The following is a 143,757-nucleotide window of genomic DNA, read 5'->3' on the forward strand; positions in this document are numbered from 1 at the left end:
TCCTTTGTAATGAAGATACGTCAAAGTTTATGAATACAGGCTTATCTTGTTTTATTGTACTTTGCTTTACTGTGCTTTGCAGATATTGCATTTTTTTTTTTTTTTTTTTTTTTTTTACAAATTGCAGGTTTGTGGCAACCCAGCATTAAATAAGTCTGTCAGTGCTGTTTTCCCAACAGCATATGCTTACTTCATGTCTTTGTGTCACATTTTGGTCATTCTTGCAATATTTTAAACTTTTTCATTATTATTATTATCTGCTATGGTGATCTGTGATCAGTGATATTTGATGTTACTATGATAGTTGTCATAGGATGCCAAAAACCGCACCCATGTAAAATGGTGAATATAATCAATAAATGTTGTGTGTGTGTTCTAACGAGCTGCTCCATTTACTGGCTGTGTCCCCATCTCTCTTCCTCTCCTTGGATCTCCCTATTTTCTAAGACACAACGATATTTAAATTAGGTCAATTCATAACCCTACAATGTTGTCTGTGTGTTCAAGTGAAAGAAAGAGTTGCATGCCTCTCACTTAAAAGCTAGAAATGATTAAGCTTAGTGAAGAAGGCATGCCGAAAGCCAAGAGAGGCTGAAAGGCCTCTTGTGCCAAATAGTTGTGAATGTAAAGGGAAAGTTCTTGGAGGAAATTGCAAGTGCTACTCCAGTGAACACATGAATGATAAGAAAGTGAAACAGCTTTATAGGTGATATGGAGAAAGTTTGAGTGGTCTGGATAGAAGATTGAGCCAGCCACTACATGCTTTTAAACCAAAGTCTAATCCAGAGCAAGGCCCTAACTCCTCAATTCTAGAAAGGCTGACAGAGATGCAGAAGCTGCAGAAGAAAAGTCTGAAGCTAGCAGATGTTGGTTCATGAGGTTTCAGGGATGAAGCCATTCTCCATAACACAAAAGTGCTGAGATCGCGCCACCGCACTCCAGCCTGGGTGACAGAGCGAGACTCCGTCTCAAAAAAAAAAAAGTGCAAGGTGGAGCAGCAAGTGCTGATGTGGAAGCTGCAAGTTATCCAGAAGATCTAGCTAAGATAACTGATGCAGGTGGCTATACTAAACAGCACATTTTCCACGTAGGTGAAAGAGCTTTGTGGAAGAAGATTCCACTGAAGACCTTCATAGCTAAAGAAGAGAAATGAATGCCTTCAAAGCTTTAGAGGACAGGATGAATTTCTCACAAGAGGATAATGCAGCTGGTGACTTACATTTGAAGCCAGTGCTCCCTTAACATTCTGCAAATTCTAGGGCCATTAAGAATTATACTAAATCTACTCTGCCTGTGATCTATAAATGGAACAACAAAGCCTGGATGACACCACATCTGCTTAAAACATAGTTTTCTGGATATTTTAAGCCCACGGTTGGGACCTACTGCTGCTTATTAAAAAGATTCCTTTCCTTTTTTTTTTTTTTTTGAGATGGAGTCTCGCTCTGTTGCCCAGGCTGGAGTGCAGTGGTCGGATCTCAGCTCACTGCAAGCTCCGCCTCCCGGGTTTACGCCATTCTCCTGCCTCAGCCTCCCAAGTAGCTGGGACGACAGTAAAAAAAAAAGTTCCTTTCAACATATTACTGCTCATTGTCAATGCACTTGGTCACTCAAGAGCTCTAATAGAGATGAACATGGAGATTAATGTTGTTTTCATGCCTACTAACAAAAAGACCATTCTGCAGCCCATGGATCAAGAAGTAATTTTGACTTTCAAGCCTTATAAGTTAAGAAATACATTTTGTAAGGGTTGTAGCTGCCATAGTGATTCCTCTGATGGATGTAGGCAAAGAAAATTGAAAACCTTCTGGAAAGGAGTCACTATTCTTGATGGCATTAAGAATATTTGTGATTCATAGGAGGGGGTCAAAATATCAATATTAGCAGAAGTTTAGAAGAAGTTTTTCCAATCCTCATGGATGACTTTGAGAAGTTCAAGACTGCTGTGGAGGAAGTAACTGCAGATGTGGAAATAGCAAGAGTACCAGAATTGGAAGTAGAACCTGAAGATGAGAAGATGGGACTGAACTGCTACAATCTCATGACAAAATTTGAACTGCTGAGGAATTGCTTCTTTTTTTTTAGATGGTGTCTTGCTCTATTGCCCAGGCTGGAGTGCAGTGGCATGATTCAGTTCACTGAAACCTCAGCCTCCTGGATTCAAGCAATTCTCCCACCTCAGCCTCCCTAGTAGCTGGGATTACAGGCATGCTATCATGCCTGGTGAATTTTTGTATTTTTAGTAGAGACGGGGTTTCACCATATTGGCCAGGCTAGTCTCAAACTCCTGACTTTGTGATCTGCCTGCCTCAGCCTCCCAAAGTTCTGGGACTACAGGCGTGAGCCACCACCACCGGCTGAATTGCTTCTTATGGATGATTGAGGAAAGTGATTTATTGAGATGGAATCTACTCCTGGTGAAGATGCTGTGAACAAGATTGAAATGGTAACAAAGGATTTAGAATGTTACATAAACTTTGTTGACAAAGTAGCAGCAGGGTTTGAGAGGATTGACTCCAATTCTGAAGGAATTTCTACTGTGGGTAAAATGCTATCAAATAGCATCACATGCTACAGAGAAACCTTCTGTAAAAGGAAGAGTCAATCGATGTGAATGTCATTTTTGTCCTAATATAAGAAATTGCCACAAACACCCCAACATGCAGCAAACAACTCCCTGATCAGTCAGCAGCCATTAACATCAAGGCAAGACCCTCCACCCACAAAAAGATGATTATTCAGATGATCATTAGCACTTTTTAGCAATAAAGTATTTTTAAAGTATGTGCGTTGTGTTTCTAGACATTATGCTCCTGCACACTCAACAGACTACAGTAAGCATAAGATACGTACAATAAATACATTAAGATATTAAGAGTGTAACCATATTTTTTTTTTTTTTTTTGAAACAAGAGTCTCACTTTGTCACCCAGGCGGGAGTGCAGTGGCTCAAACAGGGCTCACTGCAACTGCAAACTCCTGGGCTCAAGGGATCCTCCTGCCTAAGTCTCCTGAGTAGCTGGGACTACAGGTGTGTGCCACTACCTCCGCCTAATTTTTTTATTTTTTGTAGAGGCAGGGTCTCACTTTGTTGCCCAAGCTTATCCCCAATTTCTGGTCTCAAGCAAACATCCCGCCTCAGCCTCCCAAAGTGCTGGGATTAGAGGCATGAGCCACCACATCCAGCCAACGTAACTTTTATACACATGGAAAACTAACAAATTTGTGTAATGTGCTTTATTGTGTTATTTGCTTTATTGGATGGTCTGGAACTGAACTTGCAATATCTCCAAGGTATGCCTGTAATTGAATGTTTACACTGGTAAGAAATGTATTTGGATATATAATAACCTGTAAACTAAGAAGCTTGTACTACTGAATAATCTCCAACTATTAATACCTACCTACTCTGATCTTATTTTATTTCTAAAAGAGACAAATTACATTCAAAGCCATCCATTGTCCCCAATGACATAACGCAGTGGAAATAGCTAAGTAGAAGACTGCTAAAGCAACTGGTTTCCTGAAGACACAGGAGACTGGAAGGTGGGAGTGCAATTTGTAGTAGTTCCAATAACAAAATCAAAAGTCAGCCAGGTGTGGTGGCTCACACTTGTAATCCCAGCACTTTGGGAGGCCTAGGGAGGCGGGTCACCTGAGGTCAGGAGTTTGACACCGGCTTGGCTAACATGGCAAAACCCTCTCTCTACTAAAAATACAAAAATTAGCTGGGTGTGGTGATGGGCGCCTGTAATCCCAGCTACTTGGGAGGCTGAGGCAGGAGAATCGCCTGAACCCTAGAGGCAGAGGTTGCAGTGAGCCAAGATCATGCCACTGTACTCCAGTCTGGGCGACAAGAGCAAACCTCCGTCGAGAGAGAGAGAGAGAGAGAGAGAGAGAGAGAGAGAGAGAGAGAGAGAGGGAGGGAGGGAGGAGGGAGGGAGGGAGGGAGGGAGGGAGGGAGGGAGGGAGGGAGGGAGGGAGGGAGAGAGAGAGAGAGAGAGAGAGAAAGAAAAGAAAGAAAATCAAAAGTCAGAAAACAATCAGAAATTACTTCCCCCTTCTGTCTGACTTCTCCCTGCCTGAGACGTGGCGCTGAGCCTTCCCGTGTCTGAGGCTCCCAGTGCGCCTTGCGCTGCGCTTTGGCGGGAAAGGTGACCTTAACCGGGGGTCAAAAAGTCACTGTCGCGCCCCAGCGGGTGACCGTTGAAAGAAAGCGCATGCGCATCGGGCAGAGCGCGTGCAGCCTCTTGCAGCTCTTCTGGTCTCCGGTGCCCGCCCCTCAGACGTAATGTAATATATATTAGTGTGTATATATGTGTGTGTGCGCGTATATTTTACTTTTTAATCTCTTTTTCTGTCAGCTTCCCCCTACTTTTAAGTTTCTTAAGGTCTTAGTGGTAAAACATTTGCGGGAAAAATGTATACCCACTTACTTGTCAACAGAGGTTCTTGAGATCGGGTGAGTAGGGACGGCGAATTCAGGATTTGTCAGAATAAATTTAAACGTTTAACGTAAATAGGTTCTTCCATGAAGTTTGCCTCTTTTTCAGTAAACTCTTCAAGCTGAATTATCTGATTAAGAAAAGTGAAATTGGGGCCGGACACGGTGGTTCACGCCTGTAATCCCTCCAAGTTGGGCGGCTGAGGCCGGAGGATCATTTGAGACCAGCCTGACCAACATGGCGAAACCCCGTCTCTACTAAAAATAGAAAAAAAAAAAATAGCGGCCGGGCACAGTGCTTCATGCCTATGACCCCAGCACTTTGGGGGCCGAGGCGGGTGGTTCACGAGGTCAAGAGTTCAAGACCAGCATGGCCAACATGGTGAAATCCCGTGTCTACTAAAAATACAAAAATTAGCTGGATGTGGTGGCACGCCTGGGGTCCCAGCTGAGGCAGGAGAATCACTTGAACCCGGAGGCGGACGTTGCGGTGAGCCGAGATCGCCCCATTACACTCCAGCCTGGAGACAGAGCGAGACTGCATCTCGAAAAAATGAAAAATAAAAAGAAATAAAACTAAAAAAATTTAGAGGGTTTGCCAGGCAGTTTTTTATTACTGAACACCTGCGTGTACAATGTTGTCTGTGTTTGAATGTGTATAGGGAATAAAAATAGGAAGATTGTGCCTTTTTTTTTTTTTTTTTTTGAGACGGAGTCTCGCTCTGTCGCCCAGGCTGGAGTGCAGTGGCGCGATCTCAGCTCAATGCAAGCTCCGCCTCCCGGGTTTACGCCATTCTCCTGCCTCAGCCTCCCGAGTAGCTGGGACTACAGGCGCCCGCCACCTCGCCCGGCTAGTGTTTTGTATTTTTTAGTAGAGACGGGGTTTCACCGTTTTAGCCAGGATGGTCTCGATCTTCTGACCTCGTGATCCGCCCGTCTCGGCCTCCCAAAGTGCTGGGATTACAGGCTTGAGCCACCGCGCCCGGCCTCCAACAGTTTCTTAATAACCCTTTTGTTTGAGACTTGCTAGTCAAATGGCTTCAAATCAGGACCCTACTCAAAATAGTTCTACTGCAGTATCGACCTCTATGTTTTTGAAGATTTTATTTTAATTAAATAAATTCAAATTTATTCACATAAAATTCTGTTGAATTTTATATGTGGTAAACTGAAATGTTAGAGAAAAAAATGAGCTCTAAGTTAAAGCTTGTATTTGTGTCACAAGGTTGAATTAAAGAAAATACTTTATCAGAAGAAGATGGCCACTGCCCAGTTGCAGAGGACTCCCATGGTATGATTTCTTGTATTTTGATATATCTTAATGTAGCCGCTTTTATTGTTTCTTGAAGTCTCAGCTACTCTGTTGTCACATTTGGAAGTTAGGGCTCAACTATTTGAGGGTTTTATAATACCAGGAAACTGCATGTTTTAAGAAATGAAGATATTTGCTAAAGTATTTTGAATTAATTGAAAGTTCTATTGGATGTTTGCTGCATTGAATTAAATTGCTCATTCACATTTAATTTACATTAGATATTAATGAATACTGCTTTGTTGCTTTGATGAAATTATTGTTCATAGCGGTCCACCTCCAGAACATGAATGTTCAATATATAAGCAGAATAAAAATAAATAAATAAGAAAATGAGGCCAGCTGGGCGCGGTGGCTCACGCCTGTAATCCCAGCTATGAAGGTGACTGAGGCAGGAGAATCACTTGAACTCAGAAAGGGGAAGTTGCAGTGAGCCGAGGTAGTACCACTGCACTCCAGCCTGGGTAACAGTGAGACTCTGTCTCGGCAAAAAGAAGATTAATAGGCCGGGCGCGGTGGCTCAAGCCTGTAATCCCTGCACTTTGGGAGGCCGAGACGGGTGGATCACAAGGTCAGGAGATCGAGACCATCCTGGCTAACGCGGTGAAACCCCATCTGTACTAAAAAAATACAAAAAACTAGCTGGGCGAGGTGGCGGGCGCCTGTAGTCCCGGCTACTCAGGAGGCTGAGGCAGGAGAATGGCGTAAACCCCGGAGGCGGAGTTTGCAGTGAGCTGAGATCTGGCCACTGCACTCCAGCCTGGGCGACAGAGCAAGACTCTGTCTCAAAAAAAAGAAAAAAGAAAATTAATGTTTGTAACCCAGAGACAAATATGCGTTTGTTATCTTTATATAGGATTTTGCATTACACTTAATCTCTGTTAAACCTACTCAGTGACTAAAGAGAAAAATCAATGTTATCTATCCACGTATTATGCATTTACAGGCAATTAATCTGCAAGGGGATTCTTAGGATTTTCAGGTACTTTTTGAGCTGAGGCTGAGGTGAGAGGATCGCTTGAGCCCAAGAGTTTGAGATCAGCCTGGGTAACATAGTGAGACCTCATCTCTATGGGAAAAAAAACGTTAGCCAGGCATGGTGGTGCATGCCTGTAGTCTCAGCTACTTTAGAGGTTGTGCGAGGATATATGAAATGTCATATATGAAATGTCTACAATATGCAAATTTATAGGGACAGAAAGGCTAGTGGGTGGGACATGGGATGGGATAAGGGACAGGGAGTGATTGCTAATTGGTATGGGTTTCCTTTTTGGGATGAAGAAAATGCTATGAAATTGATGGTGGTGATTGTTGCACACACACCTCTGTGAATAAACTAAAAACCATTAAACTGAAAAACACTTTATATGGGTGTCCCAAAAAGGTGTTTTTAAAATACCAGCCACGGGAACCCAGGAGGCGGAGCTTGCAGTGAGCCGAGATCGCGCCACTGCACTCCAGCCTGGGCGACAAAGCGAGACTCCGTCTCAAAAAAAAAAAAAAATAAAATAAAATAAAATACCAGCCACTACTAATATTTGTTTTATTTATCCTCAAAATACTAGTATTTGATATGTTTGAATATAATCTGAAGAATTATATAATTATTCTATACTTTTTTTTTGAGATGGAGTCTCACTTTGTCACTCAGGCTGGAGTGCAGTGGCGCAATCTTGGCTCACTGCAACCTCTGCCTCCTGGGCTCAAGCAATTCCCTGCCTCAGCCTCCCAGGTAGCTGGGATTACAGGAGTAGCTGGGTTTACAGGCGTCTGCCACCATGCCCAGCTATTTTTTGTATTTTTAGTAGAGATAGGGTTTCACCATTTGGCCAGGCTGGTCTTGAACTCCTGACCTAGTGATCCACCCGCCTCAGCCTCCCAAAGTGCTGGGATTACAGGTGTGAGCCACTGCACCTGGCCTATACTTTTTTAATGAAATAGTTTGTGCCCATCAACTTGCATCCAATTGAGGTTGTAGGCAGCTGTGATCGTGCCACTGCACTCCAGCTGGGTCAATAGATTGAGACCCTATCTCAATTTTTTAAAAAATAAAAAAAATTAAAAAGATTTTTAGGTACTTTTTGCATGTGTCCTTTAGGCTATTACCCTAGAAACACCCTCACATTTTACATCCCGCTGTGACTTTTGGGGGATTACTAACCAATATAGGGAGGAATTCTTGGGGCAAGTACTATGCTTATACAAAATTAGATCTATGTTAAGAGAAACTACTTTATTTTTAATAAATTTAAATAAAGTGTTCTATTTTCCCTTGAATTTTAGAGTGCACTGGTATTTCCCAATAAGATATCAACTGAACACCAGTCTTTGGTGTTAGTGAAGAGGCTCCTAGCAGTTTCAGTATCCTGTATCACATATTTGAGAGGAATATTCCCAGAATGCGCTTATGGAACAAGATATCTAGATGGTAATATAATATTTATTTTAAAGCTTTATTTTAAAATGGTATTTTTATTTTTGCTTGCTCTAAAACTATAATTTTTGACTTAGAAATTTTATTTTAATAGAAGCTTTATTAATACAATTCATATACCTGACAGTTCACTTGTTTAAAAGTGTACATTTCAACGATTTTTAATAAATTCCCAGAGTTATACAACGATCACCACAGTCAATTTTAGAACATTTCTTCATCCCAAAAAGAAACTCCATACTCATTAAGCCACTATACACTTCCCCTCAACATTCCCAGTCCTAGGCAATCACACACTTTCTGTCTGTACAGATTTACTTATTCTGGATATTTCATATAAATGAAATAATATAAAATGTGGTCCTGTCCAGGTGCAGTGACTCATGCCTGTAATCCCAGCACTTTGGGAGGCTGAGGCGAGCGGATCACAAAGTCAAGAGATAGAGACCATCCTGGCCAACATGGTGAAACCCGTGTCTACTAAAAATACAAAAATTAGCCAGGCATGGTGGTGCATGCCTATAGTCCCAGTTACTTGGGAGGCTGAGCAGGAGAACTGCTTGAACCCGGGAGGTGGAGGTTGCAGTGAGCCAAGATTGAGCCACTGCACTCCAGCCTGGTGACACAGCAAGACTGCGTCTCAAAAAAAAAAAAATTGGTCCTTTGTGACTGGCTTTCAACTAGCATGTTTTCAGGGTTCCTCCATATTGTCACATGGATAAGTGCTTCATCCCTTTTTGTTGCTGAATAATGTTCTATTGTATGGCTGTACCACATTTTACTTATCCCTTTACCAGTTGATGAACATTTGGGTTCTCTTTTTGGCTATTATGAATAATGCCACATTGATGTACATGTTTTTGTTTGGATACCTAAATGGTTTTAAAATATATATATTCAATACCTTTAGAAGCACTTAATCATAAAATTTTTCCTCAGTTTCTCAAGTATAATTTTAACTGAAATTATGCTTATAATGATGAAAGAAATTGATAGAAAACATTCTGTTATTTATAACTTTATATAGTAGTAGTGTATGTTCTTGTGCTATTTTAAGGAAGTAAAAATACAGCCAGGGCCAGGCATGGAAGCTCATGTCTGTAATCCCAGCACTTTGGGAGGCTGAGGCAGGAGGATCACTTAAGGCCAGGAGTTCAAGATGAGCCTGGTCAACATAAGGAGACTCCATCTCTGTTTTTTTAATTAAAATAATAATAATACAGTCAGTTTATACTACAATAACTTATTTCTCAGTACATTATACATGCATAATATTATACACCAGTTATGTGCTGGGCAATATGGTAAGCACTATGTTATGTACGATATCTTGCTAATTCATGTAACAGTCCTGCAAATACCTGTTTTTCAAATAAGGAACTTGAGGATATGAGATACTCTCAGTGTTTCCACTGTGTTACATGTTGCTTCTTTGCAGGCCTCTTTGTTTTTGATAGCCAGTTAACTTTTTGGCCTTTGCAGGTATTTAACTGGGATAAGATTCTAAGATTCTTGTATAACAATGGCATGGAAGCAACTTATCTAATTTTATGGATTCCATAATTTTTTTATGAAATGTTTTTGTACCCATCAACTTGCATCCTAATTATTATGCTGGCATTTTATAATAAATATTAAAAGACTACTTTCATATAACCTTTCTTCCTTTAATTACATTGATAATATTAATCATCTGGGTATTAATTATTGCTATTAATAATTTACCTGTGCTGGGCACGGTGGCTTACGCTTGTAGTCCCAGCACTTTTGGAGGTCGAGGCAGGCGGGTCACCTGAGGTCAGGAGTTCGAGACTAGCCTGGCCAACATGAGAAAATCCTGTCTCTACCAAAAAATACAAAAATTAGCCGGTCATGGTGGCACACCTGAAGTCCCAGCTACTGGGGAGGCTGAGGTGGGAGAAAGGCTTGCCTTGGGAGGCAGAAGTTCCAGTGAGCCAAGATCATCCCACTGCACTCCATCCTGGGTGATGGAGTGAGACCCTGTCTCAAAATAATAATAATTGTAATTATAATTTACCTGTAATACACAGCTGAATAAAATAAACTTCATTTAAAATTTCTAGTTGTTTACTTTTCTTAAGTAACTCTATATTTCATCTTTTTGTGTTTAGATCTTTGTGTCAAAATACTGAGAGAAGATAAAAATTGCCCAGGATCTACACAGTTAGTAAAATGGCAAGTAAAAGAATACCTAAAGAGAGAAAATTATTTTTTCTTATATTACTTTTTTTTGTACCTTGGATACCTTCTGGTGTTTAACCAAATTTTAGTGAATCACCCTTTAATGCTAGATAGCATTTTTGTAGGTCATTAAGTTTTCCACTGACGTTTTCCTCTCCTTGAAGTCTGGGTATTTAGAAAAATAAATTTTAAAAATAAATGTTCCTTTATTTTATGCCGCATGCAAGCAGGCTTTATTTATTTTATTATTGTTCCCCACAAATAGCTATCAGACATTTTGTATTTTCCCTTCCATCCCTGTCCATCATTTTACATTTCTACAACATTGTTTTTTATGTTTTGTCTTGTTTAAAGCTAGTTAATAAGAAGGGAGCTTTAATAAAACATTTTTGTATTATTTAGTAATGAGATAATATGGAAATTTATGAAAATAACTCTTTTCTGGAAATGCATTCAGTCTAAAAATGAATCCTTGATTTTTTTTTTTTTAGGATGCTAGGATGTTATGATGCTTTACAGAAAAAATATGTAAGTCTTGCAATCTCTCTATCCTTTTTTTCTATAGTTTGTGATCTACAAATCTAACTGGAATCATCATGTAGTAAAACATTCATTTGAACTAACTTGAGTGTAAGTCAGTCTGAGTTACTGAAAAGCCTAAACATTTGAATATTTTAAAGACTAATCATCAAGTCATTTAAAGCTAATGGAATTAATACTAAACAAACTTTTCCAAGCTAGTTTTTTAAACACTTATTTGTATTAATAACACATGTTAACTTATAAAAAATTAATGAATTAAAGAGTCTTTTCAAATAGTTTATTCATTAGTTTCACATGCCCTCTACAAACTTGTTTATAGTAATAATTTAATAAATTATTTCCTTATTAGGGTTCAAAAATAAATTTCCACATAATCTAGGTTGAATTGTCACAAATTCTGAATTAGCAAAATTAAGAAGGTTTTAAGATGGATTGTAAGCCTTTTTGCATACTTAGTATAATTTAGTATCAACATGTATAATGAAGTCCAGCACTAGGCTAATTGTGAAGAAGATAAATTTTTATTCATGGTTCCTAACCTTCCCCATTAAGGTGTAGTAAGTATTGAGCGCCTGTTATGTGCTAGGCATTTCTTCTAGGTAGGAACTGGTTAAGCTAACAGTGATCAACAAAACAAAGAGAGTCCCTTGTATAGTAGGAAAACAAGTAGTTAATAAAACAAATCACATACTTTTCAATAATGTTAAATGCCATTAAAATTTTTAGCAAAAGTATGTGGTAAATGGAAAGGTAAGGTAACTTTAGATGGGATGGTCATAGGAGCTTTTCTGAGGAAGTGACATTTAAGAGACCTGAATGAGAAGAAACCAGCTAGGCACTGATTTTAGGAGAGAATATTCCCAGCAGAGCAGCAAATGCAAAGAATTGGAAGGAAGTTTAGAGAGTTCCAGGAAAAAAAGAAGGCCAATATGACTGAGGGCAATTGTGCAGTGGGGGTGAATAACATGAGATGAGCCTGGGCAGATAAGCAGGGCCAGAGCACTCAGTGGATTTTATTTTAGGTGCAAAGAAAAGCCATTCGAAGGTTATATGTAGAAATGTAATATTTGATTTACATTTAAAAATTGTTTTAGACCAGGCATGGTGGCTCACACCTGTACTCCCAGCACCTTGGGAAGCCAAGGCAGGTGGATCACCTGAGGTCAGGAGTTTAAGACCAGCCTGGCCAACATGTTGAAATCTTGTCTCTACTAAAAGTACAAAAATGAGCTAGGCGTGGTGGCATGCCTGTAATCCCAGCTATTCAGGAGGCTGAGGCAGGGGAATCACTTGAACCTGGGAGGTGGAGGTTGCAGTAAGCTGAGATCATGCCACTGTACTCCAGCCTGAGGAACAGAGTAATACTCTGTCTTAAAAAAAAAAAAAATGTTTTAAATCACTTTGCCCACAACTTAGAGAATCTGCTGTAGAAGAGAATAAGATTGGGAGTAAGGAGAATAGCACCTAGGCCATTACTGTAGTACTGGTGAGAAATAATGGTTGCTTAGACCAGGATAGCAGAGAGAGGAGATTCAGAATAGATTTGGCAGTAGAACTGATTGGATTTGTTGATGGACTGGCTGTGTAATATAAGGAAAAGATCAGAATCAAGGATGACTCTTAGATTTTTGGCAGATCATTTGATTAAATTATTTTCTATGATTTTCTTTTCCTATGGTCTCCAAAACTTCCTCCCTGGGGCCCTGAACTCTCAGCTGTTTCTTTTTTCAAAATCAGTTCTCATTGTTTTCAGTATAACACATATATTGTGTTATTTCACAATATATATTTTTTTCCTTGTAACTGGCAGTAATGTCCTTTTTGCTTACATCAATGAAATAAAGTGCTGACATGAATTTCAATCATCAGTGATTTTACTAGCAACAGATATTTCAGGGGATAGGGAAGCATATCTAAGGTACTACATTATAGGCATTGATCTTATGCAGTCAAGATCTGCAATGATTATTTGTTATTAGGAATACATGTTGAAATAGGACAAAGAATTCTTATGATTCATAATGAAAAAATATTTTGTAGACTACAAGTAAGATTTTTTGTTCTTTGTTGTATTTCAGCTAAGGATGGTTGTTCTAGCTGTAAGTATTTTTAAATTGTGTGTTCTTTTTAAAATGCTGCCAACTTTGGCCTTGCTTAATTAAATAACACTAAAACTATCAATTGATTATGTCACATTATTGGAATAACTGATCTAGTCAATGGAATGAAAAAGTAATATTTTGGGTGGTCATTTTTATTTGTTTGTTTTGCTGAGTTCACATGAAGTTTAGTCTAAATGTCTTAATTTTGCTCTTGAATACTTAGCCTTAGATAACTCAATTGTAAATTGTTTTTAAATAGGTATACACAAACCCAGAAGATCCTCAGGTAAGTGTGCTTGAGTTACTAATGAAACATAATGCCTCTAATATCTAAAAATAACATAAAACATAATATAAGAATATCTTATGCTTTTAATTATGCTTTAATCAATATACTTTCATATATATTTTCACATTTGAACTTCATAAAATTCTTCTGAGGTAAGGCAGGGCTTGGATTGTTACCTTTAAACAGATTAACATGACAGAGATTATGTGACTGATCTTAGGCCACAAAGCTTACAAACTGTTAGAAATGACTTAAATCTCCTGACGTCTAATTCTTTACAGTATTTTTTATACTATATTTTAGAATTATGAAAGGGCTTGAGTTTTAGGAAAGTAAGAAAGTCATCTTTAAACTTAGAATATTCATCCCAATTCAGTCATGGCTAACTATTTATCTTACAATTAAAGGAAAGAAGGCAGAACATGAAAGGGAAAACCGGAAGATAAGAAACAAGGGGGAAAGATCTACTGAGTGCTTACTCTATATTAGGCTCTGTTCTTTGGGGCTTTATGTGCATTATCTCATTTATTCATCCCAGCTTTCATGAGGTAACCACTATTAGCATCTCCACTCTACAAATTAGGAAATCTAGGTACAAGGGGTTTCTTGCCTAAGGTCATAGTGGCAGAAGAGGCAGAACCAGGTTTTGAACCTAGGAAGGCCAGTTCACGATTTGGGTGTTTACCCATTAGGCTATAGTTGTTATAATGTTTCATTCAGTCAAGGAGAGGTAGATTTAAACTGGTGTTAAAAATAGATGTTTAAAAACATCACTATGTAAGCAATGAAATATAAAGAAAACAATAAAAGTTTTCACGCTTCAGGAGGGCTGAGAATGTGTCTTTTCTTTGATACTCACACCTGCCATTAATGCTTAATATGTGTCCATGCTGACAAAGCAGATCATTTGGGTAAAGGCTGTGAATTAATAGATTGTTCAGAAAACTAATTGATTGTTCAGAAAATGTTCATTTATTTTCATATGTTTTATAATTAGTGCATTTTTTCTATCAGTAAATTAGCAACCTTGTAGATACAATAACAACATTTATTGAATGTTTACTATATGTCAGGTACTTTATAAAGTACCCTGTATAAATTATCCCATTTGTGAATATTTATTCACAACTACCAATGAAATATGTACTATCTTTAATCCCTTTTTTAGCTGGGGAAACTAAAACTGAAACTAAGGCTTAAGTGGCATGCCTGTGGTTACAGTATAGCAAAGATTTAAGCCCTGTGTTAGCCACTCTGCTGAGGTATGTTGCCTCCCTTATCTGCCTGCTAAGGAGTTCCTTCCATGTGGTATAAATAACATACATTAAAATGAGTTGGGAAATAAATGTCTCTCCAAGACTGAAGCCCCATACCCAAACCATGAACACTGAACATGAGGAATCAAAAGCTTCAATGGACCTATAGGGATTAATATGGCAGAAAAAAAGTATTGACTAAATGTTGAGTCATACAAAACAGAATATAGCTATTTAGCAGCTGGTACTGAATATCAGAAACATAACTGCAATATTTTCTGTTTAAGACAATTTCAGAATGTTACCAATTCAAATTCAAATATACCAATAATGGACCACTCATGGACTTCATAAGGTATTGTTCTATAGTTTTCTTTTTGTATTACAGATTACCACTTATTCATATTAATGCTATATCGCTAAACTTCAGGATTCATTCTGAAACTGCAGGGTCATCCCCAATTAACCATCAAGATGTGGCTATGCAAAATGGAGTGATGACTTGGAATAGCTTCAAGCCAGGATTCTGTGGTTAATTATAAGCAATTTTAATTGTGGAAAGAGAACTTAGGTGATTAGAAATATAGAAATACAATTTTAAAACATCATTTGCTTTCTTTAAACACTTTATATAAAATGCATTTAAGTAAAATTAAGTTATTGATTTCTAGCAATGATATTAATATTAAAATTTTATAATAGTGACATTAAAACACATGGTAACTTTCAAGTTAACAGCTTAATGCTATAATAGAAATCAGAATCTCAAATAGTTAAAATGTAAAGTTATGATACTAGAAGCCACAGGTTTCATAAAAGAAGTTAATATGTGATTCTCTTCTAGTAAAAACCAAAGCAATGAATCTAGCATGTCATCTACCGACACCAAGAAAGCAAGCATTCTCCTCATTCGCAAGATTTATATCCTAATGCAAAATCTGGGGCCTTTACCTAATGATGTTTGTTTGACCATGAAACTTTTTTACTACGATGAAGGTACTATTTGCAATACATCCTGTTTCAGTTGGTACCTATGTTTTATTATTATTGAAACAATTGGTTTCCATTCCTAATATTTTTAGCACCTAAATTTTTTGAAATTATAAAATTTACATTTAATATCACTATTCAAAAAGAAAGATTTGCAAAATTAAGCTTTAAAATAGATGCTTCTCTAGTGATAGGAACAAATCCATGTGAAGTATAACCTCACTCAATTAAATCAATTTAACAATGAGTTAACAGTTTTCACTTATCAGATTGGTAAAATGTGTTAACCCATTATTGATAAGGATTTGGGGAAACAGGAACTTTTTTCTTTTTTGGAGAGTGAGTCTTGCTCTGTCTCCCAGGCTGGAGTGCAGTGGCACAATCTCAGCTCACTGCAGCCTCCACCTCCTGGGTTCAAGCGATTCTCCTGCCTCAACCTCCTGAGTAGCTGGGACTACAGGCATTCGCCATCATGTCTGGCTAATTTTTGTATTTTTAGTAGAGATGGGGTTTCACCGTGTTGGCCAGGCTAGTCTTGAACTCCTGATCTCAAGTGATTCACCCACTTTGGCCTCCCAAAGAACTGGGATAACGGGCATAAACCACCGCACCCGGCCAAGCAGGCACTTTTATACACTTGAAGGACTGTATACAGGTTCTACATTTTTAGAGGACAATTTGGCAGTATCAGAATTTTAAATCTTTAATCCAGAAATTCTATAGTGAGAAAATTATATTGAAAATATAATTGTGCAAATATGCAAAGTTATATAAGGATTTTGGTTATAGCATTGGCTAAAATAGGAACAAACTGGAAACAACTTGAGTGTCCTTCATTGGGGACTGAGTAAATAAATTATAGTCCATCTGCATAATAGAATACTATACAAGTTGTTAAAAAGAAGGTGCTGATAAATTATATTATCCAAGATATATTATTAAGTTAAAACCAGCTAGATATGGAACAGTATGATCTCATTTGTGTTTTTTAAGGAATTTTATATGTATTTCCTAAAACCTATGTAAATATGAAATATCTTTTATTATATGCATGTCTTCTAGAAGAACATAAAGCAACAAAAATAACAACTAGCATTTATTGAGTATTTACTATGTGCCAGTTCTGTTCTCAACATTTTACAACACTTTATTTTATTCCCACAATGACCCTGTGAAGTAGGTACTATTATTTTCACTATTTGACAGATGAGAAAATCAAATCAGGGATGAAAAAAATTTACTCAAGGTCACGGACAGTCAAGTGAAGAAAACAAAGCTTACCTTTAGGGAATAAAATGGGGACTTGGACATAGTAGGAGAGTGATTCTTATGTTTTGCATTATGCCCTTATATACTATTTGAAATACCCGCAATCTGCATGTGTTTTTATAATAATAATAATATTTTCTTTAATTTCATGAACAGCACAGTTTACACTTACTTTTTTGCAGTTACACCCCCAGATTACCAGCCTCCTGGTTTTAAGGATGGTGATTGTGAAGGAGTTATATTTGAAGGGGAGCCTATGTACTTAAATGTGGGAGAAGTCTCAACACCTTTTCACATCTTCAAAGTAAAAGTGACCACTGAGAGAGAACGAATGGAAAATATTGATTCAACTATACTATCACCAAAACAAATAAAAACACCATTTCAAAAAATCCTGAGGGACAGAGATGTAGAAGATGAACAGGAGCATTATACAAGTGTAAGTGTATTTCAAGAGTTATAAAGAACAATAATAACAAATGTTCTACTCAATTCTGAAGATTTGTTATAGCTCCCATTAACATTTGTGTAAATTCTGTATTATAATCATGAACTCAAGGTTGGAAGGGTCCTTAAAGTCTAGGCCTATGGTTTTAAAACTTTTTATTTAGTCCAAACATTATACTAGAACTTAAAAGCACAACTATTCTGGTTGAAGCAGGGTATGTTCCTGAAGGCTCTGCCACTCCATATGTCACTTACCTTCATAGTGGACTCTGAGGAAACCCCTCGGACTCTAGGGCATAATTTGAAAAGCATTGCACTAGTCCAACCCCTGGCTAATGATGGAATCTTTTCTACGACATCCCTATTAAGTGTTCAGGTAGCCTGTGCTTGAATTTCTCTAGGTCCTGGAAAGTAACTGTTCTGAAGCAGCCTGGAAGTTCCTGGAAGTCAGGAAGTATCTTATTCAACTTTTTAATCATCCTGTGCCTAGCACTTGGATTTGTAATTAGTGCATCCTAAGTATTAGTCGAGTGAATGGATGAATAGAAGTATAAAAGAGTTTTTTTGTTGCCTTACTTCCAGCAAATGTGAAAGTCATTATTGCTTTAATCTTTCAGGGATTAACATTATATCCTTTAATCTCACTTCTCTTGTTTTCCCTGTCTCAATTTATTCTAAATTATGACTACAATACTTATGTACAGAGATTCACTATTCTGATTAGGCTCTCTGACCACATCTTTACACATGGAAAATTCAATCAATTTTCAACCAATTCAGTCAAAGAAAAAAAACTTTTTTCTAAGACCTAAATCCCAGTCTTGCTTTATAACAAATATGGCTGAGGTGTTTGTAGCATTCTTGAAAATATTTAAATCTCTTTCACATGTATCACAAAGGGAACAATAATTGTAATGTAGACATTAAACCTGTTGCTATTTTTACCATAACATGACTGAGCTTATCCTTCAATAACTCTCTGAAGAGTTTTTATTGCATGTGTATATACATATATATTTATTTATTTTATTTTATTTTATTTTATTTTATTTATTTTATTTTTTTTTTTTTGAGATGGAGTCTCGCTCTGCCACCCAGGCTGGAGTGCAGTGGCTGGATCTCAGCTCACTGCAAGCTCCGCCTCCCGGGTTCACGCCATTCTCCTGCCTCAGCCTCCCGAGTAGCTGGGACTACAGGCGCCCGCCACCTCGCCCGGCTAGTTTTTTGTATTTTTTAGTAGAGACGGCGTTTCACCGTGTTAGCCAGGATGGTCTCGATCTCCTGACCTCGTGATCCGTCCGTCTCGGCCTCCCAAAGTGCTGGGATTACAGGCTTGAGCCACCGCGCCCGGCCTATTTTATTTTATTTTATTTTATTTTATTTTATTTTATTTTATTTTATTTTATTTTTTTTGAGACAGAGTTTCGCTCTTGTTGCCCAGGCTGGAGTGCAATGGCACGATCTCAGCTCACAGCAATCTCCACCACCCTGGTTCAAGCGATTCTCCTGCCTCAGCCTCCTGAGTAGCTGGGATTACAGACATGCACCACCATGCCCGGCTAATTTTGTATTTTTAGTAGAGACAGGGTTTCTCCATGTTGGTTAGGCTGGTCTCAAATTCCCAACCTCACGTGATCCGCCCACCTCTGCCTCCCAAAATGCTGGGATTACAGGCATGAGCCACCACTCCTGACCGAAAGTTGTGTATTTTTATCATTTGTCCTTAAAGCAACCCTGCAAAATAAAGAAAAATAGTATTTTATACTTTATTTGGATTAATAAATTGCCTTTTGATAGTAATTCTAGGAACACTTTTATTTCTAGTAAGTATAAGGTGGTTGTAGGTTTTTGGGGTTTTTTGGTTTGTTTGTTTTGTTTTGTTTTGTTTTTTGAGACAGAGTCTTGCTCTGTTGCCCAGACTGGAGTGCAGTGGCAGATCTTGGCTCACTGCAACCACTAGCCTCCTGGGTTCAAGGTATTCTCTTGCCTTAGCCTCCTGAGTAGCTGGAATTACAAGCATGTGCCACCATGCCGGGCTAATTTTTGTATTTTTAGTAGAGACGGGATTTCACTGTTAGCCAGCCTGGTCTCCAACTCCTGATCTCAAGTGATCTGCCCACCTCAGCCTTCCAAAGTGCTGGGATTACAGGTGTGAGCCATTGCGCCCAGCCTGGGTTTTTTTGTTTGTTTGTTTTTGAGACAGGGTCTCGTTCTGTCTCCCACGCTGGAGTGCAGTGGGATGATCACAGCTACTGCAGTCTCAAACTTCTGGGCTCAAGCGATCCTCTCACCTCAGCCTCCTGTGTAGCTGGGACCACAGAAACATGCCACCACACCTGGCTAATTTTTAAAATTTTTTCATAGAGATGAGGTCTCATCATATTGCCCAGGCTAATCTGGAACTACTAGTCTCAAGCAATCCTCCATCCATGGCCTTCCAAAGTGCTAGGAATACAAGCATGAGCCACCATGCCCAGCCAGTAGTTTTATATTGTATTTAGCCTTCACATGAAACAAATTTGTTCATAAATGCTTTCTGCTCACTTGTTTTAATTCCTTCTTGAAATGTGTCCATTTTTTTCTTCACATAATTATATAGGATGATTTGGACATGGAAACTAAAATGGAAGAACAGGAAAAAAACCCTGCATCTTCTGAACTTGGAGGTAAGAAGTTAATGAAAATGTACATTAACTCACTTCCAACTCAATTTTATACCCGTTTAATTTTTTTCTTTTTTCTTTCTTTCTTTCTTTCTTTTTTTTTTTTTTTAACAGAACCAAGTTTAGTTTGTGAAGAAGATGAAATTATGAGGTCTAAAGAAAGTCCAGATCTTTCCATTTCTCATTCTCAGGTATAAACTTGATAGTTCCATCTCACTTTTGTTTTGTTCAAAGGACAGTTGCTTATATGCTATTTTTTTATTTTTCAGATTTTCTTATTCCAGGTCTTTTAGATTAAATTCAATATTTAGAATGCTTATTATCAACTAACAACTAAATCTGGCAATTATATGTTGATGAATTTTGGGTATATTACTGGTGAATTTGTTTAGTAATAAAACTAAATACTATTGGTAGAATCTGAGAATTTCAGAGCTAGATAGAATCTTATGCAGTTATTTATTCCGCCCTGCTTCATATTTATAAATGGAATATGTAATACATTTGTGTTGCCTTGGAGCATACATGTTTTATTTTCCTTTTCAAATACAGTAAAATCCTGAAATAAGAGATGTAGGTTATATGAACTTAGAAATAACATGATTGATGATTGATTGTCTACCTTCCTCTGCCCAGCCCATTTCTCAAATGAGTAGACTAAATTTCTGGTCTTCTGGAAGGGTGATGCCTGGTGATTATTTGGTACTTTCTCTGTTCAGTGGTTGGCCAATTATGTAAAGTGTCAGTTTCACTATCTTTACTTTTGTGCTTTTTGTACAGTATGAACCAACTCAAAATTATTGGTTTTAACTTAACAAAACCCTAAATTTTATGTGGTTAAATTTTTGGACTCCATTTATTGTGTTATGAAAAGGTTTTATTATACTAAGTTATATTTTTTGTAATTCTTTTCTTTTTTAGGTTGAGCAGTTAGTCAACAAAACATCTGAACTTGATATGTCTGAAAGCAAAACAAGAAGTGGAAAAGTCTTTCAGAATAAAATGGTAAATATCTCTTTAGGTTTGTTTTCCATTCTAACCTTGTAACTCCCCCATATGTGAGTTTATTTTAATATTCATTTATTAGACCAATATTTACTAAGTACCTATTATGTGTCAGGTATTTTACTAGGTGCTTAGGATATAACCTGAATAACACATACTTCTTGGTCTTAGCTAAAGTTTAGTAACTGGAAATAAACAAGCAATGATATAGAGCCGTTATAGAAGTCTGAACAGGCTACATAGGCACAAAGAAAGGAATGGTTAATTTTACTGAAGGTATATTAAAGAGAGGGACCCAGGAAAGGTTTTGGGAAGAAATGATACTATCATCCAGACTTCCAGAGAAATTTCCTAGAATGCCAGAATGTTCCCATGCTTGATCTTTTTTTTTCCTTTTTAAATTTCATTTAATTTAAGTTCCAAGATACATGTGCAGGACGTGCAGGTTTGTTACATAGGTAAACGTGTGCCATAGTGGTTTGCTGCACCTATGAATCTATTACCTAGGTATTAAGCCCCACATGCATTAGCTATTCATTCTAATGCTCTCCCTCCCTCCAACCCCCTGACAGGCCCCAGTGTGTATTTTCCCCTCTTTGTGTCTATGTGTCCTCATGGTTTAGCTACCATTTATTATTATTATTATTATTATTTTTTTTTTTTTTTTTTTTTTGAGACGGAGTCTTGCTCTGTCTCCCGGGCTGGAGTGCAGTGGCCGGATCTCAGCTCACTGCAAGCTCCGCCTCCCGGGTTCACGCCATTCTCCTGCCTCAGCCTCGAGAGTAGCTGGGACTACAGGCGCCCGCCACCTCGCCCGGCTAGTTTTTTTTTTTTTTTTTTTTTTTTTTTTGTATTTTTAGTAGAGACAGGGTTTCACCGTGTTAGCCAAGATGGTCTCGATCTCCTGACCTTGTGATCCCCCGTCTCGGCCTCCCAAAGTGCTGGGATTACAGGCTTGAGCCACCGCGCCCAGCCACCATTTATTATTATTATTATTTTTTTTTGAGACGGAGTCTCGCTCTGACGCCCCAGGCTGGAGTGCAGTGGCTAGATCTCAGCTCACTGCAAGCTCCGCCTCCCGGGTTTACGTCATTCTCCTGCCTCAGCCTCCCAAGTAGCTGGGACTACAAGCGCCCACCACCTCGCCCGGCTAGATTTTTGTATTTTTTAGTAGAGACGAGGTTTCACCGTGTTAGCCAGGATGGTCTTGATCTCCTGACCTCGTGTTCCGCCCATCTCGGCCTCCCAAAGTGCTGGGATTACAGGCTTGAGCCACCGTGCCCGGCGTTAGCTACCATTTATAAGCGAGAACATGTGGTGTTTGGTTTTCTGTTCTTGTGTTAGTTTGCTGAGGATAATGACTTCCAGCTCCATCCATGTCCCTGCAAAGGACATGATTTCATTTCTTGTTATGGCTGCGTATTTTCTTTATCCAGTCTATCACTGATGGGCATGTGGGTTGAGTCTGTTTTTGCTATTGTGAATAGTGGTGCAATGAACATACAGGTGCATGTGTCTTTGTAATAGAATGATTTATATTCCTCTGGGTATATACCTAGTAAAGGGATTACTGGGTCAAATGGTATTTCTGTTTCCAGGTCTTTGAAGAATCACCACACTGTCTTCCACAATGGTTGAACTAATTTACATTCCAACCAACAGCATAAAAGTGTTCCTATTTCTCTGTAGCCTTGCCAGCATCTGTTGTTTCTTAACTTTTTAATAATCACCATTCTGACTGGCATAAGATGGTATCTCATTGTGGTTTTGATTTGTATTTCTCTAATGATCAGTGATGTTGAGTGTTTTTCATATGTTTGTTGGCCACATAAATGTCTTCTTTTGAGAAGTGTCTGTTCATCCCCTTTACCCACTTTTTAATGGGGCTGTTTGTTTTTTTCCCTTAAATTTGTTTAAGTTCCTTGTAGATTCTGGATATTAGGCCTTTGTCAGATGGATAGATTGTGGAAATTTTCTCCCATTCTGTAGGTTCTCTGTTCACTCTGAAAAATATGGAATGCTTCATGAATTTGCATGTCATCCTTGTGCAAGGGACAGGCTAATCTTCTCTATATCGTTCAAATTTTAGTATATGTGTTGCTGAAGTGAGCACCACGCTCAATCTTATAAATTGAGTTTCTTGTTAATAAGACATTGCAAAACAATATTTTGTATATACCTTGCATAAAATGAATCTCATATTCTTAAGGGAAAAAATCACTGCTTTATTTTAGCTTTTGGTATGAATTATACTAAATCAAAATTCATATTTGATTTTAGACCTTTAAATTACTCTCAAAGGTTCATTGGGGTGAAGAAAAAGCATTCTGTAAAACACATAAAATATCCAAAGTTTAGGAAATAAAGAGCTCACTGTGTTAGTGGTGTGCTAGAACATTTCTTCCCAACTCCTCACTCAGAGATATCATGTTGGTAGCTTAAATTGGACATGTTGGTAGTATTCACAGCACAGAAATCAGCAAATGCCTCAAGGTTTGTTTCTCTCCTAGAGCTGATTATTAAACATTTATCAGAACACTACTCATTATAGTGCCATTTTTAAGTGTCTTCCTCCACCCCTATTCTCAATGGGAAGTTAGAACTGGCAGAAGGCAGCATTCGAATGAGTATGCTCATGAAAGCGAGAGATAAAGGAATGTCAAGATTTACTACTTCTAGAAGCAAAACGTTCATCCTATCCAGGTTATATGTGGGATGAATAACCTTTACTAGGATATAGGGATAGAGACCAGCATCTTAAAAATTATTAAGCAAGATCTCATTGTAATGTAACATTAAGATTCTTTGGGGACATAAATTTATTTCTGAAATTGCACATGTTTTGGGATATGAACTCTGAGCCAGTGTACTCCTGATTTTGAGAATTATTACTGAATTGTGGTTAGAAAAGGGCAAGAAATGAAAATATTCATTATTATATATACTAAGGAATTATCATTGGAAAGGTCATTTCAAGCATCAGAAAAGAAGTCTGTCCTTTTAGAGAATAGTTACATGACTGACACCTAATCATTAGTCATTTTCCAATATTCATTTTAATAACTATATATACAGCATTATTCACAATAGCCAATAGATGGGAAAAACCTAAATATACATCAACAGATGAATGGATAAAAAAATGTGGTATATTCATACAATTGAATATCAGCCATAAAAAAAATGAAATGCCAATACATCCTACAACTTAGATGAACCTTGAAAACATGCTAATTAAAGGAAGTTACTCACAAAAGTCCACATATTATTCCATTCATTTGAACGTCAGAACAGGGAAAGCTATTGAGACAGTCTTAAGGCTGGTGGGAGGATGGCAGAATAAGAGAGTGATAGCTAAGGGATATGGAGTTTGTCTTTAGGGTGATGAAAGTGATCTAAAATTGATTGTGGTGATGGTTGTACAACTCTGAATGTACTGAAAATCATTGAATTGTACACTTATAAATGGGTGAATCATATAGTATCTAAATTATATCTCAATAAAGCTGTTTTTTTAAAAAAATTATATATCCAGTTGGGCACTGTGGCTCATTCCTGTAATCCCAGCACTTTGGCAGGCTGAGGCAGGAGGATCGCTTGAGGCCAGAAGTTTCAGGCTGCAGTGAGCCATGATAGTGCCACTGCATTCCAGCCTGGGTGACAGAGGGATACCCTGTCCCTAAAAACTAAATAAATAAATACGTAAATATCGCATATTGTTGCATAAGATTGAAAAATCAAGTGTTGGCTGTTCTTTGAGAAATAACCAATTAGTAATTATTCTATCTTTGTGGAGGCAAATGGAAATCAACCAGTGAAATCTTCCAAAGAAAATCGGAAGAGAAGTCAACATGAATCTGGGAGAACAGTAAGTCTTATGATAATGTATAGTTTGAATACAATGGCAAGTATCAGAATATCATTACTACAGATTAAATTTAAAATGATGAATTTGATCTCTCTCAATGTACCTGAGAGCTCTGATATTCAAATTTTGTTTAAATATATTTTGTTGTAAAAATCGAGGTGATTTTGAAATAAGATGCCTTATGTTGGTTTATTAGTTTTTTCCATGTAAACATCTCCTGTCTCATTCCATGAATGATTTAAAGTAATTGGAGGAATTTATAATATAAAATAAAAATCGGCTGGGCACAGTGGCTCACGCCTGTAATCCCAGCACTTTGGGAGGCTGAGGTAGGTGGATCATGAGGTCAAGAGATCAAGACCATCCCGGCCAACATGGTGAAATCCCATCTCTACTAAAAATACAAAAAAAAATTAGCTGGGCGTGGTGGCCACGCCTGTAGTCCCAGCTACTCGGGAGGTTGAGGCAGGAGAATCGCTTGAACCTGGGAGGCGGAGGTTGCAGTGAGCCAAGATCGCGCCACTGTACTCCAGCCTGGTGACAGACCAAGACTCCGTCTTAAAAAAAAAAAAAAAAATCGGGCCGGGCGCGGTGGCTCAAGCCTGTAATCCCAGCACTTTGGGAGGCCGAGACGGGCGGATCACGAGGTCAGGAGATCGAGACCATCCTGGCTAACACGGTGAAACCCCGTCTCTACTAAAAAATACAAAAATCTAGCCGGGCGAGGTGGCGGGCGCCTGTAGTTCCAGCTACTCGGGAGGCTGAGTCAGGAGAATGGCGGGAACCCGGGAGGCGGAGCTTGCAGTGAGCTGAGATCCGGCCATTGCACTCCAGCCTGGGCCACAGAGCGAGACTCCGTCTCAAAAAAAAAAAAAAAAAAAAAAAAAAATCAGTGCCAGGAAAAATATAAGTAGAATGAGAAAGTGACAATACAAGAATATTAAGGCAATTTTGTTTATATAGAACTGAAATTGGGCCACAAATTTGATCTGAGCTTTCTAGAGACCAAAACTGAAGTAGAAGGAGGATAAGTTACTAAATACATGTGTTCCCTAAAAATATAGGGTCTCCTCCTAGTACCTCTGGAGAAAAAAATCTTTTCCTGACTTAAACCCTATAGTTGTTTCATATTTAGAACCTTATTTTACGAAATCAGATAATGTATTTGCCATTTCTGAGATAATTATGCATATTTTTCCAACCAGATATTTTAGTATTATTAGTAGGTTAGAATTAGACAACTGAAAACTTAAGACTACTGTTAAAACTCAAATGTTAACATCCCAAGAGTACAAAAGCAAGACATGATTTAAATCTTACATGATTCCAAGGTAGAATGTTTTTCTATTTGTAGTTCATTTTTAAATCTTTTTCCCTTCTTATTCCTCTGAAATATTTGGCTATTTTGAGGACACAATGTTAAATCTATCTTCTCACTACTACAGCAACCCTACTGAAAATTATACATTTTGCAAGTATATACTTTCAGCAGCCATTGGAAGATGTTAATAATAAATTTTACTCTACTTTTAAGAAACCCAGATATAGTTATGCTAGGTATGCTAGGCATAATTTTTTTTAAAAAGGAGAGAAATCTCAGATACATGAAAAAATCTACAATTAAAGACATTTAAACAGGAAAGTATCTATTCTTAGTAGTTGTTTTCTTTTGACAGGTCCTCCATCACTTTGATTTTTCTAGTCAAGAGTCAGTGCCAAAAAGGAGAAAGTTTAGTGAACCAAAGGAACATATATAAAAATTATTTTTCTTCTGCAGGTTTGTGGAGTTCTTCTCAACATTTAAACTGAAGGACCCTATATTATATTTCCCTAACTCTGAAGATGTATATGTAGTTTAAAGCAGTTTGTACACTAAAATTAAGTTCTTGGCTGGCCGTCATATTGTGGTCCTCAATCTTGAGATAAATCCAGTAGAACTTTCGAATAAAAGCAAAAGTACAAATGTCATAATTGATTCTGTAATAAGTAAAATTTGAAAATTGATTTTGTTCATTATCTACTTAATATTTCCATTAAATATATACTGTTAAGGCCCTCTAAGGTCATTTTTCTAAACAGTAATGTTTACTTTGGTATTAAAATTTGGTATGCATTCACTTTCTACTTATGTTAAAATTATACCATTTAACTGGCTCTTTTGTCATTGTGCTACTAAAACAATGTTCTTCAATATTTTGATATAATGTATTAATATTTTAATATGCAATGTACAATTTAAAAATTGGTGCTTTACCTTTACTATACTTTTTTTTTTTACAGGACAAAAAGACTGATTTTTAAAGTATGGCATTTTTTGCAGCATAAATAAAATATTGTTCAGTACGTAGGCCGTTTCATCGCTTCTAATTTTTATTTAAGTAGCAGGAAATATGGCTCCATTCATTTGAAAGGCTGGTAGAAGGATGGGGGGATAGGGAATACTAATTTTTAGATGATTTTGGTAGCTATTACTTTTGCAAGAAGAGTTGAGCACACTTTCTAGAATTTTTGAGTGGTAGTATGAAAAATGCTGTGCTTTTAATGAGAAACCTGGGAGCTAGTTCCAGCCTTGCCTGCTTTCTTTGCTTTAGAAAAAGGAAGACTTAAAACTTGGTCTCTTTGCCTCTTGTAGTTTCAGCAGCCATATTCCAAAAACATACACTATCCATGGGTTTGTCAGTAATAAACGCTATAGGGAATGCTGGTAGGTATGCGATGGTAGAAATGTATTCATCCTGTTTAAGGTTAACCATATAAACGTACACAAACTGACCCAGATCATGTTTTTCTGGAACAGTCAAGTCAAGGATAAACTGACTGCCAGAAACAACCAGTGTAAAAATATTTATTTATTCTTAGCTGTATTGCTTGGATCCCAACACATCTCACTTAATTGTCCCAGTATATGCTACTACAGCAACACACCTGCTACACTGAAATTGACCAACAGAAACCTTTCGAGATTGGCAGCCCATGTTAGCTCACTCAGCGCCTGGATTGGCTGGTTTAATGGGGGTGGGGAGCGCAGCCCTCTTTCCTCTCTTCCACCAAGGTTCCTTCATTGGATTGACCAGCTGTCAGGTTGAACGCAAACCTGCCTCCTTTTGGTGGTGTTTGTCTGGATCGCAACAGAATAGCTGGGGGAGAGCCTCCCACCATGAGCTCCGATTGGCGGGACTCAACCTTGGTGATTTCTGATTGGCCCAATGAAGAAACACCAAGGTAGGTTGCCTAGTGATCCTGAGGAAGCTGATGTGTTATTCCTTTTCTGCATCGAAGGATCAGGAAGTTTGTGCTCTCTGCGTGGAAGTTTTTCACCTACTAGGACGGGGGTGGGGTGGGGGGAACAGGTGGCCCCCTAAAATACAGCACAAGCTACAGCCTGCGTCCAGCCATAACCCAGGAGTAACATCAGGTAAGCAACGAGAAAATTACATTTCCTAACGTCCCTTCCCCACCCCCCCAAAAAAACTCTAATTTTTAAAATTATTATTTTATGGGGAGGGAAAGGGTTTTATTCATTTGGGCCATTTGTTTTCTTTCAAGTAGGATTTTTAACTAGTAAATGTCCAGGTGAAACTAATTTCTCAAAGAAACCGCCCCACCCCCTCACCCCCACCCCCGCCCCGCGAAGGTTTAAAGTTTCTTGGATTGGTTTAGGAAATAGTCCCTATTCACAGTGCCAGATAGGCTTAGTGCCCTTAAGCATTTATTTCATGGTTCTCTTCCTCCTTCGCTCTTCTTCCCACCTCCCATAACAAATAATATTTGAATTATACCCTTGTACAAAAAACCTTTTGTAGCTCACTTCATTTGTATTTCTATTTTAAATATTCACATGCACTTCTGAGTATTCATTTTAATCAATATACGTTTATCGAGCAATTACAACGTTAAAGACGCTGCTAGTTGCTATGGAGAGTATAAAAACCCAAGAAGACAATATCCCTGTTCTCAAGAAGTTTACAGTTGAGAAACAGCTATACCAAGAGAAAGACTGTAATAAATACTTTAAAGGAAGTGAGTATAAATAAAGCTCTGTGAAAATACAGCTGAAGGAGTGGCCATGAGACATGTAGGTAATAGAAAAGAGGAAGTCACTTAAAGGCCTTCACAAGGCCTTTAAAGAATGGGTAGAAGGTAGAGAGGAAGAGAAAAGGGTGAGGACCCCAGCAAGTACAGAGGAGCAGAAGCAGAAAGAAAGCATGAGACGTTTTTGAGAAAAAGTTTGGCAACAGTACTTATGGGGAGTAATGGGAAATATTGCTAGAGGAGTAGAAACGAGTCCAGTCATAGCAGCTATTAAATACCATTATTTTGATCTTGAAAAAGATACTCCTTTATATAATTGTTGATTTTAAATACTTGTTGTATATTAAAAACTGATTTGTCTAGGTTTATATAAAATAAAGTATGCTAACTATAAACTTTATCACAAATGATTTAGTGCAGTTTCTTTTGACTGTAGTACATAGAATAAAAGACATGTTCTTTGATTTTTTTTAAAAAAAATTGAGAACGAATTTGTTAATCTTTCAACACACTCTTGCCAGTAATTTTTGTTTGCAGCTCCTTGTGTATTTGCAAGATATGGCTAGCCAGGACTAGAGCTGCTAAGTTTACTGACTGTGGAATTACTACACATGATTTTCTGAATGTTATTGTCTAGACTTGTGATCTCCAAAGTGAGTACATGAAATGAGTTATTAAGGTATGGGAAGGAAATCTAGAACATGTATTTCTATTTAGTTTTTTATATTCTTTTTTACTTTTTTTGTGTATGTTTTATGATGTAGTACCATTGAATGTTTATACAAATTAGATACAAATTATTATATGCATTTTGGGGCTGGATGCTCACAATTTTTTGTTGTTCCATCTTACTTGGGATCCATTTTGTGAAAGAGGAGTGACAATGGTGGACATTCACTCCTTCTTTATAGATTATGCAGAAAAAATCAGCAGGCTTGGCCGGGCCCGGTGGCTCATACCTGTAATCCTAGCACTTTGGGAGGCCCAGGCAGGTGGATCACTTGAGGTCGGGAGTTTGAGAACAGCCTGGCCAACATGGTGAAACCCTGTCTCTACTAAAAATACAAAAATTAGACAAGTGTGGTGGCACACACCAGTAATCCCACTACTCAGGAGGCTGAGGCACAAGAATCCCTTGAACCTGGGAGGCAGAGGTTGCAGTGAGCCAACATCGCACCACTGCACTCGAACCTGAGCAACAGAGCGAGACTCCCTCTCGAGAAAAAATAAGAAGAAGAAAAAGAAAAGAAGAAGTCACCAGGCTTGAAAGATGATCATTTATACTGGACTTTAGAATTACTCATTTGATCTTTTGTCAGTGCCATCTGTGAAGTCCAAGCTATTGTACTTTGGAAAAGATACTGTATTACCCACCCATTTTTTCTGGTCATTACTCCTTCCTTTCTTTCTATATTTAAATCTGTAAATATTTCCTATTTGTATACATGTTTAGTATGCATGTATGAATATGTGATTTATTTACATAAGCATACATATGTATTTTTTTCCCCCACTCCCTCCAGAAACAGGTGAGAATGACCACTTTAACTCACCGGGCCCGTCGCACTGAAGTAAGCAAGAACTCTGAAAAGAAGATGGAAAGTGAGGAAGACAGTAATTGGGAGAAAAGTCCAGACAATGAAGATTCTGGAGACTCTAAGGATATCCGCCTTACTCTTATGGAAGAAGTATTGCTTCTAGGACTAAAAGATAAAGAGGTAATGCAATTAGGTTTGCTAGGCTATCTCAAAGACTATTAAATATTGGAATGTTTTAGGAAGTAATCTAATGGAATATATTTAATACTAAATTGGTCTTAGAATTGTGCTCCAACCATCTGAAAGATGGAGGAGTTGGGACAGTGACTGTTACTTGGAGGGTAAAAATCCAGAAGTATAATTACGTGAAGTGTATTTAATTCAAAATTACTCCAAAATTTTAGAAGATAGAGGAGGATATAGTGTAAAGTTTTGTACTTGTAGTTTCCCAAGTCAGATTAAAGGCAAAATAATAACCCCTTATTAAAGTAAGAAAGAGGGCCCACACATCGAAGTCTTCTTCAGCTTTGAGGAGAAATAGTCTTTTAAATGAAAAGACAAGGAACATGTGTGATTAGCTGCCTTACAGAAATAAACAATTGGTAGGTTTCTTATAGCAGAAATAATTTTTTTTTTCCTCGTGCATCTTTATAAGTCAAATATCAACAATTGGATCGGGCACGGTGGCTCACGCCTATAATCCCAGCACTTTGGGGAGCCGAGGTGAGTGAATCACTTGGGGCCAGGAGTTCAAGACTAGCCTGGCCAACATGGTGAAACCCCGTCTCTACTCAAAAATATAAAAATTAGCCATGTGTGGCAGCTTGTGCCTATAATCCCAGCTACTCGAGAGGCTGAGGCAGGAGAATCGCTTGAACCTGGAAGGCGGAGGTTGCAATGAACCAAGATTGCACTACTGCATTCCAGCCTGGACAACAGAATGACCCTGTCTCCAAAATATATATATATATATGGATTATTTTAATTTTTAAAAATTTTTAAAAATAATTTTAGCTTTTGCCTTTTTTCCCTAAATGTCTTATTTAATGGAACATTTATTTTATAGTACAGTTAGTCTTGAGATCCTGAGTCTTGTGATATAACCAATAGTTTTCCTGGCTTTACTACTAGTATACATCATCATCCTTCATTTGTAACTTTTTACTGTGTTTTCTCATCACACTATTCCCTCATGAAGAAGTTACGAAGGTAACATTTTAAACAATCTGCTTTCTTTCCGGGAAAGCCTTAGTAAATAACCCCCCTACACACACACACACAAAGAGGTGTATTTATTACTGGCCTCAGTTTTGAAAACATATAAAATTAGAATGTTATTTTAGATTTTAAAAATACTAAATTTGGCTTTGATAATTATCCTTAGCTAGAAGTAAATTGGCTGCATACAAGTAGTAACAGCTCTTCTTTTCTACATCAATTTTTCGACTTGGGAATACCATTGTTGTTTAGATTTTGCCTTTCATTTATTTACTATTTTCCTTTTTACTTTTTTTCTTGTTAAATTAACAACTTGAACAAAATTTACAAGACCAGTTATAGTCTGTGTATTGTTAAAACTAATATTAGAGACATGCTTATTGTGTACGTGGCCAAGATGTATGTATATCAGAAATTCTTGCCCAGAAATATGTTTTCCTGTTTGCTGAGAAGTTGATGAGGCTTCAGTTTTATAAAAGGCAAATAAGCGAAAAGGCAAAACTAGCTCTCCAAGAGAATGTCAGAATAGGACTGAAGATTAGGTGGTATAAATACTCTTTTGAGACGTTTACACATTACCTAGGAAACAGTCACTGTATAAAAAGAGGATATAGAACTAAAAGCTATTTGATTTGTTTTAGCTTTGAATAGGAATGCTTAATTTCCTGCTGACCTTATGCACTGGAATTTTTGCTTTTGAGCTTGTCTTCATGTGTTTATAATGGTTAATATAAATTTTAGGAAATAGAATAAAAAATAAAGCAGCTCATTGAGAGCTATGGCCATGGACCGTACTTGATATATTGGTGAGATACTGTACAAAATGAGCAGATGGCTGGATGCAGTGGCTAATGCCTGTAATCCCAACACTGGGGAGGCCAAGGTGAGAGGATTGCTTGGGTGCAGGAGTTCAAGACCAGCCTGGGCAACATGGTGAGAACCCATCACTACAAAAAATTTAAAACAAAAAAAATTAGCTGGGCATGGTGGCACATGCCTGAAGTCCTAGCTACCCAGGAGGCTGAGTCAAGAGGATTGCTTGAGCCTGGGAGGTCGAGGCTTCAGTAAATCGAGATTATGCCACTGCACTCCAGCCTGAACAACAGAGCGAGACCTCAATAAATAAATAAATAAATATTAACCACCTTTTGAATTGCTCTAATTTTATTTTTGAGGATAGTTAACAAATATTTAGCTTTCATTTGGCTCAGGAAGAATAAAAGACAATAAATCCTGGCCGGGCGCGGTGGCTCAAGCCTGTAATCCCAGCACTTTGGGAGGCCGAGACGGGCGGATCACGAGGTCAGGAGATCGAGACCATCCTGGCTAACACGGTGAAACCCCGTCTCTACTAAAAAATACAAAAAACTAGCCGGGCGAGGTGGCGGGCGCTTGTAGTCCCAGCTACTTGGGAGGCTGAGGCAGGAGAATGGCGTAAACCCGGGAGGCGGAGCTTGCAGTGAGCTGAGATCCGGCCACTGCACTCCAGCCTGGGCGACAGAGTGAGACTCCGTCTCAAAAAAAAAAAAAAAAAGACAATAAATCCTTAGGTGTGAATGAATAGGTCAAACCTTTTATCTAAGTAATAGTAGTTACAAAAGGCCAGTTACATAACTATCTCTAAAAATATTAAATTGATCTCCAACTGTACTTATTTTTTTCTTATCTCGCAAACTATCAGTAGATTCATTTAATCAGTATTTAATGTGATTGAGGACGCCCATTATGTGCTTAACATTATGCTAAATATTAATACTAAGGTAAATATAAAATAGTATAGTATATGGTGCCTGTCTTCAAGAAACTTGCATTCTAGCTGAAGAGACAAAAAGATACATACTTTTTAAAAGTTAAGTAACCCGAAGGTCCATCAACAGCAGAATAGATAAAAATGAATCATCAAAAAAAAAAATGAATCATCCATTTGTTTAAATGAGTGAAAATGAACATTGTTATACAACATGTATATTTCTCATGTTCAATAAAGAAAACCAAACACAAAAATATACATACTGTATGATTCCATTTATATGAAATTCAAAAAACTATTATATTTGAGGTTGCATATTTAGGTGGTATAATTATTTAAAAAATCAGGCCGGGCACGGTGGCTCAAGCCTGTAATCCCAGCACTTTGGGAGGCCGAGACGGGCGGATCACCAGGTCAGGAGATCGAGACCATCCTGGCTAACACGGTGAAACCCCGTCTGTACTAAAAAATACAAAAAACTAGCTGGGCGAGGTGGCGGGCGCCTGTAGTCCCAGCTACTCGGGAGGCTGAGGCAGGAGAATGGCATAAACCCGGGAGGCGGAGCTTGCAGTGAGCTGAGATCCGGCCACTGCACTCCAGCCTGGGCGACAGAGCGAGACTCCGTCTCCAAAAAAAAAAAAAAAAAAAAATCAAGCCAGGAATTACTATAGTTTTTAGAATAGTGGTTATCTTTTTGTAAGGGATAGGGGAAGGAAAAGGGTGTTAGTAATTAGGAAGGAAAATGAAGAGGATTTCTAGATAGTAACAATTTTCTGTTTCTGGACCTAGAGGAAGTTTATTCGTTTTGTTTTTGTTTTTGTTTTTGAGACATAGAGTCTCGCTCTGCTGCCCAGGTTGGAGTGCAGCGGCACAATCTCAGCTCACTGCAACCTCTGCCTTCTGGGTTCAAGCAATTCTCCTGTCTCAATTTCCTGAATAGCTGGGATTACAGGCGCCCGCCGACATGCCTTGCTTGTTTTTGTATTTTTAGTAGAGACGGGGTTTCACCACATTGGTCAGACTGTCTTGAACTCCTGACCTCTCAGGTGACCCGTCCACCTTGGCCTCCCAAAGGGCTGGAATTATAGGTGTGGCCTCCCAAAGTGCTGGGTTTACAGGCATAAGCCACTGTTCCCAGCCTTTTTTATTTATTTATTTATTTGTTTGTTTGTTTTTGATACGGAGTCTTGCTCTGTCCCTCCTGGCTAATTTTTGTATTCTTAGTAGGGACAGGTTTTCACCATGTTAGCCAGGCTAGTCTCAAACTCCTGATCCCAAGTGATCCACCCGCCTTGGCCTCCCAAAGTGCTAGGATTACAAGCATGAGTCACTGCACCTGGGCCATAGAGCTTCACTTTGGAATAATTAAGCTTTTTACTTTTGTTTTGTTTATTCTTCTGTGTGTGCATTATATTTCACAATGCAAAAGATTTTTTTTTTTTCAGGTAAACAACAATGAAAAGCAAGTTTTTTGCATGTTAGAATGAGCCAAGGGAGTTAGAGAGAGGAGAAACCATCATGGGACAGAGTAATCCGGGGAAGAATAGAAAAAGGCAGTAAAACAAGCCCCGCCTTTAAAAATGGGAGGATTAACATGAATGGAGAAAAGGAAACACGTTCTGGATGAGGGAACCTGAGTGAGCAAGGGTATCATGAGCTTGATGAGTTTGGGAGATAACTGAGTAGGCCAGTGTGACTGAAGTAGGTGGAGAAAAATGGGATTCAAAATCAGTAAATTTGATTTGGACCAGATTATAGATTTTGTTACCAGGTGGAAACTTTTAGACTCTTTCCTTTAGGGAAAAGAGAATCAGCCTAATGAAAACAGCAAAGCCCATTTAATTTTTGTGTCCAAATTAGGACTTAATGACATTTTTATGTTCTTTGTGAGTATATGTTTTAATGTGTATATAATTGCTTATTTTTACATGGTTTGAGGTTTATGACAAGTCAAAAAAAAGAAAAAATCCTAAATGCTAAATTTTGTGTCCCAAACTCCCAAACTTTTACTGGAGAGTTCCCTAAGATCCTCTGTTTAGAATCCAATATTACCATTTTTTTTTTTTTTTTTTTTAGAAACTATGTCTCTTTCAAGCAGGCACAGTGGCTTCTGTCTATAATCCCAGCACTTTGGGAGAAGGATTGCCTGAGGCCAGGAATTCCAGACCAACCTGAGCAACATAGTGAGACCTCATCTCTACAAAAAATATAAAAATTAGCCTGGCATGGTGTCACACACCTGTAGTTTCAGCTACTTGGGAGGCTGAGGCGAGAGGATTGCTTGAGCCCAGGAGTTAAAGGCTGGAGTGAGCCTATGATTGTGCCACTGTACTCCTACCTGGATGACAGAGTGAGACCCTGTCTTAAAAGAAAAAAATAAAATTATTCTGAGGGATAGCTACCACAGACCAGTTTTAAAATATTAAGCATCTGGCCGGATGCAGTGGCACACATCTATAATCCCAGCACTTTGGGAGGTTTGAGGTAGGCAGATCACTTGAGGCCAGGAGTTTGAGACCAGCCTGGCCAACATGGCAAAACCCCATCTCTACCAAATTAAAAAAAAAAAATTAGCCGGGCATGGTGGCATGCACCTGTAATCCCAGCTGTGCTGATGGGAGAATCTCTTGAACCCAAGAGGTGGAGGCTGCAATAAGCCAAGATCACACTACTGTACTCTAGCCTGGGCGACAGAGTAAGACTGCCTCAAAAAATATTAATTAAATTAAATATTAAGCATCATTGTCTTATGAAAAACAATCAAGAAATTTAAATATAATTTGAAGAGTGTAACCTTTCAAGCACGGTTAAAATTAGATACTATCTCAGTTCAATAACACCTCAACTGAGAAAGTAAACATTGAGCATGAGCCTGACCCAAATAAAATAGGTTTATCTCCTGTTGAAATCAGGAATCTGCTTATTTGTTATTATTGCCTTTGGTAAGAGTTTTGATATAGATTATTAACTCATGAACAGTGTTTTAATTGACTTGCTAACGTGTAAAATTTTTCATTTATTAGAATCTTTTATTAAGTTACCTGTAAGGGGAGTGAGCCTATTAATGCTTTTGACTCCTAGTGATCTTTTCATTTCTCATCTATTCAATTTGTGGATAATGTTTTCCAACTTTCTTGGAAAACTTTCTCCTAGTAATACCATTTATTGAATACTTACTACTTACTGTGAAAGAAAAGCTTTTCATCATATTTCTCATGTCACTGTAGTAAAAACTGGCAAAAGTATTATCCTTTGGAAATATGGAAATACATTTTCACTTATTTGTTTAATCACCAAAAATTTTATTGAGTGCTTCATGTGTCATAGAAAGAGAGAACAAAAACAATTGTCCCTGCTTTTGAGGTCAATTTATGATTTAGTGGCATAGGGATGGTTGGAGATGTTGGGAGTAGAAGCCAGAAAGTCAGCAGACCATTTCAGAACAACGTGATATGTGTGTAACTGTGTTCTCAGTAGGAAGGAAACACAGAGGAAAAGCATGTAAATCAGATGGATGGTGGGAAGGAGCAGTAGGAGAGGGAAGGAGAAGGAAGGAGAAGAGGGAAGGAGAGGGAAGGAGAAGGAAGGAGAAGAGATGTTGGGAAAGACTTACAGGAGGTGATAACTCTTTTTTGTTTGTTTGTTTGTTTGAGACGGAGTCTCAATGCAGTGGTGTGATCTCGGCTCACTGCAACCGCGACCTCCCGGGTTCAAGTGATTCTGCTTCCTCAGCCTCCCAAGTAGCTGGTATTATGTGCACCCGCCACCACCCCAGGCTCATTTTTGTATTTTTGTAGAGACAGGGTTTCACCAGGTTGGCCAGGCTGGTCTCGAATTCCTGACCTCAGGTAATCCAACCACCTCGGACTCCCAAAGTGCTGGGATTACAGGTGTGAGCCAGCACACCCGGCTGGGAGGTAATAACTCTTAACTGTAATAAGAGTGAGCAGTCTGTAAAGAGACAGGTTCTAGGAAAAAAGAACATCAACTGGATGTTTGTAATAATTTCAGTGATTTGCAACTGGAATAACCGTAGATATTTGAAAGCATCCCATCTCCTTTTAATGAATTCCAGTGTTTTAAAACTTAATTATCAGAGCTGAACATCCAGTTACATGCTTTATTGTTTAACTTTTCTAAAATTGTGAAATACAGTGTATCCAGAAAATTGTATAAAGCACAATGTAAAGTTTAACAAGTAGTTTGAAAGCCAACAGTCATGTAATCACCAGTAGAACAATATCAGCAACCTGGAAGGCTTCTCTTATGCCTGCCCTAATCACATGCTGCCCACCTCCCTGTAGTTTTGACATGTATGTATATCCCTAAACAATATATTTTAGTTTTACCTGTTTTTAAACTCTGTTTCATTGGGTTAATATTTTAGTGTATTCTTTTATCAGTATAATGTTTGTGAGATTTATCCATGTTGTTGCATATAATTTAATTTAATACAGTTCATTGTGATTAATATTTCATTATGTGAATATACCACTATTCATTCTATGGGTTAGTGCACATTCAAGAGTTCATTATGAACAGTGCTGCTAAGATTCTCCTGGTCCTTGTCAGTTATCTTTTTTCAAACAATCCACTATTATCCACTATACGTATGGGAATTATATATATGAAATTCATGTGTATTTTTAATTATAAAGTATGTTAATGCTATGCTTTTTCAAGCTGCTGATGATCCTCCATCAGGTATAGTTCATCTTTATTACCAATAGGAGATTAGAAGTAAAACTTTTTTTAAGCTGGTAAAAAAAATTCACTACACTAATGAAAAAGTTTTTTTTTTTTTTTTTTTTTTGAGGTGGAGTCTCTCTCTGTCGCCCGGACTGGAGTGCAGTGGCCAGATCTCAGCTCACTGCAAGCTCCGCCTCCCGGGTTTACGCCATTCTCCTGCCTCAGCCTCCTGAGTAGCTGGGACTACAGGCGCCAGCCACCTCGCCCGGCTAGCTTTTTTGTATTTTTTAGTAGAGACGGGGTTTCACCGTGTTAGCCAGGATGGTCTCGATCTCCTGACCTCGTGATCCGCCCGTCTCGGCCTCCCAAAGTGCTGGGATTACAGGCTTGAGCCACCGCGCCCGGCGGTTTTTTTTTTTTTTTTTTTTTTGAGACAGAGTTTCGCACTTGTTGCCCAAGCTGTAGTGTAGTGGCACTATCTTGGCTCACTGCAACTTCTACCTCCCGCATTCAAGTGATTCTCCTGTATCAGCCTCCTGAGCAGCTGGGAATGCAGACATGCACCACCACGCCCGGCTAATTTTTTATATTTTTAGTAGAAATGGGGTTTCACCACGGTAACCAAGCTGGTGTTGAACTCCTGACCTCAGGTGATCCACCCGCCTCAGCCTTCCAAAGTGCTGGGATTACAGGTGTGAGCCACCGCACCCAGCCAAAAAAAGTTTTTAAAATTAGTCAATCAGTGTCCAACTTATCCATTATTGGCTATGAATGAAGAAAATTGCTCTCGTTAAAAAGTGATTCAATCCTAAAACATTTTATTATAATTAAAATATTAATAGCAGGCTGAGCAAAGAGCAAGACCTTGTCTTAAAAAAAAAAAAAAAAATAGGCCGGGCGCGGTGGCTCAAGCCTGTAATCCCAGCACTTTGGGAGGCCGAGACGGGCGGATCACCAGGTCAGGAGATCGAGACCATCCTGGCTAACACAGTGAAACCCCATCTGTACTAAAAAATACAAAAAAACTAGCCGGGCGAGGTGGCGGGCGCCTGTAGTCCTAGCTACTCGGGAGGCTGAGGCAGGAGAATGGCGTAAACCCGGGAGGCGGAGCTTGCAGTGAACTGAGATCCGGCCACTGCACTCCAGCCTGGGCGACAGAGAGAGACTCCATCTCAAAAAAAAAAAAAAAAAAATTAAAAGTCTAAGTTACTACCTGGTCTTACCTTTTAGTTTCCTGATTGTGCAAAATGAACAATAAGTCTCCCATTAGTTACTGCAATTGTGAATAGGGCAACTGTATCAGATGGGCTTGTCAGGTTTTTTTTCTTTAAACATAAGCTGTTAAAAAAATTTTTTTAACTTTTGTTTTTTATTATATCTAGGCATATTAACCCCAAATAACTATTTACTATTGTTATAAAAAGAAATAAACTGGAAGACCAAAGACCTGTTTTAATAGTAGGAAAACATAGCTTAAGCTATTTCATTAAGATCTTCTCCCTAATTCTCCCAACCCCCAAATGCACACAGTACTCTTCCAAAATATAAAATATCTAGTATTGATATTGAGACAAAGCTGCCCACTTGAATTTGGGATTTTGGCTGTAACCACTGTGCCTATAAACTTGCTGTCAGCCATTTCATCACTTTTGCCTCCATATTTTATGTTTGTATAATTTTCAAAACATTTTGTACTTTCCATTGTTTAATCCTGCAAGGCGGATATCATTCTGTTTATAGGAGTCAAAGTTAAATGATCATTTGAGCAATAAATTGTGGAATTTACATTCAAACTGACTCTGCAACTGGGCATGGTGTTTCACTGCCTGTATTCCCAGTGGTTTGGGAGGCCAAAGTGGGAGGATTACTTGAGGCCAGGAGTTCAAGACAAGCCAGGGCAACAAAGTGAGACCCAGTCTCTACAAAAAAATGAAAACTTAGCCCTGCGTGAACCTATAGTCCCAGCTACTCAGGAGGTTTAGGTAAGAGGATCACTTAAGCCCTGGAGTTCGAAGCTGCAGTGAGCTATGATCACACCACTGTGCTCCAGCCTGGGCCACAGAGCAAGACCCTGTCTCAAAACAGGAAAAACAAAACAAAAATAAATATCTGACTTTGCAGTTTAAAAGGACATGCTGACTGGGTGCGGTAGCTCACACCTATAATCCTAGCACTTTGGGAGGCCGAGGCAGGCAGATCACAAGATCAGGAGTTCAAGACCAGCCTGGCCAATATGGTGAAACCCCATCTCTACTAAAAATACAAAAATTAGCCAGGCGTGGTGGCGTGCGCCTGTAATCTCAGCTACTCGGGAGGCTGAGGCAGGAGAATTGCTTGAACCAGGGAGGCAGAAGTTGCAGTGAGCCAAGGCTGCACCACTGCACTCTAGCCTGGGCAACACAGCAAGATGCCGTCTCAAAAAAAAAAAAAAAAAAAAGACATGCTTACAAAGCAAGTTTCACATGTTTCTCTATATTTCTTCCTGAAATAAAGAGAATTGTTCAGGATCATTAACTGTTTAGTGTGACCCAAATAGTTTCCCCTCCTTGGGTAGATTCATATGGATTTTATCTTATTTATTTATTTATTTATTGAGACGGAGTCTCGTTCTGTTGCCCAGGCTAGAGTGCAGTGGTGGGATTTCAACCCACTGCAACCTCCACCTCCCATGTTCAGGCAATTCTCCTGCCTCAGCCTCCCGAGTAGCTGGGACTGTAAGGTGCCCACCACCACGCCTGGCTGATTTTTTATTTTTAGTAGAGACAGGGTTTCACCATGTTGGCCAGGTTAGTCTCAAACTCCTGACCTTAAGTGATCCACCTGCTTTGGCGTCCCAAAGTGCTGGGATTACAGGCGTAAGCCACTGCACCTGGCCAGATTCATATAGATTTTAATTTATGCCTCCTATTAAGATAAAAGATTATTGTTTCGCAATAATATTTGGCATATGAGTTATTTTTCAAGTCTTATCCGTATCTTTCTTGTTCAGATGTTTAATACCCCAGCAAAGCTCTCTCTTGGAAAAAGATTTTGGGATCCTGTAAAAAACATTAACTAGGCATCAATAATGTCAGAAAAAGGGAAACTACTACTGTAAGGAATTCTGAATGATTTTATTTTATTAGTTTTATTTTTACTTCAAATTTTCCATTCCATTGCTTCAAATATTAAGGAGGAAATAGGAAAATTCTATACATTATTTTTCTCTTCTCCTTTTTCAAACAAGATATTCTAGTCATAAAGGGCAACAAGTCCAAGTAAGAAGTTTGAATAACCCAACTGGCAAAAGGAAGATATGTTTAAAGAATAAGTAAATAATATTTAATTATAATTATCATATTATTGCCAAGCATGGTGACTCACACCCGTAATCCCAGCACTTTGAGAGGCCGAGGCGGATGGATCACCTGAGGTCAGGAATTCGAGACCAGCCTGGCCAACATGGTGAAACTCCATCTCTATTAATAATACAAAAATTAGCTGGGCGTGGTGGTGCATGCCTGTAATCCCAGCTACTTGGGAGGCTGAGGCAGGAGAATTGCTTGAACCCGTGTGGCAGAGTTTGCAGTGAGCTGAGATCACGCCGTTGCACTACAGCCTGGGCAACAAGAGTGAAACTCTGTCTCCAAAAAAAAAATTAAAATAAAAATAATTCACATCAGAAGGTCTGGTGTACAAATAGTCATTATTTTTCTTGTCAGTTCACTCTTCAGCTATAGATTAGAACCCATGTCACATATCTTCCTTATGGAAGGAGGGAAAGACTATTATACTAAAAAGAGATAAATATGAGTAAGTCAAATAGTGATTTGTTCTTGCATCTTAAAGCTTAAAACCAAGGGTGGGCATCATGGTTCACACCTGTAATCTCAGCACTTTGGGAGGCTGAGGCAGGAGGATTGCTTGAGCCCAGGAGTTTGAAACCAGCCTAGGCAACATAGTGAGACCCTGTCTCTAAAAATAAATGAAAAATTTTAAAAGCTTAAGACTAAATGAATAGACAGGCCTCTTCTAGATTTTTCTGTGAGAGTAGGATTGTATTAGTTTGCTAAAGATGCCATGCGAAAATACCACAGACTTGGTGGCTTAAATGACAGAAATTAATTTTCTGGGGATTAGAAGTCCAAGATCAAGATTGATGGGTTTTGTTTCTTCTGAGATTTCTCAACTTGCCCTGCAGACTTCTTGCTGTGTCCTCTATGCAAATGCCTTCCTGGTGTCTCTGTGTGTCCAAATTTCCTCCTCTCTAAAGAACACCAGTCAGATTGCTTTAGGGCCCACCATAACACCCTCATTTTTAACTTAATCACCTCTTTTAAAAGCCCTATCTCCAAAGACAGATGTATTCTGAGGTACTGGGGGCTATAACTGCAACATATGAAACTTGAGGGGACACAATTCAGCTCATAACAATGATTTAGAAAGATTTTAGATAAATAGGTTATGAAGATAATCGCAGTTATTTATGTACATCTGCCCAAAGGGCAGCTCACTCTCAGGAAGTATCATTAAATTGTCTAATGATGTAATTTTTTTTTCTTCAGTTCAAGTCAGTCAACATTTACTGAGTACCTTTTTTTTTTTTTTTTTTTTTTTTTGAGACAGAGTCTCGCTCTGTCGCCCAAGCTAGAGTGCAGCAGCATGATCTTGGCTCGCTGCCTCTGCCTCCTGGGTTCAAGCAATTCTCATACCTTAGCCTCCCGAGTAGCTGGGGTTACAGGTTCCCACCACCAAGCCCAGCTAATTTTTTTTTTTTTTTTTTTTTTTTTTTTTTTTTTTTTTTGAGACAGAGTCTCGCTCTGTCGCCCAGGCTGGAGTGCAGTGGTGTGATCTCGGCTCACTGCAAGCTCCACCTCCCGAGTTCACGCCGTTCTCCTGCCTCAGCCTCCCAAGCAGCTGAGACTACAGGCGCCCACCATCACACCTGGCTAATTTTTTGTATTTTTAGTAGAGACAGGGTTTCACCGTGTTAGCCAGGATGGTCTTGATCTCCTGACCTCGTGATCCGCCCGCCTTGGCCTCCCAAAGTGCTGGGATTACAGGCGTGAGCCACCGCACCCAGTCAATTTTTGTATTTTTAGTAGAGATGGGGTTTCGCCATGTTGCCCAGGCAGGTCGTGAACTCCTGGCCTCATGTGATTTGCATGCCTCGGCCTCCCAAAGTGCTGGGACTACAGGCATGAGCCACTGCACCCAGTCTTGAGTACTTCCTTGATGCAAGGCACTGAGAAAAGTAAGGAAAATATAAAAGTAAGATGCGCTTATCTTCCTACAGAAGCATAAGGATTTGATAGAGGAGAAGAGATATGTATACAATAACCATATAGCTAGACACAGTATGTAAGTACTAGGAGAAAGGTACCAAAAAAGTGCTATAGGAACATGGAAGAGGAAGAAAGTCCGTGCCAGTTACTCTTTAATTTCTCTGTTTGCCCTTACCTATTCACAGTTGTCCAAGAGGTTTAAGGTAGGAATCGCAAATAGAAAAAAATACTGAATCAAAGGGTTTGAGGTTACTGTATTCTCTCTCTCTCTCTCTTTTTTTTTTTTTTTTTTTTTTTGGCTTTTTTACTTATTTTTAAAAATTTGTCTAAGATATAAAAGTAATTTTATTACTTTTTAATATTTTAAAAGTGAAATACATTTACCCTAAGAAATTCAGACAGAGATCTACATGAGAACACGTTTTTTTGTTTTTGTTTTTGTTTTGTTTTTTGTTTTTTGTTTTTGAGAAAGAGTCTGTCACCAAGGCTGGAGTGCAGTGGCACTATCAGGGCTCACTGAAGCCTCACCTTCCCCAGGAGCAGGTGATTCCTCTGCCTCAGCTTCCCGAGTAGCTGGAACTACAGCTGCAGGCCACCATGCCCAGCTAATTCTTTGTAATTTTTATAGAGATGGGATTTTGCCATGTTGCCCAGGCTGGTCTCAAACTCCTAGACTCAAGTGATCTACCTGCCTTGGCCTCCCAAAGTGCTGGGATTACAGGTGTGAGCCACCTCTCCTGGCCCTCCATGAGGACACTTACTGGGATGATAGAAGTGTTCCAGATCTTGCTTGGGGTATCAGATAAGATAAATATATGCTTTTGTCAAAACTCATTGAACTTAACATCTATGCATTTCACTCTGTGTAAATTATACCTGTTTTTTTAAAGGTGTAAACAAGAAAGTAAAAACCACCTGTAATCTTGCTTCCCAAAGATAACTACTGGTAAAATTGTAATATATATCCTTATAGACTGTTTTCAGTGCATATATATGTATACACAGATGCATAATTTTTTTTTTTTCTTTGAGACAGAGTCTTGCTCTGTCACTCAGGCTGGAGTTCAATGGTGCCTGCAACTCACTGAAAGCTCCACCTCCCAGGTTCAAGCAATTCTCGTGCCTCAGTCACCAGAGTAGATGGGATTACAGGCGACTGCCACCATGCCCATCTAATTTTTATATTTTCAGTAGAGATGGGGCTTTGCCATGTTGGCCAGGCTGGTCTCGAACTCATGGCCTCAAGTGATCCACCTGCCTCGACCTCCCAGAGTGCTAGGATTACAGATGTGAGCCACCATGCCCAGCCATAGATACATAATTACCAAAATATTGATTATAATCAGACATGTTATTTTGTAGCCTTCTTTTTCCATGTATTATAATGTGGACATATTTTATGCCAATAAATATAAACATACCCCATTATTTTTAATGGTTTCATAGGATTCCATTGAATAAATGTATATTATTATTAACTTTAAGGTTAGTCTGCAACCTTCCTAAGGGCAGGACTGTGTTTTCCTGGCTTTCTAAGCCCCACTTTAACTGACTAGCCTTATTTCTCACTGCTCAGTCTACTTACCACTCCAGTCCCATTTGTCCGTTTTACATATTCCTGCCATGTTTCCTTCCCATATTTTGTTTTAAAGCCCATCATAAATCCAGACTGAACTTTACTTTCTCTGAATTCCCTTGCATTTATCATACCTCTCAGTGTGCTTAGTTACCATCTTTTATTTTCTGATCTTTTTATCAGCAGTGGATAAAAGCACAGGCTTTAGAATCAGACACATCTACATTCAAATCCCGGGTCTACCACTTATCAGCTATATGACTTGGGCTCCATTTTCACATTTTTTTCCTTCATTCTTATTTAATAGAGATAATATTGACTTAATAGTGCTATTATAGAATTAGATTAACTAATTTTTTCTTTTTTTTTTGGTTTTTGAGGTGGAGTTTTGCCCTTGTTACCCAGGCTGGAGTGCAGTAGTGTGATCTCAGCTCACTACATTTGCCTCCTAGGTTCAAGTGGTTCTCCTGCCTCAGCCTCCCTTGTAGCTGGGATTCCAGGCATCCACCACCATGCTGGCTAGTTTTTGTATTTTCAGGTAGAGACAGGATTTCACCATGTTGCCCAATCTGGTCTTAAACTCCTGACCTCAGGTGATCCACCTGCCTCGGCCTCCCAAAGTGCTGGGATTACAGGCGTGAGCCACTGTGCCCAGCCTGATTATATAAAAATTTTAACTCAGAGCGTGACACATGTAAATGCTCAATAAATAATAACCGTTATTATTATGTTTTTGTTGTTGTTTAAACCATTAGTCTTGGCTCTAATTAAATGGTCATTTTCTTATGGCCAAAGAGACTTTAGTTGAATGCTGAGCATAAATAGCCACTTACATGCTTTAAAGTAAATATCTGTAGGATGGCCTTAAACTTTCAAAGCAGTAGTTTCTTATTTTTAGACTTGAAAATGATCAGTTGAATCAGCTCTTACAAACTGAGCAACCAATGGCCTGACCTTAGTTGTTGGAACAAGAGGGCACTGAAAAATGTTTCCCGGAAGAGAGCCTAACATAGTATTCTTAGTAATCTTTGACTTTTGTTTCAGTGGCCTCACACATAGGATGAAAAAAAGTAAATACGATTGTTCACTATTTTCTTACTTAGATAATGTACCATCCTTTAAAAAATAACTATTAATTTACTTGGGGATATAATCTGGGGGATAGAAAACCCACTTGATATCTGAATCAGTTCTGTGTGGCTTCTATTTTAGATGATTTTAGATGAATTATTGAGGTGTAGAGGAAGGGTAACAGTTCATTTTGTTTTCATATACCTCTCTCTGGGTACTGGTGATAGTTCCAGAGTTGGAAATACATAAAAGAATTCTTGCAGTCTTCGATTTGCACTCTTTGCCATTGATACCTCCTTTCCATTCCCATTTTTGCTTCTTTTTCTTATTACCTCCAATCTAAACTGTTGCAGAAGCATCCTATTGAAACTCGCTACTTCTCTGGATTTTGTTCCCTCTGCTAAATAAGGAATCATTTCTGTGGAGTCTAGCTCTTAAATTAATCTGTTTAGGATTTGATAAAAATTTAGCAATAATCATTTTATTCTTTTTTTTTTTTTTTTAATAAAGACAGAGTTTCACTGTGTTAGCCAGGCTGGTCTCAAACTCCCAGGCTCAAGTGATCTGCCTGCCTCAGACTCCCGAAGTGTGGGGATTACAGGCATGAGCCACCACACTTGGCCTTTTTATTTATTTTTTTTTTTTTTTTGGTAACAGTCTCTACTCTGTTGCCCAGGCTGGAGTGCAGTGGCACAAAGATGCCTCACTGCAGCCTCCCACTCTTGGGCTCAAGGGATACTCTGACCTCAGCCTCCCAAATAGCTGAGACTGCAGGCGTATGCCACCATGCCTGGCTAATTTTTTTTTATTTTCTTGTAGAGACAGGGAGTTTCACTTTGTTGTCCAGGCTGGTCTCTAAATCGTGACCTCAAGCAGTCCTCCTCCTTTGGTCTCCCAAAGTGCTAGGATTGCAGGTGCGAGCCATTGCACCCAGCCCATTTTATTATTTCTAACCAGCTTTAAATTTTGGCTAATTAACTTTTGAGATAAGATTTGTGGCTGCATGCAATTAAGTTTTGGGGGGTCTTTCATTTTGGTAATAGGTGAGGAACTTAAATGTCTGCCAGAAGACGAAATTCTAGATTTCATTTTCAAGTTTAATATAGAATTTCTGCCTAGTAGAATAGTGAGAAAACTGTGCTGTGATTTCTGAGCTTCTGTACATTGTTATTTGGGTAGTGCTTTGGGTTGGTCAAGTAGAATACTGCACACATACTACCACTGCCCATTCTATGTATGCATCTAATTGTACTATTTATGCTTATGTGACAAATCTTTCTCAGCACTATCACCCTTTTAACATTTTCACTCATAAGAAAGATTTAAAGGAATAATACAGGTCTTAAAATTGTAAAGGTTCACACAAACTTATTTTTCCTGTTTGTTTTAGGAAAAATGCTCTTGATAAAGAGTTTAAGGAATAGAGGGAAGTATAATTAACAACATAAAAAAAAAAGAAGTCTTACTTCCCAGAAATACCGTAAATATTGTTAAACTTTTGTTTGTTTGTTTGTTTGTTTGATTGTTTGTTTGTTTTTGAGACAGAGCCTTGCTCCCTCGCCAGGCTGGATTTTGGGTCACGGCTCACTGCAACCTCTGCCTCCCAGGTTCAAGCAATTCTCCTGCCTCAGCCTCCCGAGAAGCTGGGACTACAGGAGTGTACCACCACGCCAGCTAATTTTTTGTTTTTACTAGAGATGGGGTTTCACCATGTTGGCCAGGATGGTCATCTTGATCTCTTGACCTTATGATCTGCCTGCCTCAGTGGCATGAGCCACCGCACCAAGCCAAACAACATTTTTTAGTTTAAAACATTTGTTTTTTTCAAAATTACAAATAATTCAGGCATACAAAAATGTGTAAAAAACAATATAATAAAATCTCATGTAACCAGCATCAGCTCTCTATGCATACATTCAGATAAAGTAGAACAGATCTGGTGAATTATAGTTATAGAATAGAATATACATATTATGAGTCTCCACAGAAAAAAAGTTATAATTTTAAAATTGGGAAGTAAGGTAATAAAATACGGGAAAGATATTAACTTGTATCTTTCATAATAAGGAGTAACTTAGACATTATCTAAAATTGAAACATCTAGGTTTTAAAATTGACCCCAACCTCTTAATAATCTCTTTTTTAAATCTTAAAAAGGAATTTATAGGACTTTTTTTTGGTTTTTTGTTTGTTTGTTTTGTTTTTGAGATGGAGTTTTGATCTTATTGGCCAGGCTGGAGTGTAATGGGGCGATCTTGGCTCACTGAAACCTTCGCCTCCCGGGTTCAAGTGATTCTCCTGCCTCAGCCTCCCGCGTAGCTGGGATTATAGGTATGTGCCACCACGCCCAGCTAATTTTGTATTTTTAGTAGAGACAAGGTTTCTCCATGTTGGTAAGGCTGGTCTCGAACTCCTGACCTCAGGTGATCCGCCCATATCAGCCTCCCAAAGTGCTGGGATTACAGGCATGAGCCACTGTGCCCAGCCACATTTCTCTTTAAAAAAATTTTTTTTTCCTTTTTACTTGATAACCCATAGCCAACATCATAACATATCTCTTATAATAAAGAACTGTTTGAGGCCAGGTATGGTGGCTCATGCCTGTAATCCCAGCACTTTGGGAGGCCGAGATGGGAGGATCATGTGAGTCTATGAGTTTGAGACCAGCCTGGGCAACACAGTGAGATCCCCATCTCTAAAAGAATTAAAAACTTAGGTGGGCATGGTGACATGTGCCCATAGTTCCATCCACTTAGGAGGCTGAGGTGGTAGGATTGCTTGAGCTGGAGAGGTAGAGGGTGCAGTGAGCTACTGTTATGCACTCCAGTGTGGGTGACAGAGTGAGACCCTGTCTCAAATTTAAAAAAAAAAGGAAAGAAATGTTTGAAGTTTAGTGATTGTTTCACTTCATTTTTTTTTCTTTTTTTTTTCTTTTTTTTTTTTTTTGAGATGGAGTCTCGCTGTGTCGCCCAGGCTGGAGTGCAGTGGCGCGATCTCGGCTCACTGCAAGCTCTGCCTCCCGGGTTCACGCCATTCTCCCGCCTCAGCCTCCGAGTAGCTGGGACTACACGCGCCCGCCACCACGCCTGGCTAGTTTTTTGTATTTTTAGTAGAGACGGGGTTTCACCATGTTAGCCAGGATGGTCTTGATCTCCTGACCTCGTGATCCACCCGCCTCGGCCTCCCAAAGTGCTGGGATTACAGGCTTGAGCCACTGCGCCCGGCCCACTTCATTTTTTTTTCTGTTAAGTAAAATTATATTTCATTTTACTTTTAAAATGACGCATATAGGCTGGGCGCAGTGGCTCATGCCTGTAATCCCAGCATTTTTTGGAGGCTGAGGCAGGTGGATCACCTGAGGTAGGAGTTCAAGACCAGCCTGGCCAACATGATGAAACCCCATCTCTATTAAAAATACAAAAAATTAGCTAGGCACAGTGACATATGCCTGTAATCCCAGCTACTCGGAAGGTTGAGGCAGGAGAATTGCTTGAACCCAGGAGGCAGAGGTTGCGGTAAGCCAAGATCACGCCACTGCACTCCAGCCTGGGCAATGGAGCGAGACTCTGTCTCAAAAAATAAATAAATAAATACGCCAGGCATGGTGGATCACGCTTGTAATCCCAGCTACCCAGGAGGCTGAAGCAGGAGAATTGCTTGAACCCAGGAGGCAGAGGTTGCAGTGAGCCAAGATCGCACCACTGCACTCCAGCCTGGGTGACGGAGTAAGACTCCATCTCAAAAATAAATAAATAAATAAATAATAAAATAAAATTACACATGTAGCCTGGCATGGTGGCTCACACCTGTAATCCCAGCACTTTGGGAGTCTGAGGTGGGCAGATCATCTGAGGTCAGGAGTTCAAGACCACCCTGGCCAACATGGTGAAACCCAGTCTCTACTAAAAATACAAAAATTAGCCAGGCTTGGTGGCAGGTGGCTGTAATCCCAACTACTCGGGAGTCTGAGGCAGGAGAATTGCTTGAACCCAGGAGGTAGAGGTTGCAGTGAGCCAAGATCGAGCCATTGCATTCCAGCCTGCTAGCCTGAGTGACAGAGCGAAACTCCGTCTCAAAAAAAAAAAGAAAAATAGAATGTATGAAATACAGAAGATTAAGTGTGGACTTTGGCTCCAGATTCAAACAAAGCAACTGTAAAAAAAATTTACTAAACAATTGATGGAATATGAAGGCTTACTGAATATTTGATAATATTAAGGAGTTCTTATTGGGTTGTTTTAGGTATGATATTGGTATTACAGTTCTTTTTTTAAAAAAAAAATCCTGCCGGGCACGGTGGCTCACGCCTGTAATCCCAGCACTTTGGGAGGCCGAGGCGGGCAGATCACAAGGTCAGGAGATCGAGACCACGGTGAAACCCCGTCTCTACTAAAAATACAAAAGATTAGCCGGGCGCGGTGGCGGGCGCCTGTAGTCCCAGCTACCCGGGAGGCTGAGGCAGGAGAATGGCTTGAACCCAGGAGGCGGAGCTTGCAGTGAGCCGAGATCTCGCCACTGCACTCCAGCCTGGTGGACAGAGTGAGACTCCGTCTCAAAAAAAAAAAAAAAAAAAAAAAAATCCTAATTTCTTGGGGAGAATATGCAGTATTTTTTGGATGAAATGATATAGTAGCTGGAATTTGTACAGAAATAATCTGGGTTTGGGGTGGGGTGGGTGGTAAAGATGAAAGATTATATTGATAACTGTTGAAAGTAGGTGATGGCTACATAGAGCTACATAATCTCTCTACTTTGTGTATGTTTGAAACTGTTGGCTGGGCATGGTGGCTCAGCCTATAATCTAGCACTTTGAGAGACCAAGGCGGGAGCATCACCTGAACTCAGGAGTTGGAGACAAGCTTGGGCAACATCGTGAAACCTTGTCTCTGCAAAAAATACAAAAATTAGCCAGGCATGGTGGCATGCACCGGTAGTTCCAGCTACTCAGGAAGCTGAGGCCAGAGGATTGCTTGAGCCTAGGAGGTTGGGGCTACAGTGAGCCATGTTCCCACCACTGCACCTCTATTGCAGCCTGGTTGAGTGACAAAGGGAGACATAAAAAAAGGAAAGGAGGAAGGGAGGGAGGGAGGGAGGAGTTAAATTAAAAATGTTAAAAAAAAATTGGGATTGTGTTTTCTTACCACATTATTCAGTTTTAGACAGTATCCTACTGACTCCCTGTAGTGAAAGCTGCTGAAATCAGTACTCTCACAGTTTCTTCTATTTCTACTCCTCAATACTTTTTTTCTTTTTTCCCCCTGGAGACAGAGTCTGTCTTACTCTGTCACCCAGGCTGGAGTGTAGTGGTGCAATCTTGGCTCACTGCAACCTCCACCTCCCAGATTCAAGCAATTCTCCTGCCTCAGCCTCCCGAGTAGCTGGAACTACAGGCACATGCCACCACACCTGGCTAATCTTTTGTATTTTTAGTAAAGACGGGGTTTCAACATGCTGTCCAGGCTGGTAATATTTCATTGAGGTTTATAACATATATATCATACTGTTGTTCCATAATTCACACAAACCTTTGCTATGAAGGAATGCCCCAGAATAGGGGTTGGGAGAGAAGGAGATGGGAAAATTGGTTGATGGGTAGAAGATATGTGTATTTTATGTATACAGAAAAGTTTGGTTGTACATATGCCCATATGATCACAGGGTGATGGAATTTATGGGTGATTTTTATGAATTTTTTTGTTTTCAAATGTTCTACAATGTGTATATGCTAGTAATCAAGGGGAGAAAAGCTATTTGAAAACAAAAAAAAATCTACACTTACCTAGTTTTGCTCTTCTAAGGTTTGAACATAACATAATTGCTTGTGTTTTTAAGTCAATTTTAAATCATTGGAAGCCAGGCCAGGTGGCTCACATCTGTAATCCTAGCTACTTGGGAGGCCGAGGTAGGAGGATCACTCAAGGCCAGGTCTTCAGCACCAGCCTGGGCAACATAGCCACACTCTATCACTACAAAATTTTTAAAATTAGCCAGACGTGGTGGTGCACACCTTTAGTCCTAACCACAAGGGAGGATAATTCAAGCCCAGGAGTTTGAGGCTACAGTGAGTCATGATTGTGCCACTGTACTCCAGCCTGTATGACAGAGTGAAACCCTGCTTCTCTCTTTTTTTCTTTTGAGACAGGGTCGCACTCTCTTGCCCAGGCTGGAGTGCAGTGGCATGATCACGGCTCACTGCCGCCTTGACCTCCTGGGCTTGAGGGATCCTTCCACCTCAGCCTCCTGAGTAAGTGGGACTACAGGCATGCACCACCGCGCCTGGCTAATTTATTAAATTTTTTATATAGATGGGGTCCAGTATGTTGCCTAGGCTGGTTACGAACTTTGGGCTCAAGTGATCCTCCTGCCTCAGCTGTCCTCCTGCCTCAGCTTGGCAACGTGCTGGGATTATAGGTAGGAGCCACCATACCAGGCCAAGACCTCTTCTCTTTAAAAAAAAAAAAAAAAGGCCGGGTGCGGAGGCTTACGCCTGTAATACCAGCACTTTGGGAGGCCAAGGCAGGCAGATCACCTGAGGTCAGAAGTTCGAAACTACCCTGGCCAACATGATGAAACCCTGTCTCTACTCAAAATACGAAAAAAAAAAAAAAGAAAGAAAAAAAAGAATTAGCTAGGCGTAGTGACGTACGCCTGTAATCCCAGCTACTCAGGAGGCTGAGGCAGGAGAATCGCTTGAACCCAGGAGGCGGAGATTGCAATGAGCTGAGATCACACCACTGCACCCCAGCCTGGGTAACAGAGAAAGACTCCATCTCAAAAAAAAAATTCTCCCACTCTGTGGGTTACCTGTTCACTCTAATGATAGTTTATTTTGCTGTGCAGAAATTCTTTTAACAAACATGTGAAAACTTCTATATTCAAAAGAGTACTGCCTCTTTTGAAGTTGTCCCTTAAGATGGCTAAATACTTATTGTAGTGATACTATAATTGGTCAAAATATGCTTGGAAATATTTGGACTACCATTTATAGATATATTGCTTTGAGAATCCTTATATAAGGAAAAATGTCTTTGGGGGATGGATTTTAATTTCTGAAATTTCCATAAGTCATTCAGAGTCAAACTAAATATAAGTAGATGAATACACTGATAAATATTTTATTGTTTAAAAAAACAACGTTGAGTTTTGGGGAGATAGACTTAGAACCTGGACATGTTTTCAATTTTTTTTCTTTTTTTTTTTTTTTTTGGAGATGGGAGTCTCACTTTGTCACCCAGGTTGGAGTACGGTGGTACAATCTCGGTTCACTGCAACCTCCACCTCCCAGGTTCAAGCAATTCTCCTGCCTCAGCCTCCCAAGTGGTTGGGACTGCAGGCGCACTCGACCAGTTTTTTTTGTGTTTTTAGTAGAGACGGGGTTTCACTGTGTTGCCCAGGCTTGTCCTGAACTCCTGAGCTCAGGCAGTCCTCCTACCTTGGCCTCCTAAAGTGCTAGGATTACTGGCGTGAGCCACCGAGCCTGGCCTGCTTTCAAATTTTTCCTCCCACTTCTCAACTTTCTCTTTGCTTCTGTTTTATTTTGTTTTTTGTTTTGTTTCTTTGAGATGGAGTCTTGCACTGTCACCCGGGCTGGAGTGCAATGGTGAGATCTCGGCTCACTGCGGCCTCCGCCTCCTGGTTCACACGATTCTTCTGCCTCAGCCTCCCAAGTAGCTGGAATTACAGGCACCCGCCACCACGCCCAGCTAATTTTTTGTATTTTAAGTAGAGACAGGGTTTCCTATGTTGGCCAGACTGGTCTCGAACTCCTAACCTCTTGATCCACCTGCCTCGGCCTCCCAAAGTGCTGGAATTACAGGTGTGAGCCACTGCGCCCGGCCTTTCTTCTGTTTTCTTTGGACAATGTGTAGCAATTAAAATTCCTTTTTCCGGCCTGGGTGACAAATAAGCCTGGGTGACTCCAGCCTGGGTGACAGAGGGAGACTATGTCTCAAAAAAATAAAAAATAAAAAATAAAAAAATTTTTAGGGTAAAACAATTAATGATATTTTTACTGACCAGAATGAGATTTAAAGTTTATATAGGAATTCAGAGATGACCAGCTGCTTTCCTTTATTTTGCATTTCCCTTTCACTGACAATGCATTAGCATGTTGTTTTTATTTGTTAAACTTTTGATAAAAAATAAAATAAACAGAAGCCCTGCAAAAATTAATAAACTGATCATTGTAACTGACTTTGCATCTTTCTACCTGTCTTTTAAAATGAACCTGAAAGGATATAATCTTCATTTCATTCATTGAGAAATCCTGTCCTTTTGCCTGTATTTATAATCCATTCCTCACTATCAGGCTGAAATTATCTGTTAAACCAGAACAATGTCAGGTCACAGTTCTTCATTCTCCAATAGGATTAAACAGAGTGGGCTTTTAATGCTTGATCTATTTTATAAAATGTCTTGGCCAGGCACAGTGGCTCACGTCTGTAATCCCAGCACTTTGGGAGGCTGAGGTGGATGGATCACCTGAGGTCAGGAGTTCAAGTCCAGCCTGGCCAACATGATGAAACCCCATCTCTACTAAAAATACAAAAATTTGCCGGACGTGGTGGCAGGCCCCTGTAATCCCAGCTACTCGGGAGGTTGAGGCAGGAGAATTGCTCGAACCCAGGAGGCAGAGGTTGTAGTGAGCCATGATTGCGCCACTGTACTGCAGCCTGGGTGATAGATTGAGACTCCGTCTCAAATACATACATACATACATACATACATAAAATGTCTTTATGAGCTGTGTGGAGATGCAGAAATAGGAATTGGAGTTTCGATGAATCACATTAATTTTTAAAAGAGGAATTTACATCAAATCCTGAATACCACTCTTTTAATAGAGTGATTCAAGGACAAACAGTACACTAACTTTTCTTAGAATAATTTTTTAGGAGGAAAAAAATAATAAAATTAGTTTTGCTTGTAGAATTTTTGATAACCCCTGAAGATCATTATACTTTCATTGGACTTTGGAATTGGGCAGATGTAAAAGGGTTCAAAGCGACATGATAACATTCCTTCTCTCATGGAAGGTGAAGCAATTTTAATATTAAATCTTCAGACTTGGGGAGATGGCGAGGTTCATTTTTTTTGAAAATTTTTCTTTTTTAAGTGATATTTTCTCACTGTAGATAATTTGGAAAGGTTTAAAAGCCATGTTTTAATGTAGACATTATTTTATATCGTAATAATCCTGGATACTCAATTATATATCTGGCTATTTTTCATTTAACTTTATCACAAGTATTTTCTAATGTTATTTTAAAAACTCCTTATGAGCATAGTTTTTAAGGATGCTTTAAGTTGTTTTGTTTTCTTTCCTCTTTTTTTGCCAAGCAGGCAACTTTTAAGATCTTTAAGCTTCAGAGTTGTTCTGAAAGGTGTGTCTTCAAGGAAGTTTGAATAAGGAAGGGCACTTTGAATACTTGACTCAGTGGAAATTCAGCATGAAGTGTTGACTGTCTGAATTTATTGAATTCCCATTGTGCAATCTTTAAAGTTTAAATATATGTAATATTTGACCTAGAATTTTCTTCTAGATATTCAACAGACATAAACACACAAATGAATACTTCTTTACTTTTTTTTTTTTGAGATGGAGTCTTACTCTGCCACCCAGGCTGGAGTGCAGTGGCACGAACTCACCTCACTGCAGCCTCTGCCTCCTGGATTCATGGGATTTTCCTGCCCCACCCTCCCGGATAGCTGGGATTACAGGCACGTACCACCATGCCCGGCTAATTTTTTGTATTTTTGGTACCATGTTGGCCAGGCTGGTCTCAAACTCCTGACCTCAAGTGATCCACCCACCGTGGCCTCCCAAAGTGCTGGGATTACAGGCGTGAGCCACCATACCCAGCCAACATTTTTTAATAATAGCAAAATACTGTAAGCAACCTAAATGCACATCAGTAGGGACTTGAATAGATAAAATTATAGTGCATCTAAAATGCAATACTATGCAGCCGTTACAAGGGATGAAGAAGTATATTTACTGATGTGGAATGATATCCAAAATAACAGGTTAATGAAAAAAGTTACCACTCAGTGTAATGCTATTTCTATAAATAATATTAATAAGTGTAAACATAGAATATGTATATAAAAATCTACAAAAGTACCCATTAAACTGTTAATGGTGATCCTCTAGAGGGGATAAGATTCTAGAACACTTTCACTTTCTAAAGTATACATTTCTATAATGGATTTTTCTTTCTTTTTTACAATTTTTTTTTTTTTTTTAAGATATAGAGTTTCAATCTTGTCACCCAGGCTGGAGTGCAATGGTGTGATAGCTCACTGCAACCTCCGCCTCTGGGGTTCAAGTGATTCTCCTGCCTCAGCCTCATGAGTAGCTGGGATTACAGGCGTCCATCACCACACCTGGCTAATTTTTATATTTTTAGTAGAAACGGGATTTCACCATGTTGGCCAGGCTGGTCTTGAACTGCTGACCTCAGATTATCCACCCACGTCAGCCTCCCAAAATGCTGGGATTACAGGCGTGAGTGACCCCACCCATCCTACAGTTTTTTTGTTTGTTTATTTGGTTGGTTGGTTGGTTGTTTTGAGACGGAGTTTTGCTCTTGTTGCCCAGGCTGGAGTGCAGTGGTGTGATCTCAGCTAACTGCAACCTCCACCTTCCAGATTCAAGCGATTTTCCTGCCTCGGCCTCCTGAGTAGCTGGGATTACAGGCGCATGCCACCACTTCCAGCTAGTTTTTGTATTTTTAGTAGAGACGGGGTTTCATCATGTTGGCCAGGCTGGTCTCCAACTCCTGACCTCAGGTGATCCACCTGCCTTGGCCTCCCAAAGTGCAGGGATTACAGGCTTGAGCCACCACGCCTGGCCTACAGATGTATATTAAAGTCCACTATGTGAAGATCTGATTCTGCAAATCCTCTAAGATTCTCCTTTAGTCATGAGACAATGTGCAGTTCCATCTGTGTTGGGCAGGTCCTAAAATTTTCTTTAGATAGCCTTTGGTAATGAAATTTAATTATCAAATGGTGAACTTTAGTATGTACATGCTAGGTCTTCCTGCTGAGACATACCAAAGCATTGGCCCTTTAATATAGAATCCTTATTATGAATGGCTGGAGAATTCACTAAGATAGATGCACTAAGAGGAAAATGACCTTTAAATATAAATAATTGTATTTTCCCTTACCTCCAGGCTATTCTGCACCTAAATTTGTTTCAATCTGTTCTAAGATATTACTATAGATGACAGTATTATAGTCTTTATTGGTCATCTGTACCCACAGTACAGGAGGACATTTACTTTCATGTTCTCTCTTTTCTCAGTTATTTTCTTTTTCTAAATCCAGTCTCTTTCTTGTAGTTGTACAGGTATTTGTTTTATAATTATTTTCTTAAAACTCTACATATATGTTTTTATACTTTTGTCTATTATTGCATATTCTTAATAAGTTAAAAACTCATTTGGAAAGTTTTATGTTTTGAGATGCTACAATAGGAAAGTGTGACATTCAAAAATGTAGTTTCTTTATCCTGATCTTCACCATTTCCTTATACTGCTTCTCATTTATAGTTTTGTTGACAAATCTGATGTCACTGTCACTGAAACAGAAGTTATATGGTCAGGAGGAAATGAGACAATAAAGGAAAACTTTCTTCCAGTTGCTTTAATATTGGTTAAAATGTTTACATACCTGTTAAGATTTATTACCAGAATAAATTATGCCTACATAATTATGTGTTCTGAAGTAAGTTATAGTTTAACTTTAATTAGGTAGCTAAACTATAAAAAAAAAAAAGTGTTAACTAAAAAAAAATAGCCTAACCCTTCCTTAAAGAGGAGTCACAAATATGAATTGGGGCCAGGCGCAGTGGCTCACACCTGTAATTTTAGCACTTCAGGAGGCCGAGGTGGGCATATCACTTGAGCCCAGGAGTTCAAGATCAGCCTGGGCAACATGGCAAAACCCTATCTCTACTAAAAATACAAAAATTAGCTGGGTGTGGTGGCACGCACCTGTAGTCCCAACTACTTGGGAGGCTGAGGTGAGAGGATTGCTTGAACTGGGGAGGTGGAGGTTGCAGTGAGATGAGATCATGCCACTGCACCCCAGCCTGGGTGACAGAGCGATACCCTGTCTCAAAACAAAAACAAAACCAAAAAAACAGATATGACTTGGAGTAGCCATGAGGCAGGCAGGGGAGGGAACTAATCCCAACCTTGAGTCAAAGATCAGGCCCTCAGGAAATTTAGAGACGTCTAAGGAATATTTTATGGCTCAATCTGAGCTTTTGCTAGGTTAACATTTAGTTTTAAGCATAAATTTATGCCTTCAAAAATATTTTTGAGGTATAAGGGATATTCTCTCCTTAAGGAATTTGTAGTCTGGTCAGGAGAAATAGTTGATTGCAATATGATGTAATAGATGTTATGAGAGAAGTTTGTATGGGCACACCCAGGTGCAGAACCGAATCCAGAGGGTGGAGTGGAGAAGTAAACAATGTTAGAGAAGGTTCTGTGGAAATGTGACCCCTGTACTTAATCCTTAACTACAAAGAGGAGTTGTGGAAGGAAGAATATTGGTTCTTCTTGACGCAGCAGTGTGTGCAAAGGCCAGGAGGGGAAAGAGACCAAAGAAAAGACTAGTGGGCTGGATGCGGTGGCTCATGCCTGTAATCCCAGCACTTTGGGAGGCCGAGGCGGGCGGATCACAAGGTCAGGAGATTGAGACCATCCTGGCTAACATGGTGAAACCCCGTCTCTACTAAAAATACAAAAAAAAATTAGCCGGGCGTGGTGGCGGGTGCCTGTAGTCCCAGGTACTCGGGAGGCTGAGGCAGGAGAATGGCGTGAACCCAGGAGGCGGAGCTTACATTGAGCTGAGATTGTGCCACTGCACTCCAACCTGGGTGACAGAGCAAGACTCCGTCCAAAAAAAAAAAAAAGAAAGAAAGAAAAGAAAGAAAAGGCTAGTGAATAACCACTTTTGATTTGTTTTGTTTTATTTTGTTTTTTCACAAGGTCTCACCATGTTCCCAAAGGCCGGCCAACTCTTGGCCTCAAGCGATCCTCCTGCATTAGCCTCTGGAGTAGCTGGGATTACAGGTGGGAGCCACTGTGCCCCACCAGCCACTTAGTTTGAATGCTATACAAAGCCATTTGGATTCCATCCTTAAGGCTGAGAGGATGTTTGAAAGATTTTTAAGCATGAGGGCAGGGAGTTATAGTATTACAGTTGACGTTAAAGATTGTCCTGGCTATAGCAGGAAAAATAGAATTAGAGATCCTCTAGGCCTGGCAGTATGGTGGTCAGATATTAAGTCTTGATAAGCTTAATGTTTAATGTATTATTGAGTCTTGGAAAGTAGAAATAATCTTCAAGGGGCCCCCAAACACCAAAATTAAAATCCAAGAGATGAACAATAAAGATAACATGAGGATCAAATTACCCTGGGGTAAACTACCAAATCAGTCTTGAGATTCAGGAGTTGGTTGGTCAGGAATAAACTTGATGGTTGAGGTAAAGTGGGAAAACTAGGCTTAAATGTGCTCCCAGTTGTGTAGCACTCCCATATTCCCTCTGTACTTGGCTCTTGGCAGAAACAAATGCAGATCTTTCCCTCTGGAGGAAGATGTCCTCAATTTAGGCCTCCAGAATCTCATAAATTCACAAAACGTTAAATTGTGAACCTCTTAAAGATCATCAAACATACAAACAAGGAAGAAGTGACAAATAAATTCCTCAGATATTGTCAGATATCAAAGACTTCATATATAGTCACATATTAAAATAATCAAATTAAAAATATGACATTTTTAAAGAAATAAAATAATCACAAAATGAACAGCAAAAAATCACAAATCACCAGACAAATGTAAAAAATAACTAAATAAAACTTTTGCTAATGAAAAATTATTGAAATCAAAATCTCAGGGTTACTTTGAATTAGTAAATAGGAAGCCACATATTTTTTAAAAACTCTCCAGAGGCTGGACGTGGTGGCTCATGCTTGTAATTCCAGCACTTTGGGAGGCCGAGGCAGGCGGATCACCTGAGGTCAGGAGTTCAAGACCAGCCTGGCCAACTATGGTAAAACTCCGTCTCCACAAAAATAACAAAAATTAGCCGGGTGTGGTGTTGTGTGCCTGTAATCCCATCTACTTGGGAGGCTGAGGCAGGAGAATTGCTTGGACCCGGGAGGCGGAGGTTGCGGTGAGCCGAGATTGTGCCACTGCACTCCAGCCTGGGTGACAGAGCAAGACTCCATCTCAAAAACAAACAAACAAAAACTCTCCAGAAAGCAATACAGAGAACAAGCAAATGGAAAATACAAAAGAGAGGTTAAAAGACGGGGGGTTAAAATAAGAAAGACTGAAGTCCTAGAAGGAAAGAATAAAGAAAATAGAGACCTAAGAGCTGAGAATTTTTGAAGCTAAGAAATGAAACCACAGTTATAGGAAGCACAACATATACCAAACAGAATAAATAAATTCATGCACAGTCCATGTTGTAGTCAAACTGCAAAACACCAAGAGAGAAGATCTTAAAGGACCAAAGAAAAGATACACTACCTACAAAGAAACCACAATCAGTAAGAAAGATAGATTTCTCGGCCGGGCGCGGTGGCTCAAGCCTGTAATCCCAGCACTTTGGGAGGCCGAGACGGGCGGATCACGAGGTCGGGAGATCGAGACCATCCTGGCTAACACGGTGAAACCCCGTCTCTACTAAAAAATACTAAAAAACTAGCCGGGCGAGGTGGCGGGCGCCTGTAGTCCCAGCTACTCGGGAGGCTGAGGCAGGAGAATGGCGTAAACCCGGGAGGCGGAGCTTGCAGTGAGCTGAGATCCGGCCACTGCACTCCAGCCCGGGCGACAGAGCGAGACTCCGTCTCAAAAAAAAAAAAAAAAAGAAAGATAGATTTCTCACTGCTATATTAGAAGCTGGAAGAGGAAGGCATACTATCTTCAATGTGATAAGAGAAAATGATCAACCTGGAATTTTATCTCCAGAGAAACTATCTTTCAAGGATGATGGTGAAATACAAAGACATTTCAGATAAGCAAAATAGAAACTGCCTCCAACAGACTTTCACTTAAGGAAATTCTACTTTAGGAAGAAGGAAAATGGTACCAGAAAGGAAGTCTGAGATACAAGAAGGAATGGTGAGCAAAGAAATTCATAAGAACCTGTGTAAATCTAAACAAGTGCTACCTGTATAAAATAATGATGATGATGATATATAATTTATGAGGCTAAAAAGAGACAATACTGAACAATAAGAAAGTGGTTAAAATATTAATATTTAAAATTTAGGTTTTATGTTAATTTTAAATTAATATATCATGCATGTTAAAATTTCAAGGATAACTTCTAAAAGTACATAACTTCCAAGCCAATAAAGAGGAAAATTGAATTTAAATTTTTTTAAATAAAAAGTTATTTTAGCTAGGTGCAGTGGCTCATGTCTGTAGTCTGAGCTACTCAGGAGGCTGAGGCAGGACAATTGTTTGAGCCCAGGTGTTCAAGTCTACAATGAGTTATAATGGCCCCACTGCACTTCAGCCTTGGTAACAGAGCAAGACCCCACCCCATCTCTTAAAAAAAAAAAAAGTAACCCCAAAATATGCACAACTATGATCTATCAGTGAAACAGCACCAAAAAACAACCACTTAAAAATTTCTCTATTTAGCTTTGTGACCTCTGTTATGCTGCATAACCTCTGTAAGCCTTAGTTTTGTCATCTTTAACGTGTGGATAGCAGTAGTACTTCCTTTATAGGGTGGTTGTGAAGATATAATCAGATAGTGCAAGTAAAAAGCTTAGCACAAATCTAGTACATAATAAGTATTAGCACATATCTAGTATATAACAAGTATTCAATCGACATTAGTAATTAGATGTTAGTTACTGCTGTTAGACAATACCAGTGGCTCTCTTATATGTATATTCCCTATACAAAGGGAAGGGGAGCTAACATTTTAAGTGCCTGCTATATGCTAGGCACTATACTAAATGCTTTCTTATATATTGCATCTCATGTAACCCTCACAACAATCTTGTGGAAATATATATTAGTGTCTGCATTTTATAGATGAGGACAATGTACTTCAGAAAGGTTGAGTAACATACCCAAGGCACTTAATGATAGTGGGTTTCTATTATACCTTCCATTAAAAGAACTTCAAATTGGCCGGGCACGGTGGCCCACTCCTATATTCCCAGCACTTTGGGGGACTGAGGCTGGCAGATGACGAGGTCAGGAGTTTGAGACTAGCCTGACTAACATAGTGAAACCCCATCTCTACTAAAAATACAAAAATTAGCTGAGCGTGGCAGTGCACACCTGTAATCCCAGCTACTCAGGAGGCTGAGGCAGGAGAATCACTTGAACCCAGGAGGCGGAGGTTGCAGTGAACTGAGATCATGCCACTGCACTCCAGCCTAGGGGACAGAGCAAGTCTCCATCTCCAAACTTCAAATTAATACATATCTAGGAGGATTAAAAGCTCAAATGGTTTTTACTTTTTTCTGACTTATTTTACCCCACTCTGAAATTTAGTGTCATGGAAACAGATTTCAAAAAAGCCAAAATTCTCCTCAAAAATTAAAATTTTGCATGTCAAGCCAGGTGCAGTCACTCATGTCTGTAATCTCAACACTTTGGGAGGCCAAGGTGGGAGGATAGCTTGTGGCCAGGAGTTGGAGACCAGCATGGGCAACATAGCAAGACCTTGTCTCTACAAAAAAATATTTTTTAAAAAATAGCCCGGCATGGTGGCACATACCTGTAGTCCCAGCTACTCGGGAGGCTGAGGTGGAAGGATTGCTTGAGCCCAGGAGGTCAAGGCTGCAATGAGCCATGATCATGCCACTGCATTTCAACCTGGGGGAAAGAGCGAGACCCTGTCTCAAAAAAAAAAAAAAAAATTGCACATCATTTATTGACTGGCAGCAAACCATGGGAATTCACTAAAGATCTTGAAATCAGACAGAAAATCTTTTTTGGGGGTGTTTAAGAGGATTAAAGAAACATCTTCTCTTACTCTTGTACTTTGCTTTGAGTTCATGTAGTATGATGTGAAACGAATCACAACAAAGTGGCCTGTTCTTAGGGTGCCTGCTGGAAGTCAGTATTCCTCTCAGAACATTCTCTTCTCTTTTCTCCTTTCCTAGGGTTACACATCTTTCTGGAATGACTGCATATCATCTGGCCTGCGAGGGGGCATCCTGATAGAGCTGGCCATGCGGGGTCGAATCTATCTGGAACCCCCGACCATGCGTAAGAAGCGACTACTAGACAGAAAGGTACTGAATCCTCTGTGAACGTCCATGGCTTATGGAAAGGCAAATACCAACAGTACATTTGGGAAGAACAGAAAGATTTGAGTAGTAAGATAAAATAAATATCACTGACTCAGCAGTTCCATTGGCTAAACAGGTTAATTATCCTGTAGCAAGAGGGAGAAATCAAAGTATCCATAGTCCAAAGAGTTATAGGAAGCTCCTGGTTTTGTCTTCCTTTTTTATGCAGAAAAATCACACTTAGGATGCTGTTGATTAAACTCCTATATCTGTAACTATAACATTATAAAATAACCAGGTGCAGTGGCTCATGCTTATAATCCCAGCACTTTGGGAGGCCAAGGCAGGTGGATCACGAGGTCAGGAGATCGAGACCATCCTGGCTAACACGGTGAAACCCCATCTCTACAAAAAAATATTTTTTTAAAAAATTAGCTGGGCGTTGTGGCAGGCGCCTGTAGTCCCAGCTACTCGGGAGGCTGAGGCAGGAGAATGGCGTTAACCCGGAAGGCGGAGCTTGCAGGGAGCCGAGATCGCGCCACCACACTCCATCCCGGACAACAGTGCAAGACTCATCTCAAAAAAAAAAAAAAAAATTATGAAATAGAGTATGATGTAGGGGGAGGGACTCATATGGATCAGATCAGTCATTGATTAACCCTGGTTATTCTCCAATAACTATTCTGTTTCCTTCCATTTACTGCAAGTCCTTTCCAACCATACTCCTGTATCCATTTTCTTACTGAATTTTTCCACTCACAACTTCTTTATCATCCTAAGCACTCAACTTAAACTACATTCTTAGGTATCACCAGCTTCTTTTCAGTCTTTGATTTATTTTTCTCTTTTCACCTATATGTGGCATTTGACACTTTTTATCACTTTGAAACTTTCTTCATTCTTGGCTTTTGTTATTATCTTATTCTCTTGCTTCTCTGACTGTACACTGTTTCCTTACTTCTCCATTCCTTAACATCCAAGTCTCAGTTTGTATCCCTTGAGTGATTTTCTATCCTTTCAGAGATATCATTTACCTTTATAGCTTCATCTGTCACCTTCATGAGATTAATTTTCAAATTTCTAGGCAGGTTTTGTTTTTCCACCTCCAGAAACATATTTAACTATTGGCTAGAAATTTCAACTTGGCTATCCCATATCATTTAAAACTAAACTTAACAAAAAACAAAGAAAATCAAATTATCAGCCTTTCCCCAAAACTGACTTCCTTTTCTGGCTTTCCTACCTTTATTTATTTATTTATTTATTTAAATTTTTATTTTTTTAATAGAGACAAGATATTGCCATGTTGCCCGGGCTGGTCTCAAACTCCTGAGCTCAGGTGATCCACCAGCCTCAACCTCCCAAAGTGCTAGGATTACTGGCATGTTTCCTACAGATGTTTACTACCTTTATTGATGGTTTCAAAACCGAGCCCATATGTTTCTTACCTTTATTAATGGTTTCAAAAGTTGGTTTCCAGACTCAAAATGAGTTGTTATTGAAACTTTTCTCCATTATCATTCATATCCAGTTTGTCACTAGGGCCCACTTCAAATGTTATTTTTGTCTTCACACTATCACTCCATACTATATTTTAAACTTCTTGAGGACAGGGACAGTATATTATGCTTCCTTACATTTCTTGCAACACTTAACCAGTAACCTATATATGATATATTGAAAGATTTTAACTTGAATGAAGTGAAGGAATCAGGGTTCCTTCTTTCTCCTTTTCTCAAAGGTACTGCTAAAGTCAGACAGTCCAACAGGTGATGTTTTACTGGATGAAACTCTCAAACACATCAAAGCAACTGAACCCACAGAAACTGTCCAAACATGGATAGAGCTACTCACTGGTAAGATGGCTTAAAATAATATATGAATTTCACATTTCGTTATCTTTATCCTACCCTGAAATTTAGTAAAAGAAGTACCGAAATTCATCGTGCTGGATGAGATAGATGTGGTTCACTATTTAATTCTAATGAGGGACAGAAAAAGCATGGCTAATTGATACCTAAAGTTTTCCAAAGCTTCACCTTATCTTCTGCCACCCACCCCAAAAGCTCTTTAACAGTATTCTTCACAAGAAACTTTTAAAACATCTTTATAGAGAGGACAATGAGAACATTGGCATTGATGCAATCTATTATTCTTATTAGAATTTCCCAGTTTTAATTTGCCAAATAATATTTTATTGCATGGCCATTCCACATTTGTTTATCCAGTCATCAGTTGATGAATATTTGAGTTATTTCTACATTTTGGCTGTTGTGAATAATGCTGCTGTGAACATGCATGAACAAGTTTTTGTTTGAACATGTTTTCATTTATTGTGGGTATGTAGCTAGGAGTAGATAACTGGGTCATAAATCGAGTAACATTTCTATTGTGGTAAAATACACGTAACATTTATTTATTTATTTATTTATTTATTTATTTATTTTCCAAGATGGAGTCTTGCTCTGTCTCCCAGGCTGGAGTACAGTGACGTGATCTCAGCTCACTGCAACCTCTGTCTCCCAGGTTCAAGTGATTCTCCTGCCTCAGCCTCCCAAGTAGCTGGGATTACAGGCACGTGCCACCACACCCAGCTACTTTTTATATTCTTAGTAGACAGGGTTTCACCATGTTGGCCAGGCTGGTCTCAAACTCTTGACTTCATGATCTGCCTGCCTCGGCCTCCCAAAGTGCTGGGATTACAGGCGTGAGCCACCATGCCCAGCCAACATTTGTTATTATTTTAGCCATTCTTAATGGCTTAAGTGTACGATTCTGTGAAATTAAATATATTTGCAATATTTTGTAACCATCACCTCTATCTACACTACACCGAAAGCTTCCTCATCATTACCCCCTAAAACGCTGTACCTATTAAATGATAACTTCTTCTTTCTCTCTCCCGCTAGTCCCTGGCAACCTCTATTCTACTTTTTGTCTCTATGAATTTGCTTACTCTAGGTATCTCATATAAGTAGAATTATACAATATCTGTCATTACTTTGCCTAGCTTATTCACTAAACATGTTTTCAAGGTCCATTCATGTCACAGCATATATCAAAATTTCATTCCTTTTTATGCCTGAGTGATATTCCATTGTATGTATATAACATTTTTGTTTAACCATTCATCTGTTGACGGACACTTGGCTTGTTTCCACCTTTTGGCTATTGTGAACAATGCTGCTGTGAACATTGATATACAAATATCTGTTCAAGTTCCTGCTTTTAATTCTTTTGGATATATACCTAGGAATAGAATTGCTGGGTCATATGGCAGTTTAACCTTTGAGAAATCACCAGACATTTCCACAGAGACTGCACCATTTTATATTCCCACCAGTATTGTACCAGGGTTCCAATTTGTCCACATCCTGATAACCACTTGTTCTTCTCTTTCTTTTCTTCTTTTTTTTTTTTTTTTTTTTGTAGTGCAGTGGCCGGATCTCAGCTCACTGCAAGCTCCGCCTCCCGGGTTTATGCCATTCTCCTGCCTCAGCCTCCAGAGTAGCTGGGACTACAGGCACCCGCCACCTCGCCCGGCTAGTTTTTTGTATTTTTTAGTAGAGACGGGGTTTCACAGTGTTAGCCAGGATGGTCTCGATCTCCTGACCTCGTGATCCGCCCATCTCGGCCTCCCAAAGTGCTGGGATTACAGGCTTGAGCCACCGCACCCGGCCTGTCTTTTTTTAATTATAGGCATTCGAGTAGGTCTGAAATGTTATCTCATTATGGTTTTGATTTTTATTTTCAAATGAAAATAGTTTTCATATCATTCCTATTGACTAAAAATATTGAGCATATTTTTATGTGCTTACTGACCATTTATATATCCTCTTTGGAGAAATATAAAATACTTTTCCCATTTTTAAGTTTGATTGGTTTGTTGTTGAGGGTTTTTTTTGTATTTATTTATGAGATGCGGTCTCACTCTGTCACCCAGGATGGAGTGCAGTGGTGCGATCTCGGCTCACTGCAGTCTCCACCTCCCGGGCTCAAGGGTCCTCCCACCTCAGCCTCCCGAGTAACTGGGACTATGGGCATGCACCATCACACCTGGTTAATTTTTTGTAGTTTTGGTGGAGATGGGGTTTTGCTATGTCACCCAGGCTGGTCTCTGAACTCCTGAGCTCAGACAGTCTACCCATCTTGGTCTCCCAAAGTGCTGGGATTTCAGGCATGAACCACCGTGCCTGGCCAGAAGCTCTTTATATATATTCTGGATATTAATCTTACCAAGAACAGCTCAGTCATGGAGACCCTAACCCAGAGGCGCTGGAGGAATTAAAGACACACACACACAGAAATATAGAGTGTGGAGTGGGAAATTAGGGGTCTCACAGCCTTCAGAGCTGAGAGCCTTAAACAGAGATTTACCTACATATTTATTGACAGCAAGCCAGTCATGAGGTTTACTAAAAGTATTCCTTATAGGAAATAAAGGGATGGGCCGAAATAAAGGGATGGGCCCTGGCTAGTTATCTGCAGCATGAACATGTCCTTAAGGCACAGATCGCTCATGCTATTGTTTGTGGTTTAAGAACACCTTAAGCAGTTTCCCACCATGGGTGGGCCAGGTGTTCCTTGCCCTCATCCTGGTAAACCCACAACCTTCCAGCGTGGGTGTCAAGGCCATCACGAACATGTCACAGTGCTGCAGAGATTTTCTTTATGGCCAGTTTTGGGGCTAGTTTATGGCCAGAATTTTGGGGTCTATTCCCAACATATCCCCCTTCTTTGTTTTGCAAAGCAATAAAAGCAAAGGCAGCTTTGTCAAGGTGAGCTACTTCTCACATGAGTTAGGATCTGCATCTGCAGACTATACAAAGACAAACAACACAGATTAATAACACAATCATCATTGAAATCACAGAAGTTCCAAGTGTTTTTATCCATTTTAATGGGTTACTAGCTGTTAATCCATCTGCAGCTCCTTCAAGCACTCCAGTTCCTGGCATTAAGGTCAGGTGTGCCTGGGATGCTTTAAATATTTGTTCTTTTAATTTTGCAATATCCAAAGACAAGTTTGTAGAGTGTCCTTCTAGATGCTTTTTATTCTTTCCCAAATTTTGATCTCATTAAGTGCTATTAATAGTTTCCACAAATCCTTACGTTTAGCCCCTACAGCGGGCCATATCATTTGAGGTTGAGGTGCCACTCTATTGCCATGTTTCCAGATAATAGGAACTCTTGCCGTACTTCTTACCATTTCTACCATCTGATCATTTTGTTCAGACCAGCTGAACATAGTGTGGCCATGACATGCAAACTGAGAGGTGTAATTCAAGCTAAACATCCCCTTAAGGGACCAATCAATAATGATTCCATGGGAATCATTGTGCAGCACCTCTTCATGTTCTGCAATGCAATCTTCCTAAACAAGTATGTTCATTTTTTCTGGTCAGGTTCAATTTTGTTTACAAATAGGTTTTTGAGGGCAGTATGCCTCAATTATAGGAGCAGACTTATTATGGAAAATACTGAGGTCAGAAAGCATGTGTAACTGTGTCATAGAGTGATTACATCCAGGCATTATTGCCAGCCAAGATTGATAAATATGCCCAATAAGTATAATTGTTCTCTGTGTCAGCCCTTGTTGAAGGAATACTCATGGCAATGGTGATCACTGCTATCATAGCTTTTGTTAAATTACTCATTGTGACTGGTTGTCCCGCTTTCCTCAGGTTTTCTTCCGCCATCTGTGACAGCTTCTTGATCTGTCCCCAGGTGGGTGGCTGTGTTTGACGGGTGTTGCTTATGACAGTTGGGGTCCTCCTCAGCATCAGTCTCAACATGGCTGCAACTGGGGGGTCCTCGGGATCCTCCCGGAATCTCTTCCTCAGCACCTGTCTCATGATAAGGTTTTAGGTGTCTTGATGGTATCCAAATCAGCTGTTGATTTGGTCCTGGAGAAACACAAGCATAACCTCTACCCCAAGTTATTATTTTACCTATTTCCCAACTTTTTCTTATCAGATCTCTCCACCAAACCAGTTGTTTTGCTTCTGTCTTTGCAGCTGGTTTCTGTAGATGCTGTTCAGCTGCTGATGACATCTGGCCTTTAGGCTGTCTCAAAAAATTTGCAGTTAATAATGCTAGATTCAGTTGTATATGGGGTATCCTGTAATCCCTATTTCTCCCCGTTTTGTTTTTGCAACTGCTGTTTCAGGGAGAGATTCATTCTTTCCACTATGGCTTGTCCTTGAGAATTATATGGAATACCAGTAATGTGTTTAATATTCCATATAGAGAAAAATGTAGCTAGAGCTTGGCTAGTATAGCCTGGGACATTATCTGTTTTAATAGAAGCTGGAATACCCATCACCACAAAACACTGCAAAAAGTGATGTTTAACACAGGCAGAAGACTCTCCTGATTGGCATGAAGCCCAGACAAAGTGAGAAAAGGTGTCTACACATACGTGCACATAAGCTAGCCTCCCAAATGACGGAACATGTGTGACATCCATTTGCCAAAGAGAATTAGGTTCCAGTCCTCAAGGATTAACTCCTGTAAAAGATGAGGAATGTACCATTTGGCAAGTTGGGCTTGCTGGATAGTAACTTTAGCTTCTTTCCAGGTAATGCTATATCTGCATTTGCGACCAGAGGCATTAACATGGGTTAAATTGTGAAAGTGTTTGGCATTAGATACTGCATTAGCAACTGGGCAATCAGCCATTTATTCTCTTCAGTTAAAGGTCCTGGAAGAGGTTTGTGAGCCCTAATGTGAGTGATGTAAAAAGGGTGCATTCTACTCCTAACTGCTGTTTGCAGTTGGGTAAATAAAGTCATCAGTTGTTCATCTGTATGAAATTGTAACTGAGCATTTTCAATTAACTGTGTGGAATGAACCACATATGAAGAATCAGAAATCACATTAATAGGCATATTAAAAGCAGTCAATACCTCAATTACAGCTACAAGCTCTGCTTTTTGAGCTGAAGTATAGGGCATCTGTAAAACTTTACCTTTAGAGCCAAAATAAGAAACTTGACCATTATCAGACCCATCTGTAAAAACATTCTCAACATGGTCAATTGGTTTAAATTTAGTTATTCTAAGGAGAATCCAATTAGTCAGTTTCAAAAATTGAAACAGTTTCATTTTAGGAAAAGGATTATCAAGAATACCCACAAAGTCAGCTAAATGGGTTTGCCAAGTAAGATTATTTACAAAAGCTTGCTGTATTTGTGCCTTCATGAGAGGGACAGCAATTTTTCCAGGATCATATCCATGTAATTTAACAATCTGAATTCTCCCATTTTCTATCATAGTAGCGATTTGATCCAAATAAGGAGTTCGAGTCTGTGAATTAGTATGTGGAAGAAAAAGCCATTCTACTGAGTTCTGCTCTTGGACAGTAACACCAGTAGGTGAATGCTGAGTTGGAAAAATTAGCAAATCTAGAGTCTTCTCTGGATCTATTCTATTCATTTGAGCTTTATGGACTTGCTTTTCGATTTGTTGCAGCTCTGCCTCAGCTTCTTTTGTTAATTGCCGAGGGCTACTGAGGCTAGGATCTCCTCTAAGGATAGAAAATAGATTACTCATGGCATAGGTAGGGATGCCTAGAGCAGGTCGTAACCAATTAATGTCCCCTAGTAATTTTTGAAAGTCATTTAATGTTTTCAATTGATCCCTACGTATGGCTGCTTCCTGTGGCACAATGTAATGTCATTTACTAAGGTCCCCAAGTAGGAGTAAAGAGTAGTAGTCTGAATTGTGTCAGGAGCTATAATTAAACCAGTGTGAGAAATCAAATTTTGCAAGTAATCATAACATTGGAGTAATATTTCTCCAGTGGGGGCAGCACAAAGTATATCATCCATATAATGAATAATGTAACACTGTGAAAAATTTTTTATGAGTAGGTTCAATTGCTTGCCCTGTATACGTCTGGCAAATTGTTGGACTGTTTAACATGCCTTGTGGCAACACTTTCCAATGAAAACGCTTAGCAGGCTGCAGGTTGTTTACTGCAAGAATTGTAAATGCAAACCATTCACAGTCTTGCTCAGCTAAAAGAATAGTAAAGAAACAGTCTTTTAAATCTATGACTATTAAAGGCCAATTTTTTGGAACTATAGCAGGAGAAGGTAGTCCTGGCTGTAATGCTCCCATAGGTTGCATAACTGAATTGGTGGCTCTAAGATCTGTTAACATTCTCCATTTACCTGATTTTTTCTTAATTACCAAAACTGGAGAATTCCAAGGGGAACATGTTGGAGCTGTGTGTCCGTTTTCTAATTGTTTATTAACGAAGTCCTTTAAAGCCTCTAGTTTCCCTTTACTTAGCGGCCATTGTTCTATCCAAATTGGCTTATCTGTTAACCATTTTAAAGATATAGGTTCTGGAGGCTTAACAATGGCCGCCATCAAAAATGATATCCTAAACCTTGGCAGGAACTTTGTCTTTCTGCTTGAAGTGGTTCCTTCAAACTTTGCAGATTTACTGGAGAAATTTGTAATCTGTAATCTGAATCAATGACTCTTGTATGTATTTGCACTCCTGTTAAACTTAAACTAGACCTTCCTAGAAGTAATTCTATCATCCTCGCTGGCAAGGGTCCGCAGACTCCTGTTGGGACCTTTTGCAGGAATTCCCCAGGCAGAAGGCTCACAGCTTTTGTGCAGCATAAATCTACTGTGGCACTACCGGCTGTGGCGGGGGACAGACATTGTACAGGGGTGAGGGAATGGCCTAAGCTGGAAATGCCCTGGTTAGGAACGGGCCTGAGACGGGCACCTCATGGCGTTTCCCAAATTTAAAAGGAAAAGGCTCAAATGTAGCTATAATAATGCCCTGTTGATCTGGGGGGTGTATCGTAACAGGGAACTGCTTGCTGATTATTTCTTCTGCTTCCTCAAATTTGTTTTTGGGTTTTTTTATTTTTAAACGGAATGTCTTGCTCTGTCGCCCAGACTGGAGTGCAGTGGCACAATCTTGTTTCACTGCAACCTCTGCCTCCTAGGTTCAAGCAATTCTCCCTGCCTCAGCCTCCTGAGTAGCAGGGATTACAGGCTCCCACTACCACACTGGCTAATTTTGTATTTTTAGTAGAGATAGGATTTCGCTATGTTGGCCAGGCTGGTCTCAAACTCCTGACCTCAGGTGATCCACCTACCTCGGCAACCAAAAGGAAATTCTGGAGCTAAAACTTATAATAACTGAAATAAAAAAATATACTCGGGGGGGCAGGCATGGTGGCTCATGCCTGTAATCCCAGCACTTTGGGAGGCCAAGGTGGGTGGGTCACTTGAGGTCAGGAGTTCAAGACCAGCTTGAACCTGGGAGGCGGAGTTTGCAGTTAGCCGAGATCGCACCACTGCACTCCAGCAGAGGCAACAGAGCAAGACTCTGTCTCAAAAAAAAAAAAAGATTTATACCAAGTTTAATTCCAAGGAAAATTTACTTCTCTATTACTCTATTCCCTCACCCTCTTTTTGTGTTAATATTGCTATATGTTTCTTTTCTTTTCGGGTTTTTTTGGCTTTAGGGTTTTTGTTTCTTTTTTTCTTTTTTTTTTTTAGACAAAAGTTTCACTGTGCTACCCAGGCTGGTCTTAAACTGCTGGGCTCAAGCAATCTGCCTACATTGGCATCCCAAAGTTCTGGGATTACAGGCATGGGCCCACCATGCCAATATTGGTACATGTGTTACATCTATATGTGTTACAAATTCAACAATTCATTGTTGTAATTATTAAAGAAGAGAAGAAAGCACAAATATATACTTACAGAGTTTGTTATATTAACCTCCTTATTTACCATTTCTGGTTTTCTTCATTTCTTCCTGCGGATTCAAATTACCATCTGTTGTCATTTTGCTTACTCCAGTGCAACCTTTTTCCCACCCTCTTTCTTTGTGCTATTATTACATTTCTATATGTTATAACCTTGTGCAAAAGTTTAAAAAGTTAAAAATTATAACTCAACAATAACGATTATATAAATACTGTTTTGTGCAATTGCTTTATAAATAAGTTGAGATGAAGTATTCAATTATACCATCCTTTTTATTACTTACATAATTACTTTTACTGTTTGTTCATGTGGATTCAAATTACTGTCTAGTGTGTCCTGCTCTCAGCCTTAACAACTTTCCTTTAGTTTAGTATTAATATTTCTTATAAGGCAGGTCTGCTAGCAGTGAGCTCTTTCAGATTTTTTTTTTTTTTTTTTTTTTTTTTTTTTTTTGAGACGGAGTCTGGTTCTGTCGCCCAGGCTGGAGTGCAGTGGCTGGATCTCAGCTCACTGCAAGCTCCGCCTCCCGGGTTTACGCCATTCTCCTGCCTCCGCCTCCCAAGTAGCTGGGACTACAGGCGCCCGCCTCGTCGCCCGGCTAGTTTTTTGTATTCTTTTTTTTTTTTTTTTTTTTTATTTATTTATTTATTTATTTTTATTTTTATTTTTTTTATTATATTTTAAGTTCTAGGGTACATGTGCATAACGTGCAGGTTTGTTACATATGTAAACTTATGCCATGTTGGTGTGCTGCACCCATCAACTCGTCAGCACCCATCAATTCATCATTTATATCATGTATAACTCCCCAATGCACTCCCTCCCTCCTCCCCCCTCCCCATAATAGGCCCCAGTGCGTGATGTTCCCCTTCCCGAGTCCAAGTGATCTCATTGTTCAGTTCCCACCTATGAGTGAGAACATGCGGTGTTTGGTTTTCTCTTCTTGTGATAGTTTGCTAAGAATGATGGTTTCCAGCTGCATCCATGTCCCTACAAAGGACGCAAACTCATCCTTTTTTATGGCTGCATAGTATTCCATGGTGTATATGTGCCACATTTTCTTAATCCAGTCTGTCACAGATGGACATTTGGGTTGATTCCAAGTCTTTGCTATTGTGAATAGTGCCGCAATAAACATACGTGTGCATGTGTCTTTGTAGTAGAATAATTTATAATCCTTTGGGTATATACCCAGTAGTGGGATGGCTGGGTCATATGGTACATCTAGTTCTAGATCCTTGAGGAATTGCCATACTGTTTTCCATAATGGTTGAACTAGTTTACAATCCCACCAACAGTGTAAAAGTGTTCCTATTTCTCCACATCCTCTCCAACACCTGTTGTTTCCTGACTTCTTAATGATTGCCATTCTAACTGGTGTGAGATGGTATCTCATTGTGGTTTTGATTTGCATTTCTCTGATGGCGAGTGATGATGAGCATTTTTTCATGTGTCTGTTGGCTGTATGAATATCTTCTTTTGAGAAATGTCTGTTCATATCCTTTCCCCACTTTTTGAGTTTTTTGTATTCTTTAGTAGAGATGGGGTTTCACCGTGTTAGCCAGGATGGTCTCGATCTCCTGACCTCGTGATCTGCCCGCCTCGGCCTCCCAAAGTGCTGGGATTACAGGCTTGAGCCACCGCGCCCAGCCTCTTTCAGATATTTTTTATCTAGGAATGTATTTATTTTTTCTCCTTTTTAGAAATTTTTATTTGCCTTCATTTTTTTTTTTTGTTTTGGTTTTCGGAATTTTTTGTTTTTTGTTTTTTCTTTGAGACGGTGTCTCACTCTGTCACCCAGTCTGGAGTTCAGTGGTGCGATCTCAGCTCACTGCAACCTCCACCTCCTGGGTTCAAGTGATTCTCCTGCCTCAGCCTCCTGAGTAGCTGGGACTACAGGTGCATGCCACCACACCTGCTTTGCTTTTATTTTTGAAAGATAGTTGCCAGTTATAAGATTCTTGGCTAATAGTTTCTACCCTCACTTTGAATAAGTCTACTCATTCTTCTGGCCTGCATTTTTTCTAATGGGAAGCCAGCTGTTAAGCTTATCAAAGTTCCACTGTGATGTGATCAGTCATTTTTCTCTTCTGCTTTCATGATTTTCCACTTATTTTTGGTTTTCAGCATTTTTACTATAATGTTGGATATGGATCTCTTTGTGTTCATCCTACTTGGAGTTTGTTGAGCTTCTCAAATGTGTGGTTGAGTGTTTTTCATCACATTTGGCAGGATTTTAGCCATTACTTCCTTGAGTATTTTTTCTGCCTCTTTCTCTCCTTTCCTTCTGGTGCTTCCATTTTATGTATGTTTGTCAAGTTGATGATATTTCACATTTCTCCTAGTCTGTTCATTTTTCTTCATTCTTTTCTCCTTCTTCATATTACATAATTGCTTTGATTTCTAAGTTTGCTCATTATTTATTTTGCCAGCTCAGATCTCTTGTTGGGTCCCTTGAGTGAATTTTTCATTTTGTTTGTTGTACTTGTTTTTTTTTTTTGAGTCTTGCTCTGTCACCCAGGCTGAAGTGTAATGGTGCGATATTGGCTCACTGCAACCTCCGCCTCCTGGGTTCAAGTGATTCTCCTGCCTCAGCCTCCTGAGTAGCTGGAACTACAGGCACATAGCACCATACCCAGCTAATTTTGTATTTTTAGTAGAGACAGGGTTTCACCATATTGGCTAGGCTGGTCTCAAACTCTTGACTTCCAGTAATCCGCCTGCCTCGGCCTCCCAAAGTGCTGAGATTACAGACGTGAGCCACCATGCCCAGTCTGTTTGTTATACTTTTAAACTCTTGGATTTCTAAATGGTTTTTTTGTTTTTGTTTTTTTGAGATGGAGTCTTGCTTTGTTGTCCAGGCTGGAGTGCAGTGGTGCTATTTCGGCTTATGGCAGCCTACACCTCCCAGGTTCAAGCGATTCTCTGCCTCAGCCTCCTGAGCAGCTGGGATTACAGGTTCCCACCACACCTGGCTAATTTTTGTATTTTTAGTAGAGATGGGGTTTCGCCATGTTGGCCAGACTGGTCTTGAACTCCTGGCCTCAAATGATCCGCCCACCTCGGCCTCCCAAAGTGTTGGGATTACAGGCATGAGCCACCGCACCCGGCCTAAATGGTTCTTTTTTATAATTTCTGTCTTTATTGATATTCTCTGTGTGATGAGTGATGGTTTCTCTTAGGTCTTTGAACATATTTATAAAAGCTGCTTTGTAGTCTTTGTTAAGTCCAACATTTTAGCGTTCTCAAAGGCAGTTTCCATTGCCTGCTTTTTTTCTTCTGAATGGGTCAGTGGGTCACAATTTATTCTTTGTATACTTCATACCTTTTTGTCAAAAACTGGACATTTTAGATAATCGTGCACCTCTGGATAGTATACTGTAGCTGTCCCCAACCTTTTTGGCACCAGGACAGGTTTCATGGAAGACAATTTTTCCACTGGGCTGGGGGATGAGGGGATGGTTTCAGTATGATTCACGTGCTTTACATTTATTAGAGTCTCACAAGGAACATGGAACCTAGATCCCTCCCATGTGCAGTTCACAATAGGGTTCACACTCCTGAGCTGACGGGAGGTGGAGCTCAGCTTTACTCACCCATGGCTCACCACCTGCCAGTGCAGCCGGGTTCCTAACAGGCTACGGACCAGTACCAGTCCATGATCCAGGGGTTGGAGACACCTGCTATACTGGTTTCTCCTTCCACTAGAGGTTGACTGTGTTGTTTGCTTGGTAATTTGTTTCATTAGTGACTTGTCTGCAGTAGCTCTCTGAAGACTGTTTCTCTTGTGGTGTGCAGCCTCTGATGTCATCACTCATATTTTCTTGTTTTTATCTTTTGGCCTAACTCCCTATGTGTTACCAGTGGGTCGATAGAAGCCACTTATTAGTCAAAGGTTGTGCTTAAGACCTTTTAGCCAGTTTAATTTTTTTATCCTTTACTGTTGGATGTGTGTGTGTGATTTTGACACAGCCATCACAAATCAGGGAGTTTACATTTTGCCCCACATTCAGCGAAGAACTAGCAGCTTGGAAATTCCCTTTCTGATTTCTTCTCAGAGAGAGTACATCCTTGGACATACACCAGGGGTGCATGTGATTTTTTTATTTTTATTTTTTATTTTTCATTTCTTGAAATGAAGTCTCGCTCTGTCACTCAGGCTGGAGTGCAGTGGCGCAATCTCAGCTGACTGAAACCTCTGCCTCCTGGGTTCAAACGATTCTCCTGCCTCAGCCTCCCAAGTAGCTGGGACTAGAGGTGTGCACCACCACGCCTGGCTATTATGATTCTTTTTAAGTTTAGCTTCCTAGGAGTTGCCTCTGAGTTAGAGTAGCTTATTGTTCAGCCAGTGTTTGGTCAGTGGTTGTGCTTTAGCCCTTGGTGCCAGTGAAGCATCCACCCTTTTTGATAGATCTATGTGTGGCCTGGGGAATACTCTCAAGTCAAGCCCCACGTCCTGCTCTGATTGCTTCTGAGTGGGTGCAGCCTGGTGCAAGCACACATTCTTCCCAACCCCCAGTGTTGGTCATGATTCCAGAAGGGCTTTTCTTGGCTGTTTCTCTGGTTCTGCCTGTTAAACTTCTGGAGGCTTTGCCATTTGGGTTTGTCATACCAGTGCCATAGAGCTAGCAGCACCCTTATAATTGCTCTCCACCAAGATCTCTATGGTTTTCAACACCCTTAGGCATAGATTCTCCACCGTGTGTTCCAAATAGTCAGTCCTCTCAGGCAGAGCTTTGGAGCTCTTCATTCTTCAGGCCTTCCTTCCCTCCTGGGCAGAACTTCTGCACAAGTGCCCACTTCTCCTATAGTGATACCCGCCTGTTCTATGAGTAGGTGCTAGGGGAAAGAGGTGTTAGCCCCTGATCTTCTTGGCTTGCCTTTTCTGTTGCAGAATCTCTAATCTATGAACAAGCTGGAATGGGAGCAATTGAAGTCTCAATATTGTCAGCCTACCAGGCCTGGGATAGAGCTTCTGCTCTACAAATAGGGTAGGGAACCTCAGTCCTGTCAGCTTCACCAGCAAACAGAAGTTCTGCAATACGGAGTAGAAATCATTTGGTCTCGAACTCCTGACCTCAGGTGATTCTCCCACCTCAGCCTCCCAAAGTGCTGGGATTACAGGCGTCAGCCACCACGCCCGGCCTCGTAGAAATCATTTGGGAGAGACTGGTGTCCTAAAGAGAATTTCAAAAATACATAAATAATTACAGTGTCACAGAGAGGTCACATAAGAACAGAAATAAAGTCCATAAGCTCTAGCAATATGGAAGTCCTTGGTGACATTTTTTGAAGCTGGTTTAATGTGAAATATGGTTAGAGTCAAAGCCAGATTATAGAGGACTAAGGATTAAATGAATTGAGGAATGAAGATTATGCTTTTAAACATTTTAGCCATTCAGGGTTCCAGATAACTACATGTTTCATTTTGCTTTTATCTTTCTGTTCATTATGTCCTATTTCTTTTTTCTCATAGGTGAGACCTGGAACCCCTTTAAATTACAGTACCAGCTGAGAAATGTACGAGAGCGCATTGCAAAGAACCTAGTAGAGAAGGGTATTCTAACCACTGAGAAGCAGAATTTCCTGCTATTTGACATGACTACTCATCCAGTGACCAATACAACAGAGAAACAGCGCCTAGTGAAAAAACTTCAAGATAGTGTACTAGAGCGGTGGGTAAATGACCCTCAGCGTATGGACAAGCGAACACTAGCACTCCTGGTGCTAGCTCACTCCTCTGATGTGCTAGAGAATGTCTTCTCCTCTCTGACAGATGACAAGTATGACGTGGCAATGAATCGAGCCAAGGACTTAGTAGAACTGGACCCTGAAGTGGAAGGGACAAAGCCTAGTGCCACAGAAATGATCTGGGCTGTGCTGGCAGCCTTCAATAAATCTTAAAGCCAGCAGGTGGATTTCTCCTTTTCCCCTGCTGGCTGGTGACTGTCAGAGACCCCCATCACTGAGTTTTGTGTGATGAGATGTTTTCATCATTTTTGTTTCCTTTTCTTGAATCAGACTTGTGATTTGGGGAGAACAACTTCAGGGCTTCTCCACAGACCTTGACCATTATAAGCAGACCTTATTTCTCCCTACACTTCGACTCCATAGGTAAATAAACTGGGTGAACCCACACGTACCCAATGAACATTTTCTCCCATTTCTTGGTTTAGTTTCACCCAGTGTGCTTTGGATAAGCAGAAATATCTAAATGGAATTTTGAGTTCTCCAGCTATAGAATGTGAATGAGATAAAAAGCGAACTATTATGTTTTTCTAAGTTTGTTTTCTATCTTAAATACATGTTTTCACAGCCTTTGTCTCTCAGACCCTGCTAAATAATGTAGCTTATTGAAATAACTGTCGTTGAATAAGGAGCAATGAGAAACAAAACTAATTTTTGGAGCCGATGGTCTCTGGAATTGCATATCCTGCTAGTGATTTTCTCATCTTTCCTTTTCTAACCTAATGAGAATGTCCCAGATTCAATTACCTGGATCTCAAAGTCCTAGAGCCAGAAATACATTCTCTCATCCCTCTTAGCATTCTCTTGCTCCCTCATTCACTAGGGCAAAAGTCTAAATGAAGAAAAGAAAAGTCTGTCTCAACACCTCGTTCATGCAATCAGCACTAGAATTTGTAAGGAAGGAAGGGAGGTGGCATGAAAATTTCCATTCTTGGAGTATACAACTGTCCTGTTTACCCCAGGCCACTTTTTTTTTTTTTTTTTTTTGAGACAGGGTCTTGCTGTTGCCCAGGGAGGAGTACAGTGGTGCAATCACAGCTGACTGCAGCCTTGACCTCCAGGGATCAAGGATCCTCCTGCCTCAGTCTCCCAACTAGGTGGGAGTACAGGCACATGCCGCCATACTCGGCTTTTTTTTTTTTTTTTTTTTTTTTTTTTTTTTGAGAGACAGAGTCTCGCTTTGTTGCCCAGGCTGGTCTTGAATTCCTGGGCTCAAGCAATTCTTCCACCTCAGCCTCCCAAAGTGCTGAGATTACTGGTGTGAGCCACTGCACCCGCCCCTCCAGACTACTTTAAATGTCTCTGCTGTGACTGAATTGAAGGAATTGTAGGTTTCAGTTGCTGAATATATCAGTATATCTGAACTCCAGATATTTTTATTTCCTATTTTTGGCTTCCTACATAAATTGATAAAATCTGTCTATATTTAAGGGTTCTGGGAGTAGTTTTGTCTCTATTTAATCCATAGATGTGCTCCTAGTCATCAGTCTTATTTCAGTAAAACCATCTTTCTGGCCAAATCTCTTAACACTTTTTTTATTTCAGTAGTGAGGGCAATGAGAAGCTTTATTAAGAAAGATCCTATTTAAAGGGCTAAGTTGGTGTTGAAAGCATGCTGACATAAAGTCCAGTATTTGAGGATATAAAGAGGACGGGCACTGAGTTGTGCTGATGTTAAGCATTTATTATACTTTAATGGGATAGTGCTTCTTAACCATTATAGAACAACAAGCTGTCAAAGGGCTAATACAGATGACCCAGACCTGACATTAAATCCTCTTGATTAGAAATAATTAAATGGGCCGGGCGCGGTGGCTCAAGCCTGTAATCCCAGCACTTTGGGAGGCCGAGACGGGCGGATCACAAGGTCAGGAGATCGAGACCATCCTGGCTAACACGGTGAAACCCTGTCTCTACTAAAAATACAAAAAACTAGCCGGGCGAGGTGGCGGGCGCCTGTAGTCCCAGCTACTCGGGAGGCTGAGGCAGGAGAATGGCGTGAACCCGGGAGGCGGAGCTTGCAGTGAGCTGAGATCTGGCCACTGCACTCCAGCCCGGGCGACAGAGCAAGACTCCGTCTCAAAAAAAAAAAAAAAAAAAAAAGAAATAATTAAATGAATGATTTATTCATTTATCTCCTCTGCCAAATATACTTAGCCCCACAAAAATTCCCCAGCTCAGTTAACAATTTTTTGTTTTTCACTTTAGACATCTCTTAGGTAAATAGAGATATAAATTGTAATAGGAAACAATCTCTAAATGTGAGACTGAATAGAGCTTCAGTCTGGCTCTCTAACAGGACAAAAGCCAGTCCATGTGTTGTCTCTACCTGATTTAGCTTTTTCTTTTCTTTGAACAATTCGGCATGAATTGAAACCAGGTTTTCCTGTGGAAAGTTATAGCTTGATTGGGGGATAGAAGTTGAATTGAGTTCTTTCTTGAAACTCTTAGTGTTTATTTTTATATTATATCTCAAGATGAGGATATCTTCAGTTTGAATCTGCATAATGTTCACTGCCAAACTCCTTCTCATTTAATGCTTATGGCCTTCACATTTCTGTATAATAAAGATCAGTTATCAGCTCTCTGGTCTCTCTGTGCACAATTTTATAACTTAATTTGTTTTCATTAGGAATAAGGACTTCCTATACAAGGCTAATAATTGCCTCCCCCTTTACACTAGCATTACCAGCCTGTTTAATCCTATGTAGAAAATGAGGGATACAAAAACAATTGTAACATACTTAGGCTGAGGGGCAGGACACGTCAAAGCTGACCAGATGAACACCAGCTAATGCTATAAAGCCTAAATAGTGTCTCCATCTCAATCAAAATAAATTAACCAATTATACCATTATTACCATGAAGAGAATGAATATGATCTGTCCTACTAATACTTGCAAATGACACCTGAATTTAGGAGCTGAAAGTCTTAAGTTCCAAATGTAGGTGACATGCCTGACTATAACAGAGTTAACATGTAAAAAATGTAAGTGTGCTTATAATTGGCTCATTGTTCTCCCTTTCTTTATAGCACAAGGGACAGTAATACATTTGTTTACTAGGATTGTTTATACTTTTCTAATATTTTTATTTAAGACAAAGTACTGTTTCCATAAGTCATGCTTTATGCAATGTTTCTCAAAGTATATTGCAAAGACAATTGCACCAAAACGTGTGTGTGAGATAGGAGGGTACCTTGCTAAAATGCAGATCCTAGTAAATCAGTCTCCTGAGTCAGGAGGAAGCCGCATTTTTAAAGAAATTCTCAGCCAGGCCTGATGGCCCATGCCTGTAATTCCAGCACTTTGGGAGGCTGCGGTGGGCAGATCATCTCAAGTCAGGAGTTCAAGACCAGCCTGGCCAACACGGTGAAACCCTATCTCTACTAAAAATACACAATAAGCCAGGTGTGGTGGCGCACTCCTGTAATCCCAGCTACTTGGGAGGCTGAGGCAGGAGAATTACTTGAATCCGGGAGGCGGAGGTTGCAGTGAGCCAAGATTGTGCCTGTACACTCCAACCTGGGCGATAGAGCAAGACTCTGCCTCAAAGAAAAAGAAACTCTCTAAAAGCTTGCATGTTAAAATTTGAGAATGCCACTCTATATCTTATTGTCTATAATTCATTCATCAAAAACTATTGAGTACTTACAAATTGATGGGCACTTGCTAGGCACTGACAATAAAACATTGCATAGGGCACCATTCTAGCTCCCAAGAATGCACATTTATGTAGGCAAACAATATAATTGGTGACAAATGCTCAAATAGAAGTATAAACATAATATTTGGAAGCACAAATAAATAGTATTATCCGTGGGAATGTTAGGGAAGACTTTGAGGTGTTGTATTTCTTTATTATGGTTATCATATATTGAGCACTTTTGTTGTGAGGTAGGTACTATGCTAACTGCTTTGTATATTATCTCATTTATTACAACACTGAAAAAAATACTTTATAATGTTCTTTTAAAGAAAACTCAGGTGACCAGGCGCGGTGGCTCACACCTGCATTCCTAGCACTTTGGGAGGCCGAAGCGGGTGGACCACCTGAGGTCGGGAGTTCAAGACCACCTGGCCAACATGGTGAATCCCCATCTCTATTAAAAATACAAAAATTAGCCCAGTATGGCGGCACACGCCTGTAGTCCCAGCTACTCGGGAGGCTGAGGCAGGAGAATCGCTGGAACCCAGGAGGTAGAGGCTATAGTGAGCCAAGATCATGTCACTGCACTCCAGCCTAGGTGACAGAGCAAGACTGTGTCTCAAAAAAAAAAAAGAAAGAAAGAAAACTCAGGTAATGAGGCTTGCCTGAGGACATAGTGCAGAGCTTCAGTTCAAACACGTTTTTAAGCAGTACACTTTCTTGCCTTCATTTGAACTAAATCTCAAAGGATCGGCTGGGCCAAGGTGGCCTATGCCTGTAGTCCCAGCACTTTAGGAGGCCAAGGTGGGAGGATCACTTGAGTCCAGGAGTTCAAGATCAGCCTGGGCCATAGCAAGACCTTGTCGCTATTTTTTTTTTAATTTTTAAAAAGTCTCAAAGGATCTTTTTGGGATAAGAGGGAAGAGCCAAGGCTACCCTACGAAGAGGAAACAATATGTACAAAATAATTAGTGATGCGCTAGAATTTCATGAATGCGTGTAGTTTTCACATATTTCCAGAAAAAAAAAATTTTTTTTTTTGATGGAGTTTCACTCTTGTTGCACAGGCTGGAGTGCAATGGCACAATCTCAGCTCACTGAACCTCCGCCTCCCAGGTTCAGGTGATTCCTGCCTCAGCCTCTTTAGTAGCTGGAATTACAGGCACCTACCACCACGTCCGGCTAATTTTTTATATTTTTAGTAGAGATGGGGTTTCACCATGTTGGCCAGACTGGTCTTGAACTCCTGACCTCAGGTGATCCACCCGCCTCGGCCTCCCAAAGTGCTGGGATTACAGGCATGAGCCACCAGGCTCGGCCCAGAAAATAAGAGAATATATTCAAGTTGTAAAGTAAACAAAGGATTTTGAAACTGGCAGCTCTTTTTTTAGAGATGGGGTCTCACTTTGTTGCCAAGGCTGGAGTGCAATGGCTATTCACCGGCACTATCATAGCCCAATGCTGCCTCAAACTCCTGGCCTCAAGGGATCCTCCCGCCTCAGCCTCCCCAGTAGCTGGGATTACAGGCATGTGCACCATGACAAGCTAAACTTTTTTTGTTGTTTGTTTACCTTGACTTACTCCTTTCCTGTTGCTTTTCTTTATATAGAACTGAGTTTCTAGCCAGGCGCAGTGGCTCACACCTGTAATCCTAGTACTTTGGGAGCCTGAACAGGCAGATTGCCTAAGGTCAGGAGTTCAAGACCAGCCTGGCCAACCTGGCGAAACCCCATCTCTACTAAAAATACAAAAATTAGACGGGTGTGGTGGCAGTCACCTATAATCCCAGCTACTGGGGAGGCTGAGGCAGGAGAATTGTTTGAACCCGGGGGGTGGAGGTTGCAGTGAGCCAAGATTGTACCACTTAATTCCAGCCTGGGTGAAAGAACCAAACAAACAAAAATGGAAGAGCTGAGTTTCCCACATATCATTTTCCTTCTCTCAATAGCATTTCTTACAGAGCAAGTCAGCTGGACATAAATTCCCTCAGTTTTTGTCTAAGAAGGTCTTTATTTATCCTTCATTTTTGAAGGATAATTTAACTGGAAATAGAATTCTAGGTTGGGCTGGGTACAATAGCTCACACCTTTTTAATCCTAGCACTTTGGGAGGCCGAGGTAGGAGGATCACTTGGCCAGGAGTTTATGACCAGCCTGGGCAACATAGCCAAAGCCCCAGCTCTACAACAAGAACAACAGAAATAATTCTAGGTTGGTGGGTTGTTTTTGTCTTTCAGCACTTTATATATTCCACTGTCTTGCATATATGCATGCATGCTTTCTGACATTAAATTATAACAAAACTGAAATTTAATTTAGATTCTAACAGATAAAATTTGTTCTTCCTTTTTGCCACACATCTAAAATGCCCATAAGTGTATATTCATATGATTTCTAAAAATGTGTTTTATTCTCCCTAAAGAATAAAAATAATCACTTTAATGCTGAAATGTTAGGTAACACTGCTTTTTTTTTTTTTCTATTATCTGTTACATGTGTGTATATACTCTTTGTTTCTGTGTCCACAATTCTCAAAGCCTTGGTCTGTCTTATTTTTCTCCTCAGTGAGTTCCAAGTTGTCTGTAATTTGGAAAGAGACAAACCAAACATGCTTTTTTTGTTGTTTTTGTAGAGACGGGGGTCTCCCTATGTTGCCCAGCCTGGTCTCAAACTCCTGGGCTCAAGGGGTCCTCCTGTCTCGACCTCCCAAAGTGCTGGGATTAACAGGCATGAGCCACTGTCCCCAGCTGAAAAGTGACTGTTTATTGATAATTGAGGAAGCCATCGCTCCCAGAAAGCAGTAAAATTTTATCGAATGCAAGTCAAAGCGAGAGTCACTTCCTGGCAGAAATCTCCATTTTCTAGCAGCTCAGCTAGCTCACTTACCGCGTTAGTTTTCCTTTGAATTCCAAATTGTAAAAAAGTAAATTCAACCAGAGGGAAAAAATTAAATACTCCCTAAGAGCTCTGAAGACAGACATTTTTTGTGTAGAAATTTTCCCCAGAATATAAATAATCTGGCTACCACTTTGTTTTTCTTAATCTAATTCAACCTCCCAAAGTATGATAGTAGATTTTATCCGAATTTACTTCAGAAGTTTACCTGGGAATCCAGGGTCTTCTACTACTTCAGAAGGGCTTCTTAACTGAATCCATGTTTCTGCCACAAGAAGAAAGTCAGTCCAATAAATGTACATCATTTTCCTGATTTAACGAGAAAAATTTTAAGCCTAAGTTTTTCTTGTATTTCAGAGATATTGAAATGTTTCCTCCTTATCTGAAAGTGAGACTTCTCAAAGATTTATGGATATTTAAACCCATAAAATACCTCAAAATATTTGTAAGTTAGCCTTAATAATAATTCTTTTCCTCCTAGTTCTATCACCTCACCTTCTCTTGAACCCCCAAGTAGAGGCCAAAAAACTCTTGAATAAGTTAGATTAAACTGATTTATATTAATCCAAAGTAGATATTTTTTTCTTTTGGGGAGCAGGGAAGAAATGAGTCTAATTAAGGAGAGGAAGAGTGGAGAAGGGTGAAGATAACAGAATAGCCAAATGGATTCTCAGGAACATTATGAATATTTAAAAGGCTGAACATTCAATCTGAGAAAGCTGACTAAAGAAAATACTGAACAAATTTTCTTCTTTTTTTTTGAAACCGAGTCTCTCTTTGTCACTCAGGCTGGAGTGCAGTGACACCATCTTGGCTCACTGCAACCTCTGCCTTCTGGGTTTAAGTCATTCTCCTGCCTCAGCCTCTCAAATAGCTGGGATTACAGGAATGCACCACAAGGTCCAACTAGTTTTTGTATTTTTAGTAGAGATGGAGTTTCACCATGTTGGCCAGGCTGGAGGCTTTCGAACTCCTGGCTTCAAGTGATCCACCCGCCTGGGCCTCCCAAAATACTGGGATTACAGGCGTGAACCACAGTGTCTGGCCAAAAAATACTTTTTAAATGCTCAAAAAGTTATAAAATACTTTTTTTTTTCTTTTTTTTTGAGATAGAGTCTCACTCAATTGCCCAGGCTGGAGTGCAATGGCACGATCTTGATTCTGCAACCTCCGCCTCCGAGGTTCAAGTGATTCTCCTGCCTCAGCCTCCTGAGTAGCTGGGATTACAGGTCTGCACCACTACACCCAGCTAATTTTTCTTTTTTCCTGAGATGAGTTTTGCTCTTGTTGCCCAGGCAGGAGTGCAATGGCATGATCTCAGGTCACCACAACCTCTGCCTCCCAGGTTCAAGCGATTCTCCTGCCTCAGCCTCCTGAGTAGCTGGGATTACAGGCATATGCCACCATGCCTGGCTAATTTTTTTTTTTGTATTTTTAGTAGAGACCGCTTGAGGTCAAGAGTTTAAGACCAGCTCGAGCAACATGTGCCCAGCACATGTTGGTCAGGCTGGTCTTGAACTCCTGACCCCAGGTGATCCACCCACATCGGCCTCCCAAAGTGCTGGGATTACAGGCATGAGCCACTATGCCTGGCCTAATTTTTTTTGTTTTTTTGTTTGTTTGTTTTGTTTTGTTTTGTTTTTGAGACAGAGTCTCGCTCTATCACCCAGGCTGGAGTGTAGTGGAGCCATCTGGGCTCACTGCAAGCTCCGCCTTCCAGGTTCACGCCATTCTCCTGCCTCAGCCTCCCGAGTAGCTGGGACTACAGGCGCCCACCACCATGCCCGGCTAATTGTTTGTATTTTTAGTAGAGACAGGGTTTCACCATGTTAGTCAGTATGGTCTCGATCTCCTGACCTAGTGATCCACCTGCCTCGGCCTCCCAAAGTGCTGTGATTACAGACGTGAGCCACCATGCCCGGCCCCTAATTTTGTATTTTTAGGAGAGATGAGGTTTCACCATGTTGGCCAGGCTGCTTGATCCCAACCTACCTTGGCCTCCCAAAGTGCTGGAATTAGAGGCGTGAGCCACTGTGCCCGGCCAAGTAATATTATTTTAAATGAGGTGGCTAGCTGGGCATGGTGGCTCACTCCTGTAATCCAAGCACTTTGGGAGGCTGAGGTGGGAGGACTGCTTGAGGTCAAGAGTTTAAGACCAGCCCGGGCAACATAGTGAGACCCTGTGTCTATTTTTTAAAAATGAATAGTGAACATAGATAGCCAGCACCCAAATCAAGAAACAGATCATTACCAGCACCCCAGAATCCCCCTCATAACTTTTCCCAGTTGCTATTTTCTCCCTTGAAGGTAAGCACAATCTTGACTTGTAATACCATAGATTGGTTTTGCTTTTGAGGTTTATACAAATGAAATTATGAAATACGTATGTTTTGTGACCATGAATTAGCTATTTTACTTTTTGAAGATTTGACTGTCCTAGTTTGGGGCAACTATAAATAGAACTGCTATGAACACGTGTTTTGGTATAACATAAGAATGCATTTCTTTTTTCTTTTTTCTTTTTCTTTTTATTTTTTTTTGAGACGGAGTTTTGCTCTTATTGCCCAGGCTGGAGTGCCATGGCGCGATCTCAGCTCACCGCAACCTCTGCCTCTCGGGTTCCAGTGATTCTCCTGCCTCAGCCTCCCGAGTAGCTGGGATTACAGGCATGCACAACCACGCCCGGCTAATTTTGTATTTTTAGTAGAGACAGGGTTTCTCCGTGTTGATCAGGCTGGTCTCGAACTCCTGACCCTAGGCGATCCACTCGCCTCGGCCTCCCAAAGTGTTGGGATTACAGGCATGAGCCACGGCACCCGGCCTCTCTTTTAGTTATTTTTTAATGAACAATTATTTTTTAAGATAGCCTGTTGTGCTAGCAAATACGAGACCTTACTTTTCTTTCTACGTTTTGTGTACCCATTAACGATCCCCTCTTTACCCCCACCCCAAAGAATGCATTTCAATCAGGTATATATACCTAGGAGAGGGATTGCAAGGTCATGGGTTTTGGATTATGTTCAGCTTTAGTATATATTGCCACCAGCTTTCCAAAGTATGTTGTACCAATTTATACCCCAACCAGCCATACTGCAGGTCTTTGGAACTGTCAAGTCATATATTTAGGAGCATATGATTGTGCTGAGCACAGGTCTGGATAAATAAAAGCCACTGTTAATTCCTGTGACCTTGCTTTAATTTTATAGAAACTGAGCTGCATTGGTTGGTTTCAGGGGATCTATGTACATCCTAAAATATGTATAATATTGCATGTATGTATTTGTGCTTAAGTACATTTGGGGGACAGAAGAACTGTGGTTTATACCAGCTTCTCAAAGATCAGATTTGAAAAAACTGGTGGCAGTATATACTAAGATAAACATAATGCAATACTTCACACACACCACCCCCCAACAAAAAAAAAATAGAAAAGCTTAAGAATGACTGCTTTATGGGAGTCCAACAATCAAGAAGCTATTATTACTCAGGAATACTTTGCTTGTTATTAGCAAATACTGTTCCAGGTTGGTGGTGGTATGTTGGCACAGACACACAGTCTAAATAGCCAGGTTTCCTGTGGTTAACAGAGAAGGATTAGCACTCTTGACTACTTAATTTTCCTTTTATTTCTAGTAGGTTAAAATCTTTTATTAAAATAGCTTCTGGTGTGTGGGGGGATAGCTTCATAATGCTTTTCATAATTACATATTTTCAATAACTATATATTTTTAGAATAGTTTCATTGTGATTATAATTCACATACCATACAGTAAATCCATTTAAAGTAAATAGTGGTCAGGCACAGTGGCTCACGCTTGTAATCCCAGCACTTTGGAGACCGAGGCAGGTGAATTGTCTAAGGTCAGGAGTTCAAGACCAGCCTGGCCAAGAGGGTGAAACCCCATCTCTACCAAAAATTAAAAAATTAGTTGGGCGTGGTGGTGGGCGCCTGTAATCCCGGCTACTCGGGAGGCTGAGGCAGGAGAATCACTTAAAGGCAGAGGCAGAGGTTGCCATGAGCCGAGATCGCGCCCCTGCACTCCAGCCAACTCAGCCTCCTGAAGTGCTGGGATTACAGGCTTAAGGCACTATGCCTGACCATTTATTTTTATTAACAAGTAATATTCCAATGTATGGATATACCATAGTTTATCCATCAGCTGATGGACCTGGTAACTATTTTAAATTATGTCTATATAGAATATAATGTGTCCATAGCAAAATCTGTATTTTCCCTCCTAAACCTTCTACTTAAGGCCTCCCCATCTCAGTAAACGATGTTATCATTCACCTAGTTGCTCAGACCAAAAACTTTGAAATCATCCTTGAGTCTGCAAATACTGTTGGTGGTACCTTTAAAATAGATCCCACATCTAGCCATTTTCAACCATCCCCATAGCTACTACACCCTAGTCCAAGTCACTGTCATCTCTTACCTGAACTGTTGTAAAATCCTAATTGGTTTCCTGCTACTACTTCCACTCTTGGTCCCCATGGAGCAGCAGAAGGATCAGTTTAATAACTAAATCATTTTGTGTCACTCCCCTGTTCATCACCATCTGATGGGTGCACATTACACAAAAAATAAAATCCAACTTCTTACCATGACCTAAGAAGCCAAGAACAATCTCATTCCTGCCTGCATCTCTTCTCTTATTCTGACTCTTAGCTACATTGACCTTCTTGCTGTTTCTCAAATACACCAAAAATATGTTTTTGCTTTAGGAACTTTGAATTTGCTGTTCCCTCTGCCTGAAATAGTTTCCCTCCAGATAACTGTTTGGCTCACTCCCCACCTAGATTTCTGCTCAGATACCTCAGGTCTTCCCCAATCACCCGATCTATGGCCCAGCGTGGTGGCTGACACCTGTAATCCCAGCACTTTGGGAGGCGGACGGATCACTTAAGGACGGATCACCTGGCCAACATGGTGAAACCCGTCTCTACTAAAAATACAAAAAAAAAAATTTATATATATATATATATACCTCTTCCCACCCAGTCACAAATAGAGTAATCTGGGCCCCAGATATTGTGCTAGTTTTTGTGAAACCTCGGTCATATTTTATTGGCTTTACTCCGAAAGTTCCACCCTTCCTAATGCTCAGTAATTTAGCTATATCAGGGATAAATGGACTGGACATGGTGGCTCATGCCTGTAATCCCAGACCTTTGGGAGGCCCAGATGGGTGAATCACCTGAGGTCAGGAGTTCAAGACCAACCTGGCCAACATGGTGAAATCCCGTCTCTACTAAAAAGACAAAAATTAGCCAGGCATGGTGGTGTGCACCTGCAATCCCAGCTACTCGGGAGGCTGAGGCAGGAGAATCGCTTGAACCTGGGAGGGGGAGGTTGCAGTGAGCTGAGATCACATCATTGCACTCCAGCCTGGACAACAAGAAAAGGATAAACGCATCATTTAAATCAATCATTCCTTTAGCAACCATAGTTTTTTTTTTTTTTTTTTTTTTTTTTTTTTTTTTTTTTTTTTTAGACTGAGTCTCGCTCTGTCCCCTAGGCTGGAGTGCAAAGGCGCGATCTCGGCTCACTGCAAGCTCCGCCTCCCAGGTTTACGCCATTCTCCTGCCTCAGCCTCCCGAGTAGCTGGGACTACAGGCGCCTGCTGCCTCGCCTGGCTAGTTTTTCGTATTTTTTAGTAGAGACGGGGTTTCACCGTGTTAGCCAGGATGGTCTCGATCTCCTGACCTCGTGATCCTCCCGTCTCGGCCTCCCAAAGTGCTGGGATTACAGGCTTGAGCCACCGCGCCCGGCAGCAATCATAGTTTTTACACATTATTCTTAAGCAGAGCTTGGAGTTAGAAATACCTTGATCAGAAAGTATTTCCCAAAAGAAATATTAATCTTTTAGATATTTCAACTAATCTCTTAAACACATTCGTAATGTATTTTCACCATAATTGCCTAAACCTGCATTCAACCAATAGTATCCATTTTCTTTCTCCACATCACCTAGCATAAATATAACCTGCCTTCTTTTATCACCTTATTAACTTTTTTTTTTTTTTTTTTTTTGAAGCAGGGTCTTGCTCTGTTACCTAGGCTGGAGTGCAGTGGTGTGATCATGGGTGATCATGGCTCACTGCAGCCTTGACCTCTCAGGCTCAAGCCATCCTCCCACCTCAGCTTCCCAAGTAGTTAGGTAGTTAGGACCACAGAAATGTGTCACCACACCTGGCTAATTTTCTTTCTTTCTTTCTTTCTTTCTTTTTTTTTTTTTAGAGATGGGGTCTTGCCATGTTGCCCAGGCTAGTTTCAAACTCCTGGACTCAACCAACCCACCTGTCTTGGCCTCCCAAACTGCTGGGCTTATAGGCATGAGGAGCCATTATGCCTAGATTTTTTTTTTTTTTTTTTTTTTTTTTGAGACAGAGTCTCACCTTGTCACCAAGCAGGCTACACAGTACAGTGGTGTGATCACAACTCCACCTCCCGGCTCAAGCAATCCTCCCACCTCAGCCTCCCAAGTAGCTGGGCCACAGGCCTGCACCACCATACCTGGCTAATTATTTTATTTTTTATTGTAGAGATGGGGTCTTGTGTCGCTTAGGCTGGTCTCAAACTTCTGGGCTCACATGATTCTCCTGCCTTGGACTCCCAAAGTGCTAGGATTATAGGCATGAGCCACCCACCCAGCCACTCCCTTCTTATATCCAAATGAGCTAGTTCTGTCAATATTTTCTTTTTTTTTTTTTTTTTTTTTTTTTTGATATGGAGTTTCACTCTTTTTGCCCAGGCTGGAGTGCAGTGGCGCGCGATCTCGGCTCACTGCAACCTCTGCCTCATGGGTTCCCGCCATTCTCCTGCCTCAGCCTCCCAAGTAGCTGGGACTACAGGCGCCTGCCACCATGCCCGGCTAATTTTTTGTATTTTTAGTAGAGACAGGGTTTCACCATGTTAGCCAGGATGGTCTCGATCTCCTGACCTCGTGATCCGCCCGCCTCGGCCTCCCAAAGCTGTCTGTCTTTCTTAATATCCCCCATCCTTCTGTACTCTTCCATTCCCACTGCTGCTGCTCCTTGCCAATAAGCCAAAACTAGAGTCATTAGTCCTTGGAAAATGAGTAGGGGTTGGTGATTCTAGGCAAATATATAAAGATCATTTTCTACAATTCTTTATACCTCCTTTTATTATCCACTCCCCTGAAGGAGGTGAAATTTAAACAGAGGGATGTTTTGTTTTGTATTGTTTTGGTTTCACTTAAGTCTTTTATTGAAATATACGTACAGAAAAGTTCACATAAATGTGTAGCTCAATTTTCATACACTGAACACACCCATATAACCAGCATCAGGATGAAGAAACAACTTTACCAGCACCTCAGAAACCCTCCTCGGGCTCCCTTCCAATCACTACCTTCAAGGGTAACTGCTCTCCGGATTCTAACAATATTGACTAATTTTATTTTAACAGAGTTTTTGCAGACAAATGGAAAAGGCTTAAATTGGGAAACATTTGAGGAAAAGTGCTTCTTAGAAGCTTGAAAGAAAAAGGAAAAGAAACTGGGAAGGAGAGGTCTAGGCAATCTAAAAAGAAGTAAAAGGAAGAGAAGAAGGGAGGAAAAAAAGGAAAAGAGGAAGGGAGAGGGAATGAGGAGGGGAGGGAGAGAAAGTAGAAATCTGAAGAGAGGCAGCAGCGGCTCACTCCTGTACTCCCAACACTTTGGGAAGCCAAAGCAGAAAGATTGCTTGAACTCAGGAGTTTGAGACCAGTCAGGGCAACATAGTGAAACCCTGTCTCTATTAAAAATAAAAATAATCAGCCAGACGGGGTGGCACACGTCTGTAGTCCCAGCTGCTTGGGAGGCTGAGGCGAGAGGACCGCTTGAGCCCGGGAGTTCAAGGCTCCAGTGAGCCATGATCACACCACTGCACTCCAGCCTGGGTGACACAGTGGGACTCTGTCTCTAAAACAAACAGCAACAACAAAAATATGAAGAGAGATAATCATACTACCTAATTGGCTGCCAGAGAAACCTAACCATGACACTCTTGTTAAGTTAGCCTTCTCCACCTCACTCCCCACTCAACTCCCACATTGTCCCTCTAATCCCTCCCCATTTAACACGATTTTAAGGTGGAAAGCCCTCTGCTCCAACTCTCCCTCTTTAGGTGGCACATTAAATTTCATTAGTGATATATTTTGGGGGGTTAATAGTTGCCCTTCTTTAGCTGAATAATTTTTTTTTCTTTTGAGACAGAGTCTGCTCTGTCGCCCAGGCTGGAGTGCAGTGTTGCAATCTCGGCTCACTGCAACCTCTGCCTCCCGGGTTCAAGTGATTCTCCTGCCTCAGCCTCCCAAGTAGCTGGGATTACAGGCATGCACCACCATGCCCAGCTCATTTTTGTTATTTTCAGTAGAAATGGGGTTTCGCCACTTTGGCCAGGCTGATCTCAAACTCCTGACCTCAGGTGATCCACCAGCCTCGGCCTCCCAAAGTGCTGGGATTACAGGCTTGAGCCACCGTGCCCAGCCACTGTTTAAATACAATAACAAGGAATAAACTGCTGCTATAACAGTGGCGGACACATGATAGATGTTAAGTAGACTCTACTCTTTCTATGATTTTCTCTAGGGCCTTCCCTGGGCCAGTATTTCAGTGTAGCTATTAATTAAAGCTGATCTGATTACTTACTCTAAATGTAAAATGGCAGCTGAGAATGTTGGTCTGGTATCTTTTGGGTATCTACTAGAATTTTAGTCAGGAACTTTAATACAATGGAAAGTAGGTAGGGGTGAGATATTTATGAGAAGAGAGGCTTTTCTGTTCTCAGGAGAAAAACCATAAAAGACTTTGAAATGGACAAAAACATTCTCGAGCACTGTCTAGAGGAGTCTTTGAAATAATCTAATCTATGCCTTTCATTGTCTTTGAACTATATTACTGTGTAAATAGACAAAACTTTTGGCAGTGCAAGGAATTCTTATGCAGAGAGACACAAATGAGTTTTGTCAAGTCAGATACAATTTATTTTCACCCTGTGAAAGAGTTTATTCCAAACATTACATTTTATGTCCTGTGGATATTGACCAATTGTACATCTATTAGCAAATTCATTTCAACATTCCTAATCGAATAAGTACGTAAGTCTTCTGATTCTTTTTTGAGACCAGTTTCACATCTTACTAGTTTCCTTTTTTTTGTTTTTTTTTTTGGGGGGGGTGGGGGGCGGGGTTTGCTTTATGAGATGCAATCTGGCTCTGTCCCCCAGGCTGGAGTGCAATGGCATGATCTCTGCTCACCGCAACCTCTGCCTCCCGGGTTCAAGCAATTCTCCTGCCTCAGCCTCCTGTAGCTGGGATTACAGGTGCCCTCCATCATGCCCAATTAATTTTTGAATTTTTATTAGAGATGGGGTTCTGCCACATTGGCCAGGCTGGTCTCGAACTCCTGACCTCAGGTTATCTGCCCTCCTCAGCCTCCCAAAGTGCTAGGATTACAAGCATGAGCCACCGTGCCTGGCCCTCTTAGTTCCCTTATTTTTATGAGTTATGATTTTATCTTTTTGAAATTTACCTTTAACCCTGCACTATTCTGATTACTTGGCTACTTTCCTTAAGCTACATGTAATGACAGCCCTGACTGCAAAGGAGACAAGGACAGGACAGGGCTTGATTGTGTTCCTGATATTTTCAGTTTGGCCCATCATAGGGTGCTAATGGTATGTGTTTTAAACCCAGCCATTGGCTGGGCACGGTGGCTCATGCCTGTAATCCCAGCACTTTGGGAGGCAGAGGAGGATGAATCACTCAAGCCCAGAAGTTCAAGACCAGTCTGGGCGACATGGTGAAACCCTGTCTCTACAAAAAAACACAAAAATTGACCAGGCATGGTGGCACGCACCTGTGGTCCCATCTACTCGGGAGGCTGATGTGGGAGGATCACCTGAGCCCAAGAGGTGGAGGTTGTGGTGAGCTGAGATCAGGCCACTGCACTCCATCCTGGGCAACAGAACAAGACTCTGTCTCAAAAGAAAAAAAAAATTAAACCCAGCCATTTCTATAGTCTCACAATTTTTTTTTTTTAAGACAGAGCCTCACTCTGTTGCCCAGGCTGGAGTGCAGTGGCACGATCTCGGCTCACTGTAACCTCTGCCTCCCAGCACTTTTAATCCCAGCTACTCGGGAGGCTGAGGCATGAGAATCCCTTAAACCAGGAAGGCGGAAGTTGCAGTGAGCCGAGATGGTACTACTGCATTGCAGCCTGAGCAACAGAGTGAAACTGAGACTCTGTCTCCAAAAAAAAAAAAAGAGAGAGAGAGAGAGAGAGAAATTAGAGGCTCCCTTTGTCTTCATAAAACCCCAAAACTCTAGCATGACTGTCAAGGCTTCTTAGGACCCCAGCAACGTGAAAAACTGTCTTGCCACTTCACACAGTTTTCCGGATCCGCCTTCTTTCCCAACTTTCCTCCGGGAGCTTTTCAAAAATATGTATTTCCAGGCCCCAGTGTAGAGATGCTGACTCAATTGGAGTGACATAGGGCCAAGAGATTCTGTATTTTTATAAAGTTCCCTGGGAGCTTCTAATCAAACAAGTTTGAGAACCAGGGATCCACATGGAGGTTTCTTATGGTTTTGTGTCTCTTCACATGTGGCTCCTTCTGCCTGAAAAAGGTTTCTTCACCTTTTCTTTTTAATCTGAATTATTCCTGTACTTCCTTCAAACGTCACATCCTCCAGGAAGCTGCCTTTGATACACTTTTTCCAGTGTAAACTGTCTTTATCTCCTCACTCATCTGTGAACAATGTGAAGAGACCGTCCTTTATCTTTACATCCACAGTGCCCAGAACAGTACCTAGCACATAGTAAATGCTCAGAAAGTTTGTTGGATGAAAGGAGCCTCTTGCTGCACTAGCAGAACCTCATTCCCTCTAGGGGAACTCTTGCTACAATTTCCCTCTTCTTTTCCTACTGTCCTCTGTCAGGGGTCAGTCACCCTCTGTCTGACCTTTTATAAGATGAGGTGGTCCTCTAAATTGTTTTCCCTTCCTCTCTCCCCTTGCCAGTCTCCAACCTTCCCATTCATCCTCACAATCCCAACTTAGTTTCTATCCCATCTGAAATGTTCCGTAACCACCTTACCCAGAAATGATCCTTTAAACACTGAACATACAAATCATTTGATAAGCGTCGTATAGTTGTTTCTACATAGTATGTGTTGGAGATATACAGCTCATGCCCAAATATGGGTCATGGTCACCTTATCCTAACCTCCTCCCAATTATTACGCTCTAAGACTTCAACATTTGTGGCTTCCCACTTACTTGATTACATCAAGTGACTTTTTTTTTCTTTTTTTCGAGACGGAGTTTTGCTGTTGTTACCCAGGCTGGAGTGTAGTGGCACGATCTCGGCTCACTGCAACCTCTGCCTCCCGGGTTCAAGCGATTTTCCTGCCTCAGCCTCCCGAGTAGCTGGGATTACAGGCATCCACCATGCCCAGCTAATTTTGTATTTTTAGTAGAGACGGGGTTTCACCATGTTGGCCAAGCTGTTTTGAACCCCTGACTTCAGGTGATCCACCTGCCTCGGCCTCCCAAAGTGCTGGGATTACAGGCGTGAGCCACCACACCAGGCCATCAAGTGACTTTTTTTTTTTTTTGAGACGAGAGTTTCACTCTTGTTGCCCAGGCTTGAGTGCAATGGCGTGAATCTGCCTCCCAGGTTCAAGCGATTCTCCTGCTTCAGCCTCCCGAGTGGGGATTACAGGCATGCACCAACATGCCTGGCTAATTTTTTTTGTATTTCTAGTAGAGACGGGGGTTTCTCCATGTGGCCAGGCTGGTCTCGAACTCCTGACCTCGGGTGATCCGCCCGCCTCCACCTCCCAAAGTGCTGGGATTACAGGCATGAGCCACTGCACCTGGCCTTTCAAGTGACTTTTATAACCATGCCATATCTGCCATCAATTACAGTTATTATAGGATAAAGCTTATCATAACCTGTAATTTCTCCACCTCCCAAGATATAAACTAACATTTTAGTCTCATTGCAACCTCCTACTCTTCAGCCTCTCTCATTCATTCTCACCAAATCTGAGCTTCATCTGTCTCATGTTCTGCATGAGACAGTTCTTCAACACCTTCCTGTTCTCCTAGTTCATCTGTCTCATTCCATCTTTTGTAAAGAGCCTAGATGCTGTGGTCAGCTATTTCAATATACGGGCAAACCAATCTCTAGACTTCCTTATTGCCCTCCTCCCACTGTTCCCTCTCTACTAGTCCTTTGACCTAAGCTGTTTTTTCCATTCCAAGGCAGCCAGGAGTTACTGACCAAAGTCACAAAGCCATGCTGATTGGGAGTACTATAAATTTGAATCTACTATTTAATCTTAGCTCTTTCTTGCTATTTGGAATCATTGCCATTTTCTATAGAACTATTTCCAACCTCCATTTTTTCCTAGATCCTCTATCTCACCCCCATCCTTTTTATTTTCAAAAGATTGACCATACTCAGAAAAACAAGTCCATTCAATGTGACTTTCCTAAATGTTTAGCCACTCGAAATCTCTATAGATTTGATCTCCCACTCTTCCTTTATAGTTGCCAAAGTCAACCTGTGTCTCTCCCTCTTGACCAACTAACTTTCTCTGAGACTTTAATTCTTTCAGTATTGCTTCTTTATTCATTTGTTTATATTTATTCAGAGACAGGGTCTCGCTCTGTTTACTGGGCTAAAGTGCAGTGGCCCCATCTTGGCTCACTGCAACCTCTGCCTCCCAGGTTCAAGTGATTCTTCTGCCTCAGCCTCCCTAGTAGCTGGGATTACAGGCGCCCAACACCACATCTGGCTAATTTTTGTATTTTTAGTAGAGACACCATGTTGGCCAGGCTGGTCTTGAACTCCTGGCCTCAAATGATCCACCTGCCTCAGCCTCCCAAAGTGCTGGGATTATAGGAATGAGCCACTGCACCCAGCCATTATTGCCTCTGAAAGTAAATAATTACATTTCTAGTTTTTCTGTCTCAATTAGCTCATTCCCCTTTTCTTTTCTTTTTATTTATTTATTTATTTATGAGACGGAGTCTCACTCTGTCTCCCAGGCTAGAGTGCAATGGTGTGATCTCAGCTCACTGCGACCTCCGCCTCCTGGGTTCAAATGATTCTCCTGCCTCAGCCTCCTAAGTAGCTGGGATTACAGGTGTGTGCCACCACCCCGGGTAATTTTTGTATTTTTAGTAGAGATGGGATTTCTTCATGTTGGTCAGGCTGGTCTCGAACTCCTGATCTCATGATATGCCCACCTCAGCCTCCCAAAGTGCTGGGGTTACAGGCATGAGCCACCGCATCCGGCCTCATTTGCCTTTTCTAAAAACATGCTTGAGACTTGCCTATTCCCCAAAAGAAAATCTGCTGCTACAGCTCTGCCCTTTCCTTGCTTTACTGTTAAATATTGCTACCACCGTTCAATATTGCTACCACCTCCTCACTCCTTAACGTCTTGCGATTGACCTCTGTCACCTCCATCTTTAATTTCTGTATCACATTTAACACTGACAACCTGCCCTCCCTTTCTTCATTTGCTTTCCATGGCTCTTTTCTAATTCTCTCCCTACCACTCTGATCGTTTGTCTCTATGTCTTTTGCTAACTTTTCCCCACATTTCTGTCTTGGGATTTTTTTCTTTTTTTAAGAAACAGGGGGCTGGGCGCAGTGGCTCACGCCTGTAATCCCAGCACTTTGGGAGGCTGAGGCGGGCGGATCACAAGGTCAGGAGATCGAGACCATCCTGGCTAACTCGGTGAAACCCCGTCTCTACTAAAAATACAAAAAATTAGCAGGCCGTGGTGGCGGGCCCCTGTAGTCCCAGCTACTCGGGAGGCTGAGGCAGGAGAATGGTGGGAACCCAGGAGGCAGAGCTTGCAGTGAGCAGAGATCGGGCCACTGCACTCCAGCCTGGGCTACAGAGCGAGACTCCCTCTCAAAAAAAAAAAAAAAAGAAAGAAACAGGGGTTCACTCTGTTGCCTAGGCTAGAGTGCAATGGCATGATCATAGCTCACTGTAACCTCAAACTCTTGGCTTCAGGCGATCCTCTCACCTTGACCTTCCAAAGTGTTGGGATTACAGGTGTAAGCCACCGCACCTGACTGGAACCTCTTTTTTTCCTACGTTCTCCTTTGTGAGGCCATCAACTTCCACAACTTTACTTACATTTATGTGAAAAAGTCCAAAATTTGTACATCTTTAGCCTCTACTTTTCTCCCAAACTCCCACACCTACATTTCCTAGAACCCTAAAATTTCAGATATGGAGCTCTTAGAGATCATTTATCCTAAGTCTTCACTGCCTGGATGTCTCCACCAAATGGTTCATTCGCTTTTAATAAAGTCCATGTTTACAGGCCAGGTACGGTGGCTCACGCCTGTAATCCCAGCACTTTGGGAGGCCGAGGCAGGCGGGTCACCTGAGGTCAGGAGTTTGAGACCAGCCTGGCCAACATGGCAAAACTCTGTCTCTACTAAAAATACAAAAATTAGCTGGGCATGGTGGCACGCACCTGTAGTCAGGAGGCTGAGGCAGGATAATCACTTTAACCCGGGAGGTGGAGATTGTAGGGAACCGATTTCGGGCCACTGCACTACAGCCTGGGCGACAGAGCAAGATTCCGTCTCAAAAAAAAAAAAAAAAAAGTCCATGTTTTCAAAACTGAATGCCTCATTTTCTCTCTGCTTTTCAGTTCCATTCCCAAATTGACTCCTCTTCTTGAATTTATTGTTTCTATAAATAATCACCTTGAGGCACACAGTCTTCTCATTCTCTATTCAGTCAGCTGCTAGTCTAGTGGATCCCATTGTCACAGACTCTCTTGATTAGGTTCAGTATTTTCTATTCTTAACTACCAAGTTTCTAGGTTAAATCCTAATTATCTCCCACCTAACGTTTGCAGAGGACTCGGCTAGAGTGCTCATCTCTAGTAGTTTTCTGCTTAGAATTCTGAGTCTTTTTATTCATTACCACCAAATTAATATCTCCATAAATAGCAATTCTTATCTGCCACTCTTTTTTTTTTTGAGACGGAGTCTCACTCTGTCGCCCAGACTGGAGTGCAATGGTGCCATCTCGGTTCACTGCAACCTCCGCGTCCCACGAAAAATCGATTCTCCCGCCTCAGGCTCATGAGTAGCTGGGACTACAGGTGCACACCACCACACCTGGCTAATTTTTGTATTTTTAGTAGAGACGGGGTTTCTCCACGTTGACCAGGATGGTCTCCATCTCCTGACCTCGTGATCCACCCTCCTCGGCCTCCCAAAGTGCTGGGATTACAGGTGTGAGCCACCGCGCCCAGCCTTGTTTTGTATTTTTAGTAGAGACAGGGTTTCACCATGTTGGCCAGGCTGGTTTCGAACTCCTGACCTCAAGTGATTCGCCCGCCTAGGCCTCCCACACTACTGGGATTACAGGTGTGAGTCACCGCGCCCAGCCAGGCCTGTAAGCTTTCTAAGGGCAGAGACTGTCTTACTATATATGTACCCGCCCCCTCCAACTAACACAGTACCATCCACATACAGACAGACGCCCAAGAAATGTTAAACTGTGATTCTGGACAGGTTAACTAGTATTAACCGTGTTTACTAAATGTTTATCACATATTTACACTGTCCTCCTTGTTTCAAGAAGCTTAGTCCCCAAGGGATCACCCTGATGGAATATAAAAACTTCACATAAGAGTTAAAATACAGAACGTAAGCCATTAGTGTTTTCCAAGAAAAGTCGGGTTGAGACTCAGTCTCTCTTCCACAGGCCAAGTGACATATCGTAATACCATTGGTACCGTTTTATTTTATTTTTATTTTTCGCTACAAGGTCTCATTCAGTCGCCCAGGCTGGAGTGCAATGGCGTGATTTCGGCTCACCGCAACCTCCGCCTGCAGGGTTCAAGTGATTCTCCTGCCTCAGCCTCCCAAGTAATTGGGATTACAAACGCCCACCACCACGCCCAGCTAATTTTTGTATTTTTAGTGGGGGGGGGGGGGGGTTCGCCATGTTGGCTAGGCTGGTCTCGAACTCCTGACCTCAGGTGATCCGCCCACCTCGGCCTCCCAAAGTGCTAGGATTACAGGCGTGAGGCAACGCGCCCGGCCTGTCGGTACTATTTTAAAATCGAATCTAATCTCCAAATCATTTTCTGGAGCTCGATCATTTTCTGCTAACACTGCGCAAAGTTTAATCCTCTCCACCTGATATGAATAAAGGGTTCCATCCTTTCGCTCTCCAGTTTGACGCCCCACTAAACCTCTCGGGCGCGGGGCGCTGGAGTGAAGGAAGCCGGAGCCCACCAAAGGGGCAAAAATACAACAGCCAGCAGCCCCGCCCCCGATATCCCCCACAGGCTTCCAATTGGTCCTTGTGTCTCACTCTCTTTCCAGGTTGGTGTTCCAGCTTGCCGGTCGCCTCTATAGAGCCCACCTTTAGACGGCGACTATTGGTAGATCGTTACGTCATTGCCCCATCTACCTCACTCCCACTGGCTCTCATAGGAAGGGGCGGTCGTAACGTCATGGGCAAGGGCCGCCATTTTGACTGAGCAACACTAGTGACAGGAGCCGAAGCAGCAGCGCAGGTTATCCCCGTTTCCCCTCCCCCTTCCCTTCTCCGGTTGCCTTCCCGGGCCCCCTACACTCCACAGTCCCGGTCCCGCCATGTCCCAGAAACAAGAAGAAGAGAACCCTGCGGAGGAGACCGGCGAGGAGAAGCAGGTGAAGTGGAGGGGGTGCGGGCGGGCGAGCTGGGGAGACCGTGATGGGGCTGGAGACGGTCTCCCACCAGTGCGGATTGGTCGCCATGGTCTCAGGCTCCGCAGGGGTTGGCCACTTTTTGCGTCACGCAGGGTGAGTTTCAACACGACCTGCTGCTTTGGCGCTGGTTTGTTGGGTCCTTTGTCACTCAGTACTAGACTCTTCCTGATTGGCCAATAGGCCTACTGCTCAACCCTTGGACGCTGTGCTATAATTGGCCGAGCATGGACGCGGGGCGGGTGTTTGGAAAGAAGGTGAATGGAAGGGGTCTAGCCGGTGGTCCTGGGTGTGATGTGTGTTATGGGTTAGTAGAGGTAAATGACCCAGCATTCGGGCTGGGGCCCGCAGCCTCAATCCGCAAAGATAGGGGTCGAGGTAAAGACGTTTAAAAAGGACGAGTATTGGGGGAGGGGAGAAGTGTAATTATTATTATAGCTAGTTTAAGGCAGCAACTTTCTCAAGAGATCTATTTTAGTAGCTAAGGATGGTCTATTGGACCCACAAGATCGAAGAGGACTAGAGTTCCAGACAGAATCATGGTGATTAAACTTGGAAAAGACACCGACAGGGTCGTGAGAAAGACGCTACTCTCTTCCCCTAGACTTCCAAGGCAGGGACTTAGTGCACCCGCGATTCCGTGATGGAAACTCGCCAAATAAACCCCTTATTGGGGTTTGTATTTGACTTCTAAAATTTAGCACTGGGTTCAGGCACTCATTAAATTCACTTGGTGTTGTATCTATGCGTGATTTTCAAGAGAAAGGAATATAATCCCACTAAAAAGATCCATACGTTGACTTCAGATCTTTTCAGAAAGTCACTAAAGGGCAGCAGGGACCACAAGAAACAAAAAGAGATTGACTACAGTAGTGAGAGCCCCTGCACCACCAGGGTAGGTATTGATTTTTTTAAATGAAAGCTGGTGGGTAAATACTAGTGAGCCTACTGTATCTTTCTTTTCCTGAGGTTAAAAACAGTGTCATTTTCCTCTCTGTTTATCAGCTTGCTACCATAATATTTGTGGAAATGTTGAAGCAAGGCTGTGCCATTACTCAGGTGGAGATCTTTGAAGAAGGCCACAAAGCTAGCCTCCTCCACAGGGAGACCTAACAGGTGGCTTAGACCCTGAATAAGGAAGGAACTGCTTTGTTGTGTAGAGATTTTTAAAAAGAAAGAAAAGAAAAAAATGAATAAGGAGGGAACATTTAGCAAACTGTTTCTTGTTGTTGTAGATACAGGGTTTCAACATATTGCGCAGGTGGGTCGCAAACTCATGAGCTCAAGCGATGCACCCGCCTCAGCCTCCCAAAGTGCTGGGATTACAGGCATGAGTCACTGTGCCCAGCTCCAAACTATTTTTTTTTTTAATTTCTCATGTGACATGTAGGATAGCCTAGGGAACCCTCCTACTCATCCTGTATCACCAGAAGCCTGCTAGCTCTTTTTTCTCTTTGTCTTTCTTAGCATTTGTGCTGAGTGATATGGCCCATTCTGTGATTAAAGTATTGTGTTTAGTATCACCTTTAGCCCAATACACATAGGTCCCTGGGTGGTTCCTTGGGTGGAGTGTGAGAAGCAGCTTGTCTTTTTCTTCTCACAGTAGTCATCTTGAGCTGTAGGGACTTTAACAAAGATCCGGCTTTAACAGCAGAATGGAGATAGCATATTTACAAGTGGGTGGATCTCCAGGAGAAGTTGATAGTATAGTTGTTATCAGATGTGAGAAGCAGTTGTTTCTCAGTCTTTAATTTTATTTGGCTCATTTGTTTTCTCCAGGACACGCAGGAGAAAGAAGGTATTCTCCCTGAGAGAGCTGAAGAGGCAAAGCTAAAGGCCAAATATCCAAGCCTAGGACAAAAGCCTGGAGGCTCCGACTTCCTCATGAAGAGACTCCAGAAAGGGGTATGGGGCATAATCTCTTACCCTCTTTCTTTGGAGCCAAAGGGGGTTCTTGGAATGAAGTCTGTGGAGGTTCTACTGGATCCTTTCTGGAGGTTTTGTTGTTGAACAGAAGTAGAGAGGAATTTGAAATTTGAAAAGAGCAAGTCAAATTAATGTAAATCCCTAATGTGGTATCAGTTCCCTCCTGATTTCCTGTGTAGGAAATGAAGGCCTAAATTGGAGCATTTGGGTGTGTGGGGGAATGAGGGAAAGATGTTAGAAACTGAAATGCAGACTGCCCCCAGGCATTTGCCTGTTTGAATGTTGGAGGTTTTAGGATTGTGTACTTTTTAAGCATTAGAGATAAATTTTGGGATGCATCATTTCAGAAGAAGATCAAACCATCTCTCCTACAGAAATAAATCCTTAACTTGAAGTGAATCAGTTTCTTCATTCCCTCAAAGTGAGCACCAGCCATTAATTATACTCCTGCAGCAAACGTATTTTTCCTGTTCAGAGTGGTCCTCCTCACCAAGAGAGAGTCTACTTTCATAGCCATGTAGCTCCTGATCAGATTTTTAGTTCCCAAAGGTACCTAAAGCTGAGGGATTATCTTTTTAAAAAAAAAAAAAAAAAATTTGGGTGCAGTGGCTCACACCTGTAATCCCAGCACTTTGGGAGGCCGAGGCAGACAGATCACGAGGTCAGGAGATCTAAACCATGGTGAAACCCCATCTCTACTAATAATACAAAACATTAGTCGGGTGTGGTGGCGGGCGCCTGTAGTCCCAGCTGCTTTGGAGGCTGAGGCAGGAGAATGGCATGAACTGGAGAAGCGGAGCTTGCAATGAGGTGAGATCACGCCACCGCACTCCAGCCTGGGACTCCATCTTTTGAGAGCGAGACGCCGTCTCAAAAAAAAAAAAAAAAAAAAAAAAAAAAATTATTTCCTTTACTCTCCTCTGCAATGCCTGTAAGATTATAAATCATCAAATTGAAGTGTGCTTCTCTGTGTAGATAAAATAGAGGGTGAAACATCCCTGTGGAGGATCCCAATTATTGAGTCTCAGTCACAGATGATAATGTGATGCTGATTTGCATTTACCTTGCTGGAGGCAAGGCAGGCGTGGGCAGGCTGTCACAGTCATGGAACATGTGTGGGAGCTGTGAGAGTCAGAAGGAAAATACATTATCCTCATGAACAGGCCCAGTTTCTATTCCGGGTCTGGGAGAATAATCATCTTGAGGTTGTTGGCTTGTGGTTGATCTCCTGGTGGCTAGGATAGCCCCATATTTATCCTTCTCTATATCTTACTCATTTCTGTTTCTCCAGTTCCAGGTTATTGCCCTGTACCCAGTAAGGTCCTCAGTTACCCTTTATGAATAAGTGATCTTGGTTGAACCATCCTATACTGAGTGGGGTACAAAGGATGGTAGGGGCTTTCCCTTGACTCCAAAACTATTTACTCTAGCTGGGAAACTGCTTACGTACCTGAAACAGTCAGAACACACTGGGGAGAAGACATAAGTACATGTAATTAATGTTAAACTGTGTATGCATGAGGTTAATCAAGGAAGATTCTCGAAAGATCCGAGTGTGCATGAAGGTTTATAATGAATGTGAGATGTGAGTCTCCTTGTTTTTGAGGAAGGCCAGAGTGCCTCACTCACCTAAACCTCCCTCTTATCTCTTAGCAAAAGTACTTTGACTCAGGAGACTACAACATGGCCAAAGCCAAGATGAAGAATAAGCAGCTGCCAAGTGCAGGACCAGACAAGAACCTGGTGACTGGTGACCACATCCCCACCCCACAGGATCTGCCCCAGAGAAAGTCCTCGCTCGTCACCAGCAAGCTTGCGGGGTAACCTGAGCCCCCCTCTCCTCCCCTTCCTCAACCACTGGACTTTTATATATTATAGGCAGGGATGAAATGGGCACCTAGTCAGATCTCAGCTTGCTAGCCAGAAATGACTGTGATTTTGCTGGTGGCTGCTGAGAAGGTAATGTAGGTTGAAAAGGGGCTCTAAGTTGATTTCTTTGGTTAGATTGAGACTTCCACACACTCCCTGTAGTCCAGGTAGGGCCCAGAAATAGGAAAGGCTAGGATTGGATAATGCTGCAAATGTTTTTTTGTGTGTGAGAAACTGGAGAGATGTGATTTCTCCTTTTGGGAGAGAATGTCCCAAAATTGATTAGACTGAGCCTTGGGAATAATTTGGCAGGTTTAACATCCCAAGGCTAACCTAACATAGTTGGGAAAGGTAGATTGAATGAGACATGTTTTCTGTGCTTCTAAGTGTTCTGTCCCTTAGGCTGCTATTGCTTCATGTTTCCATTGTGGCAGGTTTAGAGAATCCTTAAAAAGAAAAATTGACTTGCTTGCCTAAAACTACAGTGCCCCCTTAGCCTCCATTACTTAGTATCTCTTACAGTTTGCTCTGGCTCTCAAATAATATAAAGATTGATGAACATTATTCACAGAAAATGGGCACCTTCTCTCTCTTTTCCAGCATGTTGCTTTTGAAAGTATCATGGGATAGTGGGAAGAGCACTGGTTTAGGAGTCAAGATACCTGGGTTCTCGCTCTACTCAGTCCCAGCAGAGCTGATGTATAACCTTGGTTAAGTCATTTATCCTCTCTGGATTTCTATTTCCTCACCTGTAAAATAGAGTTAAATGTATGTAAGATTGATTCTGATTCTGAAGTCACAACTGCCAACAGAAAAACTCTGTACTGTTAATTGTAAAACTAAAGGTGAGGAAGGCTTGTGGGTGGTGAGTCTCTGCTCTGTAATATTGGGAAAGTACTACAGAGGGGAACCATTTGAGGGATACATGAGGAGAGAGTAAATTGAGGTTTGGGGATTATAAATTCAGGCAAGAGAACTTTACAGATATCACAGTCTTGAGGGTCAAAAAAAAAAAAAAAAAAGCTAGCCATGGAAGCTTCTTGCCTCTGACCCAGCCCACTCTCCCAGCCTACCTCTGGGCCTTAGCTGCTAAAAAGCTTCTCTGGCAGCAGAGCTGCAGGCCTGAGGAAACATGCTCAGTCATGCACATATGTTGACCCATGTTTCAGATGCAATCTGATGCCAGATATATTGTTAGGGAAAAAGGAAGAAGGGTAAACTGAGCTAGCCCCTGGGGCTGAGTACTCCTGCAGGGCTGGAGGAGCAGGTTCTTAGAAGATGATTCACCTTGGAGGAAGCTAGGGAAAGTGGTTAGGGAGGGAGAGGAGGAAGACTGAGAAATCGCTGCATTCCCAGAACTCAGCAACCCAGCTCTTGTGTGATGAGGAGAGGTAGCCTTGCTCATTTGTGAATAGGTGGAGGAAAGGGGTTGCAGGTGACCCGCATCTTCAATCTAGTTATCACCAGCTTGGCTAGAATCTTATTGAATGCAACTTGCTAGTTATGACAGAGAGGGCCAGGGTGAGAACTAATGTTCAAGAGAGCAAGATTCTGTAATCCTCTTGCCCTCCCTCTCACATCACAAATTCTGATATGCCAAACATTTGGCCCAATGAGAATGACTGACAGACTTGCTGATGTGCATGTGGGGGGATGAGGTGTGTATATACTTTTCTTCTGACTGGCCAGTGTTCAGGCTGTCATTCAGATTGGACAGGGAAAAGTTGGTGAGGAAGGAATGGAGAGAGCAGGATCCCTGGACTCCCTGGTCCCCAAACTCCTTGACTGTCACTTGTAATTGTATATAATTTTTGTGTTTCTTGGCTCCATTTCCTCATGCTGTCATCCTTAAAGTCCATGTGGGAAGGGGAAAATGCTGAACACCATTGTATAGTTTCTTCAACTGTCCCAGCCATGTTGTACATAGATATGTCATGTTATTATATATATAAATATATATATAATTTTGTACGTTTTCTTCATCTCCGATCTTCTCGAATTCTGTACTTTTTTTCTTTTCTGTTTGAGCTGCCTTCTGTATCATTCAGCTTGAGTCCTCAAGACTACTGGTCACAATGAGTCTGCTTTTTAGGAAGGAATAGGAGGAGCAGGGAAATTAGAAAAACTGTTGGTCTCACTCTGTCTCACTGCCTGGTCATCTTCAAGGCTAAGAAAACAAACAGTCTACATTCTGTATTTGCCAGTTTCCACAGCATGAAGTACATAGCTTCCTTAGCAAGGAAATCCAAATGCAAATTGCTTTGATTAAACCTAGATTATTAAATCCACTCAGAACAGCATGTGTGTGGTCTGGTTCTGGCCTCCACACAGTCACCATGTCATCACTGTGCTACTTCAGTCTTTGCAAGTAGCTGTGGCCATGCCTCTGAAACTGAGCCTGCTCTGAGTCAGGCAGCTTACCCACCTGGAAACCTCCAGTTATTTTCATCTTATCTAAAGAATTGTTTTTCTATGTTTGTTATCCATGGATTTCCCAGAAAGGCAGATAATGTTTTCGTGGATAGGAAAAGACTGAAATTCTCTTTTTTGATTTTTTGCAACTCCCTTATGGATAGGATTGAGACATATGCCAGGTTGCCTAATGGTTGTTAAATGTGGAGGAATCATGGGGTAGAGACTGGGATGGAGTTCAGGGTTTTTTCCCCTATTACTTGACAGTGGTTTTTTTTTTTTTCTTCTGTGTTCGTCCGCAGTGGCCAAGTTGAATGATGCTGCCCGGGGCTCCGCCAGATCCTGAGACGCTGCCCTCCCCGCACCCGGGTCCTGTGCTGGCTCCTGCCCCTTCCTGCTTTTACAGCCGGGGGTCAGGAGGTGGCTCGGGTGTGGGCTGGAGAGGCAGAAGCCCTTGCCCGTTGGTGTCCCAGCACATGGAGCCCCTTGGGCTGAGCACCAAGACCTTGAACCTTTTTTGTTTTACCTTTTTTCCAAATAACAGTTGGGAGAAATCTCAATGAAATTCTGGGGGTGGGGGTGGGGTTGAGAGGGTGGGGTGGGAGATATGGAGGAATATGAATTAGGGCTTGGAGTTGGTAAAAACATTCCTGACTATCCTGCTTAACCACGTGGCTGGTGTGGGGTAGATGTGAGGGGAAGGAAGTGGAGTAGACTAATGAAAAGGGGTTCTAGTTGAGCTCTGTAGATAAATGCCTTGTTTCAGTGTGATTGGAGACCTGGTGTCAGATAAAAGAAACTCCATCTGCACAGACAGATGCAAACAGCTCCTCTGGTTCTGCAGAGCTAGTTGAGAACTCAGTGTTAATTATTTTTAAAAGTACTGTCCTTGAAATAGATTTGCTGTGGGGAGAAGAGCAGTGAGTGTGGGAGAAAGGAGCCGTGAGCATGGGGAACCCCACAGAGCCCAAAGGACTTTTTCAGTATTTGAAATAAACAAAACAAAAACCCATGAAAAAACCCAACTCAGAAATACTCTGAAGCAGTTGGTGTGTTTTATTGGGGTTTGGGAGGGGGAGGAAAACAATACTGAAGACATTGTTAATGTGAGATGCGGCTGAGTTCCCCAATACCATCACTTAGGGAAAGGGAGCAGGAATGTTGGCATAAACCTCGTCCATCCCTTTGTTTCTGTAGCTAATGTAGAAGATGCATCAACCTCAGTTTGTGGCTCACAAGATGAGGCATTTAAGGTATTTGATCTAAATGGTTTCTTGACACCTAAGCCTAGTCCAGGCTTAGAAAAAAGGAGGCCCATTCTCCTTTTTCCCTTTGTCTTCCATTCCTTTTCAAGTTCCCATGTTTGTGAGGGGGAAATGTGACAAACCAAAAGAAATACGTTATTTCTTTGTAATAAGCCAAAAGAAACTCAAGTCTTTCTGCTGGTGGCCAGCAGGAGGCAGAGTGATTTCTTTCCTCATGATGTCCCAATGTGCATTGCTGGAAACCTGCTACTGAAAGAAGTTAAAAGCTGCCTGTGAATGTAATATACAAAAGAAAGGTTACCAAAGGAGAAACAAACTCCGGCAGGTACGGTGGCTCACACCTGAAATCCCAGCACTTTGGGAGGCCAAGGCGGGTGGATCACTTGAGGTCAGGAGTTTGAGACCAGCCTAGCCAACATGGTGAAACCCAGTCTCTACTAAAAATACAGAAATTAGCTGGGCATGGTGGCGCATGCCTATAATACCACTTACTTGGGAGGCTGAGGCAGGAGAATCGCTTGAACCCAGGAGGCAGAGGTTGCAGTGAGCCGAGATCACGCCACTGCACGCCAGCCTGGGCGACAGAGCGAGACTCCATCTAAAAAAAATAAATGAATAAAATAAAACAAGTACAAACTCAAACTAGAGACACAAGTTAATGGTGTTTATTGTGGTGGGGTTAGTGAGCCATCCCATGATTTCCTCCTGAGTATATTATCCCTGGTTTGTGTTTGCCAGCTGGGGAATGAGGCGAGGTCTGTGAGGCTATTTCTTTCTCTTTTCTTTTCTTTTTTTTTTTTGGCAGGGTCTTGCTCAGAATGGAGTGCAAGGTGCAAACACTCACTGTAGCCTCAACCTCCTGAGCTCAAGTAATTTTCCCATCTCAGCCTCCCAAGTAGCTGGGACTACAAGCACATGCCACCACACCTGGCTAATTATTTTTTGTAGTGATGAGGATTCACCGTGTTGCCCAGGTGAGTCTCAGAACACAGGCTTAAGCACTCCTCCCATCTTGGCCTCCCAAAATGCTGGGGTTGCAGGCATAAGCCACTGCACCTGGCTGAGAATATGTTTTTCCCCTTTCTTTTGTAGACAGGATCTCGTTTTGTTGTGTAGGCTGCTCCTGAACTCCTGGCCTCAAGCAGTCCTTCCACCTCAGCCTCCCAAAGTGCAGGGATTACAGGTGTGAGCCACTACACCCAGCAGTTGATGCAATTTCATTTTTTTTTTTTTTTTTTTTTTTTTTTTGAGACGGAGTCTTGCTCTGTCGCCCAGGCTGGAGTGCAGTGGCCAGATCTCGGCTCACTGCAAGCTCCGCTTCCTGGGTTTACGCCATTCTCCTGCCTCAGCCTCCCGAATAGCTGGGACTACAGGCGCCTGCCACCTCGCCCGGCTAGTTTTTTGTATTTTTTTAGTAGAGACGGGGTTTCACTGTGTTAGCCAGGATGGTCTCGATCTCCTGACCTCGTGATCCGCCCGTCTCGGCCTCCCAAAGTGCTGGGATTACAGGCTTGAGCCACCGCGCCCGGCCTGATGCAATTTCATTTTAATACAAGTGAGGAAGTTAAGATACAGAGATAGGTTACTTGTAAGGTAGAAAAGCTGGTTAGCTGAAGAGCTTGAGTTAGTATCTTAGGCTTTTATATTATTTCTTCCCACTATTCCTGGCTTCCCTGGTCCTCAGTTTTAATTTGTGGCCTTAAGAAGTCTGGGGTGTGGCCAGGCACGGTGACTCACACCTGTAATCCCAGCACTTTGGGAGGCCGAGGCGGGCGGATCAGGAGGTCAGGAGATCGAAACCATCCTGGTTAACATGGTGAAACCCCGTCTCTACTAAAAATACAAAAAATTAGCTGGGCGTGGTGGCAGGTACCTGTAGTCCCAGCTGCTCAGGAGGCTGAGGCAGGAGAATGGTGTGAACCCAGGAGGTGGAGCTTGCAGTGAGCCGAGATTGCGCCCCTGCACTCCGGCCTGGGCGACAGAGGGAGACTCCATCTCAAAAAAAAGCCTGAGGTGCCAAAAATGTTTAGGGCTATCTATATTTTGTGTTACTCCTTAGCCTTTTTTTTTTCTTTTAGTTCTTCACCACTGCATACTTGGCAGGATGTATTTCATTTTAAAACTTGCCAATCCGTGTCCTTCACTCCCATACTATAGGGTTAAGCAACCAAAGCAAACTGATTCTGCAATGCTTCTGAATAGTTATTCCTGCTCATTATTTTAGCTAGATGTATTCTAAAGTCTTTATCCCAGAGAGTTGAATCAAAGGTTCGTCCACTCCTCCAACATGATTGTGCTGACAAGCCTCTCAGCTGAGCCATCTAATATGCAGGGTGGCAGGGATGAAGTCACCATTACTGTCCAACAGCTTTTATTTTAAGCTGGTGTGGGCTGGGCATATTAAAGACAGGCAAAAGAAAAATAACTTGGAGAGTTGCCATTGAGGATATATCCACAGTGAGCCAACAGCACCCACACAAGCAGCCCTCGTCTGTATAATGCCTTGTACTGGGTCTTGAGGGAGATTAAAAAGAAAGATCTGTTCCACCCTGGGGAACTTGAGATGTGGCAATAGCACACAAATGTAGTCAGATTTATAATTTTAAGCAGAGTTCCAATAGCTAAGCTAAGGGAAGGAGAGTCAGGAGATAAGCTGTTAGCTGAATTTTATTAAAGACAAATGACTTACTAGTAAAGATAAGGTGGGACCTCCCATGCTTGGGCTGCAATATTTTAAGTCCCGAGTGACTGTTGAATTCTCGCTTTGCAGTTGGAAAAATAAGCTGTTTTTGGCCAGATAAACAGTGTAAGAGGTCATTTCTGCTCTAGAGGAACATGTAACCTAATTGAGACACTTCTACATATAATGCAAGATAGCATATGATTAGTCAGGTAGTAGAATTCTGAGAAGAGAAAATCTGACTGGACTCATTAGGTAAATATAAGTGGTGGAAATGGAAATTTAACTGGGTCTTGAAAGGTGGGTAGTATTTAAACAGTCCAGTTACTTAATAAGTGCCCACAATATGCCCAGCATTGTGCTAAAATACAAGGTAAATGATATGTGGCTGCCTCTTTCAAGGAGATTACATTGTAATGGTGGAACTACACATGAAGAAATCATATTACAGTGTTATACTTGCAGCAGTGGTGGTCTAGCTATACAGAGGAATAGGGATGAGTAATTAATAATAGTTGCTTTTTTTTTTTGAGACAGTCTCACTTGGTCACCCAGGCTGGAGTACAGTGGTATGATCTTGGCTCACTGGAACCTCCACAGTGGTATGATCTTGGCTCACTGGAACCTCCACCTCTGGGTTCAAGTGATTCTGCCTCAGCCTACTGAGTAGCTGGGATTACAGGCATGTGCCACCATGCCCTGGTAATTTTTGTATTTTTGGTAGAGATGGTGTTTCACCATGTTGGCCAGGCCAGTCTTGAACGCCTGACCTCAAGTGATCCACCCACCTCGGCCTCCCAAAGTGCTGGGATTGCAGGCTTGAGCCACTGCTCCTGACCTGATTTTTTTTTTTTCTTTTTGAGATAGAGTCTCGCTCTTGTCGACCAGGCTGGAGTGCAGTAGTGAGATCTTGACTCACTGCAACCTCCGCCTCCTGGGTTCAAGCTATTCTCCTGCCTAAGCCTCCTGAGTAGCTGGGATTACAGGCAACTGCCACCACACCTGGCTCATTTTTGTACTTTTAGTAAAGACGGTGTTTCTCCATGTTGGCCAGGCTGGTCTCGAACTCCTGACCTCAGGTGATCTGCCTGCCTCAGCCCCCCAAAGTGCTAGGATTACAGGTGTGAGCCACCATGCCCAGCCGTGGTTTTTTGTTTTTGTTTTTGTTTTGAGATAGGGTCTTGCTCTGTTGTCCAAGCTGGAGTGCAGTGGTGTGATCTCAGCTCACTGCAACCTCCACCTTTTATGTTTAAGCTATTCTTGTGCCTCAGCCTACCGAGTAGCTGGGACTACAGCTGTGCACCACAATGCCCGGCTAATTTTTGTATTTTTAGTAGAGACAAGGTTTTGCCATGTTGACCAGGCAGGTCTTGAACTCCTGACCTCAAGTGATCTGCCTGCCTTGACCTCCCAAAGTGCTGGGATTACAGGTGTGAGCCACCTAGGCCTAGTATTTTGAGTACTTACTATGTGTCAAGCCCCGTGCTAAGTGCTTAATTTACATCTCATTTAATCCTCACAACAATTTTATGAAGTATATACTCTTAGTATGTCCATTATATAAATGGTAACACTAAGACAAAATATAACTTGCCTAAGCCCTAAGTCACACAGCTTCTGAGAGCAGTGACAGGATTTACTCCACTGCCCGCAGAGGGATAGGGAAAAGAATGGTCAGGAAAGGTTTCAGGAGAAAGTTCTGAAGGATGAGCAGGATTTCTCCGGAAAGGTAAGGTGAAAGGGGGCATTTTGGTAGAGGGACCAACAAGTAGAGAAGGATGAGAGGGATGGACTCTTTGTTGTTTCTATAGTGGCAGTATCAAGTAAGTCCTGGAGAGTGTCTGGAGACCTGGCCAGGAAGGTAGACAGGAGTCATGTTACAGAGGATATGATGTGCAGGCAGGCCTAGGTTACAAACAAGGGATATAGTCAGATTTGTGTTTTAGATAGGTTGCTGCCAAGTTGTATGGAAAAGGGATTTAAAGGGGGATGGATTTAGTGATGGACTGGTTCTAGTGTTAGACTGCCTGGTGTTAAATCCTGATTTTGGCTGGGCATGGTGGCTCACACCTGTACTTTCAGCACTTTGGGAGGCTGAGGCAGGTGGATCACCTGAGGTCAGAAGTTTGAGACCAGCCTGGCCAAGGTGGTGAAACCCCCGTCTCTAGTAAAAATAGAAAAATTAGCCAGGCGTGGTGGCGGGTGCCTGTAATCCCAGCTACTCAGCAGGCTAAGGCAGGAGAATCGCTTGAACTCAGGAGGCGGAGGTTGCAGTGAGCTGAGATCAAGCCACAGCACTCCAGCCTGGGCAATAAGAGTGAAACTCCATCTTGAAAAAAATAAAATTTTAAAATCCCAGTTTGTTTTTTTTAATAACTCTGGACAAGTTTCTTTAACTTTCTGCCTCAATTTACTTACTTGCACAATAGTAAAGATATGGTACCGACCATGAGGGTGATTGTAATGATTAAGCAAGATAAGGCTTGTAAAGTCCTTACCTCAGGGACTACAAAAGTGCGTAAAACATTGTTCCGGCTGGGTGCGATGGCTCACATCTGTAATCCTAGCACTTTGGAGCGTGAAAGGTGGGTGAATGACTCCTGATGTCAGGAGTTGGAGACCAGCCTGACCAACATGGTGAAACCCTGTCTGTACTAAAAATACAAAATTAGCCAGAAGTGGTGGTGCATGCCTGTAATCGCAGCTACTTGGGAGGCTGAGGCACGATAATTGCTTGAACCTGGGAGGCATAGGTTGCAGTGAGCCGAGATTGCACCATTGCACTCCAGCCTGGGCAACAAGGCGAAACTCCGTCTCCAAAAAAAATAAAACATGGTTCCTGCCCTCAAGGAGTTTACAGCCTATAGAGGGATATAATAAAAACAAATAGACAAGGAATTAGAAGGGATTGGTGCTAAGACAGGGATAAACACAAAATGCTCTAGAAGCACAGAGCAGGGGAACCTACCCAATTTGAGAAGGTGGGGAAGGACAGGAAAATCCTCTCACAGAAAATAGCTTCTAAGCTGAGATCTGATTAAGTAGAAGAATTTATTCGGGTAAAGGGGTTAGATCGGGAAAGGGGTCTTCTGGATGGAAAGAACTATGTAAAGTGATTCAGAGTTATTACATTCTGCAAACTGGGACTAATTCAGAGTAACTGTAGTGAGCATCCAAGGGGCAAGGCCAAGTTGGGCATAGTGGCAGGTGCCTGTAATCCCAGTTACTCAGGAGGCTGAGGCAGGAGAATCGCTTGAATCCGGGAGGCGGAGGTTGCAGTGGGCCGAGTTAGCACCACTGCACTCCAGCCTGGGCAACAGAGTGAGACTCTGTCTCAAAAAATAATAAATGAAGTATCAATGGTGAAGTTTGAAGTAACTCAGGTGAAGTAACACCTAAGTGGAAATTCCATACTCCACTCAGTAAACCATTATCATGGGTTAGTTGAATTGTAAGACACTTTATTATGTTGCTACAATATTTCAGGTGAGAGATGGTTAGGAACCAAGGAAAGTGATGACAGTGGGTATAAAGAAGAGTAGACAGGGCTGGGCACAGTGGCTTATGCCTGTAATCCCAGCACTTTGGGAGACTGAGGTAGGCGGGGATCACCTGAGGTTGGGAATTCAAGACCAGCCTGGCCAACATGATGAAACCCCGTCTCTACTAAAAATAGTAAAAATTAGCTCGGCGTGGTGGCGGGTGCCTGTAATCCCAGCTACTACTCAGGAGGCTGAGACAGGAGAATCACTTATCACAGGGGGCGGAGGTTGCGGTGAGCCAAGATCGCACCATTGCACTCCAGCCTGGGCTACAAGAGAAAGACTCCATCTCAACAAAAAACCCAAAAACCAAATACAAAAGAAAAAGGACTTGAGTATCCATTTGATTTGTCAGTTAGTAAACTTTTTGAGACCAATTTCAGTGGATTTGTAGAGGTGAAATCTGGCTTATAACTAGGTAATGTGGAGAGGTTTTGTGGTTGTTTTAGGATGGGAGCAATTCAGGTATATTTATTGAAACAGTGAAAGGAATAAGTAAAACCTGGAGCTCAGTAGAGAACGATAACCAAAAAGCAGGGTTCTGAAGAGAAAGGAGATGAAATGAGCACAGGTGGATATGGTTTAGTTACATGGTCTACTTCTGCAGACATTTGCTGAGCACTTACTATGTGCCAGCCATGTGGGGTTAGCCTAGTTGGGAAGCCAACTGAGTAAGAAAGTGGTCTCAAGTAGGACTATATATGCCTCATCCTGCTGGAGACTCAAGGTGAAAATATAACAACAGTAAACTCCTAGCTATTTGTTATTGACTGGGGCTAAGTAATTTATAGGAGTCCTTGTCTGACAGCTTTAGTCAGACTTGTAAAGTAGGATGTTAGAGAGGTGGGAGTGTAAAAAGTATAGACATAAAAGGACATAGAAGAGAGGAGGGGCTAGGCCCAATGACTCAGGCCTGTAATCCTGACAGTCTGGGAGGCTGAGGCAGGAGGATTGCTTGAGTCCAGGAGTTCAAGACCAGCCTGGGCAACATGGTAAGAACTCATCTCTACAAAAAATAAAATTAGCCAGGCGTGGTGGCACACGCCTATAGTCCCAGCTACTTGGGAGGGTGAGGTAGGAAGATCTCGACCCAGGAGTTCGAGACTGCAGTGCACAATTACCATGCTTGTGAATAGCCACTGCACTCCAGCCTGGGCAACATAACCAAACCCCATCTCTTTAAAAAGGTGGGGAGGGGTGGTTAGGAAGCAAGCAATGTTGAGGTTCTAGATTGGTACCATAAACATGTGCCAATCCATATCTTTATGCTATTTTCTGTAGAAGCACCTAGCTCCCTGGGCACAATAGCAGGGAAGACATCATTGTTTAGATCCTGGGTCGTGATTTGTAGATGGATAAAGTATACTAAGAAGTAAGCAAGGGGATGAAAGTGCTGGTGAAAGATTGTGTAAGGAATCTCTCTGATTATGGCTAGATAAGAAAATAGGCTAAGGAAGGGGTGATAAACTGGTCAAGCCAGGCGCAGTGGCCCACACCTGTAATCCCAGCATTTTGGGAGACTGGGGTTGGTGCATCACGAGGTCAGGAGTTTGAGACCAGCCTGGCCAACATAGTGAAACTCTGTCTCTACTAAAAATACAAAAAATTATCTGGGTGTGGTAGTATTCACCTGTAATCCCAGCTACCAGGGAAGCTGAGGCAGGAGAATGTCTTGAACCTGGGCGGCGGAGGTTGCAGTGAGGCAGGATTGCGCCATTGCACTCCAACCTGGGCAACAAGAGCAAAACCCTGTCTCAAAAAAAAAAAAAAAAAGCCGGGCGCGGTGGCTCAAGCCTGTAATCCCAGCACTTTGGGAGGCTGAGACGGGCGGATCGTGAGGTCAGGAGATCGAGACCATCCTGGCTAACACGGTGAAACCCCATCTCTACTAAAAAAAAAAAAAATACAAAAAACTAGCCAGGCGAGGTGGCGGGCGCCTGTGGTCCCAGCTACTCCGGAGGCTGAGGCAGGAGAATGGCGTAAACCTGGGAGGCGGAGCTTGCAGTGAGCTGAGATCCGGCCACTGCACTCCAGCCTGGGCGACAGAGCGGGACTCCGTCTCAAAAACAAAAAACAAAAAAAAAACCTCTGGTGAAGAGATTTGTTTCTTTCTTTATTATTATTTATCTATTTTTAAGAGAACCCTTTATAAAGTCAAAGAGCAGATGATTTAGAAGCAGAAATGATTAACCTGGAAGTTCAGCACATTGTAGCAAGAATATAAAATTTTAGATTGGAGCCAAGTTGGTGGCTCATGCCTATAATCCGAGCACTTTGGGAGAGGAAGATTGCTTGTGCCCAGGAGTTCGAGACCAGCCTGGGCAACAAAATGAGACCCCATCTCTACAAAAAAATTAAAAAATTAGCCATGCATGATGGCATGTGCCTGTGGTCCCAGCTGCATGGGAGGCTGAGGTGGGAGGATAGCCTGAGTCCAGAAAGTGAAGGCTGCAGTGAGCTGTGTTTGCACCACTACACTTCAGCCTGGGCAACAGAGTGAGATTCTGTGTATAAATAAATAAAACTAAGGGAGTTTCTTCACATCCAGCTGTGAAGGTAGTTTGCTAATGTATCTGGAATTTTACTGTTATCTTTTGTTAAAAATCAACTTGCCGGGGTGAGGTGGCTCACGCCTGTAATGCCATCACTTTGGGATGCTGAGGTGGGAGGATCACTTGAGTACAGGAGTTTGAGACCAGCCTGGGCAATGTAGGGAGACCCTGTATGAAAAATTTTTTAAAAATTAGCCTGGCTAGGAGTGTTGTGTGCCTGTAGTTCCAGCAATGGGAGGCTGAGGTGGGAGCATCGATTGGGCACAGGAGGTTGAGGCTGTAGTGAGCTGTGATAATACCACCGCACTCCAGCCTGGGCAACAGGCAAGACCCTGTCTCAATAAATAAAATAAAGTGCATCAAATTGATACATATCCTAGAGTAGTTACCTTTTTTTTCTCTGAGCTCCAACAGGAAACAATAGTATTTACATTTTTTTTTTTTTTTTTTTTTTTTTTGAGACGGAGTCTGGCTCTGTCGCCCAGGCTGGAGTGCGGTGGCCGGATCTCAGCTCACTGCAAGCTCCGCCTCCCGGGTTTATGCCATTCTCCTGCCTCAGCCTCCCGAGTAGCTGGGACTACAGGCGCCCGCCACCTCGCCCGGCTAGTTTTTTTTTTGTATTCTTTAGTAGAGACGGGGTTTCACCGTATTAGCCAGGGTGGTCTCGATCTCCTGACCTCGTGATCCGCCCATCTCGGCCTCCCAAAGTGCTGGGATTACAGGCTTGAGCCACCGCGCCCGGCCAGTATTTACATTTTTAACTGGAGACAAAACTCTGCATAGGAGAAATTCAAACATCAGACATACAAGGGTGTTTTTTGGCAGAGGCAACTTACTGTCAGTAAAGTCACCCCTGGGGAATGCCACCTGCTCACATGTACAAAAGGAAAGTCATATAATGATCATGAGTCCTGGTTTGACCTTAAGGTCCATGTCTGAAGTGTCGTTTATGATTAGGGAAGTCTGAGTCATCCTTAGGCTTCCTCTATTGCATTTGAGTCATTTCCTTTTCTACACACCCAAACTGTACAGCCCAGGATATTTCTTAAAAGAAATATTCAAAAGTACAGAGTTTTGGAACTAAAGGGACATTTGAGATCACTGAGTTCAGTATACTCGTTTTACAAATGGTGAAACTAAGGCCAAGAGGAGCATGTCTTTGGCCTGGTTGCACAGCCTCTGTGGGGCAATTTTGCCTGTATCAAGAAGAGTATAGGAAAATATCCTATTCTCTAGAACCACCTGATTTCATAGCAAATCTGGATTCTGGCTTGAATTTATTTCTGTCAGAAGTAAACTAAAACTATTTGGTCTGAAAGTCTGAGAGGGACTTGGCCCAGGGGAGCAAGCAGGCATCTGTGGCATATCCCCTCAAATGGTTTTTTGTTTGTTTTAGACAGAGTTTTGCTCTTGTTTCCCAGGCTGGAGTGCAGTGGTGCAATCTTGGCTCACTGCAACCTCTGCCTCCCGGATTCAAGCGATTCTCCTGCCTCAGTCTCCCGGGTAGCCACCATACCCGGCTAATTTTTTGTATTTTTAGTAGAGACGGGGTTTCATCATGTTGGCCAGGCTGTTCTCGAACTCCTGATCTCAGGTAATCCACCCGCCTTGGCCTCCAAAGTGTTGGGATTACAGGCGTGAGCCACCATGCCCGGCCCCCCTCGAATGGTTTTATCTGTCACACTGGTGCCCCTGCTATGGACAAAGGAGACGTTTCCTGTAGGACCAGCATCTCTGTACTCAGGTTTTTCAGTCTTGGAACTGCTGACACTTTGGGCCAAGTAATTCTTTGTTGCAGGGACTGTCCTGTGCATTTCAGGATGTTTACCAGCATCTTTGTCTTTTACCCATTAGTTGCTTAATCAGAACAATCAGAAAAGTCTGGGCCCAGACATTGCCAGATGCCCCCTGGAGTTGCCTGGTTGAGAATCACTGTGCTGACTTAAGAAAGGGGCTCTTGTTGTAATTCCAGCACTTTGGGAGGCCGAGGTGGGCGGATCACAAGGTCAGGAGATTGAGACTATCCTGGTTAACACAGTGAAACCCCGTCTCTACTAAAAATACAAAAGTTAGCCAGGTGTGGTGGCGGGCATCTGTAGTCCCAGCTACTCGGGAGGCTGAGGCAGGAGAATGGCCTGAACCTGGGAGGCGGAGCTTGCAGTGAGTGGAGATCGCACCACTGCACTCTAGCCTGGGCGACAGAGAGAGGCTCTGTCTCAAAAAATAAATAAATAAAAGATGGGGGTGCTCTTGTAACTCGGGTTTGGGCCCATTTAGTTCTTATGGCAATATCTATACTTATTCCTGCATCCCCATGCCTAACTGCCTTTTTCTCACCTTTCTTTCTGGTGCTACCACACCTTTATCAGATGAGATCCTCCAATCTCTTTTTACCCTCAGTATCTCCAAAAGTGCCACCTGGGTTGAAAATGAGAAGCAAAAGCATCTACCCTTCCCCCTCTTGCACCAAGGATGTCCCTTATTAGATAGGAATTTACATAATTGGTAAAAATAAGATATCATGGGCTGGCCACAGTGGCTCACACCTGTAATGCCAGCGTTTTGAGAGGCTGAGGCAGGAGGAATTCTTGAGCCCAGGAGTTTGAGACCAGGCTGGGCAATATAGTGAGACCTTGTCTCTACAAAAAATTGTAAAATTAACTGAGAGTGGTGGCAGGTGCCTGTAGTCCCAGCTACTCAGGAGGCTGAGGCAAGAGGATTGCATGAACTTGGGAGGAGGAGGCTGCAGTAAGCCAAGATCACACCACTGCCCTCCAGCCTGGGTGACAGAGCCAGACTCTGTCTCCAAAACAAAAGACAAAGTGCGCACAGGGCTCAGCTCTTAACTATGACTGCTATGAATCAAGGAAAGACCCCTTCCTTGAGGGTGTGCTGGGAGAGGGGATAGATGAGAGCATACCAAGAGAATCTGCCTTTTTTGCGCAATTTCCCCTTGACTCAGCGGTCACACTTCCCTTCCCCAGCCCACACTTGTCCTCACCAGTGCCTGTATTTAGAAATGCAAGCCCGTGTTGTCATAGAAAAACAGAAACCAGATGGTTGCTATGGAGATTTGTTTAAATACACCTAGAACATGGCCCAGACTCTGGCAGTGGTGAGTAGCAATTCTTACTAGGACTTGCATTTTTCTTCCTCTTAATTTGCTATTTTCCCAACCTTTTCTATTCTTGCTACATTTTCATGCTTCTCACTCCTGCTCCCAAATGCCACTTCCCACCTACCAGTACTGTTCTTAAACATCTCCTGTGTCTCAGGAAGTCACTGTTTAAGAACAGACTTATTTACCCTTTTGAGCCATAGTCCCTTAATCTGTAATATGAGAATAATCTGTAATATGGGAATAATGACAATAAAAACTTTATATGGGGCCAGGTGCAGTGGCTCAAGCATGTAATCCCAGCACTTTGGGAGACCAAGGCAGGCGGATCACTTGAGTTCAGGAGTTCAAGACCAGCCTGACCAACGTGGTGAAAACCTGTCTCTACTAAAAATATAAAAATTAGCTGGACATGGTGGTGCACACCTGTAATCCCAGCTACTCAAGAGGCTGAGGCAGGAGAATTGCTTGAACCCGGGAGGCAGAGGTTGCAGTGAGCTGAGATCGTGCCACTGTACCCCAGCTTGGGCAACAGAGCGAGACTGTCTAAAAAAAAAAAAACCTTGTATGGGCTGGGCTGGGCATGGTGCCTCATGCCCACAATCACAATCCCAGCATTTTGGGAGGCCAAGATGGGAGGATCACTTGAGCCCAGAAGTTTGAGACCAGCCTAGGCCACAAAGACAGACCCCATCTCTACAAAAAAAAAAAAAAAAACTTAAAAATTAGCCAGGTGTGGTGGCACGCACTTGTGGTCCCAGCTGTACCAGAGGCTAAAGCAGGAGGATCCCTTGAGCCCAGGAGGTGAAGGTTGCAGTGAGCCATGTCTACACCACTGCACTCCAGCCTAGGCAACAGCCTGTCCCAAAAACGAAACTAAAAAGCTTATATGCTTTTGTTAGAATTTAAAAAGAGTGGCTGGGCAGGGTGGCTCACGCCTGTAATCCCAGCACTTTGGGAGGCCGAGGCAGGTGGATTACTTGAGGTCAGGAGTTCGAGACCAGGCTGACCAACATGGTAAAACCCCGTCTCTACTAAAAAATACAAAAATCAGTCTAGCGTGGTGGTGGGCACCTGTAATCCCAGCTATTCAGGAGGCTGAGGCAGGAGAATTGCTTGATCCCGGGAGGCAGAGGTTGTGGTGAGCCAAGATCATGCCACTGCACTCCAGCCTGGGCAACAGAATGTCTCAAAAAGAAACTTGTATCATGGCTGGCAAAGTAGATAATAAATGGAATTTGGTTTTATGCTAAAATAAAATCCTAGAGCCAGGTGTGGAGGCAAGTGCCTATAATGCCAGCTACTCGGAGTCTGAGGCAGGAGGATTAGTTGAGCCCGGGAGTTCAAGACCAGCCTGGGCAACATAATAAGACCTCATCTCCAAAAAAATAATAATAAAAATCCTACTCTAGGACACCTGGGAACCAACCAGTGGGTGCCTTTGGAAATCCTGGTTTATGCTTCCTCTCAGACAGTGGGAAAAGCTATTGTGGGAGTTTCCCCTGCCATGTATGCCATGTAGACTGATGGAAGAGCAGAATTGTGGAGGAGCAGGGTTGCTTTGTTTTGTCTTTGCTGTACTCAGCTGGAAAGCTGTTTAAGGAAAGAATCTGGTCATATGACCTCCTTTCTGCAATTGGAAATGAACGCCACAGGGAACAGAAGATGTAAGACACAGAATCCTCCTTGCCTGGCTAAAATGGAAGAGGATAAAGGAAGCAGAATACTTTCTGGGCTTTTGGCTTTTACTACCGTCCTCTGACAGACTCCTGTCCAAGAGGCTGGCTGTGGTGTTGTGCCAGGCTAGAGCTTGTTCCTACTATAAAATCTGTGTGTGATGTCTGTTGAGTTTTTTGGAAAACAAAAAACTTATATTTTAAAATACAAGGTATTAGAGGGCAGATAATTCCACCCTTGGAAATAAGAAAGATTTTCTTTTCTTCAGCTTGAATGTACTGTACAGCTGTGTTTCTGCAGTAGGTCTCAGCTCTTAGTGAGGAACGAGAAAAAGGAAAACATTACCCACTTTGCGTTTCACTTCAGTTCTTTTCCTGTGAGACAGATATTACTATCCTATTTTTACAGGTTAAAAAACACAGATCAATTGAAAAAGAACTGGATGGATAACTACTAAACTGAGAATTGTTACAGCCAGGCACACTAGCTCACGCCTGTAATCCCAACACTTTGGGAAGCTGAGGCGGGTGGATCACGAGGTCAGGAGATCGAGACCATTCTGGCCAACATGGTGAAACTCCGTCTCTACTAAAAATACAAAAATTAGCTGGGTGTGGTGGCGTGTGCCTTAATCCCAGCTACTCGGGAGGCTGAGGGACGAGAATTGCTTGAACCCAGGAGGTGGAGGTTGCAGGGAGCTGAGATCGCACCACTGCACTCCAGCCTGGCAACAGAGCGAGAAAAAAAAAAAAAAGAAAGAATTGTGGTTACTTCCAGAAGAGAATTAGGGGAGTGAGATTGGAAGTGGTAATCATAGGAACTTTAGTGCCATCTATATTTTCCTTTTTTCCAAGGAAAATATTAATGTATTAATTGCTTAATTAAAAATTAAATTTTAAGCTTTGTGCAGTGGCAGTATCATAGCCATTGAGATTTGTCCAAGGTACAATTATTGCTAATTGAAAACGTTTCGGGGCCGGGCGCGGTGGCTCAAGCCTGTAATCCCAGCGCTTTGGGAGGCCGAGACGGGCGGATCACGAGGTCAGAAGATCGAGACCATCCTGGCTAACATGGTGAAACCCCGTCTCTACTAAAAAATACAAAAAACTAGCCGGGTGAGGTGGCGGGCGCCTGTAGTCCCAGCTACTCGGGAGGCTGAGGCAGGAGAATGGCGTAAACCCGGGAGGCGGAGCTTGCAGTGAGCTGAGATCCGGCCACTGCACTCCAGCCCGGGCGACAGAGCGAGACTCCGTCTCAAAAAAAAAAAAAAAAAAAAAAAAAAAAAGAAAACGTTTCGGGCCAGGCGTGGTGGCTCAGGCCTGTAATCCCAGCACTTTGGGAGGCTGAGGCAGGTGGATCACGAGGTCAGGAGATGGAGACCACCCTGGCTAACACTGTGAAACTTCATCTCTACTAAAAATACAAAAATTAGCTGGGCGTGGTGGCAGACGCCTGTAGTCCCAGCTACTCGGGAGGCTGAGGCAGGAGAATTGTGTGAACTCAGGAGGCGGAGCTTGCAGTGAGCCAAGATTGCGCCACTGCACTCCAGCCTGGGTGACAGAGTGAGACTCCGTCTCAAAAAAAAAAAAAAAAAAAAAGTTTCGAACCAGGCACGGTGGTTCATGCCTGTAATCCCAATACTTTGGGAGGCCAAGGTGGGTGGATCACCTGAGGTCAGGAGTTTGAGATCAGCACAGCCAACATGGAGAAACCCCATCTACTAAAAGTACAGAAAGTAGCCGGGTTTGGTGGCACACTACTGTAATCTCAGCTAGTCGGGAGGCTGAGGCAGGAGAATCACTTGAACCTGGGAGGTGAAGGTTGTAGTGAGCCAAGATTGCACCACTGCACTCTAGCCTGGGCGACAGAGTAAGACTCCAGAGTTGAGACTCTGTCTCAAAAAAAGAAAAAAAAAAAGAAAAGGTTTCTGTTGGGCCAGGCACAGTGACTCACACCTGTTATCCCAGCACTTTGGGAGGCCAAGGCAGGCAGATCACTTGAGTCTAGGAGTTTTGAAACCAGCTTGGGCAACATAGAGAGACCCCGGCTTTACAAAAATTTAGCCAGACATGGTGGCATGTGGCGTGGAAGGATCACTTGAGCCTGTGAAGTCGAGGTTGTAGTGAACTGTGATCTTGCCACTGCACTCCAGCCTGGGTGATGGAGTGAGCCCCTGTCTCAAAAAAAAAAAAAAGAATTTTCACATATCCCACTGTGATGACTTACAATATAGTTGACATCAGCAATTTTTGACAGTCTCTACAGAAACTGACTAAAAAAAAAAATTAAATTTCAGGCTGGGCATGGTGGCTCATACCTGTAATCCCAGCACTTTGGGAGGCCAAGGCGGGTAGATCACCTGAGGTCAGGAGTTCGAGACCAGCCTGGCCAACATGGTGAAATCTTGTCTCTACTAAAAATACAAAAATTAGCTGGGTGGTGACGCATGCCTGTAATCCCGGCTACTTACAGCTGAGATTGCGCCATTGCACGTTAGGCTGGGTGACAAAAGTGAAACTCCATCTCAAAAAAAAATAAAATTAAATTTCAAATTAAAAGGTAAGGCTATTTTATAATTTTGTTTTGTTTTGTTTAATTTGAGACAGAGTCTCGCTCTATCACCCGGGCTAGAGTGCAGTAGTGCAATCTCGGTCCACTGCAACCTCCACCTCCCGGGTTCAAACGATTCTCCTGCCTTTGCCTCCCAAGTAGCTGGGATTATGGGCACCCGCAACCATACTTGGCTTATTTTTGTATTTTTAGTAGAGATGGAATTTCACCATGTTGGCCAGGCTGGTCTCAAACTCCTGACCTCAAGTGATCTGCCCGTCTTGGCCTCCCAAAGGCTCATGCCCACAGGCATGAGCCACGGCACCCGGCCCTATTTTATAAAATTGTAATGAAACTCAGAAAAGATAATTCATCTAAGATTACTTGATAAATGACAGACTCCAAAGCCCATAGCTACTTGACCAAATCACTTTGCTCTGTGTACATTGTTATAGAGAACTAGGTTTGGAGCCAAGAGGAACTCCTGATTTATCCCTCTCATGGGCAGTAGGTTTGTTCTAGTGGGCCCTTGGCCTTAGCTTAGTTTTCTTTATCAGTAAAGGAGAGTGTGACCAGATCATGCCATACCAACTAGGGCTAAATCACATAACCTCAGATAAGGAATGAGGGAAGATTTAAAGCAGGATTGATAAAGGAGATTATGTTTTACACTTAACAAAATCTTAAACTGGATGTTTCAGCTGGGATATCAAGATCTAATAGATTTGAAACTCCAAAGGGAGACAGCAGATGGAAATGCAGTATTTGAAAGGAAGTTACCAAGGAACAGTTGAACCCCCTCACCCATTTCAAGAGTATAAAAAGTGAAGATAGAAGGCCAGATGCAGTGGCTCACCCCTGTAATCCTAGCACTTTGGGAGCCTGAGGCAGGAGGATCACTTCAGGCCAGTTCAAGACCAACCTGGGCAACATGGTGAGACCTTGTCTCCACAAAAAAAATAAAAAAATAAGGCCGGGCGCGGTGGCTCTCGCCTGTAATCCCAGCACTTTGGGAGGCCGAGGCGGGCAGATGACAAGGTCAAGAGATTGAGACCATCCTGGCCAACATAGTGAAACCCTGTCTCTACTAAAAATACAAAAAATTACCTGGGCGTGGTGGCATGTGCCTGTAGTCCCAGCTACTTGGGAGGCTGAGGCAGGAAAATCACTTGAATCTGGGAGGTAGAGAGATTGCAGTGAGCGCTGACATCGCGCCACTGCACTCCAGCCTGGTGACAGAGCAAGACTCCATCTCAAAAAAATAAATAAATAAATAAATAATTTTAAAAAAAATTAAAAAGCCAAGGGCAGAGGCTCATGCCGGTAATCCCAGCACTTTGTGAGGCTGAGGCGGGCGAATCACTTGAGGTCAGGAGTTCAAGAGCAGCCTGGCCAAATGGTGAAACTCCATTTCTACTAAAAATACAAAATTAGCAGGGTGTGGTGACAGGCGCCCTGTAATCACAGCTACTCTGGAGGCTGAGGCAGGAGAATCACTTGAACTCGGGAGGTGGAGGTTGCAGTGAGCTGAGATTGCACCAGTATACTCCAGCCTAGGCGACAGAGCAAGAATAATCCATCTAAAAAAAAAAAAAAAAATTAGCCAGGCATGGTGGTGCATGCCTGTAGTCCCAGCTACTACTCAGGAGACTGAGGCAGGAGGATCACATGAGTTTGAGGCTGCCAGGAGTTTGAGGCTGCCGTGAGCCATCATCATCGCACTGCACTTCAGCCTGGGCCACAAAGTGAGACCCTGTCTCAAAGAAACAACAAAAAAGTGGAGATTGGGTTTACAAAATAGCTTTCTTTGGAGAGAGCTGGTACCATGCTGTGAGCCCTATTCAATCCCAAAGAGAAGAGGTGGGGAACGGCCAGGCCAGGTGGCTGATGCCTTTAATCCCAGCACTTTGGGAAGCTGAGGTGGGTGGGTCACCTGATGTCAAGAGTTTGAGACTAGCCTGGCTAACATGGTGAAAACCCGTCTCTACTAAAAATACAAAAAATTAGCCAGGCACGGTGATGGGTGTCTGTAGTTCTGGCTACTTGGGAGGCTGAGGCAGGAGAAACACTTGAACCTGGGAGGTGGAGGTTGCACTGAGCTGAGATCGTGCCACTGTACTCTAGCCTGGGCAACGAGAGCAAAACTCCGTCTCCAAAAAAAAAAAAAAAAAAGGTGAGGAGTAATTCTGTCTTCTCAGTCCTAAAGAGAGTGGCTTCAAGACTACTGAAACATTTTGTATTTGTCCTTGGATAAGGGATAATCATTAGACTGTGTATGACTCATGGTAGAGGAATTTCAAGGCAAAGACAGAGCCTGAGGTAACAAAGTAGAGAGTCACATCCTGGAAGTCGCCACACTGGCTTCTGATAAAGGATCACATATACATGAATCCTGTGGACCATGTGTGGAGCCAGTTTAAATCCTACTCAAGAAAACTGTCTGGATGCATAGTGGGCTCTTCATGTGGAAAAGACCACTGGAAAACAAAAGGATAGTGAGAGTGGTGGCCATAGAAATGGAATACATCACCTCACTTCAGGAAGTGGCCACTGCCTTTGGAAAGCACCCCCAGGGAAGCCTCTGATGGAGACATACAAATGCTCATGAGATAATTCTTAACATCAGCCAGGCCTAGACAGCATGAAGCCGCTAATAACCCTCCTTCTTCATTCCGCCCCATTCCTAGAAATACCAGTGTAGCAACAGGAGAGAAGCCAACTACCCCTCTTTCACAGAGGCGAGCTGGCTGGCTCTGTTGACCCTAGCTGTGGGGTAGAGAGATTCTTACCGATGATGAAAGCTGATGTGTTAATATATTTCTCAACCGAGAGTATGTTTTGCTACTTAAAGTGATTGCAAAGACTGTTACCTAAAGGTGATCCACATCTGAGGAAAACCTCTCCCACTGAAATAAATTGTGCAGAGACAGGGAAAAACAAATTAAACTTTAATTTTCATTACATTTCTTCAGTTGATACTTGTTAAGCATTCCAGTTACAGTCATCTTTGTATTCTCTTAAGCACTTAATTGGCACTCGTGATATTGAGATTATTCCTTCCAGTTTGTAATGTGCCAAAGTACCTTTTGGTTAATATCCTCTCTATAATAAAACAACTCAAAAGACAGTTTTAGGGACTTAAATTTCAATAAATCTGGTTGAGGCCAAGGAAACTTGAAATACATTGAAATAAAGTTAGTTCGAAGCTAACTATAAGATCATCTAGCTCCAGGCCAGGCACTTGGCTCACCCTGTAATCCCATCACTTTGGCACACTGAGGCAAGCGGAGCTCTTGAGCTTAGGAGTTAGAGACCAGCCTGGGCAACATAGCAGAACCCTCTCTTTTAAAAAAAAAAAAAAAAATCTAGTTCCAACGAATGCCTCCTCAGTGAATCTTTTTCACAGTATCCCTGGAAAGTGAACATTTAGTCTCTTGAATAACTCCAGTGTCTTGAAATCTACTATCTTCACCCTCATGAAAACTTCAAGAGTTTGAGGACCACTTCTTTCTTTCTTTTTTTTTTTTTTTTGAGACGGAGTCTCACTTTGTCACCCAGGCTGGAGTACAGTGGCCAGATCTCAGCTCACTGCAAGCTCCGCTTCCTGGGTTTACGCCATACTCCTGCCTCAGCCTCCCGAGTAGCTGGGACTATAGGCGCTCGCCACCTCGCCCAGCTAGCTTTTTGTTTTTTTTGTTTTTTTTTTTTTTTTTTTTAGTAGAGACAGGGTTTCACCATGTTAGCCAGGATGGTCTCGATCTCCTGACCTCGTGATCCGCCCGTCTCGGCCTCCCAAAGTGCTGGGATTACAAGCTTGAGTCACCGTGCCCGGCCAAGAACCACTTCTTTCTACATCAACAGCCTAAACATTCTCCCTCCCTTTAGCTAGTCCTCCTTGACATAGTGTGGACTCCTGGCATCACCTTGTCTACTCTCTGGATGAGCTCAAATGTGCCAATGTGCCTGTCTAACTTTGGTCCAGATGTGGCCTCACCAAGCCAAAAAGAACTAAACCATTACCTGCTTGCTTGTAGACCTGGACTGTAAGAGAGCCCAAGGCCCCCTTAGGTTTTCTTCACTACTTATGCTACTGACTCACATCAAACTGACACCAAAGCTGGATATGGTGGTGCACACCTGTAGTCTTAGCTACTCGAGAGGCTGAGGCAGAAGATAGCTTGAGCCCCAGGAGTCTGAAACCAGCCTGGGCAACATAGCAAGATGCCCATCTGACTACTAACAAAAACCTACAGGTGTTATGTTGGGGGTAAGGTAGGGTTGTTTTGATTTCATAATAATGCATTAATTTTATACAACATATAACAGATTGAAAACCATTAAAAAAAAAAAAAAAAAAACAAAACTACAGGTTGGGCGTGGTGCCTCATGCCTATAGTCCTAGCACTTTAGGAGGCCAAGGTGGGCAGATTGCCTGAGCTTAGGAGTTTGAGACCAGCCTGGGCAATATGGTGAAACCCCATCCCTACTAAAATACAAAAACTTACCTGGCCATGGTGTGCTCCTGTAGTCCCAGCTACTCAGGAGGCTGAGGCGGGAGAATGACTTGAACCCAGGAGGTGGAGGTTGCAGTAAGCCAAGATCATGCCACTGCACTTCAGGCCTGGATGACAGAGCAAGACTCCAACTCAAAAAAAAAAAAAAAAAAAGGCTGGATGTGGTGACTCATGCCTGTAATCCCAGCACTTTGGGAGGCCAAGGCAGACGGATCACTTGAGGTCAGAAGTTTGAGACCAGCCTGGCTAACATGGTGAAACCCCATCTCTACTAAAAAAAAAAAAAAAAAAAAATTAGCTGGCCATGGTGGCAGGCACCTGTAATCCTAGCTACTCGGGAGGCTGAAGGGGAGAATTGCCTAAACCCAGGAGGCGGAGAGGCGGAGGTGCAGTGAGCTGAGATGACACCACTGTACTCCAGCCTGGGCGATAGAGTGAGACTCCTCAAAAACGACCAAAAAAAAAAAAAAAAAAAACTACAAACAAGGCCAAAGTCTTCCTTGGTGTTATTCCAAGTCCTGGTCCTTTCCTTCCAGAGATAAACACCGTTTAATTTTGATTAAATATCCTTTTAACCCTTTTTCTATGTATTTACATGTAGAAATACATGGGACTTTTTTTTTTTTTTTTTTTTTGAGACGGGCCCACTCGGTTGCCCAGGCTGGAGTATACTGGTGTGATCTCAGCTAACTGCACCCTCTGCCTCCCGGATCAAGCAATCCTCCCACCTTGGTCTCCAGAGTAACTGGGACTACAGCACATGCCACCACGCCTGGATAATTTTCGTATTTTTTTTTTGTTGAGGCAGTTTTGCCATGTTGCCCAGGCTGATCTCGAATTCCTGGACTCAAGTGATCTGCCTGCCTTGGCCTCCCAAAGTACTGAGATTATAGGCATGAGCCAACACACCTGGCTAGTTGTATGAGACTTTTAAAACATAAATGGACGGGGCATAGTGCCTCACACCTGTAATCCCAGCACTTTGGGAGGCTAAAGCAGGAAAATCACTTGAGGCCAGGAGTTTGACACCATCCGGGGTAACATAGTTTTGTGTCTACAAAAACTAAAAAATAGCCGGGTGTGGTGGCACACACTTGTAGTCCCAGCTACAGGGAGGCTGAGGTGGGAAGATTGCTTGAGCCCCGGAGGTAAAGGCTGCAATGAGCCATGATAGTGCCACTGGATTCCAGCCTGGACAATAGAGCCAGACCGGGTCTCAAAAAAAAAAAAAAGTATCACATGGTTTGTATTATTCCAGATCTTCTTTTTACACTTAACATGTTTCAGAGAACTTGCATCTCAATATATATAAAGCTGTCTCATTTATAAGAACTGCTGTATTGTATTCTATAGTATGAATGTATCACAGCTTACTTAACCATTCTGTTGTTGGACATATAGATTGTTTCCAATTGTTTGCTATTACAATGTTTCAGTGAAAATTATTTATGCCTCTTAGTGCTATATGGGAGTATTTCTCTAGGGTAAAATAAAAATATAAATATATATATACATAAAATATTATTTTATTTTAGACAAAGTTTTGCTCTTGTTGCCCAGGCTGGAGTGCAATGGCATGATCTCGGCTCATTGCTACCTCAACCTCCTGGGTTCAAGTGATTCTCCTGCCTCAGCCTCCTGAGTAACTGGGATTACAGGCATGCAACACCACGCCTGGCTAATTTTTAAATTTTTTTGTAGAGATGGGGTTTCATCATGTTGGCCAGGCTGGTCTCAAACTCCTGACCTCAGGTAATCCACCCACCTTGGCCTCCCAAAGTGCTGGGATTACAGGCATGAGCCACTGTACCTGGACTCTCTAGGGTAAATATTGAAAGTTGCTGGGTCGCAGGGTATGCACGTTTAAAAATTTTTTTAAGGGACGGAGTCTTGCTCTGTTGCCCAGGCTGGAGTACAGTGACGCAATCTCGGCTCACTGCAACCTCCACCTCCTGGATTCAAGCGATTCTTCTGCCTCAGCCTCCTGAGTAGCTGGGTCTACGGGTGCGTGTCACCATGCCCAGCTAATTTTTATATTTTTAGTGGAGACAGGGTTTCACCATATTGGCCAGGCTGTCTCAAATTCCTGACCTCATGATCCGCCCTCGGCCTCCCAAAGTGCTGGGATTACCGGTGTGAGCCACCGCGCCCGGCATTTAAAAATTTAATATGAGGCCGGGCGCGGTGGCTCAAGCCTGTAATCCCAGCACTTTGGGAGGCCGAGACAGGCGGATCACGAGGTCAGGAGATCGAGACCATCCTGGCTAACACGGTGAAACCCCGTCTCTACTAAAAACTACAAAAAAAAACTAGCCGGGCGAGGTGGCGGCGCCTGTAGTCCTAAAACTACAAAAAAAAAAAAAAACTAGCCGGGCAAGGTGGCGGCGCCTGTAGTCCCAGCTACCCGGGAGCCTGAGGCAGGAGAATGGCGTGAACCCGGGAGGCGGAGCTTGCAGTGAGCTGAGATCCGGCCACAGCACTCCAGCCTGGGTGACAGAGCGAGACTCCATCTCAAAAAAAAAAAAAAAAAAATTTAATATGTACTTTTTGCAACCTAGAACTCATTGTTCAGTATGAGTTTTGATACATATAAGAAGGGATATTATGATACCTGAGCCAGTTAACTGATGGGAGTATTGATAGCTGTAAAGGTTGATTCCAGGCCAGGCGCAATGGCTCAAGCCCTCAATCCCCACACCAAGGTGGGAGTATTGCTTGAAACCAGGAGTTCAAGACCAGCCTGTGCAAGAAAGTAACAAACACCTCATCTCCACAAAAATTTAAAAATTAGCTGGTATTGGGGCATGTGCCTGTAGTTGCAGCTACTCAGGAAGGGGAGGCTGAGGCAAAAGGATTGAGCCCAGGAGTTGGAGGCTGCACTGAGCTTTGATGGCACCACTCTACTCCAGCCTGGGTAACAAAGACCTTGTCTCTTAATAAAAAAATATTGATTCTAGGACTGTAGAATAGATGGAACAGCATGGGATATGAGGGAAATCCTCAGCAGTATTAATTTTGCATTCCAATTTCAGGTTGACGGTACTTTGTTGGCTATCGGTGGCTTTTTGTTTTAAAGGCTTTTATCTTGAGAACATGATGTCTGGAGTTAAAGGTATTGGCATATTCCACACATCTGTACTATTCTTGAGTGTGATCACTTAAGGTGTCAAATTAAGAACCAGGCAGATCCCCACCACCTACAGTATTAAGGACCCTAAAGTAAATTGGTTGAAGAAATTAGATCCCAAAGATTCTTGGTGAATTTTGAAGTCTTCATCAGTATATCCATATTAAAAGGAGATGACAGGAAGCCAAAGTAATTATGGGCTGACAGGACAGCTGGATCAGTTTCATTAAAAAAACTAACTTGAAGATAAATCTTTTTACTCCAGCTCTTTAGAGGATCTGAAGTGACCTTGATGGACAGTGGAAGAAATCACAACATGGAATTCCTTGAATAAATATTTATTGACTTTAAATACTTTGGTCTAATGTTACATATACACAATATAAAAACTATTTACGGCCAGGCACAGTGGCTCATGTCTGTAATCCCAGCACTTTGGGAGGCTGAGGCGGGCAGATCACAAGGTCAAGGGATCGAAACCATCCTGGCCAACATGGTGAAACCCCGTCTCTACTACAAATACAAAAATTAGCTGGCGTGGTGGCGGGCACCTGTAGTCCCAGCTACTTGGGAGACTGAGGCAGGAGAATCACTTGAACCCAGGAGGCAGAGGTTGCAGTGAGCCGAGGTCATGGCATTGTACTCCAGCCTGGCAACAGAGCAAGAATCCATCTCAAAACAAACAACAACAAAATAAAACCTTTACACTGTTAAAAAAAATTGTAATATGTACTTACAGATTGCCCTAAATTGATTTAGATTCCCACCAACCTTGTAAGACTGCCATAAGCCATTTGCTCATACTTTCCTAATACTTGATGTTAGATATGAGTGGTCATTTAATTTTTAATTTTTTTTTTTTAAGAGACAGAGTCTCACTCTGTCGCCCAGGCTGGAGTACAGTGGCATGATCTTGGCTCACTGCAACCTCCACCTCCTGGGTTCAAGCAATTCTCCTTCCTCAGCCTCCTGAGTAGCTGGGATTACAGGTGCATGCCACCATGCCTCGCTAATTTTTGTATTATTTAGTAGAGACGAGGTTTCACTATATGTTATCCAGGCTGGTCTTGAACTCCTGACCTGAGGTGAGGCCTCGGCCTCCCAAAGTGCGGGGATTACAGACGTGAGCCACCGCACCTGGCCTAGTCATTTAAATTTTTGCCAGCATGAAACATAAGCAAAAGTTATATATACACACATATACATACATGCATATGTAGAGATTATAGGTACATGTGTCATGTATGTATATGCCATTTGTATTGTCCTCCATTTTAACTGCTTATTTTGCCTATATTTTTGCTGTCTCTCCTAAGTTATTTTTTAGAGACAGGATCTTGCTCTATATATATTGCAGGCTGGTATACATGGGTGAGATAATAGCTCACTGCAGCCTTGAACTAGGCTCAAGAGATCCTCCCACCTTAGTCTCTCCCAAGTAGCTAGGACTACAGGCACACAGCATCTCAAGATCCTGGCCTCAGGTGAATTGCTTGACCTCAGGAGGTGGAGGTTGCAGTGAGCCGAGATTGCATCACAGCACTCCAGCTTGGGCGACGGAGACTGACTCCGTCTCAGGAAAAAAAAAAAATCCCGAATGCAATTGATCCTCCTGTCTCAGCGTCCCAAAGTGCTGGGATAATAGGTGTAGGCCACGATGCCCTGGCATTTTATATTTATTTATTTATTTTTAATTTTTTTTTTTTTTAGACGGAGTTTTGCTCTTGTTTGCCCAGACTGGAGTGCAATGGCATGATCTTGGCTCACTGCAACCTCCGCCTCCCAGTTTCAAGCAATTCTCCTGCCTCAGCCTCCTAAGTAGCTGGGATTATAGGCATGCACCACCACGCCCAGCTAATTTTGTATTTTTAGTAGAGATGGGGTTTCTCCATGTTGGTCAGGCTGGTCTCAAACTCCCTACCTCAAGTGATCCACCCGCCTTGGCCCCCCACAGTGCTGGGATTACAGGCATGAGACACCGCGCCTAGCAACTTTATTTTTTTTTTAACTTTTGCACTAAACTTTGCATTTGACCCATTTAAACTGCATCTTAGCTGGGTGCAGTGGAGTATGCCTATAGTCCCAGCTACTTCAGAGGGTAACGTGAGAGGATCATCTGAGGCCAGGATTTAAGGCTGTAGTATGCTATGAATGCACCTGTGAATAGCAGCTGTGCTCCAGCATATAGAGACCCTGTCTCTAAAAAATGAAAAAAGAGAAAAAAAACCCGCCTCATTAGATATGGTCCTGCCTGCCAAGATCTCTTTATATTCTGATTCTGCTATCCAACATATTATCTCTACCAGATTATTGATGTCTACAAATGTGATAATCTGTCATCAACGTTCTTAACCATTTGTACAAACATTGAATAGGACAGCACTCGGAACAGTATGCACTAGACACTTGTAACTGGGTATTAATCCATTATTAGTTAATAGGATTCTGAATATTGTTTGCATTGCCTCCTCAGCCAATAGCAACTGGGAACCTAGTTCAACTGGAATGTGCAGCTGCAGGGCCCCATTGTAGACTTCACAGAAGAGAGGTCTGAGTTCTGTGTCTCAAGCCAAAAGGAGAAAAAAAATTTTTTTTTTCTTTGAAACAGAGTTTTGCTCTTGTTGCCCAGGCTGGAGTGTGATGGCACGATCTTGGCTCACCACAACCTCTGCCTCCCAGGTTCAAGCGATTCTCCTGACTCAGCCTCCCTAGTAGCTGAGATTACAGGCCTGCGCCACCACGCCTGGCTAATTTTGTATTTTTAGTAGAGATGGGGTTTCTTCATGTTGGTCAGGCTGGTCTCGAACTCCCGACCTCAGGTGATCCACTCACCTCGGCCTCCCAAAGTGCTGGGATTACAGGTGTGAGCCACTGCGCCCAGCCCAAAAGGAGAAAAATTTGAATTGAATAGTAAGCAAGTTTTCTACCCATTTCTTGGGCTTTTGTCATCTGGGTCATTTCCTCTAAAGATCTGCTTCTTTCATTTCAGAACCCACAAATTTTCTAAGTGCCGATAAATTGTCATTCATTCTTCAATTTTGTATCACCTAGTTTGGGTCAACTACAGTTCCAATCTACCACATCCTTTCTGGCTTCACTTCTTTCCTTATCCACCTTGGACTTCATGGACTATGATCTCAAGACACTTTTACCACACTCTTAGTTACCTTTGTCTTTTGTTCTTTGGTCCCAACCACCTCACCCCTCCCCAGTTCTAGATCAATGTAACCTTTATGTTTATTTGCTTATTCAATAAATATTTATTGAGTGCCTGTTGATATGTCAACAGTTTTTCTAGGTATCGAGGACACAGATGTATTTTCTCTCCTTCTGAGTGTTGGCTTCTGTTTTATGGGAGAGCATTAGTTAATGAGGAGTCGGAACTGGTATCAATATGTGGTTTCCAGCCTTAACTTGGAAGTCCTTATGGGGAGCCAAATGCCTTGTCAATTTCTCACAGCTGCTCTCCTTAAGCACCTCTTTCTAGTCCCAGCCTCTGCCTTTTGTAGACCACCTTACAGTCTGCCTCAAAAGGATAATAGACAAACCAGTGCCACATTCCCCAGCTTTCCTTTTCCTTTTCGCCCTCCCCACCCCTACCCTCCCCCAGGCTGGAGTAGTACAGTGGCACAATCTCAGCTTCCTGCAACCTCCGCCTCCCGGGTTCAAGCGATTCTCCTGCCTCAGCCTCCCCAGTAGCTGAGATTACAGGCACCCGCCACCATGCCTGGCTAATTATTTTTGTATTTTAGTAGAGACAGGGTTTCAAATGATCTACCTGCCTTGGCCTCCCAAAGCACTGGGATTACAGGCATGAGCCAGCACACCTGGCCTCTTCTCTTTTCTCTTTTTCTTTTTCTTTTCTTTTTACTTTTCTTTTCTCTCTTCTCTTCTCCTCTTTTCTCTTATTTCTTTTTCCTTTTTTCCCTCACTCTGTCGCCCAAGTGGAGTGCAGTGGCATGATCTCGGCTCACTGCAACCTCCACCTCCCGGGTTCAATCGATTCTCCTGCCTCAGCCTCCTGAGTAGCTGGGATTACAGGCACCCACCACCATGCCCGGCTAATTTTTGTGTCTTTAGTAGAGACAGGGTTTTGCCATGTTGGCCAGGCTGGTCTCCAACTCCTGACCTCAGGTGATCCACCCGTCTCGACCTCCCAAAGTGCTCTTTCTCTGTCTCTTCTTTCCTTCTTTCTCTCTCTCTCTTTGTCTTCTTTCTCTCTCTCTTTCTCTCTTTCTTCCCCCCCCCCCCCCCGACCAGGTCTCACTCTGTAGCCCAGGACGGAGTATAGGGGCGCCATCACAGCTCACTGCAGCTTCAACTTCCCAGGCTCCAGCAATCCTCCCACCTCAGCCTCTGAGGAGCTAGGACCACAGGTACACACTGCCACACTTGGCTTTTTTTTTTTTTTTTTTTTTTTTTTTTTTGAGACGGAGTCTCGCTCAGTCGCCCAGACTGGAGTGCAGTGGCCGGATCTCAGCTCACTGCAAGCTCCGCCTCCCGGGTTTACGCCATTCTCCTGCCTCAGCCTCCCGAGTAGCTGGGACTACAGGCACCAGCCACCTCGCCTGGCTAGTTTTTTGTATTTTTTAGTAGAGACGGTGTTAGCCATCGTGTTAGCCAGGATGGTCTCGAACTCCTGACCTCGTGATCCGCCCGTCTCGGCCTCCCAAAGTGCTGGGATTACAGGCTTGAGCCACCGCGCCCGGCCCGGCCTATGTTTTTTTAGAGACGGGGTCTCACTATGTTGCCCAGGCTGCTCTCCTGGGCTTGAGGGATCTTCCCATCTCAGCCTCCCAAAGTGCTAGGATTACACACATGAGCCACTGTGCCCGGCCACATTCCTCCTTTTGACCTCTAAACTGTGAGGGCACCCATCTGTATGTATCTTCCTGCCTCGCTGAAGAAGAGGATCTCCTTACAAAGGCCTTATAACTCAGACCTTTACCCTCCCATCTGTCTCTTCTGAAATACTGCACCCTAACACTTATCCTTTCTCACTTTTATAATGTATTTTATTCTGCAAGGTCATTCTCTTTATAACTTACAAGTATGTTTGATTCCCTCATTCTAAATAATCTTTCTTCAACCCGACTACCCTTCTGCTTTCTCTTCACCCTCACATTTCTTGAAAAAGAAGTTTTATTTTCTTTTGAGATGCAGTCTCACTCTGTCACCAGGCTGGAGTGTAGTGGCGCAATGTTGGCTCACTGCAACCTCCGCTTCCTGGGTTCAAGCAATTTTCCTGCCTTAGCCTCCTGAATAGCTGGGACTACAGGTGCGCACCACCACGCCCAGCTAATTTTTGTATGTTTAGTAGAGATGGTGTTTCACCATGTTGGCCAGGATGGTCTTGATCTCTTGACCTTGTGATCCACCCACCTCGGCCTCCTAAAGTGCTGTGATTACAGGCCTGAGCCACCGCGCCTGGCCAGAAGTTTTCTTTTCTTTTTTTTTGTTTCTTTTATTTGTTACTATTTTTTTTGAGACAGAGCTTTGCTCTTGTTGCCCAGACTGGAGTGTAATGGCGTGATCTTGGCTCACCGCAACCTCCCTCTCCTGGGCTCAAGCGATTCTCCTGCCTCAGCCTCCTGAGTAGCTGGGATTACAGGCATGCACCACCATGCCCAGCTAATTTTGTATTTTTAATAGAGACAGGGTTTCTCCATGTTGGTCAGGCTGGTCTCAAACTGCTGACCTCAGGTGATCCACCCACCTCGGCCTCTCAAAGTGCTGGGATTACAGGTGTGAGCCACCGCACCAGGCCTGGAAGTTTTTTTTTTTTTTTTGGTTTGTTTGTTTGTTTGTTTGTTTGTTTTGAGACGGAGTCTCGCTCTGCCACCCAGGCTGGAGTGCAGTGGCCGGATCTCAGCTCACTGCAAGCTCCGCCTCCTGGGTTTACGCCATTCTCCTGCCTCAGCCTCCCGAGTAGCTGGGACTGCAGGCGCCCGCCATGTCGCCCGGCTAGTTTTTTGTATTTTTTAGTAGAGACGGGGTTTCACCGTGTTAGCCAGGATGGTCTCCATCTCCTGACCTCGTGATCCGCCCGTCTCGGCCTCCCAAAGTGCTGGGATTACAGGCTTGAGCCACCGCGCCCGGCCTGGAAGTTTTATTTTCTTTCTTTCTTTCTTTCTTTTTTTTTTTTTTTTTTTTGAGACAGAGTCTCGCTCTGTCGCCCAGGCTGGAGTGCCGTGGCGCGATCTCGGCTCACTGCAAGCTCCGCCTCCCAGGTTCATGCCATTCTCCTGCTTCAGCCTCCCCAGTAGCTGGGACTGCAGGCGCCCGCCACGTCGCCCGGCTAGTTTTTTGTATTTTTTAGTAGAGACGGGGTTTCACCGTGTTAGCCAGGATGGTCTCGATCTGCTAACCTTGTGATCCGCCCATCTTGGCCTCCCAAAGTGCTGGGATTACAGGCTTGAGCCACCGCGCCCGGCCGAGAAGGGGACTTTAAAGAAGTAACTAAGGTTGACCAGGCGCAGTGGCTCATGCCTGTAATCCCAGCACTTTGGGAGGTCAAGACGGGCAGATCACATGAGGTCAGGAGTTTGAGACCAGCCTGGCCAACATGATGAAAACCTGTGTCTTCTAAAAATACAAAAATTAGTCAGGCGTGGGGGCATGTCCCTATAATCCCAGCTACTCAGGAGGCTGAGGCAGGAGAATCGCTTGAACCTAGGAGACAGAGGATGCAGTGAGCTGAGATTGCACCATTGCACTCCAGCCTGGGTGACAAGAGTGAAACTCCATCTCAAAAAATAAGAAAAGGGCACCAGACAAGATACAGCCATTTACAAGAGGCCCCAGAAGAAACAACCTTCAATACCTTGACCTTGGACTTCTAGCCTCCAGAAGTGTGAGGAAATAAATTTCTGTTTTGTAAGCCACTTAGCCTTTGGTACTTTGTTATGGCAGCCCTAACAAACTAATAGACAATTCATCTCTGGTTCTTCTTTCTCTTTTCCTGCCCACCTCTTAAACATTGATATTCCTCAGAGTTCTACATGGTCCTCCTTTCTCCTGCAACATAGTCTTCCTGGATAAGAAAGGGCTCTACAATTAGACTTGAATTCAAATGCTAGCCATCAGTTAAAAGCTGGCTATAAATTTCCAAATCTACATTTAGTTTTCTTTTTCCATAAAAAATGGGGACAAGAATATGGTATGTTTCTCTTAAGAGTTGTTGGGGGCTGGGCGCGGTGGCTCAAGCCTGTAATCCCAGCACTTTGGGAGGCCGAGACGGGCGGATCACGAGGTCAGGAGATATAGACCATCCTGGCTAACACGGTGAAACCCCGTCTCTACTAAAAATACAAAAACTAGCCGGGCGAAGTGGCGGGCGCCTGTAGTCCCAGCTACTCGGGAGGCTGAGGCAGGAGAACGGCGTAAACCCGGGAGGCGGAGCTTGCAGTGAGCTGAGATCCGGCCACTGCACTCCAGCCCTGGCGACAGAGTGAGACTCTGCCTCAAAAAAAAAAAAAAAAAAAAAAAAAAGAGTTGTTGGGAGGACTAATAATAATAGGGTGGGTGAGGTGGCTCACGCCTATAATCCCAGCACTTTGGGAGGTTGATGTGGGAAGCACTCTTTTTTTTTTTTTTTTTTTTGAGATGGAGTTTCACTCTTGTTGCCCAGGCTGGAGTGCAATGGCGTGATTTTGGTTCACCACAGCCTCTGCCTCCTGGGTTCAAGCAATTCCCCTGCCTCAGCCTCCCTAGTAGCTGGGATTACAGGCACCCGCCACTGCGCCAGGCTACTTTTGTATTTTAGTAGAGACGGGTTTCTCCATGTTGGTCAGGCTGGTCCCAAACTCCCAACCTCAGGTGATCCGCCCACCTCAGCCTCCCAAAGTGCTGGGATTACAGGTGTGAGCCACCGCGGCTGATCCATATGGGAAGATCTCTTGAACCCAGGAGTTCAAGACCAGCCTGCGCAACATAGCAAGACTCTGTCTCTACAAAAAAAAAAAAATTTAATTACCTGTGTGTGGTAGTGTGCGCCTTTAGTCCCAGCTACTTGGGAGGTTAAGGCAGGAGGATCACTTGAGCCAAGGAGTTCAAGGCTGCAGTGAGCTATGATCAAGCCACTGCTACTGCCACTTGCCTAGGCAACAGAGTGAGACTGTATCTCAGAAATAATATCTTTTCTTTGCTGGGTGCAGTGGCTCACGTCTGTAATCCCAGCACTTTGGGAGGCTGAGGCGGGTGGATCAGGAGTTTGAGACCAGCCTGGCCAACATAGTGAAACCCCATCTCTATTAAAAATACAAAAAATTAGCCAGGAGTGGTGTCAGGTGCCTGTAATCCCAGCTACTCAGGAGGCTGAGGCAGGATAATGGCTTGAACTTGGGAGGCAGAGGTTGCAGTGAGACGAGATTATGCCATTGCACTCCAGCCTGGGTGACAGAGTGAGACTCTATCTCAAAAATAATAATAATAATAATATCTTTTCTTCACTAATTATGTGAAGGGACTGAACTAATTTTTTACTTTCATTATTCATTTAATCCATAATAACCCAGCAAGGTAGTTATTTTACTCATTTTATAGAAGTGAAAACAGACCAAGAAGGTTAAATTACTCAGGCAGGGTCACTCAGCTAGTAAGGAGCAGAAGCAGATTCAAACCCACATCTATCTGGCATCAAAGCCTATGCTCTTCAACTGTGAAAATAGCTGAATTTCAAAGGTAAAGTAGAAATGATCTTTGATTTCCATTTCATGAGAAGACAGCATCACCAAAGACAGGAGCATTCTCTGCAAGAATGATCAAGTGGCCAAAGGAGCAGTCCCAAACTCTTCTCATCAAGACTGCCCAAATGCCCCGTCCCCCAGTCCCTTAGAGGGTTTCTCTTTCTTTTCCTTAATTTTGTTTTTTTGAGACGAAGTTTTGCCCTTATTGCCTAGGCTGGAGTGTAATGGCGCGATCTTGGCTCACTGCAGCCTGTTCCTCCTGGGTTCAAGCTATTATCCTGCCTCAGCCTCCCGAGTTCTGGGATTACAGGCATGCACCACCATGCCCAGCTAATTTTGTATTTTTAGCAGAGACAGGGTTTCTCCATATTGGTCAGGCTAGTCTCAAACTCCCGACCTCAGGTGATCCACCCGCCTCGGCCTCCCAAAGTGCTGGGATTACAGGCATGAGCCACTGCGCCAGGCCGAAGGTTTCCTTTCTTTTTCTTTCTTTTTTTTTTTTTTTTGAGACAGACTCTCACTCTGTCATCCAGGCTGGAGTGCAGTGGTGCAATCTCAGCTCACTGCAATGTCCGTCCCCCGGGTTCAAGCGATTCTTCTGCCTCAGCCTCCTGAGTAGCTGGGATTACAGGCGCCTGCCACCATGCCCGGCTCTAGCTAATTTTTGTATTTTTAGTAGAGACGGGGATTCACCATTTTGGCTAGGCTGGTCTTGAACTCCTGACCTTGTAATCCACCCTCCTTGGCCTCCCGAAGTGCTGGGATTACAGGTATGAGCCACCACGCCTGACCTGGTTTCCCTTTCAAAGAAAATTGAGGCAATCAATTATGAGTGCCCTACCCATGCACAAACACCAGAGTGTCTGCAATTTAACAGATGCTCAGCAAATGTCTTCTCATTAAACTAAATCTACCTCTTGACAACTCCTGAAATATTCCTGTAGCCCTGACCATTCCTGTAGCCTTAATCCTACATTTCTGCCTGCCTGTTGGATTCCTTACCTACTGAGTCTCACAGCACTTCTGGCTCAGTATGTATCATCTTTCCCAACAAAGCTTGTCTTCCAAATATATACACCCTTATTTAAAAGCATCACTTGGTTGGGGCAGTGGCTCACACCTGTAATCTCAATGCTTTGAGTTCGAGACCAGCCTGAGAACACAGCAAGACCCTGCCTCTACACAAAAAAAAAAAAAAAAATGTAAGCCAGGTGCAGTGGCTCACTCCTGTGATCCCAGCACTTTAGGAGGCTAAGGCAGGTAGATCACTTGAGGACAGGAGTTCGAGACCAGCCTGGACAACATGGCGAGACCCATCTCTACTAAAGCAAAAATTAGCCAGGTGTGGTGGTGCACGCCTGTAGCCCCAGCTACTCGGGAGTCAGGGGCAGGAGAATTGCTTGAACCCAGGAGGTGGAGGTTGCAGTGAGCCAAGATCGCGCCACTGTACTTCAGCCTGAGCAACAGGGACCTGTCTCAAAAAAAAAAAAAAATTAAAAATAAGGGTGGCCAGCACCTGTAGTCCCAGCTACTAAAGAGGCTTAGGCAGGAAGATTTCCTTGAGCCCAGGAGTTCAAGGTTACAGTGAGCTATGATGGCATCACTGCACACCAGCCTATGTGAGACAGCAAGAACCTGTCTCTAAAAATATATTTAAAAAAAAATAAATAATTGAAAAAGCACCACTACGTACCCAGCCTCCCATTATGGAAATCTCTCTTTTTTTTTTTGAAAGAGTTTCGCTCTTGTTGCACAGGCTGGAGTGCAATGGTGTGATCTCAGCTCACTGC

At 42.1% G+C, this 143,757-nt stretch overlaps 3 protein-coding genes, 1 non-coding gene and 1 pseudogene across 8 annotated transcripts; 4 read left to right on the forward strand and 1 right to left on the reverse strand.

The window, feature by feature from the left end:
• Window positions 1-3,044: 3,044 nt before the first annotated feature.
• On the forward strand, window positions 3,045-27,165 carry HORMAD1 (HORMA domain containing 1). Of its 2 annotated transcripts, XM_010387248.2 has the most exons (15): window positions 4,091-4,293; window positions 5,670-5,735; window positions 8,040-8,184; window positions 10,323-10,386; window positions 10,884-10,920; window positions 13,014-13,034; window positions 13,297-13,323; window positions 14,870-14,937; window positions 15,427-15,578; window positions 17,024-17,280; window positions 19,888-19,954; window positions 20,066-20,142; window positions 20,873-20,956; window positions 24,753-24,824; window positions 26,501-27,165. In XM_010387248.2, exons 2-15 carry the CDS (start codon window positions 5,703-5,705, stop codon window positions 26,579-26,581), a joined length of 1,185 nt encoding a protein of 394 aa, XP_010385550.1. In that variant the 5' UTR covers window positions 4,091-4,293; window positions 5,670-5,702; the 3' UTR covers window positions 26,582-27,165. The 2 variants fall into 2 exon arrangements, with proteins under 2 accessions (XP_030792368.1, XP_010385550.1); XM_030936508.1 differs by lacking the exons at window positions 4,091-4,293; window positions 26,501-27,165 and adding an exon at window positions 3,045-3,546 and having other exon boundaries at window positions 24,753-25,222.
• LOC115899350 lies at window positions 22,963-23,069 on the reverse strand. Its single transcript, XR_004059079.1, has one exon. It is a non-coding gene; the product is annotated as a U6 spliceosomal RNA (small nuclear RNA).
• A 746-nt stretch (window positions 27,166-27,911) lies between the features above and the next one.
• Window positions 27,912-80,181, forward strand: GOLPH3L (golgi phosphoprotein 3 like). 3 transcript variants are annotated; one of them, XM_030936509.1, is made up of 5 exons: window positions 27,912-28,046; window positions 30,380-30,574; window positions 63,127-63,258; window positions 64,997-65,111; window positions 78,478-80,181. In XM_030936509.1, the coding sequence occupies exons 2-5, from the start codon at window positions 30,392-30,394 to the stop codon at window positions 78,903-78,905; spliced, it is 858 nt and encodes a 285-aa protein (XP_030792369.1). In that variant the 5' UTR covers window positions 27,912-28,046; window positions 30,380-30,391; the 3' UTR covers window positions 78,906-80,181. The 3 variants fall into 3 exon arrangements, with proteins under 3 accessions (XP_030792369.1, XP_010385553.1, XP_030792370.1); XM_010387251.2 differs by having other exon boundaries at window positions 28,037-28,239; XM_030936510.1 differs by lacking the exon at window positions 27,912-28,046 and adding an exon at window positions 28,225-28,239 and having other exon boundaries at window positions 30,386-30,574.
• Window positions 80,182-101,806: 21,625 nt separating this feature from the next.
• On the forward strand, window positions 101,807-133,663 carry ENSA (endosulfine alpha). 2 transcript variants are annotated; one of them, XM_030935425.1, is made up of 4 exons: window positions 101,807-102,012; window positions 103,828-103,953; window positions 105,628-105,794; window positions 133,546-133,663. In XM_030935425.1, exons 1-4 carry the CDS (start codon window positions 101,956-101,958, stop codon window positions 133,565-133,567), a joined length of 372 nt encoding a protein of 123 aa, XP_030791285.1. In that variant the 5' UTR covers window positions 101,807-101,955; the 3' UTR covers window positions 133,568-133,663. The 2 variants fall into 2 exon arrangements, with proteins under 2 accessions (XP_030791285.1, XP_010385554.1); XM_010387252.2 differs by lacking the exon at window positions 133,546-133,663 and adding an exon at window positions 108,558-109,289.
• LOC115899455 lies at window positions 132,683-132,757 on the forward strand (annotated as a pseudogene).
• Window positions 133,664-143,757: the final 10,094 nt, after the last annotated feature.

This window comes from Rhinopithecus roxellana, chromosome 8, assembly GCF_007565055.1.
Source record: "Rhinopithecus roxellana isolate Shanxi Qingling chromosome 8, ASM756505v1, whole genome shotgun sequence".
In the NCBI taxonomy this organism is placed as follows: Eukaryota; Metazoa; Chordata; class Mammalia; order Primates; family Cercopithecidae; genus Rhinopithecus; species Rhinopithecus roxellana.

Excerpts from the sequence above, each read along its gene's own strand:
- ENSA (XM_030935425.1), top strand. The coding sequence starts at position 101,956 with ATGTCCCAGAAACAAGAAGAAGAGAACCCTGCGGAGGAGACCGGCGAG. Across the intron at positions 102,013-103,827 it reads AGACCGGCGAGGAGAAGCAG|GACACGCAGGAGAAAGAAGG; the intron begins GTGAAGTGGAGG and ends TGTTTTCTCCAG. Across the intron at positions 105,795-133,545 it reads GTCACCAGCAAGCTTGCGGG|CTCTTTAGAGGATCTGAAGT; the intron begins GTAACCTGAGCC and ends TTTTTACTCCAG.
- HORMAD1 (XM_030936508.1), top strand. The coding sequence starts at position 5,703 with ATGGCCACTGCCCAGTTGCAGAGGACTCCCATG. Across the intron at positions 13,035-13,296 it reads TAAGGATGGTTGTTCTAGCT|GTATACACAAACCCAGAAGA; the intron begins GTAAGTATTTTT and ends GTTTTTAAATAG. Across the intron at positions 13,324-14,869 it reads CAAACCCAGAAGATCCTCAG|ACAATTTCAGAATGTTACCA; the intron begins GTAAGTGTGCTT and ends TTTCTGTTTAAG.
- GOLPH3L (XM_030936509.1), top strand. The coding sequence starts at position 30,392 with ATGACCACTTTAACTCACCGGGCCCGTCGCACTGAAGTAAGCAAGAAC. Across the intron at positions 30,575-63,126 it reads TAGGACTAAAAGATAAAGAG|GGTTACACATCTTTCTGGAA; the intron begins GTAATGCAATTA and ends CTCCTTTCCTAG. Across the intron at positions 65,112-78,477 it reads ATGGATAGAGCTACTCACTG|GTGAGACCTGGAACCCCTTT; the intron begins GTAAGATGGCTT and ends TTTTTCTCATAG.